The 126,566-nt window shown below is 36.9% G+C and overlaps 8 protein-coding genes and 1 long non-coding RNA gene across 20 annotated transcripts; 6 read left to right on the top strand and 3 right to left on the bottom strand.

The window, feature by feature from the left end:
* Nucleotides 1-1,746: 1,746 nt before the first annotated feature.
* Nucleotides 1,747-3,905, top strand: LOC147760726 (uncharacterized). Its single transcript, XM_087016875.1, has 2 exons — nt 1,747-2,079; nt 2,411-3,905. Exons 1-2 carry the CDS (start codon nt 1,857-1,859, stop codon nt 3,694-3,696), a joined length of 1,509 nt encoding a protein of 502 aa, XP_086873001.1. The 5' UTR covers nt 1,747-1,856; the 3' UTR covers nt 3,697-3,905.
* A 1,343-nt stretch (nt 3,906-5,248) lies between these two features.
* On the top strand, nt 5,249-11,379 carry LOC106154019 (uncharacterized). Its single transcript, XM_013528229.2, has 7 exons — nt 5,249-5,529; nt 7,579-7,752; nt 8,306-8,412; nt 8,819-8,959; nt 9,391-9,552; nt 9,934-10,160; nt 10,339-11,379. Exons 1-7 carry the CDS (start codon nt 5,481-5,483, stop codon nt 10,418-10,420), a joined length of 942 nt encoding a protein of 313 aa, XP_013383683.2. The 5' UTR covers nt 5,249-5,480; the 3' UTR covers nt 10,421-11,379.
* A 77-nt stretch (nt 11,380-11,456) lies between these two features.
* LOC106154023 (SID1 transmembrane family member 1-like) lies at nt 11,457-46,441 on the bottom strand. 4 transcript variants are annotated; one of them, XM_087016872.1, is made up of 25 exons: nt 46,258-46,441; nt 44,725-44,916; nt 36,872-36,996; nt 36,410-36,580; nt 35,893-36,037; nt 35,228-35,311; nt 34,406-34,550; nt 33,811-33,904; nt 32,088-32,134; nt 29,990-30,001; nt 28,450-28,521; nt 27,842-28,014; nt 27,181-27,254; nt 26,706-26,772; nt 26,063-26,211; nt 24,754-24,802; nt 23,965-24,024; nt 21,696-21,813; nt 21,301-21,437; nt 20,848-20,950; nt 17,531-17,651; nt 17,000-17,105; nt 16,732-16,842; nt 15,795-15,908; nt 11,457-15,147 (listed from the first exon to the last, which is right to left on the bottom strand). In XM_087016872.1, exons 2-25 carry the CDS (start codon nt 44,881-44,883, stop codon nt 15,085-15,087), a joined length of 2,499 nt encoding a protein of 832 aa, XP_086872998.1. In that variant the 5' UTR covers nt 44,884-44,916; nt 46,258-46,441; the 3' UTR covers nt 11,457-15,084. The 4 variants fall into 4 exon arrangements, with proteins under 4 accessions (XP_086872998.1, XP_086872997.1, XP_086872999.1 ...); XM_087016871.1 differs by lacking the exon at nt 29,990-30,001 and adding an exon at nt 31,663-31,686; XM_087016873.1 differs by lacking the exon at nt 29,990-30,001.
* A 2,161-nt stretch (nt 46,442-48,602) lies between these two features.
* On the top strand, nt 48,603-55,856 carry LOC106154017 (persulfide dioxygenase ETHE1, mitochondrial). Of its 2 annotated transcripts, none has more exons than XM_013528227.2 (8): nt 48,603-48,752; nt 49,877-49,937; nt 51,849-51,993; nt 52,218-52,403; nt 52,783-52,875; nt 53,300-53,389; nt 53,933-54,049; nt 54,573-55,856. In XM_013528227.2, exons 2-8 carry the CDS (start codon nt 49,917-49,919, stop codon nt 54,632-54,634), a joined length of 714 nt encoding a protein of 237 aa, XP_013383681.2. In that variant the 5' UTR covers nt 48,603-48,752; nt 49,877-49,916; the 3' UTR covers nt 54,635-55,856. The 2 variants fall into 2 exon arrangements, with proteins under 2 accessions (XP_013383681.2, XP_013383680.2); XM_013528226.2 differs by having other exon boundaries at nt 48,666-48,857.
* Nucleotides 55,715-61,401, bottom strand: LOC106154018 (galactosylceramide sulfotransferase). The gene is made up of 2 exons (XM_013528228.2): nt 60,677-61,401; nt 55,715-57,761 (listed from the first exon to the last, which is right to left on the bottom strand). The coding sequence occupies exons 1-2, from the start codon at nt 60,937-60,939 to the stop codon at nt 56,654-56,656; spliced, it is 1,371 nt and encodes a 456-aa protein (XP_013383682.2). The 5' UTR covers nt 60,940-61,401; the 3' UTR covers nt 55,715-56,653.
* An 826-nt stretch (nt 61,402-62,227) lies between these two features.
* On the top strand, nt 62,228-67,662 carry LOC106160923 (uncharacterized). Of its 2 annotated transcripts, XM_087016578.1 has the most exons (5): nt 62,228-64,855; nt 65,183-65,390; nt 66,148-66,337; nt 66,688-66,841; nt 67,297-67,662. In XM_087016578.1, the coding sequence occupies exons 1-5, from the start codon at nt 64,826-64,828 to the stop codon at nt 67,441-67,443; spliced, it is 729 nt and encodes a 242-aa protein (XP_086872704.1). In that variant the 5' UTR covers nt 62,228-64,825; the 3' UTR covers nt 67,444-67,662. The 2 variants fall into 2 exon arrangements, with proteins under 2 accessions (XP_086872704.1, XP_086872705.1); XM_087016579.1 differs by lacking the exon at nt 65,183-65,390 and having other exon boundaries at nt 62,228-63,650.
* A 184-nt stretch (nt 67,663-67,846) lies between these two features.
* Nucleotides 67,847-72,467, top strand: LOC106160910 (carboxylesterase 1D). Its single transcript, XM_013537683.2, has 5 exons — nt 67,847-68,247; nt 69,510-69,648; nt 69,855-70,023; nt 70,629-71,522; nt 71,726-72,467. The coding sequence occupies exons 1-5, from the start codon at nt 67,954-67,956 to the stop codon at nt 71,997-71,999; spliced, it is 1,770 nt and encodes a 589-aa protein (XP_013393137.2). The 5' UTR covers nt 67,847-67,953; the 3' UTR covers nt 72,000-72,467.
* On the bottom strand, nt 72,451-75,055 carry LOC106160911 (uncharacterized). Of its 3 annotated transcripts, none has more exons than XR_015335354.1 (2): nt 74,906-75,055; nt 72,451-73,381 (listed from the first exon to the last, which is right to left on the bottom strand). It is a non-coding gene; the product is annotated as an uncharacterized LOC106160911 (long non-coding RNA). The 3 variants fall into 3 exon arrangements; XR_001238181.2 differs by having other exon boundaries at nt 72,451-73,384; nt 74,906-75,051; XR_015335355.1 differs by lacking the exon at nt 74,906-75,055 and adding an exon at nt 73,749-73,865 and having other exon boundaries at nt 72,451-73,384.
* A 20,061-nt stretch (nt 75,056-95,116) lies between these two features.
* Nucleotides 95,117-125,789, top strand: LOC106160939 (uncharacterized). 5 transcript variants are annotated; one of them, XM_013537747.2, is made up of 3 exons: nt 95,117-95,318; nt 101,023-101,282; nt 122,475-125,789. In XM_013537747.2, exons 2-3 carry the CDS (start codon nt 101,269-101,271, stop codon nt 123,433-123,435), a joined length of 975 nt encoding a protein of 324 aa, XP_013393201.2. In that variant the 5' UTR covers nt 95,117-95,318; nt 101,023-101,268; the 3' UTR covers nt 123,436-125,789. The 5 variants fall into 5 exon arrangements, with proteins under 5 accessions (XP_013393201.2, XP_086872702.1, XP_013393204.2 ...); XM_087016576.1 differs by having other exon boundaries at nt 95,117-95,289; XM_013537750.2 differs by lacking the exons at nt 95,117-95,318; nt 101,023-101,282 and adding an exon at nt 103,054-103,321.
* The last annotated feature ends 777 nt before the right edge of the window (nt 125,790-126,566 follow it).

A 126,566-nucleotide genomic window follows, 5' to 3' on the forward strand; every position in this document is an offset into this window, starting at 1 on the left:
CTTGGACGACAACACATTAGTCTCGGTCACAACCGGCCGCACGGGCTCTTACGACCCGTTTGAGTCCAATTTTTGCGGAGAATCTCATGTGCCACGCAAATCCTTTATGCGAAATTTCGAGTTCGCACGTATGTAAGCACGTACGGAGGATGTTGAACATTTCCAACAGATTCTACGTCGCAAGCAATGAAGGAGAAAGTGCCCTTTGCGTGTTGAGTACGGCGCACGCCCTCACTTCTATAACGAAGTAAGTCGAAAACACGGCGGGACTGCGAGTATAAAAGGCGTGCTCACGACGCATGCTCGTGTCTCTACAATTTCGTTGTGCAACAATTTTCAAAAAATTTGAATTTTGCTCAATTCAGATTCTAATATGCCTCCAAAAGACAAGGGAAAGAAGCTTTAAGAGCAGAAAAGAAGGTTGGAGGAAGAAGACAGAGAACGAAGCGCTTTAGCACTGCTTTTTTTGTTACTTAATAATTTAACGAATTCATCGTTGCCTGAAGAAATGACATTTTGCAAAAACATTTCTCAAAAATCACAAGGAAGAGCTGTAGGCCTACGTACTGTCAAGCTGCACACAAAGTCTGAGATTGACTTCGTGTAACGTTCTTTATTTTCCCCATTATATTTCGTATAAAATGTGTCAATTTTGGGTCCCAAGAGGGTGGTGCATCTTGAAAAAAAAGCATTTATAGAAAGGGTTTTGAATCACGAATTGTGTTTACAAAGCCAAGGGAGTAGTGTTTTTGCGGAGTATCGGAACGCGGGAGTATCAGTGCGGGGGAGTATCGATGCGGGGACGTAAAGAAGCGGGGGAGTATCGGTGCGGGGGAGTATTGGTGCGGGGATGTAAAGAAGCGGGGGAGTATCGGTGCAGGGGAGTATCGGTGCGGGGACGCATCATGTGGAAAGCATATATGCAACTTGATGTCATTTTTTGTGCTTAATTTTTGGCCGAGATGTGGCAGTTGTAGCAACGTACCCTAAATATCTGTCTTCTCCATCTTCTACTGACCTCTCTGAACACCCCTCACCTGAATTACATAATAATGCACAGAATACCCTGTGGGACTTAGAATCATAATTTAGACTGTGTGTTCATGCCTAGCTCCTTTACTAATTATGTGACAAATTTCTTTCCTTTGGCATTATTTAGTGGCTAAAAATCAAGTCGGGCAACTTAATTATGACTCATTTATAAAAATGGTGACTGAAAAAAAAAGGACAGACATGGGAGGGGCGGATCCATGATTATTTGAAGGGGGGGGGGGGGGGGACAACAGGCCTTGGATGCGAAGCCGACCATCGCCCTCTTGGTGTAGGGTTCGGGGCCTGGTCAAGGGCCCCCAATTTTTTGTGTGTGTTTTGGAGAGCAAACAGTGTCCTTTGGTACGGTTTAGAACTATATAATTTAGCTAGTCAAAATTCTAATTTCAAGATATATTTTTCAGAAACCGAAGGGACCCCCATGGACCCCCATGACCCCCCCCTTAACCCGCCAATGCATGCATTTGATATAAATGAGATAAATAGAAGATATTTAAAAAAAGTTTATTCATACCTAGGTGTATAGCTATCTGTGTGTAAATTTATAAGTCTCTAGCTTAATTAGAAAAAAATATTGTGTGCAACCCACACTAACGCCGCGGTTGATACGCTGAAAACACTTTGTCAATGCGGTAAAGTAAGCCTATATATAGTTTATAGGTGACACACGTACGTAGGGGTCTAAACATGTATAGAGCGAACTAATTATGACGTCATCATTTTTCCCGCGTGTCCTAGCGTCGCCATATTGGTAGTCGGAAGCAACATAGCGGTAGCACCGGTCGATTTTCACTATTTGCTTTAAAATGCCGACGATGTGTGCCGTATATGGCTGTTCAAACAAACATGGTGCTAACAAGGAAAACAACAGGTCATACTATAGGCTGCCAAAAGTCATTGCCAATCAAGGGGACAGGACAAAAGAACTCTCACTTGCGAGACGTGTAAAATGGCTTGCGAATATTGGGAGAGCAGATATCAAGGAATCAAGCTACAAACACATTCGTGTTTGTTCGGATCACTTTATGGGTAAGTTATATGTGAAGCAATGTAGTTATGTTTATATTTGATCGTTTCTTTTAAGTATTTTGTGTGATATGTACTTGCTGTTTCAAGTATAATTGACAAGTGCATAGTACGCCATTTTTGCTTTTTATTTCCGCATGCAGATCAATTTTGCATTGATTAATAGCCTTAATTGGAAATAATCATGGTGAAAATTGATTATTGCTTGTAATTACCAGTAAAAAAATCAGAAAACAAAAATCATTTCACGTTTTCAGTACACAAATATTCTTTCATGGGTTCAGTATATGACATGTGTATTATCTTTTTTCCCATAGATATTTTTGTCTTCTAGATAAACCAGCTGCATTGTATGACCATCTGAATCCTGACTGGGCTCCAACCGTTAACATGGGTAGAACTTCTGCAAGTGACAGCATGCTATCTGGGTCTGCCTCTGACAGATACACTCGGTCAGTCCAGAGATCTGTGAAGCGGAAGAGGCAAGATGCAGCCGAAACATTACTGTCATTGCAAAGTGCCCCTGAACTTGACACACCAGAAGACCCACAAGAAGACCCGCAAGAAGACCTTCATGAAGACCCCTTGCCAGCTGAGACGGGAACAGCTTGTCAAACAGATGATGACATGAAGTTATATGATGCCAAAGATGCTGAAATATATAGACTACGAAAAGAAAACGAAGAACTGAAACAAATTAATGAGAAACGTACATTCGACATGGCTTTTTTTGAAAATGATGATGTGTTGGTTAGATATTACACTGGGCTGCAAAATTACCATATTCTCAAGTGTTTATTTGATTACGTTGAACCAGATATTATTATTCAACGCAAAAGTATACTAAACAAATTTCAGCAGTTGATCTTGGTGCTCATGAAGTTGAGATTAAATCTGGGCAACAAAGACTTGGCTGTAAGATTTGGCATATCTGATTCAACAGGTTCTAGAATATTTCAGAATGTCTTGAGTGTTTTGTATGCTTGTTCACTGCCTCTCATTTATTGGCCAGAAAGAGAGCAACTTCAAAAAACAATGCCCATGAGTTTTCATGAACATTTTGACACTAAAGTTGCTGTTATTGTAGATTGCTTTGAAATTCCAATGGAATGTCCATCCAATCTTAAAGCCAGAAATGAGACCTGGTCTGCTTATAAACACAGCAATACAGCAAAGTTTTTGATAGGTATCACTCCGCAGGGTGTTGTCAGCTTTATATCAGATGGCTATGGAGGCAGGGCTAGTGATAAGCACATAACAGAAACTTGTGGTTTACTCAATAAACTTTTGCCTGGTGATGTAGTCTTAGCAGATCGGGGGTTTGATATACAGGATAGTGTGGGTAGCATGTGTGCAAAATTGTACATTCCCGCCTTTACCAAGGGCAAACCACAGTTAGGAGCACACGATGTTGAGCAAACAAGGAGAATAGCAAATAGTAGAATTCATGTTGAACGTGTCATAGGAGTTGTTCGTCAGAAGTATACTATATTACAATCAAGGTTACCTATTGATTATTTTTCAGCAACAAAGAATGATGCTGTTCTTACAATTGACAAAATAGTTGTAGTCTGCTGTGCACTAACAAATCTATGTGATTCTGTTGTACCATTTGATTAAAAGAAATTGTAAGGAACTTAAAATATTGTTAATTTTAAGAAAGCATATATAGTGTTATTCATTTTTGTAATCTCAAATTGATATACAATCGAAAGTCATTTTGCAGCACTTTAGAATTATGTGAAAATCATTGGATGTATTTGCATCCGCTACTCAAATGTTTAAACTTGGGTATGTGTCATGAGATCAAATAAAATTTGTGAACAACATATTTCTATTCATTCATTCATTTATTACCATCATCATTTTAATATTTCTTTTTGCAGACACCTGGGTATTGCAGAACATAAATACATAATGGGATTGTACATACTGCACTTATTACAGAAATGGCAAATTAAATTTTATTATTCCCTTGAGCATCAGTGGAGATGTTGGTATATACCCATTTCTCATTAAATTTTACATATAACTTCATAAAACTTAAAATTAAACAGTTCAGCTGTATATAAGACAAGTAACATGGCAAATCAATCATAAAATCTACAGGAAGGGCTCGAGTCTGACACTATGGCAAGCAGTAATAAAAAAAATGTAGCAGTCCCAGCACCAAAATTACAACTTAACGGACTAAAGCAAATACCTTTCTTACAAATGTAAAAGGACAGGAAAATGCAAAATTCCGATATAAAGTTTGTACAAAATCACAACATCATTCTAGGTACTACTATATGACTAATTAAAAATATACACATATAAAAATTCAGTTTAAATTCCTGAGCATTAACACATTTATGCACAATATCACATCCATGAACTGGAAATACAAAAAAAAAAAAAAAAAAAAAAAGTGTAAGTACTAAATGCAATTGCACATACAAGTTCACATTTTGACCAATTCCTCACATTTAAGCAAAATGACACTAAGCACAGAAAAAAAAATCACACTGGTAAGTATAATCACATTTCCATGGTACAGAATATGATTTCACATATAATGAAAGTTCCCATTCTTGAGTCAAGACACGTCTATGCATAAGTACCACCAAGTATAAAGCTATCTAATCTGTGCAAAACCACAATTATACAATCTGAGTAATACTTGGACTAGTAAAAAAAAGCAAACAAAATTCAGTTCAAATTCTTGAGCGTCTGTTGACCATGTGGTAGTTTCATATGGGTCTTTACCGTCTATAAGGCCCAACTTGTCCTCATACCTCTTCCTTTCTGGTGCAGGTAGACTTAACTTATAACTGTGAAAGTTGTTTTCCTGATTTGAAACGGCGTTTGTCTTCGTATCTTTCACCCTTACTCTCCTCATGTTAATCGTGCTCGACGCCATTTTCCGGTCTACCAATATGGCGCGAGCCCAAAACGAGGCCGCCTAGAGAGATCGCTCTATATGATCCTTAGCTAGATAATTAAATTGTTCTTTTTGTTCTTTTCAAAAGAGACTCTATACTCTTTAAATTAAAATTTATTGCGAAATTATAAAATCATCAACCAGATAAAGAAGCAAACGTACGGCTAGCAACAAGTGATCTGCAATCAATAGTGAACAGCAAAGTTTCATAAATAAACCACTAGGTGTCACTACACGTAAATCCTAGCCAATCAACAAGAGCGTGGTTTTATTTCGCGCCAAGGACGATTGTTTACAACCTAAAAATTACTTGGATCGGCCGATATGAAGAGTTTTTAGTGGACTTGAAGTAAGTTTTTATTTAACCAAAGTCTACCGAAAGAGTACTTTTTGGTTTTGGTGCTCACGTTGGAAAACTGAAGCAAGATCCATCCAAAGTTTTGCAGACACTTTTCCCGGCAAATTTCTAGGGACTTTAAAGATGGCCACAGCAAGTTCGAGACGACGATCCAGTCCACTTATATCCCAAGGTTAGTTGGTTAACTGAACTTTTTTTTGTTAAAAGTAACAAGTAAAGATTTTATGTAGCTCAAGTAACCCCAGCGTCGTATAAACCTAATGCAAACCTTCATGTTTAGAAACTTTTTGTAGTAGGGACCCGATAACTGCTAACATAAGTACATGTTGGGTTTGATAATGATAGGTTGTTGTCGTTGATGCAACTTTTATCGATGTTATGCGCAAACTTTCTAATGCATTCAAAGTTTACTGCCTCGCAATCTGTGTATCATACATATAGTTCGACATTAAGGTAGCAGCTGTTTGAAACCAAGAGGAAAGGTAGGATCTGCTTCAACATCTTAGGCAGGTGCGGGTGTGTGTGTGTGTGTGTGTGTGTGTGGGGGGGGGGGGGGGGGGGGGAGGGGGGGGGGGGCAACAACCTGAACAAAGGCTACCAAGATTATGGAGCCAAATGATGGAAATTGTGTGTGTGTGTGGTTGGTATGTGCGCATGTGAATGCACATGAGATATAAAAAAAGACAATTTTCAGTTCTCATTTAATTGGGAACGGAACCTATTCAGTACCAGAATAATAAGGGCTATTAACGTATTAAAGAGACTGATGTTTATATTCATCCTGAATGGTTTCTAGAAGTTTAACCAAGTTTTTTTTATAATTTCATCAAGTAGAATATTAGATAACATAACTGAAGGGTTGTGTACTGTCAATATATTCTGTATAAAAACATGTAGTGTGGAAAACTGGCTGATGTGACAATGCACCATTTAAACAGTCTGTCACAAAAAACTTTCAAGATTTATTGTACAAGCCCTTTTGGCAGTAAGGGTCTAACATTTTAACTAGTGCCTATTTATGTGGGCAATTTTCATGGGCAGACTGCATGTAAGACAATTAAAGCTCATTGAAAAAGTTTATCATTATTATTATTATTGTAATATGAGTTAACATACATCCTGCTTCCAAAGTAGACATGTTTTAGTGTCAGCAATAGGGCTTGTTTACTGTATCAACACTGATGTTAAGACTCACACCTCTGTCAGCTAGGTTTAACAGCTTGGCACCTTGGGAAGAAAAGATCTTAAAATATACTTAAACTGGGATCACATCATAGCACTTAAGAAGATGAAGATTAGATTGGACTATGTTGTTGCACTAATAAATGTGTAAAATTACAAAACCCTTCTTCAGACTGCTTGGGTGCTACCCTCTACCAGGGCAACAGATTGATAATTTATCATAAGATATTGACAGATATGTCTTTTGATAAATAGACGGTCATTTGATTCTCGGCATTTGGAAAATTTCCCTATAATATCTGCCACCCTGGTAGAGGGTACTTGGCTGCCAGGTTTTCTACATTTTGATTTTACTAGTAGGTGACTTACAAGAACAGTACCAGGGAAGCAATCTGCTTTAATTTAAAAATTAAATATTTGACTTTAGAAAGGTTTGGCAAAACTATAGGAAAGGCAGTTATGGGCCTGCAGTCATATTTAACCCCCCCCCCCCCCCCCATATCACTAAGTTTAAGTCTGAGTAATCACTACCAAAAATACCTACATTACCCTCCCCTCCACCCTCAGGTGATAATTAACACTGCCAGTAATCACTTACCTCAGCATTGTCTGACCATGTGGGAAGTAGCACTGTGAATACTTCATCCAACATTATATTGTGTGCCCATTATAAGGGATTTCACAAACCTGTCAGTTCAGGGCAAGCCCTTATAAAGACACCTAATTCTATGGTCCAGTAGGTAATTTTGTGGGATGTTTAATTAATTTTTATGCCCCAGGCTACTGAGAAAACCCCTGGCATATTCAGATGTCCTGCATTAGAGCATGGGGTGCCAAAAGCAAGTGGTTTCTGGGGTTGTTTAATTAGAAGTCATACTTGCCATCAAAGAAAAGTGACTTGTTAGTAGATCACTTGCCCAAATGTAAGATGGGTTTTTAAAAAGATTTATACTTTCTGTCCCTGTTGCATTTCAGTGTCAGTCAAGCTGCCAATATATATGTCCATTGACAACTTTGCTGCGTTGTTTTTCTTTCATAGCTCTTGGAGATGCCAGTCGTCGTAACAGGAGCAGAATGAATCTAAACCGTCTCCTGGGAGAAGATCCGTTTCTCACCCCACCACCCGATCCCAATGAAGAGATCATCAAGATGAGGAGCGTCAGAGCTGCAGCACAAGTAGCAAGAGAGAAGACACACTCTTTATCTGTGAAGGGTATGTGGAATTGTGAACTCCTGGTGGTCAACTTGAAGTCATTCTGTCTCATATTAACATATCTGACTGGGATGTTGGACTGCCATGAATCAATTAAGGTGCACTGTCAGGACTGGACAAACTCGCCCAATGCAAATGATTTTTGTCTGATGTCTAGAATGGAGTCATACTTTTTTGCAAATGCAAGTGACTTGCTAAAACATCACTTGCCCAACATTAATTAGCAGGTTTCTAAATCTTATTTTAAATAAACATGATCAGAAGATTCCATGAATTACACATATATTAAAAAAGCATACAGAAAAGTGCATGCCAATTAAGCAAGTGATTTATACAAGGCGCTCACTCTTCTGTAAGTTTTTATTTGCTATTGCGAATGAGTGGAGGTGTCATTCCCTGGCCTATACTTACTAGTAAAGTCAGGGCAATTCATTTCATAGAACCACTCGACTCCACAAAATTTACATTAAAAAAGTCTACAGAAAGTCCACAAATTCTAACAGAGAAAAAATTTCCTGGATTTTTTATTTGATGTTATTTCTTAATCTCTCAGAGAGGACTCCAGATGTGATGCTTCTAGACACTCCCCCGAAGACACCAAGAGATGCTGCACAAGTGACACGAAAGAGGCTTGTGTTGTCACCAAAGAAACAGGATAAGGTAAGATTGAGAGGAATGTTTTATACCTCCTGAAGTTTTTTTTTTATGCTTACACTTACAGTATTGATTAAACTTCAGCAAAATGAGGCAATTTCCCAAATTGACAGGACTTTTCCTACCTAAACCAGGGCCAGTGAGATTTTTTTTCACAAGATTTTCAAAGATATTTTTCTAGATAATGATCATTTCTGTACTGTACTCTGTTCTGTACTGTGACCCTGGAATGAAATGTAAATTCTAGTTTCAAGATCAGTTGCCCACTGTGTCTGATTTACAAAAATGTAATTATAGGAGTGCAGCTGAGGTGCATCAGATGATTAGAATACATCAAAATTCCTGGAATTCTTTAAGTCCCGAAAAATCATAATATGTATCTATTATATAAATTCATACTTTTCTTTGCTAGGACCCGTCTTCTCCAAAGAAACAGCGTGTCCAGAGAAGGAAGAAACAGACCCCCTTGACCACAGAGTTACAAGCTTTGACCAGTGAGCAGTTGGTCAGTGTAGTGGAGAACATTGTCCAGATGCACCCTGAGCTAGAACAGGTATGACGAGGAAAATGTGGCTTTTTACACTAGAGGTTTAAAAATTGTTTAAAAATGTTGATACCTGAAGAATTTAAGTTCTGAAATCAGTTAATGTCAAAAAGTAGGTTTCTTTGAGTAGCTAAAATTATAATTCTGAGAAAAACGTGAAAAGTTGGTTCAATTATGGCAGTGTTTAGTGATTACCACATGTTAGTTATTGTTGCAATCTGCTTGTTGTAACTATGAAATACACACGTAATGTTTTATTTCTATACGGTCTCGTGATGAACTGACAAATAGGTTAAATATAACTGAAAAAATTCACGTTTTTCACCATTCAATTTTGACCACTTGTAAAGAATTGAAAAAAATAAAATTATTGCTAAATTGCACAAAGTCTGGTCAGATATATTGTTGGCGTATGTTCTAACCATGACATTACATTGCAGGAAATCAAGGGCATCATCCCGTCACCAGACCTGACACGGATGGAGGACAAGCTTCACCAGGCGGAAAGGAACATCTATAAATCTTTTCCGAACACCAGATGGGGGTCCAGTAGGGATGCCTTCTGTTTCAGGAGGGTGAAGACACACCTCGAGGCATTCAAGGTGCATTATGTTTCTGACTATATGTAAAGGCCAGAACATTGTCGCTTATCAGTAAATTTGCCAGTGTTTATCAGTATAATTTTTGGCCTTATTTACGCTACAATTTATGATTTGTAAGGTCAGTTTTACTTTAGGTTAGTGCCATTAGCTGACATTAGTAGTGAAGTGTTTTTCAGTTTAACTACAAGTGTGCCTTTGCAATGGAGATTTAGCGAACAAAAACCCCAGAATGAGGTCTGGTTAGTTTTAAAAAGTTTGGTGAAGTATGCTTCAGAATAATCATGTTTCCTTATGATTGGATTAAATATGTGAATGTCAACTTATACTTCTTAGTTATTTTAATGAAGATGCTTTATCAATTCAAAAAGATTATAATTTCAGAAAGTTTGTCTTGATCAGGGCCGTGTCCTTTTGGCTGCCCAAGCCTATGAGGCAGTAATAAACTACTGTTTGATAGCCTGGGAGTATGTGGAAAGACTTCCCAACTGGGACGACTACGCCCATAATAAGAGCAAGGAGCAGTGTTTTCGGACATTGTCGTCACAGTGCATGCAGGCAATCAAGAAAGCCACCCTGGAGAAGGAAAAATATAGGGAATATAAAACAAGGTCAGTTTTAAAATTTGTGGGTCACATAGAAGTTCTTGTTTGACAATAAATTTGCATCAGGGGCAGACAAAGACTGGAATGTTAAAAGGGAAATTAGCCCGTTTTCCATTTCTTGTTAAGTGATGAAAATTTTTTCCTAAATATACACATATTGTATAGTTTTTTCTTAAATTTTCAGATTACAAGATGCTACAGAGGCAAGTGAAGAGATTCATCCAGTGGTACTTCATCTAGACAAAATTTTAGACAAGTTACCCTGAAGATGTTCAGCTAATTTCAAGGCAGCCATTTTGAGATAAGTTCAGTGCTTTTAAGGAATTGAGGCAGCAGTTTGCAAAAGAAAGAATATCTTTGAAAAATTTGTGATGATGATTATTTTTATTATAAAACAATGGTGCCATTTGCACTAGTAAGTAAACTGTGGTCCAGTAAACCTGGACAGAACTGTGGTTGAACAAACCCTCTTCTTTGCATTTACATCAGTTAGGACGATTGCCTTTGTCAGATGTACTTCTGTTAAGCATATGCACTTTTGTTATCATTAAAAAGTTGTGGGAGTAGGGAAGATATTTCTACCTCAACTTGCCCCAATTTCCCTTAACACCATTTCATCCTTACAGCTTCCCTCAAACTTTTTTGTGTATTTTTTCCTCTGGCTGATATTGTGGAGTTTATGTATTTATGATATATGAGACAAAAACTTGATTGTTATCACAGAGATGCATTTCCTATTTCTGTTATGAAATAAAATGTGTGGTTGTGGGTTCAGGTTGCGAAGGATACTCCCAAAAATGTGTCATTTTTGAGTGTTGTTACAGTTAGTAGTTCAATTTTTATTCAAAGCATTCAATTATATTTCATTTTACAAATATGTTAAAGAATATATGAAAGAACAAGAAATGTAAAAATTATATTGAATTGCCTTAAAATCCAGATGTAGATTTGTATTGAGCTGGGGCTATTCCTTCATGCTCAGAATTTATCAATATAAGTGAAAGGGATATATAAATGGATTTTCTTGATGATATTTGCTAAAAGGGAATTAATGTTATTTCAAGTTTACAGAGAGGTAGAGGATGTAATTCTTAATTTTTGATTGAATATTCATTTTGCACAATATGTGCAGTGGGCTTGTAAATATATTAACATAGATTCTACATGGATATTTTTGTAGATGGTTATAAAATGTCCCCCAATCAAATAAAGAAATGAATAATTATTGGCTGTCTTTTTTTATTTGAAAAATGTCTATTGTCAAGCAGTGTTTAAAACTTGCAATAAACATAAGAACTGTAATTACTTGAGCATAACATTTATTAACACTGTAACAACATTGCAGCAGTACTATGCAACAACATAAATGTGCAGGTTTTTACAGAAGATAATACCTGTGCTGTGTCTTTAAATGATAATAAAATTGATTCACTTGGCTCCTTTGAGAAATATAGTTTTAATATTTGATTAATACTTGTGATAAAATTCATTTTTTGATTCAACTTAAAACTATACAAGTACACAGCAGATAAAAAAATGGAAAAGGTGAGGGCTGACTGAATTTAACCTTTGGCATAGACGTGAAGGTTTAGCCAATACCAATAGTGCTGTAGGCAAGTAATGCACTGTGCTGTTTGCATGGTTTAATTTGTCTAATATAGTATGTAACTAAGTCATGAATTTTGAGAAAAAAATTGAGATCTGAAATGAAAGCATGCTAACTGTATGGAGAATAAAATAACAATTCACTGCATTTTAGCAACATTGTAAAGGAGAAATCTGAACTTGAAGCACCATTCACAGTTTCATCCAATAAACATTCTTTAATTCTTTAACATCATTTGATTAAGTTTTATGACATACATACTCAGAGATACCACAAATAGAATAAGGGCTTTGTGTGGTATCACAGAATAAGAAAAAATAAAACATTGCACATGCCCATATTAATCTAACAAGCCAAATGCAAGAAATTACTAAAGCAAAGATCCATATATGCTTAGCCTCAACTAAATTCAAACAAATGTGCGAATCCTTACCTTCGAATTCTAAACCCTCATTGTCTCTCCTGCACTGCTGAATTTTGAGGTAACTTCCAAACTCTTAAATTTACTGAGTGACTTTGTTTGACATACATGCAGGTTCAGTTAAAAATCAGCAAGATCATCTTTACGTGATGTAACTGATTTTCTTCTTTTTATTTATTTATTGTAACTTGGCAATATTTCCCCCCTTCTATACCAAACCGTGTATTGTCCAAACTTACTTACTGGGGAGCTTTATTTAGAATTTCTTTGTTTAAAGGTACATACGAACCGAGCATCAGTGGAGCGTGGATTCCCAGTAACACATGTAAACCACTTCTACTAGATTCTTATATGACTCAAATAAATTCGACATGCCAAGGGATGAACTGAATAGATCACTCGATCAGCCGTAAAAGACCTTTAGACTGCTCCTTTCTTTAAATTTTTGGTTGTAAATTTAACCTACTTTCGTGACCTACTTTCCTGCCCCATTGACATACAGCTTAGAATGCCAGCAGAAAAATCCGTTCAAACATCATTTTCGGGTAAAATTAAACAATGTCTTTTGGTAATTCTCTTAATTATACTACTTGAAACTATATGCTGGCATTTGGTTGGTTTTTGTGACAAAAAATTGACTTTGTATGCATCTTTAATGTCGGGATAATTACCATCCTTGACGTCTAGTTCTGTTAAAGAAAAATGCTTTACCCTTTAAACCAGCACAGAGCTGGCTATTTTACTCTTTGAGAGCTAAGCATACATGGATCACAGCTGTGTAATAAGAATAATAGTAATAGTAATTTTAATCTGTCTAGTGCACAAATGTAATACCTCACACTGTCTTAATGCTATATAAATTCATATAATATATCTCAACATCACATTTAACTAACATTCAACTAAGAAAAAAAAAAACTGGCACCACTAAAGGAGCTTACAGCCTCAGGAGGCAAAAATATCACCAAGTGTTTGCCAAGGTCAAACTATCATTCTAGAAGGAATGTATTATAAATCACAACACATACTTATTACCTAGCCAAAGTAACTGCACAATTATGGTAATGGACAAAACATTTCAGGTGATTATAATTTAATCATCACAAACTAAGATAGTACTGAGTACTATCATCTTAAATTCAGTGGTATAAACTTTGCACCAAAAACAATATTATGGTCAATAAATTTATGTATACAAATTTCAGAATTCATAAAAACATTTCTCAAATGTATCAAACTTATATATCCAACTTGACTTTGCAGGTTTTAATACAGCTCAATTAGAATAGTGTTGTTTCAATACAGACATTCCACAATGTAATAAGCAAAAATTTACAGAAACGTATAAAAGCAGATGCACTGTTCCTAAATGAATGCAAATCATTCTATAAACTGAAGATTGTAAGTTACTTTGACTAGTATATAAATTACAAGTCATAAGTCATCAGCTTGCAGAAAAAATTGTGACCAAGACACTTCAAAATACATTAAATAATAGTAAATAATTTCAAAAACATCCATTCTTTCACTTTTCAACTTGCATGCCATCTGGGCCTGAGAACCTTCTGGCCCAAGTCCAATTTTCAAAAAATATTAATTAAATTAACAGATTGAAATTAAACAGGCTTGCTATAACAGATAAGGACTAAAGAAAGGAATTTTCAAAGGGTTGTTTAAAAAAAGGCTTCTGCATTTAGTTTGAGAATTAATAAAACCAGTTGGAGAAAATGTTACAGCTGAAAAAAATCCACTGCCCCAGTCAGGCCAGTAACTGACAGTGTTTCAGAACTTTCACCATCCAGCTCCAATTTTTTCTGGCATTAACAGTCGGGTCAGTTGTTAATGATGCAGACGGATAACGTATGCTAACAGATTGTCTTCTTAAATATGTTTAATAATTATAGACATTTTTGGAAGAAAGTAGTGGCAAATGTGTGCACCTTAAAATCTACTGTATCTCTTAGACAAGGACATGAAGAATGTGAATCAATTATCTCAATAAAATATCATATCAATGCACATACCAAATCTTTGACACATGCACTGGCTGATTGCAATCCACTTCTACATGCTGTGAACCCCTATCCTACTCTAAATCAACACCGTGTAATATTGGCATAACTCACCAATTATGGTCAGATGCTTCTAAACTGGACCCCATTTCACAAAGTATCCTTATCTAAACTAATTGAAAGATTCACTTTAAAATTTTCTCTATGTCAACAAGGGCAATACCAATTTATCTCCACTGCAGAATTTTCTAAAATATGTTCTTGACTAAATGTCTAAAAAGCACCACAATTTTAAAAGCTGCCCTTCTTGTTTAAATTAAGTGTTTCTAGCACTAAACTTCTTAAATGACTACAAGGCAAGTTGCACAACATAAAAGAGTAAAACTTTGTATACAATTAGTACAAATATTTTTCTTCCATTTCTTTAATTTGTCATATTTGACATCTTTTTTTCCACAAAATACCAAATGTAAACTATTTATTACCTTTTTCAAGTAGGCTGTCCACGGGGGTAAGAAGACTTATGTGAAAATGTCTAAGTATGATGTAAGGAGTGATGACATCAATTTTTGGCAATGGCCTGTTGAATATCCTCTACATTCAAATTTAAAAAGTATCAAAATGACTTACTGGAAAACAAAATGACTAACAGTAACTATATCCTATATCAGTAAAGATTCAGTCCATCAAAGGACATAACATGCACCTATATGGAGGACTTAAAATAGTGGGGGTCAATGAGGTCACCAGAGGTCAATCTGAAGGTCATGTCATGTTGAGCAGCAGCCAGATATGTATGTTATATCTTTGTCTTTAAATAACTGGGAACTTGTCTCCTGGGGGTCTTTACTCCAAAGATATTTACAATATGGTCTCTTTGTAACTTTATTTTTAAAAGACTGGAATTTTGTCTCTTGGGGTCCTCACTAAGTCATCATCCAAGGTGAGAAGAATCTGAAACAAAATAATTACAAGCTAGACTGATAACTGCAATTTTAAGATATAACTGGACTTTGAGTTTTCCTAGTAACAAAAAAAAACAAAACAAAAAAAAAATGCACCAAATAAAACATTGCAATTTATAACAAGAAAGATATTGTGCAGATTTCAGGCCAATATTTAATATGTCTACTACAAAAAATGAGAGAAACAATAAAAAATGAAATATAAACTGATATGTGTGTCCTGATGAAAAATATATACTTCCAGTAAATTTTCAACTTTTTATTTCCTATACTAACTTTTCAAAGTGCACTTGTGACAGCTTGCATTGCAACACTTGACTATTTACATTTGAAAACTGAGACCATCACTGAACAAGGACCGAGGTAGGCATAACCTGTCTCATATATGGGACAGTACTTCAGTGAGCAGCTGTCACTCCCTTGTTTACTATACACTGTCTCCTGACATCTGTACATGTGTGCTTGATCAAGGAATTATATCCAATATAATTCCCTGGCTTGATGAAGTCCCAAGTTTTAGGACGAAAGCTTTCACAGGTATGCTTTCCAATAGTTGATGAAGGAAAGTTTACTCTACATGTGTGAGTGTGTGTGAGACAGAGAGAGAGACAGAGAGAGAGAGAGAGAGCGTCTCACCATAAATGACAGAAAGAGGGCAGTAGCTGACAGGAAGTGCCACACGTCATGTTGGTCGTAGAACTGCAGTAGCATGCATGGTTGGTTACCTTCTCGAGACTGAGCAGGGGTCAACTGGAAAAATATATTTACCTGTCTAAGTATCATTTCCTTTTGCATAAATTAAAGTAATTTGTGACATATTGATCTAGAGATTGGTCTCTTTTACAAATATGACAACTAGTGAGAACAACAGAATTACACAATCCCACTAACACACAAGTAATTTTATCATCTGACAAGACATAACAACAGAAAGCTGAAGTATGTATGCATTAAGACAGAAAATTTAAATCAGTCAAACAAAGACTGACAAAATACTACAGCCATCTAAAAACTTCTGTGTCAATGTATAAAATGATTCTAGGACAATTTGATTAATCCACCCAACCCAAGGCCCCCCACCCACCCTGACAATTTTCCTCACCCATCCCAAAGAAAATATGTTTTAAATCATTTTTTATAATGATCTATTTAAAGCATTTATACATTTCCTGTGTATTTTAATCCTGATTATGGATTCTTATCTATAGACAGAAATATTGGCCATTTTATAAATTGAGATTATCTGTTTACTTCACCTCTACCTGTTGGAAATGCACCATGATTAAAGGCAGAAAACTAGATAAAGAGGGGCAGGGGAGTAAAAACCACTAGTTTGTCAAAGGGACACCTGGATGATTTAGATTTTTGTCAAAAACCCACATGGCAAAAGTGTCTGTTCACCAGTCTGACACGAACAGGCAAAAGCCAGATAGGTTATTAAAATGGCAAGTTGGCAGAACAAAATATCACTATTATATCTTTATATCATATTAAATTATTCTTAATATCATCTTGTTTACTACTAATATCATAATAGTGAATAAATTCATATGCATCCCGAGTATGTACTTACCTCCCATGAAGTAAGTCTGGCCATGAAAAACCAAAGAGCAAAACCCCAAGTGATGCCAGCCAGCAAGATGAAACAGCAAGGAATCAGCATGATCTTTTCTTTGTGGCGAATCTGAAACCAGGAAAGCATTTGTATTCTTGAAATTTTGAAGGTGGACCTATATGCAAGTTGTTGTTTTATAAACATAATATCCATGCTCTGATTACAAATTATTACATGCCAATTATACACTTTGCTGCTCTCCCCCCCCTCTCTCTCTCATCAATACCTTCATTGCTATGTAAAAGGCAGTATACAGAAGCAGGTTGATGATAAATATGGCCAACAGGTAGGATGCAAAGTCCTTGGGGCGCTCAATAACACCATAAAACGCCCTGGAAATACAAAGCAACAGATCAAAATTGATAACATGGTGCATTATTGGGCATAGGTACTAGTACACACATTTCTGTATCTGTCAGTTTCTGTCTGACAAATATAATAAAAAACTAAATAAAAGTATATTCCAGGAAAGGATTCAATCAGGATTCAAGAAGAATGTTAAAGAATTTATGACTGTCTCTTAAAAAATACAGTATCTTTAAAAATCACAATTTCCCCTACTGAAAAGAACAAGTCTTTTACTGTACAGTAATAGTTTTTTCATACAACAGTTCCAATACATATATGCATCACTTATATTAAACATTAAAGTGAATTTTACTCGTTTGAAGAAACTATAAGTTAAACTGCAACTTTAAACAAAAACATATTTACCCTACCTAGATGGTATGATAATTATATTTATCAAGGTACTTACAAAGCCCAGTTACACAGATTGCCAATCACCAGCAGCACGGCTCTGTCCACATACATGGGGCGCACACACTTCAGCCGATCAATTATAACAACATTCCAGATACGTTTAAATACGCCCAAATCTGAAATATAGGAATAAAAAAGTAACAAGTGGAAATAAAATATTTGAAAAACTACAAGCACTGATAAAAAAGAATGTAAGTAAAATATATTTCCTACACAGTCTCCCCCAGTCAACAGTTTGACTATTCAGTAATAATGCAACAATGTTACCATGCTGACCAATTATGTTGCAGAATAAGTGTTGTCTTGCAATGATAACATGTTTGGGACAACTGAATTGCTCTAAATTTGCAGGTAATTACAGTAATCATAACAGGCAGTCCACACTGGCAGGACATTACCACAGACAGTTATATTTTACCTCCAACTACCAGTATGAAAGAGGCCACATTTTCATCAACATTGGTCAGTCTACTTTGTATTTAAGTGGACAAAATATTTTAGGAAATCCATCACACAATCTCATTCAATTTACAATTTCAACTGAATCTCGCAATTTTTCAAATTATAATGAACTTTTATATTAATTGCCTTTTTTTGTGGTGGAGGTCTGTGTTCTAGGAATAATCTATAGTTTTAAAGTAAAAGGGTGATTTGCGAATTACACAATTTTCAACTGTATTCATTTATCCTACATATATATTGTTCAGCACAACTGGTGGCCTTCATGTATAGTTTTTAAAACATGCGCTATTTCATTCTTCTAAACATTTACCAAACTAGACATACCATTATACAAGCATGGATTGATAAATGTAATATTATATTTCACTAAGTACAAACACAAGAAGTGCAAGATCTAAATGTACCAGTCCTGTTGTCTTTCTAGTGTTGATCTATATATGTTGTAATAATGTTAGGACTCGGTGAGCCATGGATTAAATCACAGCAATTTCAGAGTAATTCTATGGAACTGTATCCCATACGTCATATGCAAATAACAGGGATTGACAAAGACAACACCTAGAAACAGAATCATAGAAATGACTTAAAAGAATGACACATAAAATGATACATATAAAAGTAAAAGTGTCACAGATGTGACAAATACAGTACCCCTGCCAAGACACTCCCATATTGTGGCCATTTTTCCTCTGGGGGCACACAAAATTCACTGATGAATAGAGTAGTGTTGAGGATAGATAAGCTTTAATTGCTATAGGACTCAAGATAACAGACAATTTCAAAAAAATTATTCTGGAAAAAATGCAAGTGCCCACATGTAAGTACCATGTGTTAACATCTTGTTTTATCAGAATATTTATGTGTTCCTGAGATTAGAAAAACATACCTGATGACCTATATGAAAGAATTCATCAAATGACCCTTAATTTAAATTCAAATGAAATATTGCACTTGCATAGAAAACTGGGCCCAAGGTCAAATTTCAGAATTGACGCATATGACTTTCTATTTTCTACACTGGTCCCATACAGTGTCTCTACTGAGTATCATCATCCTACATAAAAAACTGGGAAAAAAAGGAATAGGATTTACCATTACTTTTTTTTTTTAAATTTTAAAATAGACGGAATAACCTCGAGTGAGGGCCTTGACCTTTAACCCGATGGCCTGAATAACCACAGTGCACATATCTACTCCAGTCATGACCAATATCCTAACCAACTATCAGGACCCTTGGAACAAACAAAGCAAAAGCAAATTTCAAATCGGGTACAGATGGACACCCAGAGGATAGGACAACTAGCCAGCAGTGTGGTTCTAGTGTACTCCCTAAACATCTGTATGTGGAGGTATAAAAAAGCAATTTTATAAACAAAATGGCTGAAAACTGTCTTATTGACTACTTGGAAATACGGCATGCATATGCTTCAATTAAGGCATAAAAAAGACAAGGGTACAAGCAGAGACTTACATGTACACCCTGCAAAGCACTTGTTCATTTTGTTTTCAAATCAATTGTTATGTTGTGCAAAATAAATTTAGCACACTTGTGTTAATATCATATCTAGCTACATCCCATAAAATATCCAGTTAAAATGAAAACATAATTAAAACAGCATGGCCAAAGGCATATATAGGTGCAAAATAATAAATTGAAATAAAAGAGGTTTTCAACATAAAAAACAATTCCATTCAAACACCAATCAACTTACTTGCTGCTGTAGCAGAATTCCAGAAAAGAAAATATAATCCAATGTTATTTTGCTTCTATTTCAAAAGATAACCCAAGCTTAGTAACTGTTTTTACTGACATTAATGAGTAAGACTGATCACTATATATAAACATAAAAACATGTATAGAGTATAGAATATACAGTTGAGCTCAGAGAATATGACTGTTTTGTGTGAGTGTGAATGCATCATAAACAGGATGACTTTTGAAAAGATGACTGAAAATGCTAATGATTATGACATGCTCACACCAAATCAATTGTTGGATATATGAGAGATCCAATAAATTTGGAAATTTGACATTATTGACACTTTTAAGCTCTGGAAGCATGTCCAATCTTTGGTGCTGCATTTTTTGGAACAGAAAGATTTGCAAATATCTGCTTGCAGTTCAGACACTTTGGAAGAGTTTTTAAGTTAGAGAAAACAGGCTGGTGATATAGTTCTTGAAGTGGACATCTGGGACAGAGTATAGAACCCATCACTGAACTGCAAAAGAGGACTGAGATTTAATCACTCCCACATCTAGGGGAGGGTTCTTCAGTTGACAGCCAGTTGTCTGACCAGTTACGTGACCAGCACATTGAGTCAGTGACATTTCCCTATTGAAGGTAGTTGGTACTCATTGCAATGTTGGATCTTTATCTTATTATACTTCAAGTCTAGCATTATAAAAACATTATATAAAACACTGCTTCATTTTGAAATAATATTGCTGGCATATATGCCAATTAGTTTCATAAATAGTTTTATACATATTTGACTAAACAATAACTAAATGAAACTATCACATATATCAGTAATAATTGGATGATAACCAGTTTCCTGACCTGCTTTTTAAGAGGAGTAATCCCCGTGAGTTTGAAGCTGTCAACATTACATCCCAGTACTGTTACAGCAGTAATAGAAGAAAGGTGCTCATCTCACTAACTGCTCTGGCACCATGGACAGACACAGCTGATAGCAATATCCACATACAGACACTTTACACACACACACACACACACACACACACAGAGAAATCAATGAAGCCTTCATGTCTTCATCTTCCATCTTTCCATAGTAGATCTACAGACACTGTGTCTATATATACAGAAAACAATGAAGCCTGTCACTCACCCATCTTCCATCTTCCCATGTAGTAGATCTCCACTGTAAACACCATACAAGCCAACATGTGCACCACAGTCAGCACTATCCAGAATAACAATGACCCATAGACCTGAAACAAACAAAAAAGATTGATTATACTAAATAAAATTCTTGTCAGGCCTTTATATTTATTAAAAAACTAATTTCCCTTCAGTTTTAGCAATTTTCTCTTCATCAAAAATGATACCTTATCCAAAACTGCTGTAAAAACCCATATTGCCTTGTCAATTCATTGTTCAATCCTAATTGGACTATGTGTCAAGTAATAAGCAAGAATCACATATAACAGTAACTGTAGAAGGAAATGGGAAAAATGCATACAACATTTTGTTCAACTTAATGCATGAAATTAGGTTCATAAATGACTGTCTGACAAATATCATCATTTATATTCTAAACATTATATCAAATGTCTCTTACCACCCCAATGACAGCTATAAAGATGACAAAAGCCAGGCAGAAGTAGCTGGAGTAAGCTGTAGCACTGATATCTGGATGACGACTTTGATAGATCTTCAACATGCACAGTACAGCTATCACGTACATAAAGGATGTGTCTAAAAAACCATAACAAAAGTATGAATTCAAATTAAATGTCAACCTTAAATAATTTGACATGTCATCAAAATGACTATAGACATTTTCTCAGAGATTAACTGCATGTCTGGATAACTAAGGTCACTGCAAGTCAGCCAGACTCGGTAATATAAGCCAGCTAGTTCATTTTAACCATAAGAAAATTATGTTCACAAATAATGTTCACAACTTATCTATATTATTATGTCAATATTCTATATCAGCAATCATGACCTTACCAAACTGAAAATTGGTGTAGCTGGGGCATACATGATAACATCCACTCATGAACCCCTCCATGGCAAGTGCCAGTCCCATAGCATAAAACAGCCCAAAGTGCTGAGGTATACCATACTCCTGAAACATAATTTTATACAAGCTACAACAATGGACATTCACCCAGAGAGAGCCCTAAGTCTCACAATTTAGCATAAAATCAAGTAAGATTTGACTGATTGCAGTAAGACCTTTCAGTCGCCAATTGTTCTTCATCACCTGGGAGTCTGGGAGTAAACAGTCAATACAGTTTGGCCAGAGAACTGAACATAGTTATCAAATAGTGATGGCATCTTGTAAATGTAAAGTGTTCGGTAAGCAGGTGCTGCACTTCAGTTTTAGGGATTTGTGACTGCCATGACACAGCTGAAGGATTTTACCATAAGTTTTGAATGTCAAAGTGAGTTTTATATATATTTCTTTTATAGATGAATTTCCTGATGCAGTGAAATCGATCCAACGAGTTTAACCCTACTTGCTAAGAGGTTAACCCTACTTCAAACAGATTCCATGAGATGAGGACACAGGTCTTTGTAGTTTATGCGGGTATGCAGTGACTTGTATCAGGAGCAAGCAGAGCTGGCAGACCTTGAGTAAAAACCACGAGTACCACCAGTGCTCACACAGGTGGCACAATAAAATTCAAAATATATAACAACTGTTATAGTATTCAAAGTTAATAATTATTCAAGTTACAAATGGTAAAAACAATTCAATCATCCTCTTTTACATGAATTAGAGAAATCTAGAAAAGTATAAATGCAATATCCAGGGAATTTTTGGGTACAGCTAACAAGAAGACAAAAAACTGAGTGAGAGGAAGCAAAACTGTTATTGCTATGATCATAATGAACAGGAGGTGCATCATAAGCTTCAAGAGAAGATCACTTAAAGAAGATAAATCGAATGCTATCAAATAACATAATTAATTTTATATGCATCAGCATTTCAATTGCCTATAATTTTGATTAACATTCATTTAGAAAGTGATTTTGTAGAATCAGAAGAAAAATATTAATCATCCTTATTCTAGATTGGCAGTACAGTCATTGAAATGACAGCAAAAGAAAGCACATGACAGAAAACATGCAGAATTTTATTCTGAGAAAACTTTCAAATTAAACTTAAAGAAAAATCAAGGATATCATGATACTATTATTCCCCATCACCCCTGCAACAAAGACATTGATTTGGAAAAAAATATGGTCTGATTTGGGGAAGATTGCAGAGTTTCCATGGGCCTGTGCAGATGTCTTTTCTTTTTTTTTTTTCAGCTAGAGATCCAGGAATGACACAAGTACAGTCATTATACCAAGAGACTCACAGAAACTGATTCAATGATCCACAGTATCTGGGCAAGATGGATAGCAAAAAAACTTTTTCAACTGGACAGCAAAGCTGAGAAATATACAACCAACAAACAGAATAGGTCAATTGCACCGAGTCTCTTAAACATAAACAAGCACATTCCAGTAAACAACTTTATGTTTACAGTAATGGACATTATGAAATGTTCATCTGACTTCTAAAACTAGACTGTTTCTTTTGCACTGAGCTGAGTATTTTTTACAAGTTTTCAAGATGTAGTAAATGCAAAATGACTGTACTTCTATGGTTTTGCAAACAATGTCAGGTGAAAGAGTATTTCCAGACAATAACAACCACCCAAGCCTATTGGTAAAAAAGTATGAAAGTGCAGTGTTGGTAAAACTGTGCAATTCACATGACTCTTGATGATGATTTTCAAACTCAATCTGCCAAACTGCAAACACAAAATAAACCTGTTTGATTCAAAATAAGATGAAACATATGATTTGGTATTATGATCAGAAGGTTGCAAATAAAATTAATACAATAATTATCAAAAAATATAATGAAATCAATCCAATAATGTTGATTTTCAAACTCAACCAGTCTTTTTGCAAAACAAAACCTCATAAATTTGAAGTAAGACAAAAATATAGATAAAAGTAATCATTTAAAGTCAGGGTGTTCACACACAGTCTAAGATAGGAGTTGCAACAACTTGAACCACATCCACCTTTATAACTGCTGGAAATTAGTTATAATCTATACATTATCAATAATAAATATCATCAACAAACCTGATTTGTCTGATGTAAATCACTGATATTATGCCAAAATATCATTCAATGTTTGATTTATAGGGAAAATCTGAGGTTAATTAGCAAAGAATATAAGCAAGCCTTGCACACCTTCTTTGCTCCTTACCTTCTTCCTGCGTTGCTGTCTATTAAGAGCCGCAGCAGCGTCAACATGCCAAACATTTGTCTAAAATAGCATGCACTTATAGTGGCACTTACACTTAGTACTCCAAAGTTTTGACATTTAAAAATGAACATAAACACACCTAGTCTATAAAATAACATATACGTACAGGAGAAAATACAACAGGGTGGGACCAAAATAAAGATACCAAAAACAAGAACCTCAAGGAAGTTCCTGAACATTCAAAACACTTAAATTGAGAAAAAAATTCTGTATGAGAACATCCTTTTTCTTCTTTACCATAGATTGCCTAACTTAAAAGTATAGTCATGAATTTGGTGTCAATTTTTAAGACAAGTTCACTGTAGAAGTAATCAGCCTGGTGCTTACACAACAGTGGCCCACCTGACTGCTGCCATCAACCAGACAACACCTAGGCACTGTCTCTACTTTGTGCTAATGACAGACTCCTTTTTCAACACTTGATACGTTATAAGTTTTCAGGGGTGATATTGATAAGAAAACTAGATGGGGTAACATTGGCATCTGGTATGACTGTCTCTTGGTCCATGACTATTACAAATTATTACTCTTAAAACTAAAAACTATTTACTTTTAGAGAATTTTTTCTACAAATGATAAAAAGAATAAATAAATAAATTACAAAGCTGGTGAAGTCAATAAAAATGTATAAGAACAAACAAATATAAAAATAATAATAATCAGTGCACAGTAGAAACAAAAAGTAATGAGGGTGATACAGTGTCAAACAAGTCTCCAACAACTTCTTACCCTTTCATAAATGTCATTCCTCTCGACAGCTTTCTTGTGCAAATAGTCCCTAAAATAGAGAAAAATCATTTTAGAAATAGGAGGCAATCTTAGGTGATATGAAACAATTTTAAACTATGGAGGGTAATCAGAGTCCTTTCCTACGCTGAACTATTCATCTGAAAATCGAATTATTTGGACTGAAAATAATGTCCGTAAATATACAGTGTCCATGCCATACCATGAAATCAATATAACTTAACATGATGTAACAAAATTTGCTCAAATACGACTGTCGTAAACCGCAACGCCTGGCCTCCATGCTTATGCCTGTTGCACCAAGACAAAATGACTGTCTTAACTACCCCCAAGCACAACAACATTAATAATACACAAGTCAGCATCACATATCAACTGCACGTTGAAGGAATGTCCACCCTTTCTGTTGACAAATTCCCATTCCTTTTCACTTAGAGCTATGATAGGGATTTGCATGCCATCTACGCACCCAATGACAAGTGGAAAGCCTGCTAACCTGTAGAACTTTCCCTTGCTTTCAGCAACAATTGCATCACCAAGGGACATGCCTACAGATTCATCAAACCTGCATACTATTGACATGCCACATGGTTTATGACTAGACTTGCTGTACTTCGATGCACTTTTACCATGTCTCCTGCCAAAGACTGGAAACATCCTGACACAAAGTAATGTAGTGCAATAAGGACTTGTAATACAGGCAATAGTGCATTGTTTCAGCGACTCTGAAAGTCCAAGTCATTTCCAATCATGTTTGTAAGGTCCAGAGTGGCCCAGCGATCCATTCTAAACCGTTCATACAGCTCTAAATCATCATATACATCCACAGGGTTAACTTTGTCCCTGATAACCCTTTCTCGCCTTAGAGCTCTTTGAAAATTGTCATCAAATTCTCTGTGAACAAGCCTTGCCATCTTGCTACAACTGACTTACACCACCTACCTGGTGGGCATAAATTTACAACAATGTTAAGACCAATGTAAAAACTTTGGTGTAATTGGCTTTTCTCAGGTGTAGTGTTTTGCAATGGATTTATGCCAGCGCAACTGCTACGCCTAACTTATGTCTCGTTGGCCCAGGATTATAATTTGAGCACATTTGAAAAGGTTGATTAAAATTTCACAATATTGCACTAGCTCCAATATTTACATTTACAAGATACCTCAATTTTAGTAACTCCCAGTACCGACACCCCAGTGACACTTATCCTCGTAATTCAATGTCGCAACTTAATACAACAATATCTCGATGTATTTCAGATTTGTAAGGAGCCAAGAAAAGTCTCTCTTACCGTCTCCAAGTGAGCCCCAGGAAGAGCAGGCCCAGCATGATATAGCCAATGTTGCTGAAGACATTGTTAAAGCTGCTGAGCACCCCCAGTGGATGTGAACACAGGAAGTTGTAATAGCAGAGGTCCTGGTTGCCTGTCACATGCAATACCTACAAATACATCATAGAATGTGTACAATAAGTTCTGGTATCAGATATCTTGGTTGCCCCTCACATGTAGTACCTCCAAATACACCATAAAAACTGTAATAATAATAAATGACTTATATGAAACAGTGGTAACGAATTATGAAAGATTAGTTCAATTACATGCTAAAGAGTTGTATTAGGAAATTACTGACTGGATGACATTAAGGCTTCGTTCACATGGAAAGTCTATTTTCTAAAAATCTATTTTCTATTCGCGGTATCTTATGATCAGGGTATGTGCCCTGAAATATCCTGCAGCGTAATTACTGGCAGCACGAGCCAGTTACTTATAGCAACTTATAGTAACTGGCTCGCCCTGCCAGTAATTACGCCGCGGGACATTCAGGGCACAGACCGTGATCACAAGATATACCGCGAAAAGAAAATAGATTTTTAGAAAATAAACTTTCCATGTGAACGAAGCCTTAGTGAATAAATAATTAGTCCATGCTTACCGTCTGATAGGTGATTACCAACTGGATGACAGGAAGTCCATAAAAGATTGCTATGGTTATAAGGTTCCTGGGGTAGAAAAAAAATCAAAATGAAAACTACGCAGCTAGGATTGCTGGAAATTGTACCATTTGACAAAGGACAAACATAAAAGAATTGTGCAGGTAAACTGGGATTTAAACTTATAAATGCAGATTTTAATTCATGAGTTTAAACCGTGAAAATATTATATCAGAAGTAATCTTGAGAGTCAATTTTTAACAAATTTCAATTACCAAATACCATATATTATAGCACACTCAGTTTATAAATTTAATAGTCACTGTGATTTTAATACAATTTATTTAATAGTGATTCTTATACAATTTATTATTACAATAATATATAATAAAATAATTCATCCCTGAAAATAAAATAACTAGTCCAAATAAATTCATGGCACTAAGGTCACATTATAGCCTATGACTATTCTCTTACCACTGGTAAAGTTTGAATTTTTGTCTTAAAACTTTCCTCCCTTTCCTAGATAAGTCAGCCACATAGAGGAAAGGCTAAAAAATAATTCAAAGAGTCAATATGTTAGATATTTAAAATGTGCAATGGATTGTTTACTTGTTATTTCCATAATTATTATATTATATTTTAAAATATGTTTTCCAACATTGTTTGCACTGGGCTTGTAACTGCCTGGAGAACGATTTGACCAACTCTTGATGACAATCACATGTCACACGTCAGTGACTGCCTTGGAGTTTGGAGTGTGAGGAACTGTTCAAACACTAACAAGTCTTTCCAGAGACCATAGAAAAGGGCTGTCATAAAATAGGCATAACAGGGTCTCAAGTCACTCTCCACTGGGTGTCAAAAGTAGTACATGGTAGCATTTGGTTGTGGGATTGTGAAACAGGCCTCCCAAAAATATTTTGATCATTGTATGAGTAGGGAATACTGAGAATCTAGCAATAAAATGGGTCATCTTTGCTCGAACAGGTGTTCAAATGAAGGTTGGACCCTTGGTTTAACCCTTGGTTTAAATCAAATTAAACACTACAAGAGTTATGAAATTAATAATGGTACATGTAACCTACATGAGTTGTGCTGTTTTGATAATGGTTACAGAGCTATGGTAACAAAATACCTTAGTTCTAAATACATCCTTCTCCAGCTCGGCATCAGCCAACATGTCGATGTCAGCCTCGTCCAATGAGCTATCAGAATCATAGTGTGCTGCGGCACTAGAGCCAGTGCCACTGGCGGGTGCTCTCTCTCGGCTAGCACTTCGAGGCGCTGTAAAGTTGGCAGCTGGCTGGGCTGACATCAAAATAGGAATCAACATTTGTAAATATTTCAAATTTAGATAAAAAATTATGAGCCATCAATTAACCACTTTAAACCATACTAAAGCTTCCCCAATTTAAATTGATCTTTTTTTCTGTTTGATAAAAAATGAGTCCAATCTTTGATGTCATTAACTGCCAATCTTTCTACTAATATGTAACATTTAAAAAAAGCGTCTGCATTTTCAGTGCAAGGTGTAACCAAAAATGTTAGACAATTTATCAACAGATTTTCATCTATGGACATATTAATTGTATTCCTAAAATTGAGGACAACTCAAAAATTATCCTTTAAGTTAAAGAAATGTGGTAAATATCAAATTATTATTGATTATAAACAAACCGTCCCAGTACATAATAAAGGACAAATGGAGACGAAACACACATAAAAAATAGACATGGCACTTACCATTGGCGTCCCCCTGAGTTCCATAGGTTTTGTCAGGTGCTCCCTCAGTTATAGGAATGTTAGGGTCATCATCTAGCAAAAAAATGTGAAGAAATTCTTAACAAATTGAAATAAACTTACAGCATTACGAGTTTTTAAATGTGATTTACAGCACTAACTTTTTTCATTGAAATTTGACCCCCAAACACTCTTTGTATAAGTATGCTAATGAACTTTGGCTTCTTTATTTAATTATCAACACCTTGAAATGCAGCATAGTTTAAAGTAGACAGGTGATTTTTAAACTGAATTTCTTATTTGCTTGCTGCTAAGATTTTGGATCTATGTACTTATGATTACCATTAAATGCAAATTTAATCATTTTTAAGTGCTTACAAGTTTTTGTTGCATTATGTATAAGCCAAATAGGCTATTTTGACCTTTGTTAAAAGAATACTGTGGTGAAACAATGGGTTAAAATATGTTAATCATTTATCTGCCCAAAAGTCATTATTGAGCTATTAATAATGATTGGGAATCAATGCCAATGTCTGTGAAAAAATGACTGACCATTTTCATTATTATGCCAAACCAAGGTGGAATTAGTATTAAACTTAACTGAACTGCGCCTGTGTAATAAAACGTTTAACAACTATCAAAATTCCAATTTCACTAAAATTATACTACATCTGGATCCAGTAAATGAACATAAACCAGCAAACCAATAACCAGGAGCATATCACCTCATGGTAATAAGCCACATTATCAAATACTATCCAGTGAGAAATGCTGGAGATCCAGTAATACAATAAAATAACTTGAAATATATCACTAGACAGCAAAGCTGAGAAATATGCAGACACCAAATGGGATAAATGATTTTCAAAATCCAATGGTGCCAAATTAAAAAAAGGAAATCCCTTTTTTACTTTTTTTTTTTTTACTAAACAACACCACTCAGCAAATATGGAGTTAAACAAAGTTGTGTACACTTTGTCACTTATGGGGGGAAATCCCAAAAATGAAAAAAAAAAAAAAAAACTTTTGTAAAAATAATCTGATAATGCTGATTTTTGAAAGGAACATGTCCATTTACAAAACAAATGCACCCAGTACATTAAAACTACATAATGCTTTGGTAGGTATTGGGTGAACAACAGATGTGTTAGACAGTGACAGCATCGGTGGACAGTGATAATACTGACAGTGTTCAATATTATACAGACATACCAATGTCTGTATATAAAAATGAATTGAGCTTAACTCTGTTACAGCATAGCAAATGGTTTTCTGCCACTGCAAAATGTAAATAAAAGCATGCAATTATGAAAGGTGTCCCAGAAAATAAAGCAAAATGTTATCTTTTACACAAAATCCCTGGAATGGGAAAAGGAAAGTACACTAAAACACAGTACTGTTATAAAGGTGAGGTAAATACTTGGTATTTAAGCCAAAAAAAAACCTCAGCAGACCAAGATACATACAAAGGACATTCAAAAGCATTAGTAAAATCCACACAACCCAAGGAAAAAATATTTCCACTGTCAAAATAATAACATACTTAGCAATGGTTCTAGTTCAGCAAATCATGCAAAAAAAAAAAAAAAAAGAATGTGTTACACCACAATCAGTATAAATTTACAGAAAAGAAACTACATTTCATTGGCTATATGCTTACCAGAAGATTTAGAATTAAGGGTAATCTCATCACAAAGTGAGAGGGCAAACAAACCTTAACCATCAAACTGACGGACAAACGGGCTTTTTTTTTCCAATTCTTATTATATATATTAAAATGTACAGGTAAAATGTCTCAAGTGTGTCTCGTGTGATAAGAAACATAACAGGACCTACTAAAATTAGCTTTTAATTACAAATTACAACCTTTATAACTATTGCCTTTTGTTAGTCAAAGAGAGTTGAGAACCCCTGACCCACAAAGCAAGCTCAAATTCCCCGAAAGATGCATGTGAAGTTAGTAATTTTTTTGCCATGAAAACCAAACAAAACCTCCATATAGTTTCAAATAGTATAACTTTGTGAAATACCAAAGGACATTGTTTCATATTTTCCGAAAAATGATATATGAATGGAAAATTTTCCTCTTTTTCCCTGTGCTATATATAACCACTGATTGCTCTTGGCATCTCACTTGAATAAGTATATGCATTGCACACACAGCTACATCCATACTTTGGAGTGCATGATGCCTATGCAATGCGTGCGCAATCTGGTGGCATTTTGTCGACTCTGACAAACTGGAGGACAGATAAATAGGTTAATTTCCAACCAGAATTTCGAGTGCAGTTTTAAAGCTATTTTTTGACTGAATAAGAGATTAATTTGGTTTATCACTTGACACATAGACACCATTTTAGTCTTAAAAGAAACTAGTACAAGTGGTTGATATGTGTTACTGGTAATCAACGTTCACTTTACTTTAATAAGCTACCCTTATTTCCAATCTTCAAAAGCAGCACATATTAATATATTTTTGACAATAATAACCTCTTAAAATTTGTACACTTGCACTTAAGTCTAATTTCCAATCCAGAGAAGTTATAAATGCTTCACTTAGAACAGATCACCTCAGCACAAATCAAATAATTTATGATTTCTTACCACAGGGAATCATTCTAATCAGTTATCTGTTCCTATGTTGGAATACGTGGAGGACAAAAAGGTATAAACTGCTGCAGTAGGTATCATTTTCAGCCCTTTTCAATAACTATGTACACAATTTTATAAGAATTGTATTGATAGATGTTTTAATTTGGGGAGGTATAAATACCTGCAGCTAAAAAATGTATCTCCAAAAAACATTAATTTCATAATCTCAAGAATTTTCATGAAAATGTTCTATGCAGTACACAATATCATTTTTGTCATTTGTGGCTGGTAACAATGGTTGTACAAAAATTTCAACTCTTAGGCTGTATACTGTACCCAGCTGTGGAGATGATAAGAAACCATTCTTATAGCCTACTATACTACTATTCTTATAGCCTACTAGTGAGCACAGTGGTAAGATAAGCCATCATAACTATACTGTAAATACAACTAGACATATGCTACATTCAAATAAGCAGATTTTTTCTTTCACCGAAATAACTCTCCCCTATTATGCAAGCTTGTTCTTAAATCAAAAGTTATCATTGGGTGACAAACAAGGATGTAAATTTTGGGAACATGGAAGGACAAATCAAACAGAGCATGTAATGGGCAGAAACTTACAAAGAGGAAGACATTCAGGATTTACTGAAACAATTTAAAAAGAAAAAAAGGAAAGACAAGAAAAAATCAGTGTGACATATCTAAACATTAAGGCGAGCATTGCATTTATACATTAGAACACTGAACACTCCCAGCTGTGCAATTTCCCACCTAACATAATACATTTATCTTAGCATATTTCTGCTCCAACCTAACATGCCTGACCAATGCTAAGCAATGATTTCTTCTCAAAAAACTGGAGAGTACACTGTCACATGCAACTGCACACTGTCACATAGACTACTTTTGCTGTAATAATACTAGTTGTTGTTACATATGAGTACTCTCTAAACTGTGACAGTTTTTTAATCACCACTGCATAAGCACCAGTTCACAAGCTGACTTAACATTCCAATTATCATTTGCTGAAATATATTTATACATACCTCTCTCAGCTGTAAGCCCTTCTTGCTCATCTTTTTTGTTTGGATATCTATAAAAAATTTAAATACTTGTTATTTAGAGTTTAGTAAATATGGAGAATTTTGCATCTTGGAATTGGCTCAATAGATTGATTCATAGCACATCAATCAAGCTAAAACTGGCATTTGGACAGATAATCTTAACTGTTAGGGCTATACACTTTGAAAGAACTTGAAACAAGGAAAATGGTTCATTCTGGTTGTTGTTTTTTTAAACATGAAATGTATTCTACGCTTAAGGTGCAGTATTACATAAAGTTTTATCACCACCAAATTTAATCAAAGTACTGTTATTGTGGATATTAAAAAAGTAACCAGGACTTCGGGCCAATCAGAATTCTAGGTCTGCATTATTAAAAAAACCTAGATGGTGTCAAGAGGTAGCCATGGCATACCCCTGCACTTCTCCACATTGTAAAGATGAAAAGACTTTCGACTTTCAACCAACACCCAGGAACAGCCCAACCCAGGGTGCATTAGTGTCATGCACATCCCTGAAGATAGGTCTATCCCTCCCCTCCTGACACTAATGGTCTAGCAACAATGACACTGTAAGAGTAATTTACAATCAAATTAGCACAAAAAAAAAAAAAAAAAAAAACCTATTAAGTGTTCTGCCACCAAAAACCCTATTGAAAGGATAACAATGTTACTTGTTATTTTATAACTTACAAGAAAAACTGAGGATTGACATAGTCATAAATCCAGCCTGATTGTTTTTTTTCCTTTGAGTTTATTCAATTATTTTGTGAAATTGTCATTTTTCTCATTTTCAATGTGTGAATTTGAGGTCTCATGTTAGTTACATTTTCCTAACATCCATATTAACTGTTGTGAATAATTAAAACTGGCATTGATTTTGGTATTAACCAAAGTGCATTACTGCATCAAAACTAACAAACTAACCTATTTTCTGCCTTTTGTTTGTACATTTGTCAGCTTTGCTGCCTTGTTGTGCTCCCTTAGCAAAACATTAGGCCTGCTGCAAACTGTCTGGCAAGTTTGCTGCCAACTTGCTGCAAATGGGCAAGGAGTTCTTGCAAATTTGCCGTGAATTTGCAGCAAATTTGAAAGAAAATGAATCCTTTCTTGCAAACTTAAGATGTTCTTGCAAATTTGCTGTTAAGTAGCAACAATACAAAATTTTCTTGCTAACTCCTACAAACTGGTTGTCGCAAACTTTTAATCTGCAGCAAATTTGCATCAATATTGCTGCAAACTTTTCATTTTGCTAAGGGCTGTTATTATGAAGATTATTTGTAATAATTATTACATATAGTAACCAGGCATTGTCACAGAAATCAAGGGAATGGGGTCCCTCAGGGTGAGATACTCTTTACAAGGTGGGGAAGTGCAGGGAGAGCGATGACTGTCCATTTAGTTTATGACTGTCCATGTACTATTGTTTATGTGGATATTCACAAAATTTAACTATAAGCACATGACTTCAGGCGTTTGGGGGTTCATTGTCACACCTTGAATATTCCAATATGTGAAAATTCACACAAACTGCATATCTTCTAGAAAAATGGTCCAATAAAGTTGCTATTAGAAGCTGTATTTTGGTGCTATGAATCAGTTTAAGCATTTTACTGTTATCTTTTTAATGTGTTAAAAGTGAAAAGAGCACAGCATGGTTGGTGGCAGACACTGTTTAAAATCTGATATACAATTAAATTATACTTACAAATAGTAGTGCACAAAAGAAATAATCACGGCAACAAGGTAAAAGAAGCCAAAGAATGCTACTGCTGTACCTATGGCCACATAGTAGTCTGTCACTAAAATAAAAATCCTCACATAAAGCAAGCACATGAATAATTATGAGGCAATTTCACACAAAATTTGAACAAACTTACTTGCAATGCTTAAAATAGTTCCTTTCAAAGGGTTTTAAAAAAGCAGGAATTGTTCAAAAAAGGAATTATCAATTGAATATCAGAATGAGATATAAATAAATAAATACAATTTTGTGAGTATGTAATAACAATAACAAGTACAATGCATGCAGCATACACGAAATTTGTATTAACCCCCAAATGTAATATGTTCAGGTAACATTTAAAATTTAACCAAAGTAAAGTGTACAATAAATAGCAATGATGAACAGACAAATCAAACAACTCTCATCACCTTTATCTTTAAGATAAATACTTTCCCTTATTACAGTTTTTAAACCATCCAAGGAGTGGAATGTGGGAGGTGTTGTGTGAGAGAGAGAGAGAAAGTGAGAGAGAGAAAGCGTGTGTGAGTGTATGTGTGTGTGTGTGTGTGTCACTCACCTGTCAAACTGTGTTCCACTGTGACAGTTACACTCTTCCACCTCCCCTCCTTGCCAGGTGGAGCCACCTTCTCTGTACCCAGACACTCATAGTCCCTTGGCTTCACTACCAGGACTATGTACACAGCTTTACCAAATACAGATTTCTATAAGAATGTAAGAAAAGTATGAAGATATTAACATACATCATTTCAAACATTAAAAATTATTTCATATCAATTTGCCTTTTAACTTAAAAGGTTAAATTCATTTAACATTTTAAAATATACATAATATACTGTTATTAATGTATGATTACTTTCTTATTTTACAAAACAGTGTTTCTGTGCATAATTACTTTTGTGGTAACCGTAAGGAGAACACTTTACATGTTAGGCATTTGTTTTCTTTACTTTAGGCGAAATGTCCCATTAAAAGAGATGAATAGGTCTCTGGTGGCAAAAAGGTCACAAATGTTACCAGGCCCGTAGCCAGCAATTTCAGAGGGGGGGGGTCATTTTCTGAAAAAGTGGACCTTTTACCATAAAATCCTCATGTACATAGATCAAATTTTACCCAGAGTGGACCTTTTCCCAGCAAAAAGGGTGGTTCTTTCGAACCCCCCGAACACCCCCTGGCTACGGGCCTGGTAAAAAAAATTCTCAAAGGTTTCAAAAAAGCTGGATCTGTCAAGATTCAATCAAAAATAATTGTTCATTTTTACCATGCTTATCATTTTTAAGCAGCATTTCTAACATGATTGTGACACCAATCAGTGTGACAACATTGTGACATATTTCTGACACCACTGTGACATAACTCTGACATCACTATGACATCATACCTGCACAGATATAGCTGCTTTTTTGGTCATAGTCTGGTATTCTCCTGTGAACTCCACATTTCTATCTAGGTCAAATACAGGACACTACAAATAAATAAAAACCAATTTAATTTGTATTAAGTTAATCAATGTAGTACATTAACCCATCTAAGAAGGTTGCTGATTACAATTAACTCATCAAAGAGAACACATCTAGTCCTGCCAATGGCAATGGAACGTGTTAATCATTACATGCCTTTCAACTGGCTGCTTTCCATAAAGACAAAAAAAAAAAACAGCTCAACACATTAGACTTCAAATTATTGCAAATGTCTCAAACAAATGTTTATTGGAAAAATTTGGCATTACCTGAAATTTATGTGAACGTTGTTTTTCTCGTCGATCGTCAAAATAGTTACACGATCAACGAAAAAAGTGACAGCATTGGTTTTAATACACCGTAGATGAAAAATGTTTGACAATTGAATTGATGAAAAAAGTGAATGTTGAGTTAATGACAGGGTCGTTTAAACTTGAAACTGAATCGATGGGAAGGCAGTGAATCGACGAAACATAACTGAATCGACGACATGAATTTTTGCCCTTTTGGCCGCCCATACAAGCTGATGTACGTCCTGTGAACAGAATAGTTTAAATGTAATCTACACCAGTGATCCCGTACTTACATGGAGTTCCTGTATAGAGAGCACCATACACAGGTCGTCCTCTGAGGAAGCACGTACCAGGACTTTGTCCACATTCTCTGGAAACACGTACTGGAAGTATATTGGTGTTGAGGGGGACACCTCTAGCTGGTACACCTTCCCAGTGCTGGAAGAAAGTTTCCAACAGAAGTGGTTTGGTGACTTTTACAGAGTAGGCAATATATCTATTATGCTTTATTAAAAAAATTACTAAATAAAGAGCTCTAGGTACATTTCTCAAATCATTTACAAGTTGTAGTAAAACATTCTGGGTAAAGAATAAATGTTATTGCAAATTGTACAAAATAATAATAATAATAATAATAATAATAATAATAATTATTATTATTATTATTATTATTTTATTTTTTTGTGTGGTTAATTAAAAAATATTTTCTCTACATAATTGTTTTATAAAAATAATCTACTGATTAAAAACCTTCTATATCCACCTTCTGAACTCTGTTACATGACAGCCATCAGATGCCAGACCACTTACATAAAAAAGAAGTCTGCCACTCTGGAAGCATTGAGTTTATAGTATATAGCTTGCTCAGAGAAAGAAGACACTGAGACTTCGATATCTTCCTTAGTCACAGTGGCATTGTCTGGGATGACCTTGCCCTGGTTCTCGTTACACAATGTTCGGCTGACAGTATAGTAATTATAGCTGGAAAGATAAATGGATTTATAAACAGCATCTTTGGCCATGCACACACAGGTGTGCACTGAAATCAGGTCATAAGTTTAAAATTCATCTGACACTGCTATATTTCATGGATTCATCTGGGATGAAGAAAGCCAAGGTACATGTATGTACTCATTCCTTGGTACACTTATTATTTTAAGTGCACTTTTGTGAAAAAAACAAAATAATGTCAATATACTAAATGTGCATGTGTTCAAAGTTGAGGGGGGGACTGCCAGGAGAGGATGCGGCTGTAGTTTTATGAATACTTACGTATGTTCCAAGATGAGGGGGAGCTGCCAGGAAAGTATACTGCTTTGCTGTTTCTCCACAAACAGTACTGGGGTCTTGCTGCTAGCAGTTGCATTCGCTTCTACGTGGATACGGACAGCATTGGTCTATAAATAATAATAGTAATAATAATGATAATACTAAAAATAATAAAAACTAGACGATGTTAACAGGAATTCAGCCATACATGTTCCCATAATTCCTTCCAATGTATTTAGAGTAGCTAATTACCCTGAGGGACCCCATAGGACATCGTTGAAATTCCTATGTAGAAAATTTGAAGCATCCAACCCCCATGGACAGCCCAACCCAGAGTCACTCTGAAGGGCAGAAATCACTAAATCAGCCTATCAGTCAATGTAGTTCAGTGAGAGAAAATTAGTGCTTTTTTCCATTTTTTTCCTGGCATTTCTTGTGTGTTGCTAGGGTTAATTTTGGTATCAACTAGCAGGCTAGGGTGTATACTACTGCCAGTTTTTTTTTCAGGACCAGGCTCAGGTGCGGTGCAGTCGTGAGACCTCTGGCGGAGGGGGCTACTGACTGTGAGTGGTGCAGTGGTTTGTTTACAAACAGAGGGGTGCACATGTTCAAGTGATGCTGGTAAGCAAGCATAACTGATGACAGTACATTTTTTTGCCATTGGGAGTTATGTCAGTGTGTCTGCTGTCCATGGGGATGGGAAATGTTTCACAGAGTAATTTTGTTCATGCAGTATTGCAGGCATTTCTTAGTATGGTCGTCAATGGGAAATTATTTGGTGGTTTCTGCCCTAAAAATACCTAGGTGCCCTTGCACAGCCCTGATGATAAGTCTATGTATTATCAAAGTTTCAACTTCCTCGCTCAAATAGTCTGAGAGGATAAAGCACAAATTTCTAATGTATGGACAAATGGGAAGATACACAGATACATGGACGAGTGGGTTAACATGATCCCCAATTTGTGTCACAAAAGCTGGTAGTATGAGGATAATAATAATAATGACAACCTGAAATTATACTGCAATAACCAAAATTGTAAAGAAACTGGTATTGCCTTACTACAAAAGAATATACTTCATATAAATAAGTGCACACCAGAGACATGCACACAGTTACACCAGCAGACAGTCTACACCATATGTAGTTTGAAAATGCAGTTATGGGACAGAAGCCTGATGGAATACACACTAGAGATTATCAAAATTAAATAAGAGAAAAAACTGTTACATGATGCCCCACAAAACCCAACAACAAAGTTAATTTATATACTCAGTCGTGGCAAAACTGTCTATTTATCTATTCAAATGGATATCAAATCAATCTTTCTTTGAAATTAAACTATCAAATTCTAGCACAGCATGTACATGCATGTAGAAAGTGGTTTTCTTTGTCTGTGAGAAGAAATGAAAAAAGAAGACCCTGAGTGATCTAGAAAAAGCAAGCCAAAAAAATAAATAATTATTTAATAAAATATGAGAGTTGGCCTGTCACGTGTTAAAGCATTCATGAGCAAGAGAATTAAGTAACGGCGCGCACCAACATTGGCTATAGCTATGTGTAACTTGTCACCAGCTGGGATCATATTACATGGCTATTCTCACACCCTATACATATTATTCACAGAAACCAGGGTTATGTAGCTGTCTCTATACAAATAACCATCACAGCAAACCTAAAGCTATTCATTCCACTGTAACATTCATCCAGATATCGATTGAACTTACAGGAAGGAGATTATACCAGAGAAGGTTGGCGATGACATCCCAATCATCTCAGTTATCTGAAACATTCATTTTTGAACAGCTCATAATGTACCCAACCTTCCCCTGGGTTTTAAGATATTCACACTGCTCCATATAGCAGGAATGTCTATAGTGTATTATGAATGAACTTATCAATTTCACAGTGTATTCAGTACACAATTTCCAGTGAAGTGATCATAATAGTTTTGTTTGTGTGAAGTTATCAGTATAGTGTGGTTTTAGCAAAGATATTTTAGAATGACTGGGTGCAATATAATCTTCATTTTTCACAACACACTGGTTTTGGCAAGAAAAGTGACTGACCACAATCAATATGACGAGAGGCTGTCACTTCACCCTTCATTGTTCCCCAGTGCTAGTGTGCTACAGCTACTGTACACAGAGACAAGGTGTCCTGAAACCGGTCAGAATTTTTCAAGAATTTCTTGAATGCTTCCACTACTAACAACTGCCATGTACATGTAGTCTTTGGTTAGGCACACTGCCTGACAGTCATTCATGAGGCTGTTCTTGAAAGTAGCTATAATACTACTGAGATACTACTGATCTTGTCAACCTGGATATGCTGGCGATCAGCTGGTAAATGCCTTTGGCAACAACGGCTAATTGACTTGTTGACAAGTGAACAAGAAAATACATGAATTAGATAGGAAAATCATGCAGGCGACAAAGTTTTGAATTTATTGGAGTTCATATGTTACGGACTTAAAGCAATGCATACCACAGGGTTCTTTGATATCCCCTAATGCAGTGATATCAGCGAATTCTATTAAAAATTAGGGGTTTTGGCTGGGAAACATGTCGTACATGTATGTCAAGACAGCTGATATCCAAGCAGAAAAATTATAGATAGTACTAATAATAATTAGATAACCCTCAAAAATGTGCCAATGATTATGCTAGTCAAGAGCTTATTAATTATCAGGTTAAATTTATATTTCTATGCCACTTAAAGCCTTCCCTGCTTGGAAAGTTATACACATTTGTCCTACTTGTATGTTGTCACACTAAATAATTTTTAAATTTCTGTCATCATCAAGCAACCAGAGATCATACTGCTCAAGGATTCATACTTTAAAGACATTTGTACAGCTATCAGAGAAAAAAAGTCCAGTAATCGCCTCTGATCTGCTGCACGTACCACTACATGTGGGTTGTTAACCATCATACCTTGCAATTACGTATAGTGCTGTTTGGCTAAAATCATCAATATAGTACAGCAGCAGTGTGACTTAATTCAGCTGCTATATGGTTGCTGAATTTATAAAAGCTATCAGAATTTCTTGCGGCACTCAATCCACATTAACTTAGTTCAAGATGTATCCTGAATCACCTAACACTATGAACCTGATTCAACATTATTCATATTATTAATATTATTATTATTTTAAAGAATAAGCCTCCTATTCCCTAAAAATCCAATAACTTTTACATGTTATTATCCACTGTAAAAACCTTAAAAGTTTTTTCTTTGATCAATTCTTATGCTGGCATATACATGAATATCTGCTCCAAAAAGATTTCCATACTGGTATAAGACTATAACTATTTCAGCACGTGTTATTCCATATCATACAAATGTACCACGCAATGAACCAATATTTAATCAATTTAATCAATATAAAGCACATGCAGAAAAATCTTCTCCACCTCTCACACACCTCCCCATGCGTTGTCCCTGCAGGGGCACAGTAATTAAATCTTGGCTCCATTCCAACGAACTCATGTCAGAGGCGGAGAGACCATTACAGGATTAAGCGGTCTTCCTTTCATGTAGGGTCCACCATATTTGAGCCTTGGGCCAGTTGATACTCAGATCTTCTATTCTGAATGGCCCCTACATGTATATTTTTTCACACAGCTAATACATAACTAGGCCGAGTTTGTTTTTTAAAACAGGACCCATGATTACAGAAGACACTTCTACTCTATACAATATCACATTATCACCAACCACATCTAATATTATATTGCCTATCAGACAGGTTGGACTATATTCTGTAGACAACTTCTGGGCTCTTGCACTATTAAATATTATCTCTCAATTCATTACTGCAGTCATCTATAGAGTGGATTCATTTACTTGATTCATCTACACTAAGCCAAGCATCAATTATTCAACCATGTACATTATTCTTTCCTTTGTCTTAAATGAACAAAGGGAGTTAATTACTGTATACCAGTAACAGAGTAGCCTGGTGTTCTGACTTGACAGTTTGTTTTAGTGGATTTTTAATTTTCTAAAAGCATTTTATTAATATCTAAATGCATATTACCTTTGTCTACAGAATTCTTATTGTAATAATATTTATTCATTTATTTTTTGTTGTACACAGCTCCAGTAACATGTCAAGCACAGTTTGTTAAGAAATTTATTATCATTATTGGATATAGTTTTGTCTCAGTTGATAAGCCAGGTAGAACTGTTAATAGTGACGAAGAAAAGCACAAATTATCTGATACAAATGAATAAATAGACCTGTGACTAATTATGTCACTGTGAATGTACATTAAGCCACATGCCAGTTTTGCCATGCTTTCAATAACTAACAACTTCTCATTATTGCTTTGATATCTGCCATATTGAATTACACTTTTTTACATAAATGAACAGTAGACTGTGTATTAGATACACACAACCAATATTCTTAACATGTAACATCAAGATCTGAATAAATTATTATTGTGGTTGTTGTTGTCATTATATATTATATATCATTATTATTATTATTATTATATTCATAATATTAAGTACTATTATTGGGTGTTTGCAAAAAGGGATAATAACCATTCGTAAGATATCCATATTTCACAATAAATACACTGTAAACAACTCACAGAAACATAATAAATTATATTTTACCACCAAAACGGTAGTTAACGCAATCATTCTAGAATTTGTGCTTGCCATCACATCATGTGACCTCCACATAGATGGCTGCACTCTGTAATAATCTCTTAAAGATGCATACAAAGTCAATTTTTTGCCACAAAACCAACCAAATGCCAGCATACCGTTTCAAGTAGTATAACTAAGAGAATTACCAAAAGGCATTGTTTAATATTACCCAAAAATGATGTTTGAATGGATTTTTCTGCTAGCATTCTATACTGTAAGTCAGTAGGGCAGAAAAATAGGTCACGAAAGTAGGTTAAATTTCCGACCAAAAATTTAAAGAAAATTAAAGGAGCAGTCTAAAGCTCTTTTATGGCTGATTGAGTGATCTATTCAGTTTATGCCTTGGCATGTCGAATTTATTTGAGTCGTATAAGAAATTAGTAGAAGTGGTTTACATGTGTTACTGGGAATCCACGCTCCACCGATGTTCGGTTCGTATGTACCTTTAAGATTATTACAAAAAAAAAAACTAACTTTTTAGAAAAAAAAACAGGGACCAACTTTGAATATGGGAATGGATTGATTAAACATTGGTAAGTATGGGAAAATTGTCCTTTACCCCAGGAAAATCTATTTTTTGGTCAAAATGAACAGTTGTTATCCCTTTAACATTATTCTGTTAGGTTATTAAGCAGTAGGTTTTGCCAACAATAGTATTAAAAATAATGTCTTGCTGAATTACATAAACTGTTCAAAATACATTGACCTATTATGCACAAAATGACTAGAAAGCTTATAATGTAAAAACATTCTTGGGTTCAATAATTATAATAATAACAACAACAATTATTATTATTATTATTATTATTATTATTATTATTATATAGCAGTAATACCAGCAGCAGATGGCAGGTCCAGTTTTATACTGATACTCCATAACTTCCAATTCCCAAGTCACCAATCCATCTTCAATAGACGTAAGTACTAGGACTGCAGTCCAATCTCCCTGGGGTATAAAATATAGCTGAGGGTTCCTAAACTGCAGTCTCAAGTTCTTTGATGTGGTATATGTAAAGTATCATTGTGATTATCTGCTCTGATCTTTTTTTCTGAAGTATTCCACTACTGGGAAAATCTGCACCGTTTAGATGCTTCTTTCAAGATATGAAATGTTCATATAAGCACTGCTTGACTGCTAATTTTTTAAAGATGCTTTGCCTTAAGTAATATACAGAAAGAGTACCAACCCTTAATCTGCTTACTTACCCATTTGGTACATTCCATGTGGCACAGATTGTTTACAGTGCATTTCTCCCATAGAAAATAGTCGAGAAAAAAAAAACCTGGATGAAAGTTGTCCACATTGTTTGTGCTTTTTTGTATGATTTTTGCAAACACTTTTATTTGTACTCTTGCATGTTGTAAATTCAGTGTTGTCAATCACAAATCAACGGCTATAGATCAAAAATGGCAATTGTTGTTTGTGAGGCCTGATATACAGTATAATATATTAGAAAATGCAAATGAAAACTTGAGAAAAAATCTACTGCTGTAACTGACTTTCCCAACTGCCCAAAAAAAATTTTTTTTGAATAAGCCTATAGTTAACACCTATCAAATGAGATCATGTGAGACCAACAATATATTTTTTTTTCAAAACTTGCATGTGCATCTGTCTATAATATACAAAATAATGCCCGACTAGTAAGTGCTGTGAAGCAACAAATAAAAGCTGATAGAAATTACCCACAGACATTTTTGTGGTTGATTTTTTCCTAAATTTTGAAAAACTAGTATTTTGCAGAACAGTGAATTTTCGTCCTATGTGCATTTTGTAAGTTAGTATTATACTGCTTTCCAAGACATCCAGGCACACAGAAAATTGGTAAAAAGTGAGCCCACTTCAGTTCACACTGATGCTTGCACATTTTCTTGTCTTGTATAAGGTCACGCAGTGCCTACAGGCTTGTTTTATGCTATTTCAGATGATTTCCCTTCACAATCAGCATTGTCATAATGACCTTTCGCATGATCCCATCTCAAAACCACCACATCTTACACAATGTCACAACCAACACATTTAGCACAATGTTACAACCATCCCATCTAACACAATATCACAACCATCACATTTAACATAATATCACAACCAGCCTATCGAACACAATATCACAACCACCACATCTAACACAATGTCACACGTCCTCCCATCAAATATAATGTCACAACCATATCAGCTAACACGTCACAACCTCTTCATGTAACACAATGTGCCCCTTACTTCATCCATCACAACACAATACAACAAACAGAGTCTCAGTTAAATAATATATACCTAACAGTCTCAGTTACCCACTATACACCTAACTATACTCAGTATGGAACTTTGACCAATTCACTGATCAACTGAACAGTGTAATATCAGTAAAGGCCATTTACACATTAGCCAGTGATCTGACATCATTAGCCAGTAAAAGTTTGTGGGGAGGAGTAGATCTTTCAGAATGTGTAAATTCAGTTGTTTGACTTGGACAGTAGATTTTTTCATAAAAAATAACCTTTTTCCTCAATTTTTCTAACATATGTTTGAGTGTGTCGCACTTGCCACCTACCAACAAATTCAACATCAGATTCTCCCAAACTACTAAAACATGTAAAAAATGACACCAATGTGTATTCTTCATTGCTACATGTTTGGTAAGTGCCTACCATATTTAGGTGAACTTAGGTCGGCTGAAAAGGCTCTTAGTTAAGTGACTGCTTAATTGAACAGGCATGAAAATAATCTTTCACCATACTGTAAACTGAAGATAAGGTTACTTTTATGTTTGGTTTAGTTATTCAATAGTTATTTACATTTTGATGGTGTCAAACAAAGTCACACAATGAAAATGCCCAATATGTGAAAATTAAAATTAAAAAAAAAATAATAATAATAAAATAAATAACTTCAAGAAATATAATCTAACAGATGCTATTTTTTTTTTTTTTTTTAATTTTTGACTTGTATTAAAATGCCATAAATAACTCAAGATATGTCTGAGGATTTTAAGTCACACTGTTTTCCATAAATTGTGTTGATGGCACACAGTACACTGTGATGACAAAAACAATGTCCACAATGACACCCCCACCACTGACAGACACAGGTGATGGTTATAATGTAAAGACAGACTGTGTCTGTATATAAAAAGCCAGCTAGAATAAAATAAAATAATCTCATGCCCAAAAACAGTCACCCCCTGTCCCTTACCTCATTCAGAAACACATTGAAGGCATAGGTGTGAGATTTTCCCTTGAACACTGTCCCCACATAATTGGTATCCAGCTGGGCGTTCTGGGTGTTCTGGGCGCTGACATACCACACCAGGAGGACAGCACACAGGACCCACACTGAGTATACGCAAGCCATTATATAGGGCTGATCTCCAAGTTTACATCATTCCTGAAATAACATTTTGTAAATACTCAAGTGACTGAATATCTACTCACTGAACTGTCAGACAACATCATTTTGATGTATGTCACACCTACTAGTACTGAAGCTGCTAGGGGGTAATTAACTATCTTTTAGCAGCTTCAGTAGGCGTGTCAGACATCTAAGCACCGTAAGCTGAAAGTAATTTAGGGAGAATCCCCTTGGCAATACATCGATATACGTAGGTATAGGAACCCAGTCAAAGAAAATATAATTATTCATTTCAGCATAACAGTCTTAACTAGGTATGTGTAATTCACTGGATGACTGATAACCTGAAAACATATCTACATATATCTACGTACAGTAGTTTTATTTTAGTAAGTTAGATCTAGATTACACATGACTACAGTTCTAGATTAATGTTATCAACCTAAACACTTCCATTGCCTAAAAACATCACTAAATGTCAACGGCAATATAGCAGTTTTATCAATAACTTAATCACATCAAGCCACCTTTATACTTTATGTAATGAAAACACACTTACTGACACTTTTAACATACAACTACAGTGTATCTACCTATATAAATAAATACATTATGTTCATTATTTAACATTTTTCATTAAATTTTGAACCTTTCAGTTCTGTAAGGTATAAACTGAACAAAATAAGTCCTCTCTCAGTCTAATTTTCAATGAGGTTTGTCAAGGGCCATAAAGCCTTCAGATTCAAACTAAAATAAAGCTTGAAACATGCAGTTGTATCTACCCCAGACTTTAATCCCCTGCATGAAGTATGGAGCAGAATATGGATTCATTATAAGGCAAAAGAAAATCACCTTTGAAATGTGGATAAAAAAAATTTATTTAGTAACTTCTCTGCTTTCTGCCCTGCAGTTGGTTTAGTGCATGTCCAAATGTTACCGTGCATCATCAGCACACAAAGATCCATACTTGATATACATGTGAAATGACAAACCTGCAGTTTACCAATATTACATAAAACCAATAAGCAAACAACAACAAACACAAGACTAGTACACGTACAGTAACTTGTACAAGTAGCGGCCGGCTAGGGTCAGGCTACCTGTATATAATGTAGTCTGAAATGTAAGATACCTGCTGACTTGCATGTCTAATATTCCTAGAGATATCAGTGAAAAATTTGCCTTCAGAATGACGGGCGGCACAGAGCTCACCGCTGACTGAATATCTCAGTGAAGCTTGCTTGGCTGACAGCCGGCATTTCTTTTTTGTTCCAGTGATCCATAATGTTGACCACACAAGTCACGAGACCACAAATCATCATTTTATTGTCAGATGCAGAATTTATCAAGTGATAATTTATATGGCGTTTTACGTACCTTTGTACGCCTCCTTTCTAATCCATACCACCCTCCAGCGTATGCCACGTCCACTCAGATAAATTAATCAGAGACGGGGGATTATTTTCTATAGGTGTACAGCTGTACTAGCAGTCGAACTTCCATAACCAGGAAGTATTCAAATACGCATGCGTGTCGAGTTAGGACAAGCAGCTACAGAAGGCCAAGGTGTCGCGAGTCAAGCGTCAGGTGTCGTCATGAGCCAGAGTGCTAAACACCTTGTCTACGTACGTGCACCTTCTAGATCTGTTCATCAATAATCTATATCAGTAGGCTTGGTTTTACAATACTTTGACCTACTCTCAATCTCAGTTGATTCAGCTGAAGCATTTCATCTAATATTGATAACGTTTAGGCCTATTATAGAAAACAATAACTAATACGTGCATGTAGGGCCTACTCAGTACAATGTATCCATGTCTGAAGAAAAATCCGGTAATCTTTTCACAAAGTAAAACAGAAATTCAATTAAAAGTCGAAGTGACACTTTGGAGTACAAATAGAGGGGTCCCTTCCCCACCCACCACCCCTTAATTCCCGTCCCCGTCTCCTTTATCCCCGGTTCTCACTCAAAATAAGAATAAAATTAGGGCTTACGTAATGTTATGTCTAAGCTCAAAATATCCAAAATACTGAAAATAAAGAACCCTGCCGATGACAATTCAAGCTTGTCACCTTTAGTTCGATGTCACTGGTATATATGCACATATGTATGTAGGCCCTACATGAAAAAAAAAAAAAAAAAAGAAAGAAAGAAACGACTGCAGACTATCTGAAAACCGTCGTCCTGTTCACATGTCGGGGCCGTAGGCCGGCCGGCAGTGCCGCCACCCCAGCGTCCAAATGTCAGCATCGCAGCCACCACATGTCAGCGACAGCAGACACAAGTAAGCAGAATCCATCTACATATTAAAGCACAAGGATAAAAAATGGGAGTTTCCCACAGTTCTCCGAGTCCATCAGATTGCCCCTACTTTGATATTGATATACGATTGTCCAGATGAATAGGGTTACTTACATCTAGGATGTCTCTCCACCATCCACCATACATATAGTCTTCTATCTGTTAGAAAATTGTACAAAATAACTATTAACAATTTTGTGATATCTAAATTATCAATCAGTGGTTAATAATAATAATAATAATAATAACAATAGCAATTCAATTCTTTAGAATGCGCTACACACGCGTCTCAAAAGACTAAAACTACAGAGATAAATTAAAAATTAACATATAAATAATTAAACTCAAAGATACTAGTTAACAAAAATGTTCTTTAAATAAAAAGGTTTTTAAACATTCTTTTTAAAACAATGATCATTAAAAGTGACATTTGATATAAATGAAATTGGACCAGGAAAGGAGGGTCCCATTGGGGGTGGGGACTTGATCCTAGTTCACGGGAAATAAAAATCATCATTCTACAAATAACAGGAAATATAAATATAAATATAGTCATATCTCATCAATGATGCGCGAAGAAAATCCTGATAATCACGAACTGTACCTAATACATTCGTCTCACGAAGGGTGGAGAATAAAAAGCGGCATTCATGAGTCAAGGGAATAAGGTGCTTCACGAATCACGCTAAAAAATGAACATTTCACGCATCACGGGAAATAAAATTTGCATTTTTTTTGTTACGGGTATCGAAAATAACCAATGAAACCGTTAAAATTGGTGCAGCAGTCTCAAAACTCCTGCTTCCATTTGCTTTAAGAGTCTTTTTTATCATTTTGCTTAAGTTGAAGTTGACCACTGGCTATTTTATTGATAAAGTTAAGTGGACAGTCGTCCTTTGAAAATTTAAAAGTCAAGAAAGATATCCTATAGACTGTTCTTTGAGACACCGGTGAAGACCGGGAAGAACTGGTGCGATGTGTTGCTTGGACATAAAAACATTAGGCTGTTATGTTGGTGGTAGGCCCTACTTCTGAGTTTTTCGGGGGAAGACCAGCTGCTGAATTCCGAAAAGACTTAACTTTTCCCATTTGAAAGTTAGGTATTCCAAACAGGAGGGGATGTAAAATGGACAGTTTCCCATTAAAAAATTTAAAAGTCAAGAGTCTATTTTATCAAGGAGTTATAACAGACTATATAACTCCTTGATTTTATAGACTATTCTTTGAGACACTGTATGCTAGCCAATGAAGATTGCGGAGAACTGGTGTAGGCTACATGTGATGACTGTTATGTGATGGGACTTCTGTAGTACAAAAAGTAGAAAAGCGTGTGGTATGATTTTTTTCAGTAGGCCTATTTTAGTGGGGCCCTGATTTCTGAGGGTACCCACGACCCACCTCGTGCATGTAACGATTTTACGACAATCGATTTCGAACCAATCAAGGTGACAGCCGAGCGTGGCCTGGGTAGGTTCTCGAATACAAAGCGACCTCTAGAGGCAAGACCTCACTTGTCACGATTCCAGCATCAAGGTGACACAGCCAAGTGACACAGAACCAACAGATACAGGTAATCAATGAATAGAAAACACCGATCTACAGTTGTAACGTAACAAATACTGATTACAGCTGTCAACGCAAGTTGTGGAATTTTGGAACGACCAGAGCACAAACGGTAGGCCTATATGATATGCATTCAGTACAAAATGTACAGTTTAAGTGCGTGTAGACGGAGCTCTATATATGTAGTACGCGTACTAGTAGCAGCAATGTTTATAATTAATAGTGCGTGTGAACCAACGTGTTACTGTTATTAGTGGAGTTCTAGTTTATACCTACGCATGTATAGTTAAAGTACTCTCTTACCACAGATTGTGATAGTAATCTGTTACAAAATCATATATTGTATCGCCAATGTTTTAATTATGTATCCTATTTTAGCAATCAGAGGCCCCTGATATCAGAGGGTATAGCAAAAGTATCAGCAACGTCACTTTGCTATAAAGCGTAAGCAGTGGCGGATTTAGAGGGGGGGGGGGGCAGGGTACGAAAGGGCACTGTTTGTTCCCCAAAGCACCAAATTTTTTTTCGAAAGCCACTCTCATAGGGCGATGGTCAGCTTCGCATCCAAGGCCTGTTGTTCTGGCCCCCCTTCCTGGATCCGCCCCTGTAAAAAGTATGGTGAATAAATATAACAACAGGCTAGTATAAACAGTTCATTTAGGAAACTGTTTACTTAGTGTATTGCCTTCAAACAATATTCTGATTTAAACACTCCACCCATGCAGGCACATCCCATGGGGGGGGGGGGGGGGGGGTTGCAACTTTATGACGTACCATAGTCCCCATTCAGAATAGGGGACTAACTAGTCCAAGGGCCAAATATGGCAGACCCACTTGGATACTTCCCCATGGGATATCTATTCAGTGTCTGTTAGCTTTAATTGTAGTTGGTTGCCATATTTGACCCGCGGACTAGTAAGTCCCCTATAATTCTGAATGGGGCCATAGATCAATCCATCTGTACATGCCAAGCCTGAGATTCCTATCATCTAAAAGCAGATTTCTGACAGAAATTAACTAAAATCACATATCCTTATATAAAATATATTCTAAGATTATCAACTGAAGGTAAAGTACATGTATAAAGCTCCAGTGTTCAGAAAATTAAAAGTTTTCATTTTTACTTTTCAGAAAAGCTGATAGTAGCTGGTCAACACAGTAGAACCTAATTATGGGACTCATATTTCGACAGGTAAGAAGGAGGATGTGAAATTTTTGTAGGTATTTCATGTATAATTTTATACTGTACTAGTATATACACACATTTCAACCACTCTCTCACAACATTATCTTTTTGGCATTCTAACTGTGCTCATTGTTTTTCGGTGTTTTATTCTCAGCTGGTTTTTTAAAATAATTGCATCATAAAATACATCAAAATTTACGTGCGGAAATATTTGATCCCAATAAGAAATCTTTAGATCTGCCTTTGTTCATTGTATTTGCTTGTTATATTCATGATCATGGAATTGAATGAAGGTGTTCTTTTTGCAGCAGTGTTTAATGAATTGTTGTTTTGCATGAACATCCATCCCAGCAAAATTAGTCTTGTCATGTGATTCTAAACAGTTTTAATCTTTTTAAGGGAAAATTAAACATTGCAGTTTACTGAATCACTGCCGGACATATGAATTTTCTTCTCTTCCAATTAACCTTAACACTGTTGCTTTAATATATGATAATCCTGTTCAAATGTTGGTTTTAAGCTTAAGATTATACATAACAAATGTAAACAGTAACATCATTCATTAAAATTCATTATTTTAAGCCAAGGCGGTAATATTTAGGTAGAAAGCTAAAGGTACACAGTTAATTCGAATCCATATTCCTCCCGACCCCCTCACTTGTTTTAAGTTTAAAATACTAGATGAAATTCGTTATATAAGCTGTTATAGCAAGGAGTTATAACAGATCTGTTATAACTCCTTGGTTATAGGTAGAGTTATAAACATTTATAAATATGAACAATATAATCAGCTTTCTGTGATAAACAACTGTCATGTTTTGTCTTGTTGAAATTGGCATTCACTCAAATAAATTTTAAATAGTAGGTGCTTGACAACTGAACTCTGGGCCATATATGTGTGTGTATGCTCTCTCCAGCCACTCTGTGATTTGGTCACAACTGAGGGAGTACATGCATGGGTAGTGAGGGGTTTACTTACTTTACAAGTCACAAGGAGAATTGTCTTTAAAACCCATTTAGGTGTGCAGCATATAAAATGACAGCCGACAGTAAGGAGTCTGCATCCCGCAGCTCATGGATTTCTGTTCACGAGACTTGTCTTGGCAGTAAATTGAATATATCCAGTTTCTTTCCATAGGTTTAATTCAAGCTCTGTTTTATTCAACCATAGTGAAATATAATATAGCAGTATCAGTGTACTTTCTTTAGGTTTTGACCAGACACATTTTATCATTCAAACACTGTGAAATGAGATATGTGTGCCTTCATTCAAAAGGTGCTAGTGTGACTGTCTGTATGCACTGCTGAAGTCAGGGCTTCATGTGCACTATTCTTGTTGCCACAGTTAATGGGAAGTACTGTACCATTTATATTTATACTCACAGTAACTGATACTCATGAAAGAAAAGTAAAATGCTGCTGAAATTTAAAAATGGGCACAATCAGATTATTCTGTATATTTTTGATGTAGATTTTTTCAATAATTTTGTATTGATCTGTGGACTCTGGTGTGTCATCCAAATGGTAAATGTTTTAGCTGAAATCTGCTGATGTTACTTTTTGGCCTAGGACACATGTACAGGTTAAATTTCTTAGGATCAAAATTTAAAATTGGTACATCTAGGCATATGCATAATTCTATTTTTGCTAACATTTATTTCACTTAATTTAGGTTTTTTTTATGTACAAACACAAAAGTGCCATTCACTTTTTAGTCACTGCAACTTTTGGTTCTTAAAGCAAATGAAAGAGTTGGATGAAGGGGGAGAAAATATCACTATTAAATAAATAAATATTCAAGCAGTATCTCCAACACGTTGTGTAAAATAAGCTAGATTAAATGTTATATAGTTTCATCGTACTATATATCTCATGAAATTCTGATTTATTTGTAAGACTTCTCCTCTCCATTCACAGCTCTTTGAGAGTGTTTCCTCCACCTACACATACATCCTAGCAGATGCAGAGACCAAGGAGGCAGTCATCATAGACCCTGTGATGGAGACAGCAGAAAGAGATGCACAGCTAGTAGAGGAGCTGGGACTTACACTGAAATATGCAGGTACATACAGCAAATTTGTGACTGTGAATTTATACAAGTGTGTAGTAGGGTTTAATCCTTATATATATATATATAGAGAGAGAGAGCCTTCACGTAGCTTGCATATATCAGTACATGTGTGTGTGTGTGGGTGTGCATGTGTGTGTGTGTGTGTGAATGACTGGGTTTGTACGTGGCCGTAACTGATGGTTTGCATACAAAACATTTTCTTTTCTGTGCTCCAGTGAACACCCACGTCCACGCAGACCACGTGACAGGCACAGGAGAACTGAAGAAGAGGATTGCTGGCTGCAAGAGTATCATCTCCAAGGCAGCTGGGGCCAAGGCAGACATGTTTTTGAACAACGGGGACAAAGTGGAATTTGGGAAATACCACTTGGAAGCCAGGAGCACACCTGGTCATACTAATGGTGACTATGGAAAATTTTAAGGAATACTTTTTGATATTACTAATATATATATACTATGGTAATAAAAGTGTTTTGATGAGGAACTACATGTAGCTTTCCCTATATGATACATAATGGGACATTTTTATTTCATTCAAAATTTCTTGTAGATCTTGTTAACAGGGCAATATTTCGTAAATATTCTGAATTCAGATAATTCCAGGAAACAAAATGTAGAAAAATGCAAGAACAAATGATTTTTTAAAAACATTATTTTGTTAACCATGTACATGTGTAAAGGTGGAATTCAGACCTTATCATGCATCAGAAGAAAAGAAAGTAGAAAAAATTTAACAGTGTTTTCTAGGAATGATATTTACTCAATTTTGTTTACCTTTAGGTTGCATGACCTATGTACTGAATGATAAGTCGCGTGCCTTCACTGGAGATGCTCTGCTTATCCGTGGCTGTGGAAGGACAGACTTTCAGCAAGGTTCCCACTGGGTCACTCCAGTCCACTTCTTTTAGCAGCTTAACTCAAGTTGAAATTTTGGACATTTGATTATCATTTTCTTTGGCAAAAGAATTTTTGAGAAATTCATATGTTTTTTTACCTCAGGCATTTTTCCCTCATGCTAAAACATAACTTTCATATAAAATTTGTACAGTTTTCTAATGTTAAATATTAGAATAATGAAAACAGTGATAAAAACATTGAAATGCTAAATGTCAAAAAATGAGGGTGTCATTTACACCCTGTATTTTTATGCATTTCAAGAAAATACAAAATCTTATAGCAGATTTTTTTCCAGTACATTAAAAAATGCATGCTTTTACAGGATGATGGCAATTTTACACACACACACACACACACACACACACACACACACTATATCTTCTATATCTGTATGTTGTAGGTAGCCCTCTGACCTTGTATGAATCTGTACACACACAGATCTTGTCATTGCCCCAGGACTGTCTGCTGTACCCTGCACATGACTACAAAGGTAAACTTAGAAATGTCACCAACAGGTTGTAAATTATAGCGACAAAGCATCAAATACTGTGTGTGTGTGCATGCGTGTGTGCATGCAATGCATGTGTGTATGAATGTTTAAGTGAACATAGTTTTTGATGTTTTGACAAAATCTTTAGAGTGCTCTTTATAGAGCTAATTAAGCCTTGCTATAATTAAGTGGATAAATGAAATGGACATAGCTTTGTTGCATTGTATAGATGAAGTAATAATTTTGTTACACATATTTACATATGTATAAAAATACATTGAAGAGTATTAAGATCTTACTTTTTTCATATATTCATTCAGCAGTTTAGGGCAAGTAATCAAAATGTTCATGTCTTCAGTATAATTTGAAATGATAGGCTCTCTATGTAAATTGTTTATGACAGCATTTCATTTGAAAATAATATACCATTAAGAGACTATCACACTGCATTATGAGATTTTATTCAAATGTTTAACTCTCTCTCTCTCTCTCTCCCTCTTTTTTCTCTCTCATACAACTGATAATGAACCCTCTCCCCACCAGGCCGGACAGTCACCTCTGTTGGGGAAGAACTGAAGTTCAATCCCAGGCTGACCAAGTCCAAGGAAGAGTTTGCCAACATTATGAACAACCTGAACCTTAACTATCCCAAGCAGATAGGTAAGCTGCCATGCCCTGCTATAGGCAATCTTAAAACCAGCACTGCCTGGAGCATGTAATACTGGGCCAAAGTTGAGTGATAAAAGAGTGGTCATTGTGGTCAGTAACAAGTTTGGCCAAAGTATGCTACCTAATATGTAGGGTTAGGTGTAATTTTTAAAAATTTTTGTTTTAAGAATTCTTTCTTGTGGTGTAAAGTTCATGGATGTGACCCTCAGACTATCTGCAATCCTGAATAGCATGCTAAATGTGCACATGTATTTTGAGAATATGTTTATAAATTTCAAATCTATTATAAATAGATATTTGTATTTATAAATTTCAAATTGTATCATTATTGATATTTCTGTTAATTTTTCAAATGTTATCATTTTTGATATTTGTCTTAAAATTTTTCATATCTTATCATTATTGATATTTATGTTTATAAATTTCAAATCTTATTCTTATTGATATTTGTGTTTATAAATTTCAAATCTTATTCTTATTGATATTTGGATCATTTGCTTTGGTGTGTTTTCAGACCGTGCTGTACCAGCCAACATGAACTGTGGAGTGTTTGAGACGCCATCCGTGTCCCAGTAGACTGCAGTAAAGTAGTCATTTACACAGCTGAAACTAACTTTCACCACTATATACTCCATATATATAGCTGTGATCATACTCAAAGACTACTAATTTTGTAACCACCGATTAAAACTGTGACTGTTAGATGTCATTGTGCAGTTTGTTTCCACATATTAGGCACCATGAGCATGTGATATGTACATGATTGCAGAAATAGCACATATATTTTCACCACATATTTTGTACATAAACAAATGAACAACCATCAACAGCTGCTGTAACTCCTTTGCTACAGAACATACAGTGTGTTAATGTCTAAGTGTGCTTGAGATTTATTTGATCAAAGTTGTGTGTGCACAATGAATTGGCCAAAAAGAATGAGGATGAGGATACTGTAACTTACCACTTTCAGTGTTGGTCATTTTGTAGTCCTTGTGGAGGACTTAAGTGAACATACTTTGACTGAAGCAGCTGGATTAGGTTTGAATGGCTAGTGGCAGGCTTACAGTATGTGACCCATATGGCAGAAATGTAGGGTATCAGTTTTGTGTAGCAATAAAAATTGACGACTTGCATACGCTGCATGCACACACTAACACATGTGCACACCACTTTTGTCCACATCTTATGCAAGTTTAAGGTTATAGTATTTTTATAAAGCAAAAATCAAAAGGACAAACTTATTTACCTGTTGAAATTACAGTCGGCAGGTTCAGGTTTTGTTTGAATGTACATAGCATGGTCATGGTGAGTTGATCTTTTGCACTTATTCTATTAAAACCATCCATTTTGACTCATATCAATTTTATCCATATGTTGTATTCAGTATAGCAGTTTAAAACAATTTTATTTTTTACTATCACCATATGTTGAATGTTACCAATCATTTACTAAGCTATTGTTACTTTCTACTTGTGTTAGTGCTCAAAGGCCTTCTGTGATTACCACTACATTTTGATTGCATAATGTTCCCAGATGTATTTTATACTCTTTTGTATTCTTCAGTCTTCAGTTGATTAGGTTGTTGTTTAATGTGTCAACAGAACAGACTGTAAATCAACAGTTTCAATGTAACACTTGTTCTACATGACAGATGTGATGATTTGGAAGGCATTTATTATTTAAATACTTTTCTGTTTCAAGATTCATTGTTAAATATTTTGATTAATATTTTCATTTTAACTACTAGTATTATGCTATATGAAATAATTATTATGAAAAATAAAGGTTTATAAGTGTTTTCTATCATTTGGTCATTTATTGTTGACAAAAACTTACATGTACGCAGTACATAATGCAGAAATATTTTTGTCGGATGGCGGTAGGTTTACCCAGACGACAAAATAACGTTACGTGTGAAAAGACGGCGTGAACACAAAAGATATTTATATAAATAAAAGCATATCACCCGTTTTAGCAAATTTACGAGTGTCCCTTGTATGATCATCAAGCGGGAAAAGAATGAAAGGGACCAATAGACTTGTGAAGATTCTTTTGTCTATAGCTACTTATATTTGTCTGGTCTTACCAGCCTATATTTCATCTGCTTGCAGTCAGACTTCATCAGGGAATGAGGTTGTGATAGGTGTGACAACCTATCACCCCCTCTGGTGTGCTATTTGGTCAGATCCCCCCTTGCCTGCCCCTCCCTTAGGAGTGGTAGGTAGAGATTGGGTAGCTCAGTCCCATCATTCCGGTTCAGCTTGGCCCCATGTAAGCGGATGTTAATCGCTTCAAGAACTTTCCGGTGTAGGTCCCGTGGCTCTCTTCCCAAGATTTTTATGTCTTCTAGGGTTGTTTATGTTATACAATGCCCTGTTTGTTCCTGGTGTTGTCACAACTATCACAACCTCATTCCCTGATGAAGTCTGACTGCACGCAGATGAAATATTGGCTGGTAATACCAGACAAATATAAGTGGCTGTAGACAAAAAGAATCTTCACAAATCTATTACAATAACATAACTAATAAAACTTTTCTACACGAAAGGAACCAAGCATTAAGTACCATGGACTTGCTTGTTTTTTTTTCCAGCATCATACTACATGAAATTTCTTTTTTTCTAAAAATTTGATATATTTCTTAACACCAAACGTGAGCAGACGACAGTACTCCTTCCTCATGATAAACCCGCTGGTCCATTTTGACGGTGGCATTTCCAATGTTTCTCCAAAGGTTGCGTTACTTTGACAAAATTCCGCCACCTTACTATTCACTGCCTTAAAATTACGGACTTCATTGAAGAAATCAGTATTTTGGTTTTCGAGCACTTTTTCAATCCTCAACTTAAAGTAGTCGTAGAGAATATAGTCGGCATAGCTCAGCTCTCTGTATCTTTTAACTACCGTTGGATCATCGACTTCTTTAACAGCCGAGTTATAATCCTCTGAAAAAGAAGAGCCAGTTTTTTGCTGAGTGTAGAAAAATTCATGTGTTCCCCAGCACAGCATTCTCTTCAGCAGTATCAGGCATTCCTCAAAATATTCCAAAACTATTACAAAATCAAATTCTCGGTCTATGTGGTATACATATTGCCTGGCCTCCTCTACTGCGTGGGGAGTGCTTTGGGTGGTGTTGGCCGGAACCTTAAACCCAAGGTAACGTATCATTCGGTTCCAAAATCTGGCTGCCTCAGGGGATGTATATAATGATGAGTTAGAAAAAAACATTTCCAGCTGGTTTTTCCCTTCGAGTCCAAAGTATGCTCCCTTATGACGATAATTAAAAAAAGATTTAAAGGCACTCAGTGGTTCTCTAATAATTGTCACATAAAAGGCATCATTTGGTACGAGGTGCTCATGATCTTTGACAACCTTATATCTTACGTGGCTTGCGAATATGTCATGCTTATCACGTTGATGATCGCTGTCGTTCAGACTTCTCAGCAAGGAAACCAAGTTAAACTTACTGCCAAGAGGGAGCGCCGTTTTTAAGCTGTGCCGGAATCCATATCTTAGAATAATACTGGAAAGGGTAGAACTACCGCACTTGGGAACTTTGATGAACAGGACGTGTTCCTTTGGGGTACATGGCATGGACGTGACGGAGGCGTTCCAGACGTCCAGGAGACTTCGTGAACGGTATCTTGGGTTAGCAGCATGTTGTCTTTTATGCGAGGCTGCTCTATCGTCGTCTTTTTGGATCCTGCAATTTTTAAATCAAATTTAGATCACACATCATTTTTATATGGACACTTCATCTTAAGGCTTTAGTACTCTCAACCGATGTGTTGAGAGAAAGGGGGTCCACGATTCATTTCCCGGCCTAAGAGCGCCTGCTGTCTCTACGCTAGGCTCACAATACCCTCTACCAGACCGACAGATTGATTTTCCACAGATATTCACAAATAGGGGAGACCGGGGCAAACCCCGGGGTAAGTTGGCTCCCCGTCAATTTATGAAAAAGTAACTACGAGGTAAAAAAAATTGGCCACATACTCTCGTGAAGTGACCGTAGCCTACAATGCTAAGAAGTTAAAAAGTTTTAATTAAGCGGTGAGTCCAAATAAACGATTTTTGCACCTAAAAGTAATCTTGTTTAAGGGCGCATTCCCATAGATTTTAGATCGATCTATCCCCGTGGGGAGTCTTACTAGATTACTGTCAGATAATCCGGCTTAAATGTCCGTCCCGCCAAGAAGTTTTAAAGAAGTTATAACTTCTTGGTCCCGCCTACTACAAGCTGTGAGGGGGTAATTAGCTTTCGTGCCCGCTCGGCTGACAGTTATTTATCGTGAACCCCCCCCCCCCCCCCCCCCAGGGAGTAAGGTCGATCTAGTTGGATCGATCTCATCTCTGGGAATGGGGTCTAAGAGGTTTAAAAATCTATTTTTATAGGCTTTTGATCGAATATAATATATGTATAGGGCATCAAACAGAAGCTCATTGTTACAGGTTTCACTGAGATGTATCGTCGTTGCTCATTCTAGCACTATAAATGGCCGCCAGCCTTTAAAATAAATAATGTGCACCCGGGGCTAGTTGGCCCCCTTGGCTCGGGGCAAGTTGGACCCTCATATTACCCACAATCCTTTGCGCGCAACAGAGCAAGAGACCATTGTTTAAACAAACTCAATGGTTTGTTAAATAATTACCAGTTTAAAACTGAATTTGTTAGTTTCTTTTAAAACGAAAATTTATTATTCATTTTCATTCATTAAAAACCTGCTTTATACCATTATTAACTTATTCTTAATTAAAAGAAAACAAGTTTTATTAATAGATACATGTATGTTGGTTCTTGCAACACATACAGCGTGTCTTACGGAACCCTCAATAAATCTGCCTCATTTGAACTATATGTTCATCAAAGACTCTCAAAAATCAATTTAATAAATTAGAAATGTGTAAAAATGTATTTCAAGGCGATTACATGAGATACTTACTTTATTTTCCTGACGTCAATTGCGTTTTTTTTTTTTTTTTTTTTTCATTTTTTGTCAAATTATGAGCCATCTGGCATTATATTAAAAAAATAATGACGAACGTTGCATACGTAGCTTAGTTCATGGGGCTGGCTTTGAAACCGGTTTTGTTACTCTAACTCATTCCAAAAGTGTCTGACTGGGCCAACTAGCCCCGGTCTCCCCTATGTCTCTATTCCCATAGATTGTAGATCGATCTATCCCCGCGGGGAGTCTCACTAGATTACTTTCAGATAATCCGACTTAAATGTCCGTCCCGCCTACTACAACCTGTAAGGGGTTAATTAACTTTCGTGTCCGCCCGGCTGATAGCTATTTAGCGTGAATCCCCAGGGAGTTAGGTCGATCTAAAGTAGGTCGATCTAATCTATGGAAATGGGGTGTATGTCTCTAGATAAATAGACAGTTATTTTGGTCTGATGTCAGCTTCACTTCACTTCAGCCCAAAATGTCCACAATAATAACTGCGGTTCTGGTAGAGGGTAGGCTCACAGCATTAGTATGGAAGGTGAAGCAGGAAGGAAAGGTCTAGTTGTGGCTGCATTGTCAATTCTGAATGATAATTCAGAGAGATCCACATAAAACAATTTTAAAGTATGCTCCCAATGACATTTTTACCGGAAGAACTGTAAGCATTGGTTCACAAATAAAAACAAAGGCTATTTATTTTGTGACCCTCTAGCAGTTTGTTCTCAACCAGATATCCTTACGGTTACAAAACTGATTGAAGGACTTCCCGGTTTCTGTAACTGCTAGAACGGCCTCCGTAGAAATCTAGAGAACAGGCGAATTGTTGGGTAACGTCCCCCTCTCCCCATACTGCCCCGCACCGACATGTCCCTGCACCGACACTCCACCACACCAATAGGCCTACTCCCCTTTACCGGTACAACCCCCCTGCCCCCGACAGTACACAAAATTTTATCCAAGTCAAAAAATACATTTTTCGTAAAACAGACCTCAGAGAGGAAAGATAGATTCAAGATCAAACAGATTCATAGAGAGACCAGCAGTACATTTTAAAAGGCATGATCTTTTATATTTGGAAAATATTAAGAAAATGAGGCTTTAAACTAAGTTTTTACCTATAACATTATGGTTAAATGAACCAAGCTAGGATCCAATATATTGGATCTATGAACCAAGGAGTTGTATCCCATTCAACTCCTGTACTGACCAGAAGCTGGAAATTTCTAACTGTGTTAGCTTATGGTCAACCTGGTCGGAGGCCTTCATCAGACTGATGTCAGTAAAAAACGTCACTCACTATCCACTAGGTGATATAGCGGCTAGATCCCTTTTATAAATCTCAGTTCGACCATGCCCCCTGCCCGCCACCCCAATTTCTGGGTGCTTGGTGACAGCTGACGTTGATTGCCTCTCGTATCTTCGGTGGGATGTCGGATGACTCGGATTCAAGAATTTTAGTTTAATTCCAGTCAATGCTGTGACCAGTGTGTATAACATGCTCAGATGGCATAGCTGCTTTTGCCTAGTAGTACAGTCACAGATTTCTTGTGTTCATTTCATCTATTATAGATTGTGTACAAGAACCTTATTATACAATCAAATGACCACGCTATGAAAATTTTGCCCAGTCTTTACCTGTTTACAAAAATCATGATATGTTACTCACCCCTCATTGTCTGGCAGGATCAGCCATACTAAGACGTTCCATACAATAACAGTGTACAGAAGTAACAGAGAGAACGCGGTCCAAAATGTTACTCTTTTATAACGCTCGGTCAAGACGGTCTTCAGTTGCATTTTGCCGTGTGTTGTTGTCCCATCTAAACGTAATGACAGTGAGCTGATGGTTTGCCTCTTAGGTGAAATAGACTCTAACATATTGCAGGTTTTATTAATTTTTGATAGCACTATCAGTTTGTGACAATTCATCTCCGCGTATTCTGTTTACTAAATGAATTGTATAACTTTAACAAATATGCATTCGCCAATGACAAAATAAATATTAAGATAGCAAACAGTTTCCAGCTGGAATTATAACAAGTCGTGATTGTCTCTCACATACTGGTACATTACGTGTCACACACGAAGCAGGTCATATAAGGTCCCCTACTTTGTTCTTAAATGCCTTATAAGCTCTCCAACCCTTTATTAAAATAATCTCTCTCTCCCTCTCTCTTTCTCTCTCTCTCTCTCTCTCAGTTGTGTGGAAAAATGGAGGCGGTGCGAGAATACTCAGCACAACAAGCTTTTCCATTACTTTCAGTTGTATGTCAGTGCCTGCGTCTAGGAAAAGATCATGTTTGCCCTCTGTTTTACTAATACATTTTGCCAAAAAAATTCTTTTGACTTGATGATCCAATATAATACTTAGTATGTGCCACAGAAATTTATATAATATATAGGCCTATGTTTTTCACATTTATACGTGAGGTAACGTGGCAAGCAAAGATTCCAGAATACTTCTATAAGTTAATATTTCTATAATAATAATATTTCTATAGGTTGTTAACAATGTATTTATTGGGAAGTATGAATCTCATACGAAGAGTTTTTATCCTTAAAAGAAAGACAGGAGGTATTAAATAATGGTTTTAAAATAGTTTTAAAATTTCTAAATTTGTTTTATTCAAAGGTTATCTATACGAAGACCCGTCCCTGTATTAGGATTCGATATTTAATACAATCTTTGATTTCATAATTTTGTTCTAAAAGACTGGCCAGTTATTTACAACAACATCTGCCTTCCTTGCTGGTACATCCACAATACACATATCGGGCATGGCTTCCTTTTCACTGTATGGCACTATGCACTCTTGAGTATTGACGTGGTTTAATTAAGAAATAGACACTAAAACTCACAGAAAGGGGCAGAGGATGGGATTTAGGTGTTGTGGAGCGTCGATTTGCAGTAATACCCGTATAATATATAAGTATCATACCATAAAAAGCATATATTCAAGGGAAAATTCAATCAAGTAGGCCTACTTTTTTCTCGAGGTGTTAAAAAATTATTTCCACTGTTAGAATATTAAATTTTATGACTTATTCCCATATGTAGGCTATATATTCACGCGGCATAAAAATGGGCGCCCCTCCCCCCCCCCCCCCCGCCCCACACACACACACACACACACACACACACAAGTTTACGCATCTAGCTCTAAAGACTGACATGACTGGAAAAATGACGGGAGTAAGCCTCCGCCCCCCCCCCTCCTCTCTCCCGCCAGCTACATCCACCCAACCCTGCCCCTTTTTCCTTCAACTCTATCGTTTGCTGGTTCGTATCCCGCGTTTCTCTACAGCGAAGCTGTTAACACGGTCTGCAACATTTCGGGGAGAGTGAGGTGAAATATAGATTCTGCCAAGATATCTGCAAAGTTTTAAGGCGCAAAACTGGAGAATTTGGTCAGTTTTTCATCCTTTATAAAGTTTTTAATATACTCTGCTTTTCAGTGGTTCCAGGAGTCCTAAATATTTTGCTGGCATTTTGATAATTTTCTCTTTTGTGTTTCCCCGAAAAAACGTCCATACACAAAAATCGATAACCGTATGGGATTTTTATACAGGCAATTGACCTACTTTGGGCAAGTGCAGTTATCAGCGCTATTTAACAATTTTATGACTTGGGCGTGGAAACGTGATTCACGTTTGTGATACCAATTTTTTTCTTACAGTGATGTGATTAATAAACAGTGCGTGTCGATCACATCTTTCAAAGTTTTTTTTAGCATAAAGATGCTTTTCTTTTTGAGGATAACGGGAAATGTGTACATAACTCAAAATCAAGAAAATACTGCATTTTTCTCTTATATGCAAATTAGATTGCCTTGGGTAATAATCTGGCCGGAAGTTCATATCTCTGAACGAGACCGGCGTAAGCACCATCTAAATGACGCTGCAAACGAAGTTGTCAACCGGAAGGCAATCAGAAGTGGATTCAAATGTTTTTGATAAAGATTTTTAATTAAGTTTTAGTCTGTAAATGTACAGAGCTGAAAATAATTTGAATTTGCACTAATGAAGCTATTGAACAAAATGCTAAGTGAACCGAAGAAAATTGTCTGATTTTCTTATACTTACATCTACATTCACAAATAAATGAAATTCAGTGCAACATTCATGTGTTAATACACTGGCCAAGACCCCAGTCAACTACTGTATATGGCATCATTCTCACCAGAATAACTTGAAACTATATGTGGTGGCATTTGGTCGGATTTCTGTAGAAATTTGACATGCCAACTCGCTTTAAATGACCCTTAAAGATCTGTATATGTTTTTAGCCTTAGGTTAAATATATGGTCATGTCAACGGATATAAGCTCCAAAGTAAAGTTTTTAAGTTTTAAAAATGAATTTTAAAGGATACCCGAATATAGGTTTCTACCAGTAACTTGGTTATAAAACATCCATAAAAGGTGTGTTTTGCCTTGATATAAAGCAGTCTGTCGGAGTCGATGCGATCTGACCTCCTCCAAACTATAGCTGAAGCCATGCCATTGGTATTAGGAATCACATAATTGCAGTCAATGCCAGACGGATTGCCGTTTCAAGGCGAACTGTTACATATTTCGTATCAGAGTGCGGTAGTCCATGCAGAGGATAGTTTCAACCAGCAGTGTGCATGTGTAGCTTCTGGTGAGTACAAAGGTCACCAACGCTCGTTCAGACCATACCACTATCAACATTTTCAGAAGAATCCACACTAAATTTATTATTATCATTGCTACAAAATTACGGATCCATCATTGGCTTTTGTCCTTTTCGCCTAACTCAACCGTAAACTCATCCAAAGCATTTACCACTTACATAACTAAACAGCCATGTTGCATCCTGTATAGTTGCTAGATTTCAATGACATAGTTTGAGTGGAATAATAATTAACATGCAGTAAATCATGGTCAAGATCAATTTATGAGTTCATATCGTTAGATAGACGGGGCTTCAAGATACAATTAACAAGGAAATTGACCAGGTTTATCGTAGAGACTAAATTACATTTAATTTAAAATGCTATTTAGATAAATTGTATTCGTTGCCGTGCTCTATTTTGTCATTAAAAATGAGGCAATTTGCATGTCATGTAAAGTTTACAATGCCGATAGACAGAAGAATTACCCCATGCGTGTTGCTTTTCTGTATGTTCGGTGTAATATTACCTGCATGAGTCACTGCCAGTCCTGATACAACAGTGCTTCTTTCTCCTTCTTTTATTTTCTCCCTTTCATTTCAAATTATGTTCCTATTTTTAAAAAACAGTGTAGTTTATTTATCGTGAAAGGGACCATGGAGACAAAGGCGACTCTTTCGTATGAAATCAGATAGAACAAAAATATATAAGATCGGAAGAGAAAGACAGACGTCATGACAAAGAACAACAAGCAATACGCAAAAATAGACAAATAAAAAGTGAGTGGGCATTATGCACCGACATTTTTGTCTTTAAGCGTATTAAATTGACGAATGTTTAATTTAGATTCTTTAAAATAATTCGGCGGGTTCAAGTCTTAACTTCTCCTATTAAAATTCATTTTCAGTCTTCGTTTACTATGTGAACAGCGTTTTAGACGTTATGTTGCAAAATCAGTTTTAATTCAATGTCACATGAGATCAACAATTGGACATTAACCTGAACTCACTCACCAAGTTGTCTGACATTGGCAAATTTATGTGTTGCAATTTTAAGCAGCTTTCCAGTGGGAACTTTAATTACATCTGTCCACCTCTATATAACAGATACGATAGCGCAGGGTTTGTTCTTCTCTAACGACAGCTGTATCCGGCGTGTACATATTGTGTGCAATATCAAAGTGATGGAGCCAATACAAGTGGTAGTTTTAGTGGTGAGTAGGCAAACGCTTCATATTGGCATGTTAAAGTTTTCATCGTGACTTTGGCCGACATACTATTGAGGAAAAAACATTTAATTTTTTTTTCTGAAAAGGCAATCGACTACCAGCCTTGGACACTGGGATCAAAGGTCCGTGTCGTTGCATGAGAGCGGAATGAATTAACAATCCCATGACAAAATACTACATCATGCAATGGAATAATTTCCCCGCCTAAATTCCCTTTGTCGAATTTTTATCAGATATCTGTGTTAACCATTGAAGATGCTTTATTTTGCACGGGTGTCTCACTTTACGTGACTACACGCCGTTTCTATCCAGGCGCTGTTTGTCTCCGCTGATGGCGCTGTTAGACAATTTAGGCTCTCTGACGTCCCCAGGAACCTACGGCCTTTCAAGTGTAACGAACTGGCCTGCAACTCGGACTGTTCGGACATAGCCCCCTGTGAAGTTGAAACTGACGCCAGAGTTAGATGCGTGGACAATCGGTGGACGACGCCGGACGGCATTTTACATGGACACTGCCACCGTTAGTTTCCCAACGCCAACTAAATAACATGATTAAAGCAATAGATTTGCGTGTGGGTTCGGGCATGCTTGTGTGCAGGGGCGGATATTTGAAGGGGGGTCCGTGGATGCAAAGCCACCCCCCACCCCACCGCCTTAAACTTGGCGCGGGGTTCGGGACCCGGTGAAGGCTCCCAACAAATTTGGTAATTTAGAGGGTGCCGGTGCCGGTGAACGGTGCGGCTTGGTACGGTTTAGAACTATGGTTCAGCTAGTCAAAATTCTAATTTCAAGAGGGGACCATATGAGTGTTTTTTTTTCAGAAATTGAAAGGGGGGTCAGGACCCCCCCCCCCCCCCGACACTCCTCTTAATCCGCCAGTGATGTGTGTGTGTGTGTGTGTGTGTGTGTGTGTTTGTGTGTGTGTTTGCATGTACACACTCAAAAAGTATTGTTGTGAGCTTTTTCAAAGAACTTTTTATGAGGTGAAATGATTAATTCAGCAGAAAGCTTTGAAATTCTTATTTCATTTTGTATGTAAGCATATTTAATCTTAATTTGTGTATGTGTGTGCAGGCACATACTCAAAAATTATTGTTGTGGGGCCCTTCGAAATAACTTTTTGTTAGGTGAAATAATGAATTCACTTTATAAAAGTACCATGATTTCACCAGCGGAAAGTTTTATAATAAAATCACTTGTTATTTTTAGCCTTATCAAATCTTAAGTCCATTTTAAAGGCATCTAAATGTTGATTAAAAAGTATTTCCTCACTGCAGCTGAGTTTTTCAAGGAATATGCGAGACGAGAGTTCGCTAAAAACGTTGAGTTTGACGTTGAAGATAAAACATTAGTGTGCGACCGGCCATCCTTTTCCCTGGTGGCACAAAGCGAGGATCAATGGCAGCTCCCTGTTCTCACTCCAGAGACCCCGTACATCAGACCACACCTCCTTTGTCATAACTTGCGGTAGGTAAACGCTATATGTCTTAATGTGGGTAAGATGCGTATATCTGAATATGCAATTTTTCATTTTTGGTGAGTCAAAGCTTGCATGTTAAAATTTTTCATATTGTCCACTTTGCACTTACTCATGGCGTTGACTCAGGTACATAACAGTTACATGTAGGGCAGCATTCCTTGTGCAATAACTCTATGTTGTTTAATAAAAAAATAAATAAATAATAGTTCAGGTGTATGTTTTATCTGTTTTATACGTCTTATGAATGCAAGCCTGAATACAGCAACACCTATCAACTGATTTATAAATGATAAAAGCATCTTGCTGGGTAATTCCAAATGTTCCATGTGTTCTCCAGTTTGACAACTGCCGGTGCCGTTGGAGGTACCCTCACTGAGACCGACTTTGCCGCGCTCTGCCGCAGATTGGTCAATAAGTTGAGGGATGGAAACCCGAGTTTTTTTACTGATGCCAAGTTTAGCAATATGGGCGTCGTAGACAAAGGGTTTGTTGTAAGTATCTGCAAAATCACTATTGCGTGGAAATAAAATTGAGTGATTGCAATCGGCCCATTTGCAAAATGCGTTCATTTTCTAGACAATAGGAATATGCTTAGACCTAAAAATTGCTGATAACACAAGTATAAAAATACTGTATGGACTATATATGTATGGCATGGATTTATATGTACGTGCTTTGACTGTCATTTTTTAAGTGTTCAAACGTTTATTCCTTGTGTTCTGTTGGAAAGATATCTATTGCTTAAAGCAAATGTATGGCACGTTGTTTGACTTCTGTGTCGGTATATACATGGTAAAATAAAAGTACAAACGGATTTAGAATATGCAAACTTGTATATGCAAACTTGTATATGTATCATTTTCATTTACCTCGCTTAAATGTTGTACAATAATGGTGTTCTGTAAAATTTTAAACTATGTTCTTTTTTTAAATTGTCCCATGTTAGACTGCATCCACCGCCACTGCCACAACAAAACTGTTCTGCTTCAAGAAAAGAGGAGTGTGGGAAGACTGCAGAGACCAGTCTCGACGTCAGGCGTCCAGTCTGAACTGCAGGCTATTCGTAAAGTCCATCGCGGCCTTTATGGAGTAGATTTGATTCATATTTCATGTTCAAATGCTGTTAAAACTGATACATTTGCTAGCATGACATCAAAACGTCGATATTAGGGTGCTATATACCATATGTAATGCAAACAGCTCATGTAGTGTACGCAAAAAATTAATAAATAATCTCACAAAGAAAACACATTATTTCGTCTTAATTTATATAATTCTGACAAACGCGTCCATCACAGTGAAAATCGTAATACACCGGTATAATGAAACGCTTTCTAAACATACAATTGCAATTATCATAGTTCTGCCAGTAGTGGCCCTGATTGCGTTTGTTGAGAAATTTTCTCAACTACGACAACGATGCTCAAACATTCGTGCAGTTCAATAGCCGTGACTGTAGATGACGAAGCCTCTAGGAATAGCTTAAGGTTAGTAAAATCAAGTAATTTTGTCGTCGCACGGGTGACCTACCATGTATTCTTTGGTACTAATCTAGAACACTCCCATTGGGACGGTAGGTTTGTTGCAGCATATTACTTTTAGCATGGCGTCATCATCGGTTCTGACTCTCGCATTATACTGTATATCTGCCGCGGCGGCCCAGCCTCAAGTTACCACGAAAAATGGTGTGATACAAGGACTTGTGAAAACAGTAGCGGGGCATTCTGTGAATCAGTTTTTAGGGATTCCTTTTGCTGAACCACCTGTAGGAGCTCTGAGGTTTATGAAACCACAGCCGCCCTCTAACTGGACTGGGGTTAAGCAGACCACCGCTTTCGGTGCGGCGTGCATGCAGAATACCACTGACAGGACTGTCTTCATTCCTTACAATGTTCAGGTATTTAGACGGTGGAGAGAGAGAGAGAGAGAGAGAGAGAGAGAGAGAGAGAGAGAGAGAGAGAGCATGTCTGCTGTTGCATTCGAAAAGTCTTAATTAAAGCTTTTTAACAAAGTTTATGTAATATTTTACCTTAATATTTTACCTCTTTGGCCACATATTTATATCCCCCCTCAAAAATAAATAAATAAATAAATAAATAAATAAATAAATAAATAAAAGTGCCACCCCTTCCGCATTTATGTACTTTGCTATAAGGGTACCCATAAGTTAAAAATCTACTAAGCAACCGATCATCGTGTAAATTTGGGATGTAGTAATACCTAGCGTGACGCATTGAACGCACTGAAATATCTGTAACGATCGGTTAGCATATTTAACGTTTGCCTAACGTTTGATTATCGTTTGGAAAACATATCCTAACGCTTTGCGATCTGTCGTATAAATAAAGTGCCATTTTCATCATAGATTTACCAGTTGGAGAGGATAGAGGTAGGTCTTTTACAACACCGATTGGATCCAGTTGGCAGTCCACAATTGTTATACTTTAGTCGAAAAATTAATTATATTACATTCTTGTTAAAACCAGTAATGCACTGTATTTCGTATAAAGGTCAATATCATAAGCTGAACTCCTAAGCTTGGGATGTACCCTTTTCTCTCACGTCCACGTCCATGGTACATGTAACGCCAAGCAGTTTTCCCACCCAAACCGGTCATAATTATATATCCTCAAAAATGCATAAAAGTAATAGTATAATTTCTACGGGTATTAATTGTACCAAGAAAGTCCTTATAACACTTTAACAAAATTGTCAATAGAGAGATAAAAGCACCTTTAAACTGGGCTTGCTTGCTCAGCGTTCATATCATAATGATGCATTTAAAGTCGATCTGGACTCAAAGACCATGTGAGATTTTTAATTTAAGGGAACAATCAGCTGGAAATTGTAAGGTGATAATTGTCGTTGCGTTTAAGAAGTAAAACATGAAAAGGAGAGATTTATGTTGTGTTTGCCAGAATCAAGGCAGGGGATCCTATGGACTGGCTATATTTTTCGACAGAATCATACGGTAGTGCCACGAAATCACAACAACACCCGTAAGTTCAAAAGTTCGCACGGGCGTAGGGCCTAAGTGTGATTGAGGGAAAGTGTGAACAATGATGCTTTTTGTTAAATGTTTTGATTAGTTAAACTTTTTGAACGTGACATTAATAGACAGCAGCGTTAACTATTTACTTATAATTTTTTTCACCCCAGCTGTCTGAAGACTGTCTAACCCTGAATGTGTTTGTCCCGGGGACTGTGAGTAACACTAACAGGAAGGCGGTAATGGTCTGGATACACGGCGGGGCTTTCACCATCGGAGGAACCAGTATCTACCTTTTTAATGAATTTGGTACGTCATAGTGTTCGATATTTTGGTAAACTCTAATTTTCAAACTCTATAACTCGTGCAGTTCGTATGGCAAGTTATGGACAAAAAACGATTCCAGTCAGTGACAGAAAAGAGAATTGGACTAAAACAGGACGATTCTCAGACCGCATGCATAACAGATGCATTTAATTATATTAAAAATTCAGAAATATCTTCTTTGTCATTAGTGGTACAAACTGACGTCATCGTGGTATCGGTCAACTACCGCCTGGGTCCATTTGGATTTTTGACCACTGGTGACGTCAACGCTCCTGGTAACGCTGGACTTTGGGATCTAATAGAGGGACTCAAATGGGTGCAAGACAACATAGAAAACTTTGGGGGAAACCCTAAAAAGTACGTGCTTAATCTCTGGTAGATACATGTAGGCGAGACACGTAGTGAGCCAATGTAAAGCAAACGCAATCGTTACATAGTAGTTACGTTCTTCAAATACGATTAATTATAATATGTACAAAGTTATTGTAAGCTCAAAATGCATTTATTTAACATATAAAAGCACAAACAGTAATATACCTAACATATATCTACATTTACATAAAATATCGCATTGAAATTTGAACCTAATACGTGGGAGAGTGAGACAAAACAGACGAGACCGACCACTCACAAGTCACTGGCGTCTTATAAAGGCCAGTGTACTGGTAGTGAGACATACATGTACAAAACAAAAATATTTCTAGTAGAAAAATAATCTCATTCTCATTATCTGTAAATAATATAATATTTAATCCACATGTAAAACGGATATCATTTATACCGAAGGGGAAAAATGCTAAGTAACGTGTACTCAATTGGTTGTTTCCTACATTGTATATGTAATTTGGTGGATCTTTAAGTAAAATGTGAGTCAGTCTTTTTAAGTAACACTTTAAACAATCGATCGAAATTTAATGAAAAAAGTGTCGACTTATTGCATGTATCTAAATTATCATTTCCAGTGTGACTATTTTCGGGGAATCGGCAGGTGGCTGTATCGTTTCACAACTAGCTATGACGGTAGCCTCCAGGGATCTTTTCCATCGTTTTATATCCATGAGTGGCACCGCGCTAAGTGATTGGGCCTGGGTGAGAGACGGACCTCAGGTCGCTACCAAGGTTGGACAATCTCTTGGGTGTAACGCCGCTGCATCGGAAAAGGCAAAATTGGTCGCCTGTCTCCGTGCAACTAATGCAACCTCGTTGCTCAGAGCGTCCGACCAGTCAATGTTCCCAGGACGTAACTCATACCCTTTTGGACCTGTCGTCGATGGCGACATGTTTCCTCTTCCTGTGGTGGAAATGTTGAAAGATATCAACTCAACTGTTATGAAAAACTTTTTCTCGTTGGATTACATGGGTGGATTTACGGATTCTGATGGAGGAGTCAACCATTTTTTCCCAACTATCAACATCACCTTTGGTGTGCCGCCCACCTATATGAGGGACACCCTGATTCCTCAGTTTGCTGCCGGTGCGTCCGTCTATCACAAAGATGAAATTGCACAGAAACTGAGAGAAGTTTACTACGATGCAAATGCCGACATGGAAAGGACTGGACGTCTAATGGTCAACCTGTATACTGATACCCTTTTTTCTGTGCCCACAGTTGGTTTTCTCAGAAGTCATCTTTTAGCGCCCGGTGGCTCCACCTTTCTTTACTATTTCACCAAGGAGCCGTCATTCCCGCATCTCCTACCCGTACCAGACTGGTTTAAGGGGGTGAACCACGGAGACGATATCGCCTTCATGTTAGGACCTGATAGTGCTGCTCAATTCAACTCTAACTTGACAGGAATAGAGGGGAACACATCCAGAGCTTTTATGACCTATTTGGCAAACTTTGCAAAAACTGGGTAAGCTTGAATACCTAAACGTTAAAGATGTATAGATGTGTGTATCTACTTCTGCTGGATATTTTTCACACTTTTTCTTGGATTAAGGAATTTATGGTAATCAGCAAAATGAGACAAGACTATTAATATTATGTATAATAATAATTAAAATAAGCGATTCTAGTGCGTACAACTTACGCTTTGCAATATTTGTAACATTCCAGAAACCCTAACACCCCTGATACTGTTCCAAGTCCATGGCCGGAGTATACGTATACGAGGGAAGAATATCTAGACATCGGTGACGTCATCATCAATAAAACTGACGTCATACCACGGCGCATTAACCTGTGGTTAGACACCATCCCTGCGATACTCGCCAGGCCCACCACTTCCGCTCCGTCCACGACGCCGGTGGCTAGTGAAGGTAGCCTAGTCCAGTTGAGCACCATGCTTGCCATCCTTATCATGTTAAACGCCTCGAAGTTACTTAATTGAAGGCATCCCTTTTCCTGCTTTATCATATTACCGTGGTTCTGTATCCATGTGTAAAAATAACGTTAAAGAAAATGCCTTGCCCAAAGGACATCTTTTTATATACAGTGTTTGATTCCTACTCCCTGTGAACAGTAAGTACATTGTAGCTTTAGGTTGGCTTTGTGATATAGTGTGTATACGCATGTATTTTGCACTTTGTCTGAAGAAACATAATTAATCTGCGGTCCTGGTAGGGATAACTGCAGCTGTGGTGTAGGCAAGGACTCTCCAGTTGATAGTCCACATTCTTTTTAATACTACCGTGTAACTACCACCTTTACTGCTTTCCAGCTTCTTAGTTACGGCCCAAGTTTGTGGTCCGTTTTGAAAAATCCTCACTACGCAAACTTTTATGAATTTTATGGTTATGTCTGAACATTTACTGGATTTTAGACTAAAACAGATAAATAAATAAATTTATTATTATTATTTTATTATTATTGTTATTATATATTTAGCGTGAACACTGAATAAAACACACTGGGTGGTAAATTTTTGTGATAGGAAATCGGGGATAAAAAGACAATTTGTTAGATTTTAGACTAAAGTTTTTAAAAGTTTTTTTTTTTATTTTTTGGCCTAGCCACACCACACCACACCTACATTGTACAGAAACGAATCATTTGGGCTCCCAAGGGGACCTTACGTTAATTAAGCTTATAATATGTTATACTCATTAACAAGCAAGATAATCGAATGTCACAGTCTAGGAGAGACAAAGCAAAGTCCCGCTGCACTAGGACGTGTTCTGGAATACCAACACGCTTGTTCATGTCGCCTGTTTGCTGGGGTTGAAAGCCCAACGTTGAATTCTTGGAGAAACAGACTGTCAATTTCCTCTACACTGATATAGTTTGACTTCTAGTCAGATGGTGGTCTTTGACATCAAACGATGCCGACCAAAAATGAAATGGTTGTTTATGTTTGTTGTTCTTTGTTAACATATATTTCTACATTAAAATCACACAGGATACCCTAACACAAAGCAATACAGATGCAAAGTTTGCTGTCAAAATCTACAGATCAAATACACCCACAGACGGTTGTCCTCAACCTAGATAAACTTCTTGAAACTATCAAGTAATACATGTAGTTTTCATAAATTTCGAAACTGAAAGCCTCAATCAGTTTCCCGTCAGGGTCTCAATGACGCCGTTGTCCTTGACTAGTCAAAGACTCCAAACCCCCCGCTTGAAGAACCGCTGCTGGAGCGACGACGCGCGTGCGGGTCCTGGCGGTTTGCCCGAACATTTTTCTTCATGTTCCGTCTTATTTCCTCCTTCTTGTCCTTCTCATTCTTCCATTTCTCCTTCTCCTGTTCTCCATGGGTTTTAGGCATGCTGCTGCTGCAAAGACAGACACAATAAATAAATAAATAAATAAATAAATAAATAAATAAATAAATAAATAAAACTGAATGGTGATTGAATGAACAAACAGAAAAGTGAATCGATAAATAGCATGAAAAGATAGAAAGCAATAAAAATTCCGTTAACATCTGATTATTCATAGCTGAATTTTAACAATTTACTATTAGTTTATAGAAAACTTAATTGCTACAAAGACATGCATGCGCAAGCACACGCACACATGCTCCAGACACATGCACTAACGAAAAAGAAAGCGTGCACACTTATGCAAACGCACGCAGGGAGTCATCTTCACAAATAGTCGAATATTCCGCAAAAATTAACATATATGAATTGTGACCTTTTCATATCCGCCTCACTCGCCTCACTGTCATATGAATATTCTGATCTTTCTATTACACTGTCGTGGATGGTTCAGTAATTTTGTGTGAATGTCATTTGTATGCTAATAGTTAATGTGGTTAGTTACAAAGAATACTCTCAACGCATTCTGTATATATCCATGAGCTCATATACCGTTATCTCGTAGGCCTATTAACTTTTTCCTCATTACATGAATCATTTTAATGGGTGCCCGGTAGACGGGTTTATTAATTCCCCATCAAGTGAAGTAATCAAATTCAGTATTGTAGACAGATTAAAGTGAACACCCTTAAATGCCCTTCAGGGGACTATAATTTCACACTACCTAGGCATTGGTCCTTTTATAAAAATTGCCAAAATTAAATCACAGCCCAATTTTTAATGTTTACCGGTGGGATCTATGGGTCACCTAGAACCCCCTCCCTGGACCCCCTCTTCGTGAACTATTCTTCGCCCTCGTTTCGACACATTTTCTTAACAAATCGCAATCATTTCAGAATTTTCTAAATTTCGGAGTTTTTGACTGAACGGTGCATTCTGCACGGAAGAGTCGGGAGCGACGCGTTTGACACAAACGCGACAAGTTCCTGACGTGTCCTCTCTGTGCCTGTAAACTCACTGCTTGGTGACCCACTTTATTTGACTACCCTCTACCAGGATATCAGGTAATTATGTGCACTTTTCTCTGACACAGTGCAGAAAAGTATCATCATTCATCTGTATATTAAAATCAATCTGTGTTTCTGATAAAGCGTACACTTTGACGGGGGTACGTGTAGCTACTCAATCTTTCCCAGTGACCTTGGGTCATCGCTACACAGGTTCTCACCTCGAAATTCAGGTCTGAAGTGAGCCATCTTCCTCGTCCCTAGCTTTCAGTCTACATATATGTACATGTATATGTATATGTATATGTATATGTATATAAAAGCTTGAAAGATCAAAAACTATCCCATGTGGCATCTAAAATTCAGGGGCCGGGTGTCAGGTCAGATGTGACACCGATGACTCGAGATGCCGCATACTCCACCTGTAGTTTAACCCGACACTTATGCACGAGTCGGCCCTAGAACCTGGCTATCATTAACCCATAATAAACCCATACATTGATATCAAATAAGCTAGAACACTTACGAATAACGGTCCGACATGTTTGAGTGTCGTCGAAGTGGTCCTTGCTTAAATCTTTTCACTTTTTGAGATGGATTTGATCTATCAGTGTGTCTCTGTACTTGTCAGTGTGGTGCAATATTTGCTCAACATGCTTCGTTTTTTTTCTTTTTTTTTGTAGGGGCCTGCGAGGGTAAGGGCATTTATGAAAAAAAAATGTGTGTCATCCGAGTGTGTATAGAAAAATTAAGTGGGTTCATATTTTAATGTCTACGATGTCAACGTTAAAACGTCTACGATCTAAATAAATGTTTCAAAATAAACGCCTTTGCATGCGTGCCCCTTTTAATACCACATATTTCACGTAACTGAACCCTCCCCCTCTCTCTCGGTCGCTCCCTCGCTCGAATTCTTATACATCTTGAAAAAAATTAACATCAGGAACCTCTCACGACTACAGCAGAAAAGAGGGCGGACAACACCTTGCGGGCACGGCAAGTTGGTGACACACACAGGTGGATGACAGCCAGACTGCAAGGGTGCGTTCACACTAACCTAAAGTAACCCGACCAAACGACGTTTTCCCCATTGACAGTACTCATTACTGAAATGCGCCCGTTCATGTCAGGTGTTCCAACAATGGAAAAAAGTTGGTTGCACATAACCGCCCAACCCCCCAAAATATAACCAAAACCAGTTAAAATTGCTGCTAGCAACCCAATACTGTAACTCTCTGCCGCATAATGGCATTCATATATAAATATATGCATTATCCTAAAACGGCTGGTTTAAGGTCGAGTTTGAGAGTGAAGAGAGCAAGCAACAATCCCTTAGCTAAGACTATTTTTATTTACGCAGACATCAGTCCCTCCAACTTAAAAGATTATACAGAGGGTGTTAATAGAGAGAAAAATATATATATTGAACGTTGCATTTTTGTTATGAAAAGGCAGAAATATGAACTACCGACACATCCCCAAGTGGTCCAATGACTAGTTCACAGGTACAAGTGCCAACTGGAATTGAATTCACACAGGAATAAATAAAACAAGATCAGAAGCGTAATTCTCTCTGATGTATATTGAACCCTTCGATAACCCGTTTTATCCCTGTCTGCGTGAACACCAAACTGGCGTCGCTAATAACTTGGTTCTACTCCGACATTCACGTGCACAGGTAATGAAACTAATTTTCAAAACTTCTAAAAAAAAATTAAATGCCCCTCGAAGTGATAAACAGAGATCTAGCCTGTCAGACATTCCTTTCTGTTAAGGGTACATAAATGTCAACCAACAATAGTCGACTGTTAGTAAAAACATCAAAGAGCCATGGGGCAGTTGCTCCTTTAAGTGATTATTTTACGAACAAGGAGAGGAGATGGTCATGCATGTTATTCATTATTAAAGGCCATTCATTTCAACACCGGTTGATTCTATTTCTTTCATAAATTATTATCCCTTCTTGACACTACCCTCTACCAGGGTGACAGATTGATTTTTCACAGATATTCACAGATATGTCTCTAGATAAATAGACAGTCATTTTGGTCTGAGTCAGCCGCCTCAACAAAAATGTCCACAATAATAACTGCGACCCCTGTATTTGGAAGAGGAGGAAGTTCAGGGAGTATACAGGTGTTGTAATCTTTAATTATCTCTAGGTATCTAATTCCCTATCCAAAAAAAAGCTTATTCACTGATATCAGGGTCCTTTTAAAATACGTACAAAATCACACTGTGGGGCGCTTTCCACATTTAAGTACGTATACCAGACAACTAGCGCACCCCTGTGGTCGGAGAGTGAAAAAAAAGATCACATGCCCCCCAACTCTACCACCGCATGCTCTTCATATATTTTATTATGTATTTCTGTGTTTAGTTTTCTAGCTTAATTCTGCTGTTAAGAGTACGATTAGCAATCGATATATGCGATCGCAGAGGTTTAAAACATTGCCGTCCATGTACAGTAGTTCTGCAATCTATAGCACATGCAAAGTAATTTGTCGGATTTTATTTATTTATTTATTTTTTTTATTATTATTATTTTTTTTTTTTTTGTTAGAATCCGGTGTGGTAGAATTTCATATCCTCGGGAAGAAAACCACAGTACCAAATGGTGCGATGTGGGAAGATTTTGACTAACGTTAAAGGGGAAGAAAATACAAAAGTTTAGAGACATACCAAGTAAGAGCCAAGAGAATTCTGATCATTCTGTGACATTTATGATAACACTACTGGCAATAAGTCAACGATTTATTTCAAATACACGAGTCTTATATAGTTCTCTAAATTAACCTGTTGTATAATTACTGAAACAACTCATCAATGTAAAAAAACTTAATGACTTGATTAATTACTTATTTAAAGCAATATGTTGGAGGTTTCAATGTTTGGAGGAGAAACAATATCAAAAATTACAGATGTGACCCGCATATAGATCTTCTGTTTTTTGCGCACTAGAGAAAATAATTGAGACATTAAGAGCTAACCTCCTATTCAGCTTCTTATTTACAAATGCCTTTAAGGGAAAAACAATACACAAAACGACACACCGCCAGAGTCTCGTCAAGATATTCAGCTGGAGATTTGTGAAACCCTTAGGGGTGAAACTCTCGTCAATATTCTCCGCAAGCGAGAGTCCCCATGGATGGGATCGTGAGATAGGGAGTGGGAGCAGTAGGCCTACTTGGTGCATGTGTACTACTTATGGTACTGAATTCAAATTTGAGTTACGAAGAGAACTCTAGCAAGGGATATAGCTAAAACAAAAATATTTTGCTGTTCTAAAACGGATTGAATGATTGAATATGGGTAAGCTCTCTCTCTCTCTCTCAGACTTAAGGCCCAGTCACAATGTCGGCGATCTGTCGGGGATTAGTTTTGGCCGGGGGTCGTCGTAGAAAATAAAGAATCCTTGAACAATCCTAGCAATAATCCTAATAAAAGTGGAGCAGTCACATTGTCTGAGATTTTTTCAATGATTTTGACCCGGTTTTGTCGAAAAATCGTGGGATTAGCCTCCGATCGCCTCCGATTGCATCTTCAAAATCTTCTGTCACAGCCTCCTGCAGCAAGAGCGTCTCAAACTTTTAGCGATCCGGTCGGAGGCGCCCTTATATACACGGCGATTTACTACGATTCCACCGTACGATTCGTCGGAGACGATCACATAAAGCGTACGAATCGTCGCAGGGCGCCTCCGATTCAGTCGGAGGGCGCCGGAGACTACTCGCAGACATTGAATCTCAACCTGATTTTCCAATCCCACACAGAATATTGAGACTAGTCTCAGATTATTCGGAGGACGCCTCCGATTAATCGGAGGGCATCGTAGGTCATCGGAGATTGTGTCTGGGATGCCCAAAATGGGTGAAAAATCTTGCGAGCAATCTTAAAATTTTAAGTTCAAAGTTGGGGACCGCGACGGGTGTGGTGATGTCTAAAAAATCTGCGACAACCCGCAGGCGTCCGGAGAGCGCCTCCGACGGGTGCAAAATCGTGAGATCTGTCTCAAGATTTTGTTCAAATTTCCCGGGTTTTACCCATCCCCGACGCATCGCAACTGATTTGTGACTGGGCCTTTACTCAGGGGCGGATCCAGAGATATTTTATGACAGTTTTCCAAATTATCTATGTTATTCCATCCTCCATTTTTGACCGTCTTCCGACAGAAAAAATTATATACCCGTCAATGTTAACTTAAAAACCCGACAGTCTTCCATAAGACCCAGAAGACGCCCTCAATCCGCCCCTGCTACTCGTAATATACTACCTACATATGCAAACTTCATTCCTTTCTGAGAGAAGTATAGGCTGGGAGAAAACAGTGCATCTCAATATATCGAAAGATTTTGCATTTAATGGATATCCTCCAAAACGCTTTCATTTCTACCAGAACTTACATTCTCTCAAAGATATTAAAGACATGCAAATGCAATAATAGCGTTTTCAAAATAGGCGACGTTCAATCAACTAGAAGTAAGAGTGCTTCAACTCCGAGCTCATGTGTCCCTAAATCCCAGGTAAACGGAGGCTCTGAATAGGAATTTGGAATATTTGATGCTACGCATGACACCCTATTATAACATACCGAGAGAAAGTACTCTCAATTCACGCCTGAAACCGAATAAAATGTGTATGGAAGAGGCCACATATCATATCATAAATATATGGCATCAAGAGTACTATCATATATCGCTCGGATGACAGTATTATCTCACACGTAAACTGAGAACCGCCATTATCGTGGTTTTTCTGTCGCGTTTCCTTTTTTGAGCCACATTTTCTTCAGATTTAAGCCCCAAATGCAGAGGACCTGATAAGATATAGACCTCGGTGGTTATGTTAAAGAGCAGGACGTCTGCTTCAGTTTTCCTGGTTCGAGAAAAACCCCATGAGAACGCGACTGTATACCAACACGCCTTATCCAGTGTGTTCAAAATGTAGTCACTTTTGGGTTGCCCTTTATTCACGTATATTGTTTTGATTTTGATGTTAATTGACAGAGATACGAGTCTAATTGTTTTATTTCAATAAAAGAAATTTTAAGAAATCAGTGGAATATTTACAAAATAACATGGCATTCAAGAGAACTCTAATGTTTTCAGACACAAAAATATTTTAACATAAAATAGGCATACAAAGAGTGAGAACATTTTTGGGGACACCCTGTACTTTTTATGTCTGTGAAGCGTATATATGGTTACGAAGCCATACGACCACAATAACTTTATACCTAATCATAGATATTTTAATATCTAACGTTTATGTTTCAAAATATCTTTAAAATGATATGAAAAAAGAATAGTTCAAATGCAGCCTATAGAAAAACAAGTGCGCACGAGCGCACGCTCACATACATGTATGTCTTTTTAAAGAAGCGTATTTTTTATTGTTACGGGATGGGTTGTTTCCATCCACTTATATCAAGTGAATTTAAATTGCGTCTTTGTGCAACGAAATCCTTGATAGAATTTCAACCCGCATGGCACGAACTCCATATTAAGGTCACTTTTTAAGCAGCACTTCATTCATGTGTGTTGTTGTTGATATAACTACCGGAACTAAGTTCAGGAACATTTGAACTTAACCAAGGCCTGGTGTGAGTTTCATTTCAATGATCCGTTTACTTTGTGTGGTTCGATTCTATGTGTCTTAGAACAGTTCCAACAATTCTTTCTTCTGTTAAACACGTTGGCCTGCCATTGTTTTGACCGATTAAGAGGAACTTAAAACCTACTAGTAAATAACCAGCGATCGTAACGCAGGCTATATATGATGCATGCTTGCTTTGGTTTTAATTGAAAATCCTTTTGATGTCTGTGCCCAAAAAGCTTTTTGCTAAAGTAAGAATAGTTGAAATAGAAAACCTTGTTATTCACGCTTCTTTTTCATATCCTGTCCTTGTGAATCTAATTTTACGTCTTACGATTTGACTTTGTGTACAGTATTTTGGTCTTGTTAGTAATCCATTAGCATTAATTTTCCCATTCCCTGAAATAAACCTTTACTATTTCAGATTAACAAGAATGAAAAAAATATTTTAAGCAATCCATGCCATCATTCTCCCAGCTCTCGGCACACATTTCCAACAAATTCTTAGTTTAAAATTATAAATTTCCGCGTCAGTTAGAACTGTCTCCCCGCTCAAGATATTGGGCTTTTACTCTAGTGAACACAAGTAATTGCCGAGATCAATGTCCACACCCTACGGTCACTGGACCGGTCAGATGACCAGTGAATCGGAAACATAAGCTGCGTCTGTGGCCCCCAATCGCCTTCACCGAGTGAGGGGAGCGTGCTATTACCCCGCGGGCCTGCAACGTTGCCTAACTCGGGTTGGAGGGTCAGGTCCAATCAATTCATGTTCCTGCGGGTCAAATATTTATTTTCTGTCGACTAATCCGGGGCAAAAGCTTCATCATAATATCCCCAATCTGCCCGAACCCCCTACTAATGGTAAGCGTATCCTTACGCTAAACCATGGTGGTTTATTTGCTGTGCTGTGAGGTTATTTTGAGGGTGGATGAAGTTTTCACGCTCCATTAACGTGTGTGTGATTGTGCTGATCTCGCTGAAAAGAGAGTGTCGTATTTCAGTGGTGTTAAATATTTGTACAAGGATACGATAATTTCGGCGTAACTAAATGATAACAATATCTTATGAAAATAGGAAACTTTATACATATGTGTGTGCACTTCATCCGCGGTTCGTTTGACACCTTGCACGGAATTACTTTAACGATGTCGAAAGTAGCTAGTAGCGTGAAGTTCTTTTTCATTCACAAACTGCGCTGTATTATTAGTCCCATTATTCACAATGCAATAAGAGACTGTAATGGTATTAAAAATAGCTCAATAGTTTTATGGAGCTATGTTTGACGCTTCTGTGGGAAAACAATTTATTGGCTGTCGAGTCTTTTTCCTCACTGATACGAAAGAAGACAAAATTGCCTATCACACAGCATTACTGTCATCGTAAATTATTATTTCATCAAAACGGCATAACAAGAATGTTTCCAATTTTTTCATGCAAGACACAGTGGTTTGCTGTGCTATTCCAGCCATAACATTATTGAAACCTTTTAACTCTCTGATCTCTTTCCAGTCCCATGCGGTGCTCCTCGCGTAAACCTATTTATATATCAAAATTCCACCTTATCCTAACTCTCTGACCCTCCCTGTCCCTCGTCTCTTCTGGTCAGCCATCTATCACTAAATCAATAGAAAGGCCACACAAACCAAACGTCGTTAAACTAGCAAAGAGCGTCGTAATGTTGACAATCATGCAGGGGGATTCACTCTATTGCCATTAAAAGCGTGGGTTACGCAAAATCCACACCTGCCATTGAGACGACGATCAGAAAGCAAGCAAGCGAAGCTGCTAACGTTCACATTTAGTGAACGCTTCCACGTCTAAATCGAACTAATAGCATTCACGCGGGCGAGGTGTGTTTAAGGAAAATATAAACAATACACAATGACGGTATTAGGCTGAGCATGCAACGGGACAATTAAACTGACCGTATCCTTTCACATTTGTACGATATTAAGTCGCCGAGATCGCTGTGTGAGCGTGCAATACGCCCGTTCCTGCGGCGCGGATATATCACCGGACGATCATACAACCACAGCGTAAGGGGCTGCCTTCGAGTTTGGTCTAACTGGTAAGTTAATACATTTTACTCTTTCTCATAGACAAAAAAGTCATAAAATGTCATGTATTATATTTAATTCAAGCCAAATGTTGATTTAAGCGCATTATTAAAATGAGTATTCATGAGGGGCACCTTTATCCTTGGGTCAATCAGAAACATATAACGAATATTACAGATGGATGGTAAATTTTTCATAAAAAATAAGCTAAACAAAGTTGATGAACTGTGTTTGTCTAACGTATCAGATACACAATATCCGTGTGATTCAGGTTCTTTGAAATGTCGACAAAATAGTTTTTTGCCCTTACCTTAACTTTTATTATTTCACACCTACACCTGCTACTTCAAACAGACATAGCCGGGTAATAAAATATTTGTAAAAGAGGTTTACAATTTCCCGCATAAAACCTAAGATATTTAGATACGGGAAGTAAGATGCATAAACTTACTTTCATAGTGTAGAAAACCCAAATTCTACCTTTGGAAATATATATTGATTTGTGTGGAGCTAACTCGATAGAACAGTATATTGAACGGGACATCTCCGTCACGTACGGCAGTGTGGCACGCGTAAAATGTCATACATGCGGAGATTGTTTACACATTCTCCAAGGTTACCATGACGACATTCCGTAAAGAACGCAAATAAGGTCGCATGATAATGGTGATTTCATGATAGGGAACTAATTACAGTAAACGTTAGAGCAACACGCATTGTTATCTTTCATTAATAACACGATAAGTGAAAAAATTGGTAAGAATAAAGCATTTTTGCTCTATCATCTATACATGTCTTCGACACTAATTAAGAACTCATGATCTTGCACTGGAGGCAAAAACAACCTTCACTAAAATCTATTTGTTATTTGCCCAATTTTTAGTAAAGTCGATATCGGTAAATGTTTTCTTCGTCTACAGCGCAAACACTGCGAGCTGTTAGCTAATCTCGACACAATTAACTACAACGTGAAGCTTTGATTGTTAACAAACTGTTACAATAGCCTCCTTCCCAGGTTTGGATCGCCCCTTTATCGAAACTAATCAAATTGATAAGGAAAACCCCTGCTTAGTAGTCCCAGGCGTTGCAGTCGCTGAATACAAGCATGGCGTCTGTTGTTCCATATGAATTTAAGTGGCAAATTGCTATTTTGTTGTTCCCCTTTCTGATCGGATTTAATATATTATGATGTAAATATTTTGAATTGATGTTGATCGCTTTCTCGGCCCGTCTAGAGCTCATAACTTCATTAGCTCTTTTCGATTAAAAACTTCGATGAGGTACGGCCTTGTTTGCGTAATCAGGTCTTTGTGCATGTTATCAAGATGGTACTACATTCTTAATATTGTGAAGAGAAAATGTCAGTTTGTGAACAACATTACCACACTTGTTAAGCACACGATTTTGGAAAATTTGAATATCCTCTTTGTTGATTGTTAATTAAATTTGTCCAGTATAAATTTGCTCTACCTATATATTTTCTCATATTGATACTTTGACCAACCAGTAGAAGGTTTTTGTCATACCCCAAACAAAGACCAAACACCCGTGCCCTACCTGGCACAAAGAAAGGTTGAGACGCTAAGCCAAATGCAAGCGGTTTCTATTTGATCGGTAAATTCCATAATTCTCATAAGAATCTGTGGACAAAAAAAAAAAGTCGTCGAAATTACCTGTTTCTCTCCAGCACTTTCCTCAATCCGGCTTTACCATATGATGCTGCCTCGCTTTAGGAGAAACCGGCAATCCAGGTCAGAAACGGCAAATTAGGACACAGGCAAATCAGGACAGTTGTAAATAGATGGCGCAGCAGTAGAATATAGAGGCCTTTGTGCTTTTCGGTGCAAAGATGAAAGATCGCTTTCGTCGGAGACAACAATGCATTGTATTATTAAGGATTAAATCTATTTACATTTTTCTTTTTACATTTTTCTTTCTACAGAGTTTGGAAATATTTTATATCGGCTTATATAGATATTATAAAGATATAAATTAAAGTGGTTTTGGGAAAAAGAAATGTTAGGGGCCTATCTTGAATTTTTTGCAAGGGTTTAGATCTATAAATATGTGTGTTCAGTCTCTTTTTAAACAAAAGAGAAAAATAACAGATAAATTAAAATTTATCAGAGTTTTATTTGTTTTGTTGATATCAAATAAGAAATTAAAAAAGTAATGGTAAATATTAATTCATTATCCTCTTTCCCTCTCCTCAAGCTCTGAGTAAGCGTAATGGAAACCAGATGTGAAGAGTGCCCTCGAGTGCCCAGACTCCTAGTCCCACGCCTATGCGGACCCCCCCCCCCCCCTTTAAATAACCTGTACCCACACCTGTGCCCCCTCCCCCCATTCACAGAATCATTGATCCGCCCCTAGACACATATACTATATAGGAAAAAACTAATAAAACAGCATATTTAACAGGACCCTAGACTTTCTTAATTCAAAATATATTACCATCATCAACAACAAAAAGGCAAACATTTTCAGAACAAAATAAAACAATGTTGAACAGATATTGAATATTCTCCCGAATCTAACTGATACCACAGCCATTACAAAAATCGAACGCAGGACTTGACAGGCATTTAAGCCCCCCCCCCCCCCCCCCCTTGCTTCTTCACACAACTCTCTTTCTCTTTCTCTCTCTCTCTCTCTTTCTTCTTAATTTATTTTTTTCCTTTCTCTACAAGAAAACATTTTTGTAAAGAAAATTTAACAGATACGATGTATGGGACATTTAACAGACACGCTGTATGTCTAGGAAACATTTATTTTCACAAATCATAGTAAAATATATAAAAAAGAAAAAAACAGTAATATTAACGTAAAAGATTTACTGTCCTGATTTGCCGTTTTCTCCCAAATGTAATTGATACCACATGAGTGGAAGAGTCATTAGAGAAAGCGAACGCAGGAGTTGAAAGGCATTCAACTGCCCCCTCTTGCTTTTCCCCACGTCCCCCTCTCTCTCTCCCTGTCGCGCGCGCTCGCGTGCACACACGCACACACACACACACACACACCCTTTCTTTCTCTGATATTTCCATACGTTTCCCTATTCAATTACTTAATTTATCTTTTTCTTTTCTCTACAATATTACATATTTTTGAAAGAAAATAAAAGTTTTGTGGGACATTTAACAGTTACAATGTATGTCTACGGGACATTTCTTTTACAAATCATTGTAAAATGTGGACAAAAAGTAAGTAACAATAATATTAAAGTAAAAGATTTACTGTCCTGATTTGCCGTTTTCTCCCAAATGTAACTGATACCGCATGAGTGAAGAAGTCATTACAGAAAGTAAACGCAGGAGTTGAAAGGCATTTAAGCCCCCCCCCCCCTTGCTTCTTCATACATCTCTCTTTCTCTTTCTCTCTCTTTCTTACACACTTTCTCTCTCTGATCTTTCTAAAGGTTTTCTGCTTTAATTCCTAAATTTATTTTTTTCCCTTTCTCTACAAGAAAACATATTTTTTAAAGAAAATTTAACAGATACGCTGTATGGGACATTTAACAGACACACTGTATGTCTAGGAGACATTTCTTTTCACAAATCATAGTAAAATATATAAAAAAAGAAAATAACAGTAATCTTAACGTAAAAGATTTATTGTCCTGATTTGCCGTTTTCTCTCAAATGTAATTGATACCACATGAGTTGAAGAGTCATTAGAGAAAGCGAACGCAGGAGTTGAAAGGAATTCAACTGCCCCCTCTTGCTTTTCCCCACGTCCCCCTCTCTCTCTCCCTGTCGCGCGCGCTCGCGTGCACACACGCACACACACACACACACACACCCTTTCTTTCTCTGATATTTCCATACGTTTCCCTATTCAATTACTTAATTTATCTTTTTCTTTTCTCTACAATATTACATATTTTTGAAAGAAAATAAAAGTTTTGTGGGACATTTAACAGTTACAATGTATGTCTACGGGACATTTCTTTTACAAATCATTGTAAAATGTGGACAAAAAGTAAGTAACAATAATATTAAAGTAAAAGATTTACTGTCCTGATTTGCCGTTTTCTCCCAAATGTAACTGATACCGCATGAGTGAAGAAGTCATTACAGAAAGTAAACGCAGGAGTTGAAAGGCATTTAAGCCCCCCCCCCCCTTGCTTCTTCATACATCTCTCTTTCTCTTTCTCTCTCTTTCTTACACACTTTCTCTCTCTGATCTTTCTAAAGGTTTTCTGCTTTAATTCCTTAATTTATTTTTTTCCCTTTCTCTACAAGAAAACATATTTTTTAAAGAAAATTTAACAGATACGCTGTATGGGACATTTAACAGACACACTGTATGTCTAGGAGACATTTCTTTTCACAAATCATAGTAAAATATATAAAAAAAGAAAATAACAGTAATCTTAACGTAAAAGATATATTGTCCTGATTTGCCGTTTTCTCTCAAATGTAATTGATACCACATGAGTTGAAGAGTCATTAGAGAAAGCGAACGCAGGAGTTGAAAGGAATTCAACTGCCCCCTCTTGCTTTTCCCCACGTCCCTCTCTCTCTCTCCCTGTCGCGCGCGCTCGCGTGCACACACGCGCACACACACACACACACACCCACACCCTTTCTTTCTCTGATATTTCCATACGTTTCCCTATTCAATTACTTAATTTATCTTTTTCTTTTCTCTACAATATTACATATTTTTGAAAGAAAATAAAAGTTTTGTGGGACATTTAACAGTTGCAATGTATGTCTAAGGGACATTTCTTTTACAAATCATTGTCAAATGTGGACAAAAAGAAAGTAACAATAATATTAAAGTAAAAGATTTACTGTCCTGATTTGCCGTTTTCTCCCAAATGTAACTGATACCGCATGAGTGAAGAAGTCATTAGAGAAAGCAAACGCAAGAGTTGAAAGGCATTCAACGCCCCCCCCCCCCTCCTGCTTCTTCACACATCTCTCTTTCTCTTGCTCTTTCTCTTTCACTCCCTTTCACACACACTTTCTCTCTCTGATCTTTCCATACGTTTTCCTCTTCAATTCCTTAATTTATCTTTTTCTTTTCTCTACAATATAACATATTTTAAAAGAAAATAAAGGTTGAGGACATTTAACAGATACAATGTTTGTCTAGAGGACGTTTTTTTACATATCATTGTAAAATGTGGACAAAAAGAAAGTAACAATAATATTAAAGTAAAAGATTTACTGTCCTGATTTGCCGTTTTCTCCCCGGCAAATGTAACTAATACCACATGAGTGGGGAAATCATTACAGGGAGCGAACGCAGGAGTTGGAAGGTATTTAAGCCCCCCTCTTGCTTATTCCCGTATCTGCTTCTTTTTGTCTCTCTCCCCCTGTCTGTCACACACGCGCGCGCACGCGCTTTTTCTTTCTGATCATTCAATAGGTTGTCTGCCTTTCTTCAACATATGGAATATGTTCCATTTGGGAGAAAAGAAAATGGCACGGCGGTTGAGAGAATCTTTTCCCTTCTTTTTGTCTTTTTACGTAAGAGAGAGAGAGAGAGAGAGAGAATTAAGCGGAGGGTGTTATAATATCTTACAAACTATGTGGGCCATTAATTTTTTCCCTTTTTGTTGTTTTAACAAGGAAAGACGATGTCATCATACAAAAAAATGGATTTTTTGGGGTGAACTAAGGAATAACTTATGTACAGACGAGATCGACAGAGGGAAGAGAAGCGCGGGGGGCGGGGGGGTTAACGGGGTTAATACCTCTCAATTTTTGTGTTCGCTTTCTATTATAGCCTCTCTACGCATCTGGTATTAATCATATTTGGGAGAAAACGGCACGGCGAGTCAGGAAATCTTTTCCTTAACATTTTCATTTTTTAAAATTAAATTTACCTAGGACAGACAACCGTCTATCCAAGTTTTTACAAAGTATATAATTGTAGTCTCCTTAATATATCTGTCCAACACATCCAGCATTTTTGTTTTTTTTTTTTCTAGCTATAACATCTTATAGAGAAATATATTATATGATTTAATAAATTAATGGAGATAGCTTATTGAAAGAAAGACAAGATAGAGAGAAGGAGTGAGACAGAGGAAGGAGAAATGGGGCAGGGGAAATACCTTATGACTCCTGTGTTTTCCTTCTTTCATGACCTCTCCTCGCAATCTTTCAGGGGTGAAAAGTTCTAATTAATTTTGACACCGGTTCCTTGAAGCCGTAAACAGACCCTTACAAATTCGATCGCTTGCTTGCTATAAGGACTCTCTACACGTATAGTATGTGGGGAAAAGCAGGAGATGTGGGGAAAAGCAGGAGGGGGGGTTAAATGCCTTTCAACTCCTGCGTTTACTTTCTGTAATGACTTTTACACTCATGTGGTATCAGTTACAATTGGGAGAAAACGGCAGATCGGGACAGTGAATCTTTTACTTTAATATTTTTATCACTTTTTTCCACATCAGTTACATTTGGGAGAAAACGGCAGATCGGGACAGTGGATCTTTTTTTACGTTAATAATTTTAATACTTCCTTTTTTCACTTTTGCAATGATTTGTAAAAATAATTGTCCCCTAGACATACAGTGTATCTGTTAAATGTCCCATATCTTTTATTTTCCGTTTGAAAATGTAGAATTCTGTATAGAAATTTTAATGAAATAAGTTTGGGAATTAAAGCAGAAAGCCTATTGAAAGATCAGAGAGAGAAACTTCGTGTGTGTGTGTGTGTGTGTGCGTGTGTGTGTGTGTGTGTGTGAGAGAGAGAGAGAGAGAGAGAGAGAGAGAGAGGGATGTGGGGGAAAAGCAGGAGGGGGGCTTGAATGCCTTTCAACTCCTGCGTTCGCTTTCTCTAATGACTTCTCCACTCATGTGGTATCAGTTACAATTGGGAGAAAACGGCAAATTAGGACAGTAAATCTTTTACTTTAATATTATTGATTCTTTCTTTTTTCTACGTTTTACAATGATTTGTAAAAACGAAATGGTCTCCTAGACATACAGTGTATCTGTTAAAATAATGCTTTCTTGTAGAAAAAGGAAAAAATAAATTCAGGAATTAAAGCAGAAAACCTATTGAAACATCAGATAGAGAGACTGTGTGTGTGTGTGCGTGTGTGTGTGTGTGTGTGTGTGTGAGAGAGAGAGAGAGAGAAACAGATGTGGGAAGAAGCAAGAGTGGGGTTGAATGCCTTTCAACTCCTGCGTTCGCTTTCTCTAATGACTTCTCCACTCATGTGGTATCAGTTACAATTGGGAGAAAACGGCAAATTAGGACAGTAAATCTTTTACTTTAATATTATTGATTCTTTCTTTTTTCTACGTTTTACAATGATTTGTAAAAACGAAATGGTCTCCTAGACATACAGTGTATCTGTTAAAATAATGCTTTCTTGTAGAAAAAGGAAAAAATAAATTCAGGAATTAAAGCAGAAAACCTATTGAAACATCAGATAGAGAGACTGTGTGTGTGTGTGCGTGTGTGTGTGTGTGTGTGTGTGTGAGAGAGAGAGAGAGAGAAACAGATGTGGGAAGAAGCAAGAGTGGGGTTGAATGCCTTTCAACTCCTGCGTTCGCTTTCTCTAATGACTTCTCCACTCATGTGGTATCAGTTACAATTGGGAGAAAACTATTAAATGAAAATAAAAAAAAGTTAATATGATACTAACAAAGCTCCGTAGAAAACGGCAAATTAGGACAGTAAATCTTTTACGTTAATATTATTGATTCTTTCTTTTTTCCACATTTTACAATGATTTGTAAAAACAAAATGGGTCTCCTAGACATACAGTGTATCTGTTAAAATAATGCTTTCTTGTAGAGAAAGGAAAAAAATAATTTAAGGAATTGAAGCAGAAAACCTATTGAAACATCAGATAGAGAGACTGTGTGTGTGGTTGTGTGTGTGAGTGTGTGTGTGAGTGTGTGTGCGTGTGGGAGAGAGAGAGAGAGAGAGGTGTGAAGGAGCAGGAGGGGGGCTTGAATGTCTTTCAACTTCTGCGTGCGCTTTCTCTAATGACCACTCTATTTTGTGGTATCAGTTAATTTTGTGTAGATCTAATCTTATAATAATTACCTATGATACATGTATCAGATAACCCACTGAAAGATCAGAGAGAGAGAGAAGGGGGAGATGCGTAAATAACTTTTAGCTTGTATGCTAGATGTTGCATTTGTATTGGCCACGGCGGTTTAAGAAATTATTAACGTTTATTTTTTAATATTTAATATTTGTTTTACAAATGAAAATTTGTCACCTTATCTGTTATATCTGTTCAACATTGTTTTATTTTGTTCTGAAAATTGCCTTTTTGTTGTTGATGATGGTAATATATAATGAATTAACATTTGTCTAGGGTCTGGTTAAATACGCTGTTTAATTATTTTTTTCTATATAAAAACTTCTTCATACATGCATGCATTCTGGAGAGATGCAATAGGCCTATACATTAACAATGCAACGCTGATTTTTTTTGTAACTAAACCTTTTTTCGTTGTTGCTCTATATACTATGTGATGAACCTCTTACATATGCCTATGATGAATGTCCTAAACTTATATAATTTTGAACGCTTAATTCAAGCGTGGGCTCGAAATAGGACATAACGGTTTCGTCTAACTTAGTGGATAACGCAATCCAAAGACTCCACGGCTCGTGTCAGATTTACGTAAGGTCGCGCAAAGAAAACCCAAGTCCACATAATGACCAGTTAAATGATTTATTCGTTGACGCTAGGTAACTACATATTCTAAGTGAAGCCTCCAACTCTTAACTCGTCAGCACCGTACTCCGTCGCTTCCAAACTCCACCTTCGTTGCTTCCTTCTACATGACTCACGTATCTCTCCCCGTTCAATTCTCATCACTTACTTTAAATACTATTTTGTTATCTTTACATGGATCCAGTGCTGCACTAGTATGAGATGTACGTCAAACATAATTACCTTTAATTGTATAATTTATTAATTTCTTTACTTCGGCGTCATACATAGAGACCGCCGCATTACTCAAAAGCTATTGCACTATAACACATTACGTCATATTACTTCGTACGATCTTTATGTTGGACCCGACACTATTTGATTGTGTGAAGGACGGGAACTTAATAACACGTACCGTACATAGGCCTACTCATACAAGTATGCTACCCTCTACCAGGGCTGCAGTTATCATTTTAGGCATTTTTTGCTGAGAGCCAAAATGACTGTCTATTTATCTATAGACATACAGTGTATCTGTGGATATCTGTGGAAAATCAAGCTGTCGCCCTGGTAGAGGGTATAGGGCCTACCCATATGCCACGTACTGTTGCTTTTAAAAAAGTCACAAAGCTACTTAACTGAAATTAAATTGGCATATTAATTGGGTGTATATCAAATTAAGATACTTAATGCTAAAGTGAATCAATTTCTAGAAAAGGTTCACCTATTATTTAATTAAAAGCAAAATCCCTCGTGCAAATTCTTGTATTGTTGATGTTCTACTGCTGCGCTATCTATTAACAACTGTCCTGATTTGCCTGTGTCCTGATTTGCCGTTTCCGCCATTTTCTGACCTGGATTGCCGGTTTCTCCTAAAGTGAGTCTGCGTCCTCTCGGCTTTACTGGGTCTTGTAACGGAAATGGAGAATCACAAACTTCGCCTGTCAGTGTCACTCCAAGTGTATTTATAATGCGGCGTATCGAGCAGTGACATCAATTATGTTTTGAAACGTATGGGCAGATGAAATACGAGTGGCACGATGTGATGAGCAACGCGATGCAGCTGTTTTGTGCAAGATTTAAATAATAATTGAGACTTTTTTAATATCATTTTTGGTGTGATAGTTAATTTAAAAACGTAAATGACATTTCCTTAATGTGCCGTTGTTGCCCCTCCCCCCCCCCAGTCTTCTCTCTCTCTCTCTCTCTCACTTGAATCAATCTATCAAAAATGCTAAAAGTATGAAGGTGATTCCGTTTTGTTCATGATAACAATACAGGCAGTATGACAAGCAAGCGGTATTTAAATAGAACGATATTATCCCCACCTATTCTTTAATTGCCTCAATACACGGTACTCAATGGGCAGTTTTGGTTGACTTAACTGGTAAATAGGCACTGAGCAATCATTCTTTTGGATTAAGTAAATACTTGCACGTAGCAACACGCAAGGCGCTGCTCCAATGCAGCGGTCTATTTGATTTTGAAATATATATATTCATTATCACGTAACACTGCGTATTACAACAATGCATTACGTGACCCCTGTGTCACTAGTATTGAATGCATGTTTGTGCCAATGAGATTAATCTCGGCTAATTTCGGTTAATCTAGGTTACGTGAATGTTTGAGATTTGCGCATGCCATACTAACATAGCACGGAGGGGGGGGGGGGGGGGGGGGGGGTGAAAAATCGTGTGGTTTTGTTCGGCTTGACACAAGTCCTTGACCCATGTGGCTGACTGCTGGGGCCTTATGTCAAGTTATGACAATGATTTGAACAATGTTCCGGGCTATTTAGATACATAAATTTCGAACTTTCTAAAGTAAACATTGATCACATAATACAGACGTAAATAGTCTACTTATGACAATTGCTGCATCGTACATGTACTACTGGTAGGTAGATATTATATCAAGAATGCATTCTTAAACCCGATCATATCAACAGTCTTGAAATTCCAAAACTGCGCCATGGCCTATTTTTATAAACACTTATTATAACCAAACACCAACGTTTCACTGGTGGTACTGCTCTATTAAACATGATTCAGACCAGTTTTGGACCCTTTTACAACAATCTTATGACATTTCATTGTTAATTTAAACAAAGGGGATATATATTAGACCGTAAAAGGGAGCATGATATTCTGGAATGGTATATTTGGTTGAACTGAACACAAATAATCAATCTTAATCTTATCTTATTTGTGGATATCAGTTAGTTCTTTTGAAGGAATACTTTTATACCTACAAGTTAGTGTAATACACACAAAGAAAAATACCAAAATACCCGATATTGCGTTGATATCCCAAGGCCCCAGATTCCTGACGGTGGTTTTTCTTTACAGACGCAACATCAGCTGGAATTAGCTAGGGGCAAAACTTGAACATGGTGTGATAGAAAAAAGGAGAAAAGTAGGTATGTAACCATATTCTCTCTGTCGCCCTCAGATTACATACAACACTCTGAACATCAGAGTCACTTTGTCATATCTGAGCATTGCCAAAACTACGTAGTGGGACAGCACTTTTACTAGTTGCGCTACTGTAGTACATACATGTATGCTAGAAAGTAATGGTGGTCACGTGACCGCTTTATTAACGTAGTCAATTAAGAGCCCTCCGCTCGTGTAACTTTTTTTATTGATACCTACTTAGAGTGTGCTGAAAAGCTATGATAAAATGGATGGACAATTACGATAGTCAGTTACGGTTTTACTTCATTTTTACGCGTTAACAAGCGATATTTCATCCAATGTCAGATAATATCATAATATATTAGTCTGGGAGCTGCTCCATCATAATTCTTTAATCCATTCCTAATTAAATGTTGAATCCTATCTCAGGTCTGTGTCATCGAGTTTTTAATATCAGTGAGTCATTGGACTTGATGTGTTTCTTATCAGAGTTCTATCATAATATCCACAGCTATTTCTCTCACACTCTTATACAATACAGAGATAATTTAACAGGCAAGGTGGCATCTTATGCACCTCATATATACATTATAAAAGATAATCGCTCAAAATGTTTGGCTGTGATTTTACTACAAGACGAATGTCCACGTTATTACAAAAGCGGCCCTGGTTGAGGGTAAGAAAGAGACGAGATCTCCGTCTCAGTATCCAGAAGTGACATGAGAAGGATTTCTAACCTGTGGTAACCGTCCATAATGTCAGTTCAGCTACCCACGAAGCTTGAACTGCCCGAGAATGTTCTTTGTCCCAACAACCCAACTCAAAAAGTTTGCCCCCCATTTTAATTATTTATCAACCACAAGAAATTTCACCTCATATACTAACTAGAGTCCTATCTTGTATATTTGACTCGCCTTTGGCTATGTAAATGACAAATATCTTTTGTATATACAGAAGTTATTGAATTCATCATAACACTTAGAGAACCTGCTCTTTGAATAACATCTTCGGTATTTTTGTCGCACAAACACTGTGTCTGAGGCCACTGTTCAGAAAATCCGTAAGTCGAGATTGTTTCGGTAAAAAAAAAACGTGGTTTTGATACTTCTAATTTAGACATCAAAATAGTGCATGAATGCTGTAAAATTTCTATGCAAACTGTCAGCATTCTTTTATACTTTAGATTATTACCTTAGGGAATCAAGAGGTAGATCGTGTTTTATTGTGATTGTCAAAAAGACCTGGTTCGTTTACTCATACTTTTACAATGCATTGTGCTTATAGGGCTAAGTTTTTTTTTCTCTCCATTAATATGTCATTAAACTCCACTTGAGAACAGTAAACAGCGGGCCTCTTCTTATTTTAACTTTAAGGCAAAGTTGCTATTAACTTGAAAATATTGACGCAAGTCAAAGCAACTTTTAAATCAACCCGTTTAAGGACGCTGTCCCTAATGGACTTTATTTTCCACGCGTTTGCTTGGAGACTACATAAAGTTTTCTTGAATGACTTGAATCTGATGAAAAGTACTTCTTTCAATCTAACGTGTAGTTATTAGTTTTGTTTGATATTTCAATAATGCGCTTCTGCTGTTTACAGCATGCAGTGAGGATCTTAACTGACAGCTATATTATAACGGTGAGAAATGATCCTTTCAAGAAATTTTGTCCACTTTCTTTGTACTTTTCCGACATTACATTCACTCTCTCTCTCTCTCTCTCTCTCTCACACACACACACACACACACACACGCACACACAAGCGCTCCCACACACGCAGACATAAGCCACGCACTCCACTATGTCACCTACCTATTCTGTCTCAACCCCTTGACCCCCTCCCTTCCTTTTTGCCTAAAAGAAGCACACGTGTTCGCACTCGACCACCCCCTCCCATTCCCCATACTGTTGTCCCCAAAACACTACTCTGCACAACTCCATTGACTCGGTCACTTACAGGGGTTGTCGTGTCGCCCACGTAGGAATGAACGGCATAAAAGGCCAAAAAGCACAAACAGGGCTTAAAAAAGAACCGACCCGCGTGAAAAGTCAATCGTAAAGAATTCAGACGCATAAACAAATGTAAGCGTTTGGGATGGTGACTTGGGTTTGTGAAAGAAGTGCCTAAGACCGTTTGGTACGTTGGGGCAGAAGAGGAGAAGGAAATGTGCGACTCTCAGATGTCCGAGGTATACATATAGGTGTCCTGAGTTAAAAGGTAGGCGTATGAGAGAGCAAAAGAGAGGACAGAAGACCCGGAGGTGCCAGGAACCAAAGACATTTTATGGGTTCCCCTTACCTTCTACCAGGGCCACAGATTGATTTTTCAGTAAATATTCACTAGAGATGTCTCTGGCTAATTCACACAATTCTCGCGGCACTGAAAAAAGTACATAATTAACCAGACAAATATCTGTGAAAAGTCAACCTGCTGTCCTGGTAGAGAGTACACATGAAGGCGCCCCCTACGTGTCTCAGGTTTAACATACATGTGCATTAATTTCTTACTATTTACTGGTGCTCATATTCTTTTAACTGGAGAAAAATTTCTTTTAACAGATCTTTAAAAGCCTCCCACATATGAAAATGTTTAAAAGTCCAGAAGACGAGTGTTAGAGTAGATCCCGTTGAGATCTTCTCTCGATGTTAAAAAAAAAATTAGTATTTAAAGACTCTGTGAGCAAAGATGGGAAATAAAATTGAATCCGAGTCCTTGAAATGCTTTACGAGTGTAATCAAGAATGGGACAAGATGCATCCATTCTGTAATTCCCATTATATTTTGAAGATAAGAGATTTTGTCTGTAACTATGCGAGTGTACCCTTTTTTAGCTGGTGGCATCTTCCCTCTGACAAAGAGTGGCATATGTGGCGGAATGGTCAAACTCCTACATATCAACTTCAATACAAAACAAAGTTTACAAGGTCGCGATGTCGAAGTTAATCAGGCATTGGATTAATGGAGAAAAGGATTAATCAGATAGAAAAATTAAGACGGCTGAGGCGTGTGTATGAGCAAAGAGCTGATAACTGTAGGTTACAGTTGACTTTTGCGTTTACTTTAAGAAGTGGTCAATGCCTTCAACACGTGTTTTCAAAATAACAATGGTTAAGTGTGAAATGGTCTTTTCCCTTAATTCCAAAAATATTTAACTTTTGGTCATTGAAATTCATTTGTATCATTTGATTACCAATAATTACCAATAATTTTTGCGTTAAGATAATAAATACTAAACGACGACGACTGCGCTTGTTGCGTTAATAGGTAGTCACGCCCTGAATTTCATTTAATTTGATATCAAACCATGTGGTAAGTAAAAAAAAAAAAAAAAAAAAAAAAAGAAACGAAAAGAAACGAAAAGCAAACAAACTGTATACAAAAATCGCTTCTGTGTACTGATCGTGAACTGCTCTTCAAGATGGCAGTCTCAAATCTGAATGCCTACCTGTGTGTTAAGATTTAACCGTGACGTGAAACCTTGCATTCACTCTCCTCCACTTCAGGTAAAACTCTAATTAGACTAAATGCAGCTACGTGCTGTCTTGTCGTTAACTCGCGTAACTCCGTCAGCAAACTTTACAATGCTTGGTATTCAGGAAAATTTGTTGAAAGGGGGATCCGTATGTTTCAAGCACCCAAACTGGCTAGTCGTTAGCTTACTGCAAAGGTTGATGTGGGGTATCATTTGCATTGCCTTTTGTTCTGTTTGCTTTTACGAACTAAAATGTTTTCTCAGTCAATTCTACGTATTGGTCCAGTGTCAGTATTGCACAGCATTAGCTCTGGAGCCCCGTATCTGTTTAAATTTAGTGTTATTCGAACCATTAGTTTTGAACAAAAGATGTGTGATATTTCTTCTATTTAAAAGCATGTGGTATGAAGGACGAAAATTGATATTGGATTTTAAAAAAGGTGGCAATGACAAAGTTGAAGTCGTTTCGAAGAGATTTTTTATATGAAAAAAATGCCGTTTTCGTTTTACTTCTTATTTGTTTTTTTTTCGAATCCATACTTACATGCCCTTAAAATGCGTATTTTGCAGCTCAAATCATTTCAATTTTCGAGAGAAATTGCTTTACGTATTATTTTCACATTGCACTTTGTCTTCTTTGTTTTCAATTGTGTTTCTGTTGAAAAAAACGAACTTCCACTAAAAAGGACACAATTGTGAATATAAACGGTCTCACATGTCCAATTAAAATTGGGAATATGGGAAGCCACAAAATAAACATGGTACAGAAGAACCCTGGGCCTGCTGGTTTAAAATTATGACAGACTCTACCGCTGTTATGTGTATCGATTGCAGTACAAGTGCTCTTTATTATATATTACAAACGCAGCTACAAAGGAATGGGGGGAGGGGGGGAGACACCCCCTGCTCCTCTTCAAAAGGTAGAAAAAGACAGTTCTGAAATATAACTTTCACAAGCGTAATAAACTTTTCTTCGATTGAGAGAGAGAGAGAGAGAGAGATATAGGGTTTGAAGTTATGCTTCCTACAGATGTTCTGATGAGAAAACTGATTGCAACCAAACTATAACAAAATGCAAGTGATTAATAACATCGAAATCAGCGCGTAAGAAGGCCAACGCCCATATTTTCCCCTTTTCTTTTCTTTAATAATTGATTATTTTATTAAATAAAGCCATTTTGCTTAGAAATGATTAACCTTTCTGTCAATAACATGAACTGGGACGTAATATGATTTATGATTTAAAAGATCCTTAATTTGCTTTTCCCACTTTTTTTCTATTTTGAGTTTTCGCTGCTCTTTAATTTGTATCTCGCGCATGACCGGATTTCGGCACACACCTTACCGACTTTCCCTATTTAAATGGAATTAACTTCGTACTAAAGTTAATGAAATTTGAGACAAGTGTCATGAGGAAATATCCAAGGTGGAATAATAATATATCTACAAAAATAATAACTTTCACAAGAGCAATTTACAGCCTCTTGCACGAGTGCTCCGTTTCTCAAGCACGTGGCCATTCAAAGGGATTTTCAACAATGTTTCATCAAAAGGGAACCACATATGTGTTTGAATAGAAACACGCATATCGTTTACCAAAATGTAATGAAATTTTAAAAGGATTGCAATCCTTTAAAAATACTTTCGAATTATCCATTTAAACTCGTCTCATCATATTTGTCGAAGCGAGTAATGTGCGATGTTTGGCAACCTACCAAAGCTGGCGTCTCTAATTTTCTGCAGTTAAGTCAAAGGGCGTGACAGACAGACAAGTGGGTCACCCCAAAAATATTATTTGCACAGGGTTGGATCGCCACCTCTAAGGTGTAGAATAAGGTAGCATTACACTTGGTTCAATCGGGCTATAGAATGAAAGAAGGGGAGATGACGCTATGCTGTGCTTCAAATCAAAGATCGAGTTTAATGGACCGAAAGTGATGTTTGCCAATAAATGGAATAGGTATTTGGAAAATAATTGATTCAGACGAATTGGGACTCGCTGTGACAAATAGACTCACTGAACCCCTGAAGACAGGAGAGAAAAAAACGTGAGGGAAAATCGCGCGCTTGCACAAAAAGGGGTTTAAAAAGACGTGTGCGCATGGACGGCGAAGGAGTTGATTTTCGGTTATTCTGTCAAGATTTATATTTGCAATACACTTCAACTCTCTTCACAGTTGCTAGGGATCAGTATAACAATGAAACGCTAAAACGGGTAAGTCAGAAAGTTATAGGAATACTGTGAATGCAGTTTGGGCTATTATTTCCTATTTTTTAGATTAAACCAGTTTTCGTTGAAATGGGGAAGTATACTTTGTCTCCTCCTTGTAAATGAGCAGAGCAGAGTAGGCCTGATTACACCTACTGGAACTAGGATGGTTTCCTCATTAATCTACATTTAAATTGTAGCAAACTAAATGCATATGTCTGGGGAAAGTTCGGAATTTGTCTATGAGGTAGGTTTTATAATTCAAGCGGCGTGCATTTCTTGGTTCGTGTTGGAAATATAATTATCTATTCTCAATTATACCAGTTATATATATCATATACGAACAGGAGCGTGCTTGGATACACACCACACCAGGAGCGGACAGAGTAGGGAGTAGGACGTGTGTGTAAACCCTACTGTCAAGCTCGAGTGTCCCAATAGCAGTTCATCGTTAATTTCTTAAATACACGTGTAAACATATTATCACCCTCATGCCAGTACTTCCCCAATCAAACGTGATCAATTATTATCCATGCGATATCTGTTTTCTATTGAATAGTCTTGTCTTGTTCGACAAGACTTTTCTTGCTTTTTTACTGGCCTTATCCTAAAACAATGATGCTTTACTATCATCAATGGAAATATACCTCTTCCATACGTTGCGTTCAACTACAGACGACAGTTATACTTGTGTTGACTTGTATATTTTCTGCAAGTCACAAATGCTCGTTTCATTTAATACTTTAGAAGAAACTGAATAAAAAGGCTGAAAGCCTAGGTTATACATGCGAAGACGTCTATACAATTTGTTTTCGGAAGTATCAGCCATAATAGTCATATGACACAGTTATTAGTTCAATCAGAAGCTGGATTTCCTGACTACTATTTCCTTTCTACCGTTATTTGCCTTTTGCCGGTTCCTGTTGAAAGCAGAATGTTATCAGTGTAAGCCCTATGTACGTTTCCTGACAGCCCCTGCATGAGTTTTACACGTTAATGAATTAATATGTCTAAATAAGATAAATGACATTTTGTCTTGTTCCCAAAACCTCTCTCTCTCTTTCCTTCTCTCTTTCTCTCTCTCTCTCTCTCAGTCTTTAATTTCATGATCATAAATCTCCATTAGCTTGGTCTGACAAGAACCATTTTAACCCCGTTTAAATTGCTTTGTGAGTGATAAATGCTCTTTGGCCTTAAAAGGGCAAATCATTGTTTTAGTAAATCACCAGCTTTATTAACGGGCTTCCTGCAGCTGAACAGATTTGCGACATCTGTGAGAAGCGTTTATTTTCTAGAACAGGTGTACACATTTCTGGGGTATTCACCCAAGTCAGGACAAAGAAGGGAGCACCTTTTTTTAATTCATGCCCATCTCTCTCTCTCTCTCTCTCTCTCTCTCTCTTTCTACGTTTTCTTGTTATGTTCTTTCCTATTCCGTGTCTATTATATAATCTTGTCAGGCCCGTAGCCAGCAATTTCAGAGGGGAGGTTCTTTTTATGAAAAAGTGGACCTTTTATCATAAAATCTTCATGTACTTAGATCATAATTTTCCCAGAGTGGACCTTTTCCCATTCCCAGCAGAAAGGGTGGTTCTTTCGAACCCCCCGAACCCCCCCTCCCCCCCGCCAGACTACGGGCCTGCTTATTTTTCACTGTTTTCAGCTGGGAAACTTGTATTGGCCACCAACTCTCTCATCCCGGTGCACGAATATCTAGTTCCTAAGAGTGCGAAGAGTACCTTCTCCTAGAATACAATCTGTAGTAATGATATTGATAATGATAGCACAAAAAACACCTGATGGACCTTGAACCGGTGATTCGAGTTTTATTTCAGGAACTCCTCTTTGGATTCACACCTTTGTTTGGTTTATCTGTGGGAAATCTTGTCCATATCATCCAAGCTGTCAGCGAGAAAAAATATTTTCAAGGGAACGTGAATGAGATCATGAGAGTATTTTTTGCGCGTACATTTTTCATGCGTTTTCAAATTTATTACCCTTTTCTTTAGAGAAAGATGGATTTGGAGCAGAAACCAATCCGTCCGTCGTTAAATTTCTTTAAAAAAACATCCAAACCACAAAACATTTTTGCTGGTTGTATATAAGAATTGTTTCGTTTTCCTCCACTTATAACCTTTTTATGAATGAATTTGCTGAGGAGTATGTTCATGTTCGACGTCCCTGTTTTAGACGGGAGAGATAGCTTTTGTTTTTTGAGCCCTCCAACCTTTGTTTTTGTAGAAACAGCTGAGTTTCTTTGGCAAAACAACTGAGGAATCTTAAAAACGGGAGAAAATAGGAAGGAAAACATATTTGTGGATTGCTGATGAGAAAGTCCGACGACTAAAGCGTGGGTCCCGGTCGGGTCAAGTCGGGCTTACGGAGCTCCTTGTCTTATCTGAGGGACAGAACGCAGATCACTTGATTTCCATGCTGGGTGGAGGTACCGGTGATATTTAAAGGCGGGAGACTCAGGACGAGATCAGTATGCGCATTGACAGGTAAGTTTATGGCACTGCATGACATGATGATCCGTTATTTGTGCTTTAAAGTGTGCGTGGTTGTAAGAAGGTGAGTGCGTCTCTCTCTCTCTCTCTCTCTCTCTCTCTCTGTGCGTGTGCGTGTGCGTGAGAGAGAGAGAGAGGGAAAGAAAGAGAGAATAGCATTCCCTGTTATACTAGGCCTTACAGCATGAATTGTGTATATTCTACCTGTTTTAGCTATTTCTTTAAATTTCTAACATCAAAAGAGTGTCAACTTATGGAAGTAGGAAGTCTTGAAGAGCAGCATTAAGCCAGTTTTTATGCCGGTAACGGGAGATTAGAAAAATAAGTAAAATCGTCAGTCAAACCGTCAGGCTAATGTCCGTTTCAGCATCTTCTGAGAAGAGCATTCCGGGTTTTACATGCAAATAATATATGTTATCTAGCACTAGAATTAGTATTATCTTTTCAGATATTGATGTGCACGATAAATTAAATTAAAGCCTACATGACCAACTAAAAAAGGCCTCAAAGAGCGCAGACCCCCACCAATACAGCTTAGTTTTCATGGATAATTAATTAATTGATTAACTGTTCAATCGAGCACCACCGAAATCTTAAACTATCGTAAAATTTTATTAATTTCAATCCATTACTTTTTGACTTGGGTTGTTAACTAACAGACAAACAAAGACAATTAAAATTATAAACTCGTTTACTTGGCGGGGGTTAAAATAGAGTCACTGCTTGTATCTATCATCAAATTTTATCAGGTTTTCTGTCCTACTCAGCAATGTCAAATGTGAATCCAGTATTTTATTTTTGATACAGTCTTAAGACAGGATTTGTAGAAATCGCACACAAAAAAGTAAACATGATATAAAAGGGGAAGCAATATCAGACATCAATGATCGACAAAGAAAGCGAATAGTTGATATCTCCTATCTAACCACACTCCACAAAAGATAACCGACGCGGTAGACCAAAACCCGAAACAATTATATCTATAAATTGAAAGTAATCAGGCGACATTTTAGCTAAACCGCACGGTTATTTTACATCGCATAATAAAACCGGAGTCTCGTGCGAGACACATTATTTTTAGAAATTAAAATTTATGACAGGAAGCGATTGTGGTTACTGGAAAAGAGGTAATTTCCGCACTGCTTGGATAGCCTATCATCACGGTATTTGTAAACAATATTTGATAGCCTTTGTCACAAGTTAAAAATGTTTATAAGGTTAGAATAGTGTTCAGTGTATTGTTCAAAATGGGTCTGCTTTTACGTTGAGCGGCTGTGTCCGCAGTGTTGTGGTTTCTTCTTGCTTTTTAGAAAGAATAAGAAAGAAATAAAAATGCTAATGAAAGGCTACAAAAATATTCCTCTTTTAGATAGGCCTATATAGGCCTAGGCCTAAAGGCCTATAGATGCGGAAGACTTGATCTTTGTCGTGAATTTCAGTATAGGTCTAATCTAGGATGCGTTACAGGAGAGAAGGAGAAACAAAGTAAAACGAATGCCTTAGTCTTCAAAGAAAAAAAAGGTTTTGGCGTCTCTTGTCATATGACTTGTTCAGAGTTTTTCGGGGAGAACAACAAAGGCATTTCTTCTTACACGATGCATTCCCATTCCTGTTAAATTCAACTTGATGTCACTTTTGTGAAAATCATTCAAATTCATAAATTTCCTTGTTACTTATAACACAGTATGGCACGAATTAAATATTCTTTATGGCATTATATATTTTCCTTTCGCCCCTTGCCCCAAGAGCGGAGTGAACGCCATATTAACAGAAATAGGTCAATGCAATGTCAAGTCAATAGTGAACGTTACTCACTGCAAACCGCGCTAGTTTAAACATCTGCCTGTGGTGGCATATACCTTTATGTGGTGCTAACAGCTGTAATATTAGGTTGCTTCTTTGGAGGACAAAGACTTTAGCAAAAGTCGAGTGGTATCAGACAAAACAGAAGTATTCTGCATGAGAACCAGTCGCGACACAGACACAGACAGTCGATCCTGCGAGTACGATGCCTGCATTGGGTTGTCGGCTTGGTAAGTTTCTTCATCCAAAGTCGTGATCTCGGCTTCTTTTTATTGAGAAATTTCAGATTATATCACTTCATGTTTATATCTCTGTTATTACATGGACAAGGGACTGTGACATATTTTGGATATCTTCATTGTTTTCAGTTTTCACCGTTCACGCAGCTGCGCAGACGCCTATGTTGATGTTTGGTTACAGTGATACATTGTATAACAATTGTATCTATATACAAATGGGCTGGTTTTGAAAACACCCCATGGGATGCGTTTTTCTTCTTTTTATTTGCAAGTGATGTTAGATTTTCAACCATTTTTACTGCTTGCATTATATATTGTCGTCTGCTTCAGGTGGATGAGTAACACAACTTTATCTCCAGGTATATTAAAAAAACATGTTCTGTATCTGTATCAGTATCTGTCCATATACGTCAGAAAACACTACTGGTGTATGTTAGGGGACCTATGATAGACGGGGAGAAGATGTTTGTTCATTCTTTGTGTTTTGAGCACAATTGACTTAAAACAAGAAGCAATTTGGAGAACTTTTTCAGTGATAATCCAGAAAATAACATAATTATTACAAATACATTTAAAAATATATATATATATATATACGTATGTATATTTATACATTTTAAGGTTTATGATAATATTAGGGCTTATTAATGATAATCTCCAAAAGAATAAGCTGTTAGTTTTTCTGGTGAGTGTTTACCATGTTTGGTGTTGTGACAGTTGAACCACAGTGTGGTATGAATGGATGACCTCTAGCTGTGGTTTGACCTTTGATGAACTCTGACCTTATGTTCCTATTGAGCTGCTATTTATTGTTGGTGAGCTGTATGAGTGTGTGTTAATTATTAAATAAAAAGTTAGAAATTGAAAATAAATGAATGAGTATCAAGTAGATAAACAAATGAAAATTCTGGTGTAGGATTTGATGAGAAATTTTAATAGAGTGGCTTATGATTGCCTCTAATACATGAGCCATTTTATCCTTTTTTCTTATACTCTAAAACCATGTCTGCATAAACCCAGCATAGTGACAGTAATTGGTGAGGATGTGGCCCCTTTACTTGGCTTCATAACTGCTTTATACCAGTGGTATTTTATTTTAATAAAAAAGTTCCACATAATATGTACATGGGTCAAGATTTTTTAAAAGTTACATAACATGCTGCCAGTTTGGATGGGTAATGGAAGATGAGCAACATATTGACAGAGTTGATGTAAAAATTCTGATTTAGTGTTATTTACGCTGCATACAAAGCCATTTAATTTATAACAAACTAGACCAGTTATGAGCTATCTGCATTGACATGATGTGGGATTACAATGTTGATATGAAGGCTCTGTGACCAGATAGTTAGTTCCAAAGCAAACTGAATTATGAGTGTCCACTTGAGCTATAAGAACCAGGGCGAAGTAGGATTTGTGTGTGTGTGTGTGTGTGTGTGCGCGTGCGTGCTCGCGTGCAACAAAAGTGTGCATAGGTAGAGAACTTGATAGTGGATGTGTATGACAACCCAGTTCGGTTTATCTAGAGTAACCAGGTACAAAACAACTGAATTAGTCAGGGGTGTGTTGGGGTGGAACTATGTAGTTTTTTCTCATCTCCTTCAAGGTAAGGTAGAAATGGGTAAGGTAAAATAAAAATAGGCCAGACCTGCTGGTAGTTGTGGGTCCCCTCAAGTTTTCACAATGACAGAAATGCACTAGGATCAGCTCATTGGTATGCTTATATCACACTCTCTGTTACAATTTTTTTTTGGTGAAGGGGGGGGGGGGGGGGTGATATAATGGATATGTGGATTGACCTAAGTTTCTTTCAGCTGGATCATGCAGACTGTTTCCATTTGGATGATTTTTGAAGATTTTCTGACAGATTTTTTTTTAATCATCATTTTACCTGTGACAGGGAATTCAACAGTTTTTAAAGCTACAATAAATGTTTTATTTGATAAAAAGAATATGCCTCTAAAAATAGCCCCAGTATTATGTTGTGTCCTTGTTCACAGGTAGTGTAAAAAAAGTCATTACAATTTCAAGTTTACATCTTCTTGAGGCTATTGTACCCCACATTAAAACATTTTTGAGAGAAATGAACAAGTTATGATATTTAGTTAAACATGTGAAGATGTCTGCTTCTTTACTGAAGTTTTGTCAGAGGAAACCTTATAATTTCCAGTTTGCTTTGGGGCACCAGGAGATAAGCTCTTTGATATCCTAAATTATTTGAAGAAGACTAAGTACACAAGGGGAACAAAAGGAACATCAACAGGGCAACCTGAGTATTCGTAATTACCATCTTTGTACTGCGATGATCTGCTTATCCATTTACCTGCAGTCATAATGTTGTCAGATTTGATAAAACGGAAGAAATTGTTCTGTTACAGAGAAGCGTGACTGGCTCGTTGGAGAGTTGATGAAAGGATTACTGTCACTTGTTGTCAGGGGGATTCAGTCCGTGTCCAGCTAATCCTTTATTTTACCAGCAATTTTAGGTCAAAGATCAGCAATTTTTCACCAGTGACTAAGAATCTATTTGGTGTCTACTGCTGAATGAAGGAATGTTGCTGTGGACATTTGGAATTTATTGAGTACTGAAATGTAGAAATTGATACAGATGTCTGACTGAGAATGAAACTGAACACTAAAACATATTTTAAAATTGGAAGTTAAATTTAATTAAAATGTTTTCATAGATTAGGTTTCATGTACATTTTGTTTCATGTACATTTTGTAGCATTTCTGTGTTAAAGTGAATAATTTTTTACTGGAAAAACAAAGAAAAATACCTTGTTAAATTAAATGAAATCCAACTGCTTGTCTTACAGCTTCTTCATGAACAACCGTTTGATAGCAAATAGTTTTGATAAAAATATTTAACAAATATCAGTGATGGTGATGGAGTCTAATCCTTGCAGTGTAGATCTAACATATATGGGTACTAATATGCTGAAGTGATTATCATAATTTGCCCAGACTTTGTAATTATGACAAGAAGTAATGATAGAATAGGCAGAAGGGGTGATCTCATCATTATTGGGCCTGACATCCTGAAATCAAGTTTTAAAAAAATTCCACACTATGTAACAGCTGTCATAGGATAACAAAGTTGGCAGAAATGAATGAAAATCTCCCAGTTTCTGCTCATATTAGTCATCATGCACACAAAGAAGGGAGACCTCCCACAGATGATGGCTCTGAAAAAGGCTTGAGGAATCACCATGTAGTGTTGTTATTTAATCTTGATGCTTTATTTTACTTGCAGATTGTTTATGCCTAACTATAATAATTGGGTGTTGACCAACATGAAGCAGAGGTTTGGCAATATTACTAGAAGTTTATCAGCAGTTAGAGAGATAGCTTTTTTGTTTCTTTCTTCAGACAGTCAGGAATTCCGTTGTGCAATCTGAAACCAGTTCTGCTGAGACATGACTTATTATGGACAAAATCATTTCTTCAAATTCTTTTCAGTCATCTCTTGTCACATTGTTCAGCTTAATAGATTTCAGGCTTGTTGATAATGCCCAATGCTATCTCGGGTGTCAAGACCTTCAATGAACTTATTTGACTACGTTTCCAGATAGAAGAGCGTGGGGAGAAAAAAGCTTTGCCTTTTATCATTTGGTGGGAGCTGTCCCTTTTAGGAGGGTAATTGCATTGTGCTGTTGTCGAAAGGACTAACTGTAAAATTTGATAACATTCAATTAGGAATGCACTTTGTGAGTGAAGCACTCTTAGAGCGTCTTATTGGGATGTTAACTAAAAAAGGGAGGGGGAAAGTACCGTAAAATTTTTACTGGTGTCATATGGGATGTTCAGCAAAGAGGGAATTCATTTTGTCTATTTATTATTATTATTATTATTATTATTAATTTGTATGTCTGAAGACAGTTACGTACTCAAAATGTAGACTTAGGATGTCAGAGGTTATTGGTCGGGTGTTTGTGTATGTTTGCAGGAGGGAGGGGATTTTAAACTATTATGCTAGTATGTAGAAAAGGGGGAAAAGCTTATGCTTCATTTTAAAACCCAGAAAATATAAACTACCACTGCAATTAGTCTCTCTCTCTCTCTCTCTCTCTCGTGTGTGTGTGTGTGTGTGTGTGTGTGTGTGTGTGTGGATGAGTGGCTGAAACTTGTTTAATGGGTGCAATGTGAAAAATTTGTATCTAAGTAAAAAATAAAAACTGACAAATATCACAAAATTTGGAGGCTGCTTCACTGCTCCTCTCCCTGACAAAATTGAAAAGAAAAGTGTCGATAAGAGTGACAGAGATTTAGGACTTAAAGTGTAATGGAAATTGGAGACAGGGAAATTTAGGATGGCAATTAGCAGCTGGTGAGTGTGTGCTTTACGGGGCCTTATCCATGTTTGGGTCCCAAGGTAAATATTCCTCTTCAGTAGTGAAGAATGACTGGGGCTTTAGTCTTATCTCTCTTATTACTGTGTGCTACTGGTGCTGCTGTCATCATGTTTTACTTCTCTCTGATCTCTGGTTATCCCAAGTGTCTGTGTAGAAATGCTGCTACCAGGCAGAGGTGACTACTTTCTCACTACACTGGTGAGCCAGGAGCAGGATAAAGGAGATCATTACAAATGTTCTCTCTCTGGTAACCATCCATCTTGTGTTTTTCACACATTGAGAAATGTTAGCAAATTTCCTAATTATGATTAAAACAAATGCCAGTCTCACTGATTGAAAAACATTAAGTTAATCATTATTTGAAAATTGATATTTGTTAGCGCATTATAATTATGTTTTTTGTAAGTTGGAGGGGTACGAATCCAGGAAGGACAAGAACTGCACACATGTGACACCAAAAAGATGTGGACCATGATATACTGATATGGTATATGGACCCATAACTTTAGAGTATTATTATAAAGATAACACATTTAACTGAAGTACCAATGCTTTTATTTGTTATTATTAACCTGCGTATGTTGACTACTTGGTTATCCGACCTAAAAAAAGGAAAAGATAAGAAATCCATGTTCCTCCCCTCCTGATAACACATCAGTCTGTGAGATATGACAAGTATGAAACTGGAAGTAGGGGGAAACCTGGCCCTCCAAACTGCTTTATGTATAGAAAACACCAAAAAAGGAGTTTTTGAAGTGGGTTTTGAATGTTAAAGTATAAAGTATTCACACTGGTTGCTTGTATAAAAGTGGGGGGTTGCTGTGATCGGGACAATTAGCGAGTGGCAAGTGCTTCGGAAGGGCTGCAGAGAGAATGAATGCATCTGGTAGACTAAGTGCTGTATTTTTTTACTGCGTTGAATTGAAGATGTTACTTTGAAGGATACTGTGGTTTTTTTTACCCAAAATTTGAGCGGACTTTTTTTCTCTTGCAAAATGTTGTGGGTTTTTTTGGTGAAAATCTAGGTTAACAGGGTAATGTGGCATATTTCAGTGACTAATGCAAGTAGATAGCAAGTTTGGGTTTTGGAAGAAAAATGAAACTGAAACTTTACTGTGGGAAATTACCTTTATGTTTGTGTTGCAACATAAAAACATTGCAGTGAACAACATAAGCTGGAATTGGCAGAGTCAGACGTTAATAACCTGCAGAATTTCTGACAATATGCTGCAACAGCCCAAGGCAGTCTTTGGAAATTAGGATCATCTTTAACAACTAACTGATGTGACATAAATACTTTGATAGGAATCTGAACTGAAGGATTATCTGGAGAAATGATTTGCAGGGCTTATGAAAGTGAAATTTGGATGAAACAGCATTGAAAACATGACATTGAAACAGCTCCATATGAATCTGAGTGGTAAAAGCAAGAGTCTTATAAGATAAAAATATTGCTGGGAGTGGAAAGTGAAATTGTCATTTACAAAAGATTTTAAAGCCAACTAGAAATATGCATGGTTATTGTGCAAATTGTTGACTACAAACCTAGGTAACTTAAAAGAAAAATTGGTGGAATTTGTAAATCAGTTTATTGACAGTCTTGAAAAAAATCTTTGAAGCAAGGAACTTTGCATTATCTGGTGGAAAAAAATGAACAGAATCAGGGAGCACTCAACAGTGAGAGGAGTCCCTCCAGGTGGCAGCACCCAGAGAGAGAACAAGATGGTCATTTTGTATTGCAGACCAGGACATGTGGATTTAAATGGGAGAAATGTGTAAGGAACCAATCATTTTTTTTGTTTGTTTGTTTGTTTTGTTTTTGCTTTGAATGGCTTATCTATGAAAAAAACTTCCTCAATTTCTTTCGTTTTTCTCTTTGCTTTGCTTAGATTACTTAATGTTAAAATGTTGGAATTTTGTTTTTGCTTTGCTTACTTCCTCTTATTTTTGTGATGTTTTTATTATTATTATTAATGAAAGTATTATTATAAGTCAGCATATCAAGGGTGTTATCAGGTTAAAATGGTGGACATCACCATAGAAATTAATACTTTGCCTTTTATAAAATAAAGTTACTTTGTAGAATTTTTATTACAGCACTAGTACTAATTAAAAGTAGGCATACACCAGTGCTGGCACATTAACTGGCATGCACACACTCTTTTTCTCTTATCTCTCTTCTTTTTCTCTTGCTTTTTTGTACTGATAATAAGTTTCCAAACTACTTCAAATAGCATTGAGTACACATGAAATTGATATCGACTTCTGGCAGAACTACACATGTAGTTTACTTTTGATGCCTCATTTGCAGTAAATATTTGACGATAAGAGCCTAGATGTTGTTACCAGAGTGTGCTTTGTTGCATTTTGGCTTTGTTAAGATTTACTCAGGCATTGCATATAACAGTCGAAAAGACACCAAGGGGAAATAGATGTGTTTCTCTAGTATAAGGCAGGGAAAAGTAGTTTTCCCACCTGGTCAACAGGGGACACTGTGATTTACAGCCAGGTTCCAGTTTTACGTTAATTTAATCCTTGTATAAAAATAAGGAATAAAGAAAAACTGTCTGACTTCATTTAATTTAATAGTTTCATTTTGGAAGTCTTATCAGGCTGGATAATGAATGACTTCAATTTATTATCCTCATTAATTAAAGAACATTAACTATAAATGGTTATAATTAGCTATTCAATGATGTTCTCCATTAGTTAAATCTGTCTGGCCAGTACAGCTAATTAATGTATTTCATACAAGTAACTGACTGGTTTTACAAACAAACTCAAAGTCTGCTTTGTAGACTTCCATTGCAATCCACTACAATTTAAAGTAACTATTCTAGTCGTTTCTTTCTTATAAATCTTTTTACAAGGTATCAGTATTTCATTGAAGTGAATTGTCGCTGGTGAAAGTAGACTGAACATTTTTGTCCTAAGTGAAGACTGACTTATCTTTCTCTCCAGGTCATTAAGAAACAAAAAATGAAAGGAAGGAAATAATGAAACAAAATTGTGTGTTATCTCTTTAAGTTACTGTCTACTATTTCAAACAATATGGCAGCATTTCATTTTCTTGGTTTGTTGGAGTGGCAATTATTTGACTTGTCTGCTCACATTATATGCATCTATAAGAAAACTTTCAGAGATTTCTTTTAAAGCTGGCTCATGGCTGAGTAATGATCCCCTCTAAATTTTTTTTCACTCCTCCCATACCCGGACAGTGGGAAAGTCATTTTTATGTAAAACATCATTTGTAAAACCTTAAGTGTGCATTCCCAGAGATTTAGATCGATCCAGAGATTTATATATAGATCGACCTAACTCCCTGGGGGTTCACGCTAAATTGCAGTCAGTCGAGCGTGCACCATAGTTAATTACCCCCTTACAGCTTTAGAGGCGGGACAGACGCTTAAGCCAGCTAAGCTGACAGTAATCTAGTGAGACTCCCCACAGGGATAGATCGATCTAAAATCTATGGAAATGGGGTCTAAGTGATGGCTGCTTAGCACATGGCTAAACATGTTGAGATGTCTTGTCATCAATCAACATATAAATAGGCATCTTCTGTGATCACTGGCATTAATTGCCCTTGTTGAGGAGACCATTCCCAGTTCACTGTCAAACCACAGTCCAAAACACAGTCCATAAGTTATAGTGCTTTTGTTTTGTTGTGTAGGCATATGATAACCTTGTTACCTGGTAAGATTGTACTTTATCGTTTCTATGTACTGATAAGGATTTATAGTCATTGTGACAGAAGAGGATATAGATATCTGCACGTCCTTGATACTGGGTAACGGCAGTGGGTGATCATCTTTAAAAGTCTGTCAAAATATTCCAATGCGTTGTATTACAATGGGGTGCTTTCATATGAAAGGTGATAGATATTTTTATTACAATGAACAATTTTATGTTTCCAAACATTGCTGTGTATTTTAAACTTTTTAATCCTTAGTTGAAAATGACACGAAAACAGCACTTTATACCCCGTTCACACTGCAGTCATTTAACCAGTTAAATAGCAAATTAGGTCGAGACTCGAATTATTGCGGTAGTCTGAACGTAATTCGCATTGCAGAAATTCGGATATTTCAGATTGTAGTGTGAATGGGGTTATACTAATAATCTGGGACACAGACATACCACTCTGTTTTGCTGCTTTATATTATGGAAAAGAAAGCCCCCAGAATGGTATTTGCATGTCTTTATGTACAGACACAGATGTGTCTGTACATATTGCCATCACCTGCGTCTGTCGTCGCCGATGGCGATGCCGATGCCGGCGCCGTGCACTTTCCTTGTAAACACGATAAGTGGAGGGCAGTTTTACTTTTTGGCTTTATATTTACAGAGCTGATGAATATTCATAAAACACAGGTCAAGTTTGAAAATCAGCATGATCGGGCCATTATTGTAGAAGTTATGCTATTTTTTCACTTTTCAGCATATATGCAACCCTGTAAACACATTTTAAGGAAAACCGTTAGGCCTCTTGTCATGAAACTCACAGGAGTAATCAATCTTACTAAAACGCAGGTCAAGTTCGAAAATCGGCATGATCGGGCCACTATTTTAGTAGTTATGCTGTTATTTCATTTTTCAGCATATATGCAACACTGTAAACACAATATACGAAAAACAGATGGGCCAATTGTCATTAAACTCACAGAAGTGGTCATTCCTGCTAAAACGCAGGTTGAGTTCAAAAATCAGCATAATCAGGTCATTATTTTAGAAGTTATGGTGTTTTTTCACATTTCCTCAGATTCAATACTTAGGCATGTAAACAGTCTTATTATTTTACTAATAAGATACATAAAAGTGTTTGTTTGACATTTCCTGCATCTTTACAACATCGTTAGTTGATTATGTAAAAATGATGGTAAACTTGTTATCGTGTATTGTGTAATAAAGTGTCAAAAATGGAAATAAACTCATATCATTACAGTTTGTCAGATTCAATCATTCACTATGTTCAGAATCTCAGAATGGAGGAAATTGGACATTTAACACTATTCTATTGATATTTTTCCCATCTCATCAATTTTCTTAGTTGATCATATAAAAACGGTAGTAAACTGTTAATTTTGTTTTATGTTAGAAATTGTTAAAACTGGAAAAAAAAAACATTTCAGAACATTGCTGTCTTTGTTTACATTTTGGCATTTTCAAGTTGTGACTTTAAAGTTCCATGGGCCTGAAGACCTTTGCTAGTCACATTTTCTGAATATCCATAATACTAATATTTTATTATTAAAATTGATGGTCATTATGCTGTTAAACATTATGTAATATTGCATCAAAATTTGAAAAAAAACTATTTTGGGCACTGCTCCCATGATGACCATTTAAGAAAAACCATGTCACTTACTGTTCTCAAACTTACAGGAAAGAAACATGGGACTAAAATACAGCTTCAGTAGGCAATGCAGTCTGTTTGGTAATTCTTACTGCCAGTTAAACGTTTTTTTTGTGAAAATTTAATTTTTCACATATTGGCATTTTCAAGGTGTGACTTTGAAGTTCCTCGGGCTTGAAGACCCATGCTAGTCACATTTTCTGAAAATCCATGATACGTATATTTTATTATTAAAAATTGACGGTCATTATGCTGTTAACCATTATGTAATGTGGCATCAGAATAGAAGAAAACGCAATTTTGGGTGCTGCTGCCATGATGACCATTATGGGAAAACCATGTTACTTATGATTGCCAAACTTTCAAAAAAGAAATACAGGACTAAAATGCAGCCTGAGTTGGAAAAGCAGTCTAATTGGCTTCTTTTTCTGGAAGTTATACATTTTCACAGTGTGAACTTGTTACACAATTTACTTACATTGGTATTACCTGTTGAGCATAATTAAAATTTGATGTTAAATTTGCAGTTTAACATAATGTACTTTTGCATCAGAATTGACAGTAGCCTATTTTGTGCATAGTTATTTCCTGTTTTTTGTCCGTACATTTGACAGCTTTGCTGCCTTGTTTTTGTTATCTCGGGGATCCTTTATGGAACACACACCAGAGAAAAACAAATAACGCTTTTTGTCTCAAATTTTGATAGCTGACGAAAGCAGGTTGATGTGCATAACCATTGTATTATTTCCCATACACGTGAACTATTCAAATCGTTCAATTTGGGGGTTTAAATACCTGAGATACACTCCGCTTTTCATAAAATCTGAGCATGTAATCATAGATGTTATGACCCAATCCGTTTCCATTTTCTTCAGACGCGCAACAGCTAAACCACAGCTAGTGTGCAGTTTCGTTTCCCCATTCAGATTCGGCCCAGGGACATAGCGTAAATAGTGGAGATTTCCATTGATGAAATAATGACCTGGTCACATAGATATTAAATAAGACAAATTAGCTTTATCTGGTCCTCACTTTTTGGCTTGTAACTCGCATACTAAAACAATTTCATGTCATCGCTATTTTAGTGCCGATTCAGGATCACAGCGTGCGTACGTGTTTATTGTTACATTTTTCATAATTTTTGAATATAAAGCAAAATATGATGCATATTCCAAGCAGAAAGCATGCGCATGACAGACAATTTCATGTCGTGGCCGTTTAACCACCGATTCAGGATTGCAGCGTGCTTTGCCAACTATGTGAAGTTAAGTGTACTCTTTCTTGATAATTTTTGAATGCGTTTAATGTTACATTTTCCAAAATTTTTAAATTAATATTAAGCAAAATATGGTGCATATATATTCTAAGCAGAAAGTGTGCTCACATGATCAGTGCCATGTTGCCCATGTCCCAATGTTGTTACCCAGAATCGCGGATGTGCATATATATATATTTATATATAAGCGATAACCTCCATCTTCAGAAAGTGATGGTACAAGTGTACTGTTAGATGTGAATTCAGGGAGCTTTTGCCACAAAACGTATTTTCTTCAACACCCAGGGTTTCAATGGAGAATAAGGCTTCATTCACATGCAATGTCTATTTTCTAAATTCTATTTTCTATTCGCGGTATGTCTTATGATCACAGGCTGTGCCCTGAATATCCCGCGGCGTAATTACTGGCAGCGCGAGCCAGTTACTATAAGTTACTATTAGTAACTGGCTCGCACTGCCAGTAATTACGCGGCAGGATATTCAGGGCACAGACCGTGATCATAAGATAGCGCGAATAGAAAATAGAATTTAGAAAATAGACATTGCATGTGAACGAAGCCTAAGCCAACCATCTAGCCATCAGTTAACCAGCAGTCAGTTGCCTTAGAAGACTGCTGTTATTTTTATATCACTCTAATGTCTAATTCAGTTTTGCAGTGGCTTGATTTGACAGCCTACAATATTTACAAAAAGTATTTTGATGTACCTAGACATTTTGCTGAGTGAAGAAGATAGTACCATAATGATATTTCAAGCCAGCTAGAGGCACATGCACTGTCCAAATAAGTAGTAAAATCCACAGAGGGTCACTGACACCACATACCTGAATGAACCGGATGAAACCAGTATTGTTCTAGTTTTTATGAATGATGTTCCGTAGATTGTATATATATCCTGTTAAGACTGGTTTATTTCACAGTGATTCACTGAATGGTTCATACACAACCAAACCCGAGAGAAAATTTCATTCTCCCATTGTATATTTTTATATTTTAAAAGCATTGTTTCAGTTATTCTGTTGATTCCAGTGACATGCAGTTGATTGTGGTATGTTTTGTCTACTAGTACTTAGTAAAATATGACACAACTGCTCTGTATGGAGTCAGCATTTTATCTTACAAAAATTGTGAAGGGCTTATGATATGGTTTTATCCTGCTTTGTGAAAATTGTTCAGTATGTTTCTTTATAGTAAACATATTTTTGAAAAATTCATTTTGTTTTGGTATTTAGCTACCAGTTAAGGGATGCATTTGTAAAACTGAACAAGCACAATATGAAGATTGTGATAGAACTTTATGAACCAATTCATTTTAGTTTTAGGCTTTACATAGTGTAAGTGCCTATGCCTGTAAAGGGTGGCATACCCAAACAATTGGCCAATTTGATATTTTTGTAAAGAAAATACATTTAAGGTGCAAAATGATTTAAAGTCTGAATTATGTAAACTTATAAAAGGAAAGATGATGATGAAAGATAGAAAAAGAGGATAACATTAATGAACTGAAAATACATGAGGCACATGCACGCACACACACACACACACACACACACACACACACACAGTGCCAAAGACAAGCCTGAAATCAAGATAAAACTTAAAAGCTTTTTCGTGATCGTGGTCATTATACAAGTACATAGAGAAGTAATGACAGTTAAGGTCACATTTTTTTTCCATCCATCATAAATGTAAATATCAACTTATCAACTCTAACATTTTAACTGCTGTTACTGTAGAGTATACTTTTTGTTTGTATCAAAGAACCATCGCATGCGCACTCTGTTTGAGACCTTGGAGACAGTTTGAATATAGCTTAAGGCCAGGACAGGTTTCTTTTTCAACATTATTTATATTTGTAAGGATGGATTTTATTTATTTTTTTATTCCTTTAATAATACATGGTGAGGGAGGTAAGAGAAGGTGCACTGAAGGTGATATTCATTGTCATTGAAACAAATCATTTGGGGGAAGGTATGTGAGAGAAGGATTAGGATTAATTTTAATATGTGTATTTTCTGATTTAAAAGGTAGACTGGAGAAAGACATCCTATATATTTAAGAAATCAGTTGCAACTAGGATACAATTTCAGGCTTGATATCAGTAATAAAAATCATATAAAAAAAGTAAGTATCTCTTCTTTCCCTAACCTTCCTTACTTGTGTTTTATAGAGATAAGGGCAATTTTACTCATAACTTTACCACAATATCTTTGATAAGTAGCAAGAAGTGGGAATTAAGATCTAGAAAGAAAAACACAAGTTGAACTTCCTTTTTGTGCACAAATTTCAGGGGTGCAGTGTTGTGATATGACAGTAGAATTGGGCATAACTGGAATGTTCTGGTAAAATCTTCAACAAGAAAACAGGTTTTGTCCTATATACGAGAATACATCCACATGATTCATTACACTTTTGAGTTCTACATAAAAAAGTAATTTTAAGAGTTGTGTGAAAAAAGGTATTTAAACATATATTCTGTGTAGGAAAATTCCACAGTTGATAGTTGCACTATATAGTGAACACATAGTAGTATCAGTACACAGTCATAATTGAATGCTGTGGGCAGTGAGGTGAGGAAGGGCAGCCAAGATGCCTAACTTCATGTAATACTAGCAAGAACTATTCTGTCTCCAGGTAATGTAGATATATACTACTAGGGCTTCGTTCACATGGAATGTCTATTTTCTAAAAATCCATTTTCTATTCGCGCTATCTTATGATCACGGTCTGTGCCCTGAATATCCCGCCAAGTAATTACTGGCAGCGCGAGCCAGTTACTTATAGAAACTTATAGTAACTGGCTCGCGCTGCCAGTAATTACGCCGCGGGATATTAAGGGCACAGACCGTGATCATAAGACATACCGCGAATAGAAAATAGAATTTAGAAAATAAACATTGCATGTGAATGAAGCCTAGGACTTCTTCAGGCTGTGTTCACATCTGGGCCAGGTTAATTTCCGTTGTCTGGATATAGTTAAACGGATTACCCAGGTGATGAAGGGACTCTAGTCACACCTTAGATTTTTCAAATCCCAAATGAAACATCCTATGTTATCTCCTATGGGATTTAGATGATTGCAGACTTTTTCTGAAGTCTTAGTCTTAGGTCCTCCTGTCCAACCTAGGACATTGGGTGGCAAACTTTTTCCTTTCTGAACTCAGCTGATGAAATTGCAACCAAGGCAAAAAACAACTAGTCTAAACAACAACAAAAAAAGAGAGCCTGTTTGTTGTATGCTGCTATAGGCAAATTATTGCGACATCTCAAAACTTATTCCTTTAGTTTCCCATGGAAACCCCAAATTTCAGAACACTGGCAGTCACTGTGGTAGTCTCTCTCTCTCTCTCTCTCTCTCTCTCTCTCTCTCTCTCAGCAGCCACAGAAACCACTGTATACATGATTTCAGCTGTAGGGGCTATAAACACATTGCGTCTCAGAGTGCCCACAAACTGGCCTGGCCTGCACAGCTGGCTGCTGGTATCAGCTCACTGTGACCCAGTGTGCTGGGGAGACCAGGTGAGGAGAGGTGCTGTTTGTATTTAATGTCTTTTGTCACTTGTTGTTTATTGATAAACATACAAGACACTGCATGGAGAGAGCAGTCAAGTAGTACAGTGACATTAGGGCACTATTAGCCATGAACAACTGCCACTCTTGACTTCAGTTTGATACTTTGGTTTGGGACCTCGCAGTTAGACCACAGTCTGAATTCTGACTTAGGCAAAGTGAGGTAGGTGGTGGGTAGGTTCCTAAAAACTTTTTTATTTGAAAAATTTTGTGTATTATAGTTTTAGTGGTATATTTATGTTAGTCATATTTTTGTCATGAAGTGAAGTTTTTGCACCCCCTCCCCCTGAGGTATGATATTGTTTTCATGAGTTTCCCTCATCTGTGTAGTTGTGCATTAGCCACTTCTGTACATTAGTGCAGATGCCAAGGAAAATCTTATTTTATGAAAAATAAGTATGACTGAGGTTATATAATCATTAAAGGTAGGGGAACAAAACACCATTTTCTCCATTTTTGTCTTCATGTTAAGCAATTGGTTTTCACTTTTGTAAATTAAAAAAAAAATCTAGGAATAACTGTCTGTCTAGTCAGTGATTTTCATATTACTTTATATTAGTAATGGGGTACATGTTGTGTAGTAGGCCTGTGACAAACTGTAGAATACATGTATATTTAGTTATTTTCTCTCCTGAAGTCCCAGACACCAGGTGTACACAGGTTTGCATGATCTGTCACTGCCACTTCTCTCTGTCAACGTCACATCCTCTTACAGCACCGAGTTCATAACTGGACAAGGTTAGACTGAAGTTGTTCCAAACTTGCATTACTTGACAACCATGGTCAGTTCCATAAAGATCCATCCTCACCCAGGATATTTAATTGGAGGCCCTTTGGAATATTCATTGTATTAGTACTAGCTCTACAAAAAAGGGATATATAGCCAATGTTTAAGACAGACAATTCAAGTGACTATAGCCTTGATATTCATAATCATATCAATCATAATATCATTATAATCACAGATTTTCAACCTATCATCAGTTTTCAAGTAGCCACCCATCCACATCCACTTCAAGGCACTCAATCATTGCTGTTTGCTGTGGACACCACCACCACACTACTCTATTGCTATTGACACTGTTAACTTTCAAAATTATGGAGGAACCTTTTTAAATACATTTAAAGGGACATATTGTAAAGGGGTTTTGACTTGGGTCCCGTCTCTCCCTTGCTGGCACCATGTTGCTGCTGTTTACACAGACATTGTCAATTTTGGGTCTGTATATTTGAATAGTAATTAAATTGTCCTTCAAAACTTGACTGACAGAAAAAATTAAATGAATTGATTTTAAAACGTGTCTTTGTGTGTGTGTGTGTGTGTGTGTGTGTGTGTGTGACAGAAAGACAGAAGAGGGATAAAAGGAAGAAAAAAAACTTGAGAGAAAAAGTCCCCCATTCCATTATGGAATTGAGATTTATATTACTCTCTCGGTCTCTCCCCCCCCCCCCTCCCCCCCTCTCTCTCTCTCTCTCTCTCTCTCAGTAAGCAGAATTCTAAACTGAGCCTTCTCTGTGGGTGAACATGTTATGTTTTACTCCACACCCCGGGGGCTGGAGTACAAATAACAGCTCTAAATTGATCTCTAAACCTTCACAGGCCTTGTCAAATTACTTCTTTATTGGGCAAGCAGCAACAAATTTGACCCAGTATCACTGGGACCTCACTGTATTCTTATACATCTGGTAAATTTTCTATCCTATTTGGAAATGTTGTTTTGACCGATTTGGGATGGTTAATCTTTAAATTAGTTAATAAGAGGAGTCATTCTGTGAAAGAAGCTACAATGTTTGGCAACTGTTGCTTGAATCTACAGTGTCCTCTCCCCCCTCCTTTCGTAAAGGTACTGTAAGACTAACCCTCCTCAGCATATGACTTAAGGATGAGGACATCAAATTCTGGTACATGACCTGGGTCATACTCTTGACCACACCTGGACTCGAATTAAGATATAGTTAATTTTGGCAAATTGGACATATAGATTTAAACAAACAAAACTTTAAACTTAATCAGTCAGAAAATAGACAAAATTATGGACAAATGTGATATGTTATATTCTTTCACCCCCCCCCCAAAAAAAAAAAAAAAAAAAAAAAAGCGAGAGAGAAAGATACAATGAGTTTTGCAGTGGGTCAAAGTTGCTGAACTTAAGTAAGGCACTGTTCAAAGAATCTGTTAAACAGAAGAAAAAATGTCGTCGTTTGTTTGCTGTGTATTAATATTTCAATGTTCATTGTCCTCTCTCTCTCTCTCTCTCTCTCTTGTCACGTGACTAGATGGAACTCGGACATGCCTAATGGCAATAAAGCCCACTCAAACCCCTTTACAGTTCTAATGCACTAAGAAAAATGTGAAACCACTTAAAAGTTGTTTACAGAATTGTTGTTCCTGCCTCAAAAACACATTACTTTGCTAAGAAAGAAAGAAAGATGCAGTTTAGTATAGCCGCTTGCCTCGCAGAAATTAAAAGGCGGGTTGAAGTGCTACAACTGGGCATTGTTCATTTTGGAGTATCACGTTTGGCAAAATAGTGTGTTCTTTTAAGTTGCTGAATAAGAAAAACACAAGGGCTTTTTTCTCCTAATGGCCCTATGAAGCGATAACGTGTAGTCATTTGGATTGAAACAGTCAAGTCTTGTTATCTATGTTTAGGTCCACAGTTTAAAAGGAGTGTGAGTTGTATTATTGTATGTTAAATGTGATCTAGGGAAGTCGAGATGTCTGGTATTGAATCGCGACTACCTGACTATTTGGACAGGTCTTGTTCCCCGTTGGTAAACAGCAGTGCAACAGCAACAGTGGATATTCCCTCAAGGCGTGATAAAAAAGAAAGAGCGAGTTAGGGAAAAAACGCAATCTGTGTGTGTGTTAAAAGGAGAGTGTTGGAACCAATAAGTGGGTCACCAGGGTCACTTTTATTGAGTTATTTCATTTCTGTCAGTTACAGCAACCTTTGTTGACAAATCGTTAATGTATTTGTAGTATTATATAATTACCATGTTCCTTCAGTATTTTATTTTACCTTTTTTACGCTGTGCAGTTCCTCTTACAAAAGGGCCGTTTACAAACTGTGTTAAAGTTGTGAACCAAGCTTCTCCATAAACTGCTGTTTTAATTTTGTTTGTATTGCTGTTAAAAGTATGGCTTGTCATGGGTGCATTTACAAAGAAATAGAATAGGTGAAAATTATGAATGACATGTAGAATTTGTGCACGAGCGCGGACGTGTGTGCGTGCGTGTTGTCGGTATGAACACATGACGCCCCAGTGATATGCTGACAGTGTCCTGAAGAACTGAATGACCAGCCTTTGCGTGACCAAAGCGATTGTTCACGGACCCTGCTTTCCTATGCGGCATCAGCGTTAGTCTAGAGTTCAGTTGTAGGTGCGTTACTTCAAGAAGTTTCTACTCACGCGCAGGTTGTACATGTAACAAGTGATAATAGCACATATTTTGAGCTATCTTGCATATAAATTAATAAGTTATCAGTTGCAAAGAATTTTAATGTTTTATTCTTCAAACAGAGCTATATAAAGCATGGACATAATGAGAGACGTCCATGATAAAGGCATATATGGTACTTCACTTTTTTCATTCACAGAAAAAATGCAAAATGAGATAAAATAAATCAAACCTGTCGGGCTACACTCCCCCCTCCCCCACGCTGAGGACCTTATGTAAGTTATGGTGCCCTAAACCCCTCCCCAGGGGGTGGAGGGAAGGGTATGTACCACACCTCTGTCAGCGCACTGTCAGTCAACAACATTAGATAAGTTGATCGATGGAAGAGAGTCGCTGTGAACACGTCGGTGTTGATGTAGCCTCTCTGGCAGCGGTGAAAGGGTTGGGGATCGACAGTTCACCGCTGCCGCATTGACAAGCCCGGTATTTAACCTCGGCAACCCAAGGTTGTCAGGATGGCACGTTGCTTGTTTTGTTAAGTGTTTTAGCACTTTGGCAGAGAAAATAACTGTCAGAAAACAGGTTGCTTTTTGTGCCTGATTAATGTTGTCTGAACAAATATCATTATTCGGTTTGCCCAGGTCGAAAAGTTTGGATACAAAACACAATGAATGATGTAAATCATAAGTAGTTGCTTTCATGTACCGATATATGCCAGATGAAAAAGAAAAGTTAGAGGTAGTCAAAGTAATATTAGTGCGTTAACTGCCAGCAGCCTATTACGTCGTATTGTTGAGTTGGGGTTATTGGAAGAATAAGTATTCTATCGGCCACCTGCCGACTGGTTTTTTTTTGGAATGGCAACTGTTTGTATGTAATTGTGCATAAGGTCTAAGTCAGAGGATTAAAGAAAAATAACGCTGTTTCCGTCTGCGTCATGAGTTGAAGTGGATTTGAATGAAGTAGAATGAAGGATTGCGTGTGATAAGCATAAGGACGGAGACGCTCATACAACGATCAGACAAAAATTGCTCGTGCGTGCAAATGTTCTTTTTTGCAGGTAAAGTACCGTTACGGAAGTACTTTTTATAAAGCCGAATCCTGGTGAACGAAACGCCAATATCGTACTAAGATGTTAACTTTACGAATTGTGATCATCGCTGAGAGTATAACTTCTCTTTTCAGATACCTAGCCATGGAGCCCACGAATCACGACACTCAAAACACGCCTGAAAGCAGTCCCCCGGGCAGTACCGCGGACGTCTACCGTGGGCATCGAGTGAGGAGTCACTCCACCCCCTATGGGCCCCCGCCTTCCATGGAGCTCCGACAATGGACGCGCCGGCAGTCGGCCCTGGAAAGGCCTATTGTGTTTCAGTACGACAACGATCGGGCCTCGGCAAGCAGTATTCATAATATTGGCGACGTCCATGGTGCCACACCCCCAACCTCTCCCTCTTTAAGCCGGTCAGTTCCGATGTCGGGAGGCTTTAGCGACAGCATGGACTGCCCCTTCAGTCAGTCGGTACCAAACTCCTACGAGATCCACCACGAGGATGCCAGATACGCGGGATTTCGCACGCGCCGCCTCCATTCCGAGCCCGAACGGCCGCCGTCCTACGAGAGCATCTTTGGGTTTCAGGCGACTGCGATTTTGGCGATCCTCACCGAGAACGAAAGCGTGCGCAGCATTCCCGTGTTACCTTCCCCAGACTGCAAAGGCAGGCATAGCTCAACGGACATTGTTGTAGACACGTCCCCGGTCGCGTGTCGACCACGGATACCCAGTGCGCCACCGGAAGTTGAAGTGGATTTCACGGAGTCTGAAATCGCCATAGACTTCAGTTCGTCTGTGTGTAGCGTGACACATTGTAGCGATGACTCGGGCACCCCCACGTCCTGCGACCGTCTCCTCAAGTCTTCCGATACCGATTTACAACAACACAGTACACACCACCACCGAGAGTGCTCCATAGACACGAAGGAACCGAATGCGAACTGTAAAGATGCGCCAGCTCACAGGTGCTCAAAGAAAAAGACATTGCAGAGTTTCTTTTCTCGTCCTAAGTACGTGATGTTGCTGGTGTTCGCTCTGATGGTGTTTGTGGTGGTTATCATCACATTGGTTGTGTGGACGGCGCGGTGAGAGGAAGCTGACGTTTTACACTCATTGTCTAACATGGTGCCATGGACTGACCCCCCCGACAAGTATTTTTTTAATCCATACGGATTCATTGTGGTCACTCCAGCTTTAAAAGACAGTAGATAGAGGTCGTCAGTCTACAAAAAGACATTTACTCGATCACTGTGAAAGCATTACTTTGATTGCTACAAAAGTTTGCTGGAAAACGTGACGTCATCGTATACTTTATGACGTAGTTTCCAGATGTGTGGAGGACATGCAATTGCTGCGTTAAAAGTACATTATCGGAAAAACTGTAGGTCTCCCCGAACGGTTGCAGTGAGAGCCTTTTTTTCGCAGCCAATAATGTACTTTGTGTTCATCTTGTCACATACTGTACCAGCGGGTTGTTGGTATTTGCAAACGTTTTTGGACAAGTCTTAGCCTCAAGAGGTGAGATGCTATTGTATTGAGACGACGCTTGGCATCTCTGCAGGAACCTTCTTGTCGTCGGCAACAAGTGTTTTGAAGAAAACCCGAGTCGGGATCAATTTAGTTTGTAGAAATTCCCAGAATGGGCAATTCGAATACTATCAACCAAATAATAGGCGAACAGATCATGAAGCATGTGTGCCATATATGATAAGAAGTCTGTGCCTTAAGTGTGCGATATTGTCTTGAAATATTGTCTTTGATGTACCTCAGGTTTATTATTTTTGTTTGTATTAGAATGCTAGATGCAATCTTGCGTTGTATACATTTTCCCATTTTTGAGTCAGTTTTAATTTTGAGCATTCAGTTTCGTTTCTAGTTTTTCCACATTCACGTTTTTTTCAGTTAGACACTTTTCTTATTGAGGGTTGTACCTCTTGTTTATTAGTGGGTTCCGCGAACCAATTTAGAAATATTATCAAGTTGAGGCGCCAAGTTGAGCGTATGTTCAAAAAAGTGTTACGTCAACACAGCATAATGACATGGTTGTATTCCTAATAAAAAGGAGCAATGACAAGGTTTGGTTATTTAACAAGAGCAGAGCTCCACGTTCCTTAAAGTAGATAGATAAGATTCAAGCCATTCATTCCTTAAACCAGTATTGTTACATGCGTTTCTGTCCTTCAAATTCAGTTTTTTGACAAATTGGATTTGTTCTGAATACATTGTTTAATGTATGACATTTAGATCTGATGTTTTTTACTTATTTGATTAGCAAAATGTGGTTTTCAGGTCCAAAAAATATGCCCTATTTGGTATGAAACGAAATCTGCCGAACGGTAATTGTGTTTTATAAGAAATATGGGACGCCTATATTTACTGCAATATTTATCTACGATATCTCAGATGCAGCCATGATTAAATATGCCAAGAGGATTCAAGATTCGACTGTTGGAATTATAAATTGGTCATGTGCGCAAAATTGACTGTAACAAGAGTGCAGTTGACGCATTTCTCAAGGCATCTGTCAGGAAAAATAAATTTATTTTGTCTTTATACATATTCAAAGATTAATAAGTAATGGCCCGAATTTAGCTCAATATCATGAGGAGTTTCTTGAAAATTCTTTTCCTCTTCAATAAGTCATTTTGCCTTGTCATTTTCAAATCATTTACAACTTTGTTTCTTGTCGGAAATTTTGCTTTTACGTGCATATTACCCCAGTGGACGGATTAAAATGGTGCGAGCTACACGCTATAGCTGGCCACAATGACTTTGCAACTGTTCGGATTTGAACAGTAATGATAAGATTTTTCATCCTGTTCTTATTGTTCAGAATCGTATGATCTCATTGAAAATAAGAAGTAGCGTTAAGCTTGAAAAATCTTAATTAAGAATTATTCTTCTTGAATTAAAATGTATTCCATTTTCAGAAATTTCCTTGCAGTTCATAATGTTTTCGAACAATCGGTCACATGAATTGTGATCGGTTTCAGTTTATACATGTTTATGGGGATTCGGGAATGTTTACTTTTGTAAAAGATCACTAATTTCAGTTTGAAATATGCTATAAAAATCTATGTGCAGTTATAGAGTAAAATGGACTCGTTTATGTGGACCATCCCTCGATTTTCTGTGGGTAGGCACTGGTTGTAATATTTATTTTATTATAATAATGGTTTTTTGTTAAGATATGTTTCCGTTGTATCTTAGATATTTGACTGACATAAGAATCGCACTATCAATGGAGTAAGGCTTTCATTTTGCTGATACTTTTGAGACGCCTCTAGTCAAGAAATTTGGGTTTCCACCTTGCATGCATTATGACTTCTGTTGATTTCTATATCGGTACCAGTTCTGGTAGGCAAATAATTTCTTACATTGATTTCATGATTCATTCTGTACATGAAGCTCATGTCGTTCATATAATAAAATAATTCAGTTTACCTTTTCTTTTTTCACTTAGTAGCTATCGATTTAATTCCAATGAACGGATGCACTGACGATGACCCCCACATTTTTGAACACGCTCTCCGTCACCAGGAGTTTCACAATTCTTACAAAATCTCTCCTCTACGCAGCATACGCTATCCGTCACCAGGAGTTTCACAATTCTGACAAAATCTCTCCTCTTCGCAGCATACGCTCTCCGTCACCCGGAGTTTCAAAGCCCAGTCAGTTGACTATGCCCAGCACAGAACGGAGCTTTCGAGTTATTAATAAAGAAAAAACGAACAAATTGGCTTTTCTAAGATTTATACTTAAGTTTCCTTTATCATGTTCTCACATTGCCTAAAATACCTAAGTAAAAATTAGTCTTTTCGTTTGGTCGAGCCAATTCTAGGTAATTAACTTCTCAATCTGATTGATGGAACTTCCATGATATTAACTTGTCAGTGTTGGCTAGCATGGTTGAATTATCCTCAACTTTCCCCTTTGTAAATATCCCCCGTGTCTCCTACATAAGACGAAAAGTTAGCAGTCAGGGTTTTTTTTTCATTGGAAACGTTTTCGTATCCAGGTTATAATATTTTCGAGCTGAATAAACTCGGATGGAGTCGCTGACATTTAAATGTCCAAAATCATACACACGTCATGTATTGAAAAGGTTTTAACACAACTTAAAGTTTTTTCGTGTTTTTGTTTTTCTCAAAGTAACCTTTCACAAGGAGTAAAATGGTCCAACCTGAGACTTAAAGACAGCTTTGATCGTTTACGTAAAG

The sequence above is a fragment of the Lingula anatina genome, chromosome 7 (genome assembly GCF_051362555.1).
Source record: "Lingula anatina isolate TDL-2025a chromosome 7, LinAna3.0, whole genome shotgun sequence".
NCBI classification, from domain to species: Eukaryota; Metazoa; Brachiopoda; class Lingulata; order Lingulida; family Lingulidae; genus Lingula; species Lingula anatina.

Excerpts from the sequence above, each read along its gene's own strand:
- LOC147760726 (XM_087016875.1), top strand. The coding sequence starts at position 1,857 with ATGCCGACGATGTGTGCCGTATATGGCTGTTCAAACAAACATGGTGCT. Across the intron at positions 2,080-2,410 it reads TTGTTCGGATCACTTTATGG|ATAAACCAGCTGCATTGTAT; the intron begins GTAAGTTATATG and ends TTTGTCTTCTAG.
- LOC106154019 (XM_013528229.2), top strand. The coding sequence starts at position 5,481 with ATGGCCACAGCAAGTTCGAGACGACGATCCAGTCCACTTATATCCCAA. Across the intron at positions 5,530-7,578 it reads CAGTCCACTTATATCCCAAG|CTCTTGGAGATGCCAGTCGT; the intron begins GTTAGTTGGTTA and ends TTTCTTTCATAG. Across the intron at positions 10,161-10,338 it reads TATAGGGAATATAAAACAAG|ATTACAAGATGCTACAGAGG; the intron begins GTCAGTTTTAAA and ends TTAAATTTTCAG.
- LOC106154023 (XM_087016871.1), bottom strand. The coding sequence starts at position 44,883 with ATGGCTTGCGTATACTCAGTGTGGGTCCTGTGTGCTGTCCTCCTGGTG. Across the intron at positions 31,687-32,087 it reads AGGGCTTACAGCTGAGAGAG|TAAATCCTGAATGTCTTCCT; the intron begins GTATGTATAAAT and ends AAATTGTTTCAG. Across the intron at positions 28,015-28,449 it reads AACTCAGGGGGACGCCAATG|CCCAGCCAGCTGCCAACTTT; the intron begins GTAAGTGCCATG and ends TTTTGATGTCAG.
- LOC106154017 (XM_013528227.2), top strand. The coding sequence starts at position 49,917 with ATGGGACTCATATTTCGACAG. Across the intron at positions 52,404-52,782 it reads CACACCTGGTCATACTAATG|GTTGCATGACCTATGTACTG; the intron begins GTGACTATGGAA and ends GTTTACCTTTAG. Across the intron at positions 53,390-53,932 it reads CCCTGCACATGACTACAAAG|GCCGGACAGTCACCTCTGTT; the intron begins GTAAACTTAGAA and ends TCTCCCCACCAG.
- LOC106154018 (XM_013528228.2), bottom strand. The coding sequence starts at position 60,939 with ATGAATTGTCACAAACTGATAGTGCTATCAAAAATTAATAAAACCTGC. Across the intron at positions 57,762-60,676 it reads ATCCTGCCAGACAATGAGGG|GATCCAAAAAGACGACGATA; the intron begins GTGAGTAACATA and ends TAAAAATTGCAG.
- LOC106160923 (XM_087016578.1), top strand. The coding sequence starts at position 64,826 with ATGGAGCCAATACAAGTGGTAGTTTTAGTG. Across the intron at positions 64,856-65,182 it reads TACAAGTGGTAGTTTTAGTG|GCGCTGTTTGTCTCCGCTGA; the intron begins GTGAGTAGGCAA and ends GTTTCTATCCAG. Across the intron at positions 66,842-67,296 it reads TCGTAGACAAAGGGTTTGTT|ACTGCATCCACCGCCACTGC; the intron begins GTAAGTATCTGC and ends GTCCCATGTTAG.
- LOC106160910 (XM_013537683.2), top strand. The coding sequence starts at position 67,954 with ATGGCGTCATCATCGGTTCTGACTCTCGCATTATACTGTATATCTGCC. Across the intron at positions 68,248-69,509 it reads TCATTCCTTACAATGTTCAG|CTGTCTGAAGACTGTCTAAC; the intron begins GTATTTAGACGG and ends TTTTCACCCCAG. Across the intron at positions 69,649-69,854 it reads CTACCTTTTTAATGAATTTG|TGGTACAAACTGACGTCATC; the intron begins GTACGTCATAGT and ends CTTTGTCATTAG.
- LOC106160939 (XM_013537746.2), top strand. The coding sequence starts at position 109,336 with ATGAACAGAATCAGGGAGCACTCAACAGTGAGAGGAGTCCCTCCAGGT. Across the intron at positions 109,461-122,474 it reads GATTTAAATGGGAGAAATGT|ATACCTAGCCATGGAGCCCA; the intron begins GTAAGGAACCAA and ends TTCTCTTTTCAG.